At 41.1% G+C, this 144,179-nt stretch overlaps 2 protein-coding genes across 2 annotated transcripts; both read left to right on the top strand.

The window, feature by feature from the left end:
* The first annotated feature begins 50,544 nt into the window (after positions 1–50,544).
* On the top strand, positions 50,545–108,210 carry LOC119899711 (FERM and PDZ domain-containing protein 1). The gene is made up of 16 exons (XM_038714387.1): positions 50,545–52,000; positions 66,311–66,424; positions 78,496–78,618; positions 78,931–79,094; positions 87,333–87,435; positions 87,578–87,623; positions 89,068–89,172; positions 96,066–96,161; positions 96,561–96,686; positions 96,854–96,973; positions 97,624–97,760; positions 97,907–98,126; positions 98,255–98,437; positions 99,769–99,913; positions 100,014–101,357; positions 102,699–108,210. The coding sequence occupies exons 3-16, from the start codon at positions 78,500–78,502 to the stop codon at positions 106,154–106,156; spliced, it is 6,366 nt and encodes a 2,121-aa protein (XP_038570315.1). The 5' UTR covers positions 50,545–52,000; positions 66,311–66,424; positions 78,496–78,499; the 3' UTR covers positions 106,157–108,210.
* A 1,494-nt stretch (positions 108,211–109,704) lies between these two features.
* On the top strand, positions 109,705–127,521 carry LOC119899712 (multidrug and toxin extrusion protein 1-like). Its single transcript, XM_038714388.1, has 16 exons — positions 109,705–109,993; positions 116,358–116,459; positions 116,636–116,704; positions 116,889–117,037; positions 117,498–117,540; positions 117,775–117,819; positions 117,907–118,004; positions 118,802–118,899; positions 119,215–119,396; positions 120,102–120,210; positions 121,486–121,561; positions 122,812–122,881; positions 122,970–123,102; positions 126,627–126,721; positions 126,835–126,898; positions 126,973–127,521. The coding sequence occupies exons 1-16, from the start codon at positions 109,808–109,810 to the stop codon at positions 127,212–127,214; spliced, it is 1,761 nt and encodes a 586-aa protein (XP_038570316.1). The 5' UTR covers positions 109,705–109,807; the 3' UTR covers positions 127,215–127,521.
* The last annotated feature ends 16,658 nt before the right edge of the window (positions 127,522–144,179 follow it).

Raw genomic sequence — 144,179 nt, 5'->3', positions numbered from 1 at the left:
AAATGACATCAATAGGAAGAGCCAGAGCAGGTGGGTGGTCTGTCACTCTCTCAGCGCTCACTGGCAGGAACATCCTGCTTGCGCACACACACACAGCTGGGAGAGTGCTAACACATCGCTGCTGTTGTGCTGTGCTCGTCACTGATAGTGTCTGTGTGAGTGTGTGGAGTGGCACTGATGACGGTGGTGGTGGTGATGGTGGGGTTTTGTGTTTGTACATGAAGCCCACAATTTAATTTGATGGACAATAATACAGGGCGGAAATAAATTTGCTTTCTAGTTTCAGCCAAGACAGAGGTGGAAGGAGACAGATAGAAATAAAAGACCAACTGAGAAAGAGCCACAGAAGTGAACAAACCATTAAAAAGGAGGAAAAGGGGAATGCCAGCTCCTACGTGGCCACCAATTTAAAATGGTTTCTGGTCAGGGGAAGTGGCAGGAGTGGATACCCAAATTAGAGAGGTCCCGGTCGGATCTTAGGAAACTCTGTTATCCTCAGCATGCCGGCATTCCAGTGAGTGAGGAGCATGGGAGCAGGAGCCACCCGGACAATGTTTGGTTCAGACGAGATGGGAGGGCCCCACTTCGTGGCGGATTTTCCGAACCTCCAAAACCACAAGGCACTTTGGAAGACAGGGTCTGGGAGTCTATCGATCACAGCCGAGGCTGTTTGCTGTTTGCTGTCAAACATGCTGCCAGGGAGGTCCCCATCAACAGTCCAATGTAGTTGTCGCTCACAGAGATGAATACACTCGCACAGATTCTAAATGGAAAGCTGTAGGGCTTGGATTGTTTCTTTGGAGGAGCTATTCTTCTGAGTTTAATCAAATACAACAGGAATTGGGGAGATGGTTTTATAATCAGTGATTCTTGCCCCATATTATAGTGGCACAATAAAAAGTTCTGCATAGTATTACAACTCTACTTTCATTTTACCTACTCTAACATATTAGGCCACTGTGTAGAAATGAAAGAGCGTCAGTTTTTCTTTGTTAGACCCACTTTTTCCTGTGAGGTATATGATTGCACTGCTTATCATCGTGAGTAAGTGGGAGTGAAATGTATGTGGTTTAAAGTAAAGTACATGAACATATGGAATTATATTCCTTATATAATATATATTTATTTGAGCGTTTGTGGAGAGAGATTCGTCTAGAGTGAATTTATCCAGATGGTATGACATTCAAACCAAAGCCAGATCAAAGGAACTAAAGGAAAGAGAGAGGACTAAAAGGCAGACAGCTACAGTGGAGAAAAAAAGAAGAAAAGCAAAAAATAATACACAAATTATATATTCATCACCATCAAAACAGGCTTCTTGCTTCCACCCCATGAGACTACACACTACCACTGTCAGCTCTGCAAGGCTTTCGCTTCAAGGTCCACGTGTATATGTGCATGCATACATTAGCCAAATGACAATCACAGCTATAAACAGGAGATGAGAACAAAATCCACAACAACCGCCTCTCATTGTACGCCTGACAGCGAAGGTCACTGGAGTCAAGATGAAATATGACGCAAGCATAAAGCGACGAGACAGCTCACCACAGATATTATATATCAGATGAAGAGCCGGGAGAGAAACAACTCCCCTTGTAATGAACCAAATCTTCTTCCTCTTGTTTACAGCTGAAGGGCCTTGATATACCAGTGGAAGGGGATGAGGGCTGGTAATGGCGAGAGGCGGGTGGTTGGTAGTGGGGGACCGAAGGGGGTTTATGTTATCTGTTAGGCTTTGCCTGTCCAGTGCATTACGAGTCCTGCATCGCTCATTTCATGGCAAGTGTACTGGAACAGATTATCACTGGCTGGAGAGAGAGTGAGCAAGGGGTGGGGGGGGGGGGGGGGGGGGGGGGGGGGGGGTGGCCAGGCCTGGTTTTGTAGTCAGAAGATGAGCAGCAGAGTGAGCAGCCTCCAAATCCCTGATTATGCACACCCCTACAATTGCTTCACATTATCCACCGATGAATTTACTTTATTTACTCTAGCATTCAGCAGGTTTTTCTCTCGCTGCCATAGTCCAAAATCATTTCCCCTTGCTGTGCTGCTTTACAGAAAAAAAAGTTTTCTCTGTCTGAATAAGCAATGTAACTTTTCACGGACTATCATGACCACTGAGACTGATTCATTTGCTTGGATTTTGGAGTTGCACCATTATCAGATATTGCACTCAGTCACACTGTTGTATAGTCACTGTCTCCACATCACTGATTTTCACCAAGACATTCCTCAAAAAAGTATAATTTCATTGAGGCACAACCTCAAAGCGCCAGAGACAACATGGCATTGCATTGTGTGTTGTATGTTTTGAGGCTCCGAGGTTTACGATCGCAGAAGCCACATGCCCAGCTCAGGAGGAAGCCATTTTGTGGCTTTCCCCTGCATCTGTTGATCCCTGTGGATACTTCCTGCCTCTTGTGTTCTATGAAAGATGAGATGGCTGCAGACCACCGGGTAAGGACGGGATGCCTTTGCCCCAGGGGAGGCAACAACTGGAGTCATCTGGTGGCCTCAACTTGGCCAAAGGACCTGGAGAGGTAATACAGTTGTTTGGGGGCAAAGGCAACGATGACCTCTCACTCTGTGGTCATTCTCATTTAGAGTCAACTGCTGTCCCATCCCTCAGATAACATGTCTCTTACTTCTTTAGTGCTCGGCTAAACACACAACTCTCAGGTACCAGTAAGCATATACACTGCTCATGTAATGTAATATGAGAATGATGAATTCTCCATGGCTATGACAGAAGGGGTTTTTAAGTGTTTGGACCAATCCTGGTTAGCTGTGATCAAACATAAAAAAATTGATAACCCACTGTGATCACTTATCTCAATGACAGCTTATTGTACAATGTAGTCTCAATAATATATGTATAGTTCAACTGTTTTCTCAGCATTTTCCACTGACAAATTAACTTCTCATTAGAGCATTTCCAGTCAGTCAAAGGAACAAAGGAACACTTTTTTTCTCTAAACGCAGAGGTGCTCAGATGATCTCTTTTTTCATGGCTCTAAAAGTGAACAGAATGAATTCATAAATTTTCAATGTAAAGACAGTGTAGGTTGAAGATGTTCTCCTTAACATAATTGAGCATGCTGTATGCTGTATGTGGTCCAGACGGAGGAACTTTTTGACAATGCATAGATTCCCCTAAGAAAAAAAGTTTATAAAAGGCAACTTTGGTATTTTTAAACCTAAACCCTATTTTCCATGTTTTTGTATCCTTGTAACTAACAGCTGAAAACATTTTTTGAAAATGGTCCAGTATTGAGTGAGATTGCTGCAGTCAGCAGCAGAACAGGGCCACTGACGTGCTCTGATTGCTATAGTGTCTGACATTATGGAAAGGATCCCTACAGAAAGGGTAAGATCCTTTTGGTTTAACAGTTGTAATATTGCTCTGTTCAAAGCCACCATTGACAAAAACTGTAATTTTACCTCGCAGAACCCAGGAGTTGCTGGTCTACCGCTGCCGTGATCGGTTAGTTTGTTTGTGTTATCGTGTGACTTTGGTGTGTTTGTGTTTGTTTGTGTTATCGTGTAACGGTAGACCACAGAGGTAAAAATACTGTTTTTGTCAAAGGAGTCTGGTGGCTTTAAGTGCTGTAGCAGCTGTTTCTGGTTAAATGAAAATTATGTATTTTAAAAAAAAGGATCTATTTCCAAAGTACGGTCATAAAGGTCCAAATTAAACTTGTCCATTGTCTGGTAAAAGTGCATGCCGGCCAAAGATGTTTGTGTCTTGTGTGTGCTCTTTGGGATTTTTATCTGCTGGTCCTCCTCATCAAAAAAAGACAATGATGGTAGAACCTGCCAGCTCCAGCTAGAGGATTAATGACCTGCTCGATGAAACAAGCGTCCTGAGATGCCAAGACCACCTGAAAATCCTCTGGACAGAAATGGACGGGAATCTAATGAGAATAATTATGGGACATTATCTTTTATTTATGCCATGGTTGATTTGTCTGGCTTGTGTCTGGTAAACAGGACAACTCAAATCAGTTCAAACCAACAGTTTAACCACTGTTGAATAAGTGTGCAGGGTATGTTAAAATGCATATAGCCATCACAACTGCATTCATGAGACATTTTTTTCCTTTTACAAGTTGATGACGATTTAGCCACAGTATTTCTTTTTCTCTGTGGTAAGTGACAGTCGTTTAAGCACAATAACGCACTCCGAGGTTCCCTGGTGTAGAATGTAGCGGACTTATAAGAAAATGATTACAAATCGGATTAAATATAGTCTGAAAATAAGACCACCATTTTCTTGCCATTTAGCTCTGGTGTGGTGGCCTGGTCCTGGTTTGGTTTTGGTTGTGTTGAGTCTCAGTGGGCTCAACAGGAAGAGCAACACTTGACACTACAGGGAGTCTTTTGAGGCAGTGTTACTATAAAACTATCCTTTAAAATCTCTTTACACGTCTGTTTAAATGCCTAGTAGTGTTGTAAATGAAGCTTGCCTCCATAGGCTAGCATCAACCATTGTTCTCTCCCTCTGTCTCCTTTTGTACGAGCACCCACCACAGGGGTGTGCCAGTAAGACAGCTCTCTTCTTTCTTCTCCCTTTTCCCCCTGATCTGGCCAGAAGACAAAGCATTCAAAGAAGAAGAAAGGTTCTTATCTGAGCCAGGGAAAAGGTTTTAACCCTAGAAGCCAGACCAAAGAAACTCAGAGGTTATTCAGCTTTTTCCCTCCCTCTCTCTCTCTCTCTCTCTCTCTCTCTGTCTCTTAGTTTCTTTCTGTCTCTCCCTCCTTTAGTATTCCTGAGGGGAATGCGCAGTGGGCTGCATATTTGTATTGCTGTGTGCCCACTTTATACTGCGCTCCCCTGCCGAGCCAGGCTACGCAGCATGGAGTGAAAGGCCATGCTGGAATGTCTATAATGCACTGTGGAAACTGTGACTGCTTTTGATTTAAATGGTTTCAGATGCGCCTTTTGGAGGTGCACAGTGAGAAACAGCTGGTTGCTGTGGCTATTGATATGCACAAAAAGAGTGTTGAGGCTGTTAAAGTAGCCCCGTAGGCTGGATTCAGGCAGGATCTTGCCAAAACATGGCTCTTATCCTCATGTATCATGTTTTGTTATGTAGATGGATGTTTTTAGTAGATTATCATGATACTGATTTGAGTCCTTTCATAAAAGCATGTCTACTACCCAACACCCTGAACTGATATATTTGAAATGCAACAATGAGCATCAGCCTATGTGCTGCTGAATTCGTTTCAAGACGTTTCTTTGAAAAATCTTCTAAAAGACTGTAGATTGCTTTTGATTAAATGGGGTTTTAGTAGATATCCCAAAGGGGAAAAAACACATGATGGTGACTCTGAAAGCATACTAGCAGGATTCTATATTACCAATTGACTTGAAGGCACCATTTGAACACAACAAAAGTTTGTCACTGAGTTTAAACCTTCCTTGTGAGCAAATATGACTTTTTTGTCTTTTGTGGGATTTAGGATATAGTCAGCGTTGAATGAGTCCAGTGAAGTTCAATTTCTTTCCGGGTCCTTTGGCTTTTTCCGTGGTTGGACCAACCTAATGTGATCTCTCTGACTCAGGGCATGCAACTGGGAGATTTGGGAGCAAAACAAGCATGCTGCCACAGAGAGAACAGCCAACCAGGACAGAGTCCTACCCGATCGTCTTTGATGGCTCACATGCTGCTCAGCTCAACCAACGGAGCTCAGTCAGCATAGAGGAGAGGTTGAGCTTTTTATCACCCATTGAACTGAATGTCCACAGAGATGTTTTTAATGTTTATATGGCATCTTAACACAAAGAAGCTATATTTGTCCTCAGATGAAAGACTATATGTATGAGCGCTGAAGAAAGCAGATTTGTTGTTCATGCTTTGTGCGGTTTGAACTCACTATACAAAAAAGTCTGCAGATGTAGTGGTGGCAGTTCTAAAAATGATTACACATGAATATGTTTTTCTAAAGATGTATTTGTCAAATTCTTTTTACAATTTTAAAAACTATTTTGGTGTGAAATGCAGTAGGGTGTTGTTGGAAACAAGCTGTTGTTTGGTAAATGGCCTAAATCTGATCAGACTAGACTGACATTTCTATTCACTTCATTTATTAAGCCTGGTATCATGTTCCTGTTAGCCAGTTTCTGTGTGGGGTGGAGGTGTGTTTGGTTTTGTTCTCAATCAGTGGCGAGTGATATGTTTGTCCAACGTAATGTTGATAGGGAAGTTAGCAGTTGCTAGCAGAAGTTAACAAAATGCAGTTAGAGAATGTCAATTTAAGGGTTGTTATTCCTGTTAAGTTGACATACAACAACAACTGCGTCTATCTCATCTACGCTTGTCGCCATTTTTCTGTTGCTATTTTTTCATGATTGTAGCCAAATGACGTCCCCACTCTCAATAATGCCTTATGAACTGACAGGTCGATTGTTTCTCCAAGACAGGAAAAACAGCCATCAGTGGGTACAACTATTTTGAACTGCAGAACAAATCTGAGATGTTGGTGGCGATCTGGAACTGTCAACTAAATCAGTTGTAATAAAGGAGAAAATATTTCATTATAACATCAGAACATGTTTCCAAAACCACTGACAAACTGAACTAAACAATCCTGTGGATTTGTGGATTTTGTTTTCAGTTTTTCTCTCCTCAGACTCATTTTCAGACTGTTCTTTCTTTTTTGTCTGGCACACAATAGTAATTTACTTCACGAAGAGGAACTATTGTTGTGTCCCAAACGCTGTGAGAGAGTGTTAGTCCTAAACACACATACACCCGCAGACACAGACACAAACACACACACACAAACCTCCCTTGCCTCTACCTGCAGACAGTGTGGAGAAGAGATAAGGCTGCATCAAATGCACAACGCAGTATTGATTTCCATGCCAACCAATCTCACCCAATCAAAAAAGGTCACGCTGTGTAGAAATCAAAAAGAGGCGTCTTTGTTTCAGAATTGCATGCTGGGTAGCCTTCAGGCAGACAGATTCGGTGAGTGAGACAGTTTGAAGCGTGACGTTTTTCATCTGTGGCTAACCACCTCGTGCAGTAGGCAAAATTGGAAAACAATATTGATATCTGACCAATGTAATGGCTCAGATACCAGTGTGAGAAAAGGCAATTTTGTTTGGTCTCCTCTTTCTTTTTTTTCTCCAGAAAAGTAGTCTGGGCTTGCTGTCATGCATAGCAAAAGTACACCCATTACACACTGGTGCTGGTGTGAATCTAATTTTGTCAGCCCCATGCCATGCCTTCCAAACTCAATCTGTAGCCTTTGTCCGTCTCTGCGGCTCAGTGAGACATGATAAACAAGGCAACAATTCAAATCGGTGGGGCTGGTGGGCGGATTTCACAGCCATCCTATGGCTCGGCATGATGACGGTCAAGATGGGGGCTTTGGAAGGCGTTTTTGATGTGTTTGTGTTGTTGCGTGCTGGGTCGGGGTCACCCCTACATGCATTAATGAGCTGATGTGTCGTTTGATGTTGGCCTTCAAATCTCCTTTGGTGCTCTGGCCCTGGTGTCCACCCCTCTATCCTCCCTCTTTCTCATGCACATGTGCACTCTTTGCATACACAGTCAACATCACACACGCAGGTATAACTCATTTACATCGACAGTAAGAAACACGCTGCTTCGCTCTCATGCAGCACTCTGCTGACGATGAAATGAAGAAGAACGTGCACCTATGTTTGTTTTTTATGTTTGCGTTAAAGAGGGAGAGGTGGAGACAGAATATGTAAGTTTGTGCATTTACATGCACATGCATATATGTATGTTGACAGGATGACACCGATACACACAGTGAGAACAACGAAGGACACGCCATCAAATCTTCTCCTGACAAAATCTGCTGGTATATATTCTCATCATGATTATTTCCTTTTTCTCATTCGCCAAGTCCCCCCCAAAAAAACCCCATTTTTGTTCAGGCAGCCAGCGCGGCCTTCCAAATGCACAATTGCTTTCCTCTGTGAGCTCTCCTGTTTCCCGGTATGCTAATTTCCTGTGATGATCAGAGGGACACAGGGATAAAAGTGTTGCGCTTTAAGCACTTTGTCGTTTTTATATCGTTGCCATAGTAACATGAAACTGGAGGCCAAATCAATGTGGCTTCTCTCATTTGCATGGAGAAATGGAAACCTTAAACAGAAACAGAAGGGAAAGAGAAATGCCATCCCACACTGCAGAGCATCACCCTTCCTTCAGTACAAGCTATTTTAACAAGAACAACCACTATTTATGCATGGCAGACACTTCCTCTACAATAGGCCAATCGCTTATTAAAGTGCACTTGCAGTAAAACAGTAACAGTCTAACTCTTTCTACTATCTGAGTGCTTTTAGCTGGTCTCTACATTCTGCACCGTTCACTTGATATGCACCCTGCATGCTGCTCAGTCCACTTTGAAGTTGTTCACAGGGCTATGGAGCTATGATTATCCTGCCCCTCACAAACCTTCTACTTCTGCGCTGAACTGTGTGCTGCCGACTGCAGGAGCCACGGAGCTACAGCCCGAGCGCCGTCCAAGCTACCCTAACCAACCGCAGCTTCAATCCCATTCTGATTCAGCTCTTGAATGCTTAATTAGTTGTTAATTAGCTCAGCTCCTCCGTACGCTACTCGCTCTATCTCATCATTTATCAGGTTCCCAGACTGGGCAGCTGTTAATGAATGGTGTAATTTATTCAGCCCAATCTGTTTGTCCTCAGAGTGCAGCGCTGCATAAAGACTGAGCATGTGCACACGCATGGAATGATTAGGAAACATCTTACTGTGGAATCAGAGCGGCGGCGTCAAAGTGTCGGCAGGTAGCGCAGACATAACCCGTTTCTCTGGGTATTAACACCAAACCCTTCAGTCTAATTACCATTTGTACAGGCAGATTGGAGGTGGCACCAAATACACACCTTCTGTCAGCCGTCTCCTCCCATTCATCTATCACTACACCCAGCTGACTCCAGGGGATGTCACACAAAACAGTTCGACTGCACCCGCATCAGCTTTATAATTCATCAACAGTTGAGGTTAGTGACAGAAGGAGGTTGATGTCAGATCAGGGCTCCAGGAGCACCCACCCATGAAGAGAGCAGGAGGGAGGTGATAGATATGAGAAGAGCACAGGAGATCAGGAGGTTCTGGGTGGTATTTGCAGCAGATCTCCTTTCTCATTATGTCTGTGCATGGTCAAGAAGTCATGCTTTCTGTTGGTTCTGGCATCTGATATAAAAAGGAGAAGCAAGAAACTAATTAAAATTCAGAATCCACAGGATCATCTTGTAGATATTAACAAAAAGAGTCCTGTGGCCTAACATTAGCAGGGATCGCATGCTCTACTGTATATCCCCTTCAAGTTACAGCCAGGGGTTAAGTCAGTTCAAAGGGGAAAACTAAAGCAGATTTGGCTGCATCCCAAGGGAACATGGGGTTTGTAAGGCTGGCATGTAATTACCTCCCAACAACCCTCTGATTTCACTTTGCACTGGGCTTAATCTTTACAGGCCTTCATGATGCATTACAGCCATTAGTCACTTCACATAGGTTGCTTGTCATCTTGCAGCAACATGATGCGTTCAAGAAAACAGAAGTGTTTTCAACAAGGAGAGGGCACACAAGGCTGGAATTCTTGCGGCAATAACAGAATTTCAGTAATCCTAAGAGCGAATCTCTGGGAATTTTGTAGAGAAAGAGTCAAAAATGTGCGATGAAAAGCATTTGGGATTGGAATCCAGAGATGAAAGCCAGATCCCCTTGCCATACTTCACACAAGGGGCCAAATTACGGATGACGTCGTCATTGTTTGCCACAGCCAAACAGATTAGCCTAAAATGAGGCCCTGGCTCGGTGACTGCGGAATCCACTCATCAGGCCCAAGTCCACGTGGTAGCCTGGTGTGATATCTCTCAGGCAGGAGCCGAGTAAACAAAGAGTAAACACTGACATCATCTGTGGGAACCCATCAAGTGTGACATCACCGGGAAATGTTCAAGAGTAGTGGTTAGTTTAAGGGTGGAAGCTCTGTTCAGTCTTAACATTTTAATCTTAAAGGAAAGACTATTGTTTTGAGTATTGAGTATTGTTGTATGTTCAGGAGATGTCTCCAGTGAGTTCAAACCCTACTTATTTTAGAATTTCAGTGATACAGATAAATGATTCAAGATTTTACTTTATATCCATTTAAATACTAGTCGATGGGTATTTGCTTGCAAACACAAAACACACAAAACACCAAGGCATAAAACAAGTGGTAAAAACATAAAGTGACCATAGTCAAACAATAAAGCCTTGATACACTGTGCTGAATGAAGTATGTCCATGTGAAGGATGATTTCACATTCATCTGCTGAAAGGGGAAACTTTCTCTCTGCTAACCATAAATCTGAGTTTAAAATGAGTACATGCAAGCAGGATTTTGGGACATCATAACTAGTTTGGAAGCCAATCACATTCCATGCAACTTACACAAGTGTGATGGAGTGTGAATGTCCAGTGCACATAGACTGAGAATGGAGACATCTTGCATCCAAGTCCAGCAGTTCAACTTTTAAAACGAAAAATATATGCATGTTCATAGATTCTGTATTTTCATGGAGGGAGAAAAAGTAGTAATTTTAAATTCAATTGATTGATCTTTTTGTAAAAAAGAAAAACAAATCTAAACAATATTGTGTTAAAACATGTTTTTAGGGATCACCTTGGGTCTTATTTTCCTTTTGTACCAATGTTGTTGTTCCAAGATCTCAGCAGTCTGCAGAAAGCCTTGTCAAAAGATGAAAAGCAAGCCGATGTAGCAGTGTGTGGACTTTTCTGCCAGCCCTAGTGTTAAACTTAAGTGAATATAAAAACACTCAAACCTGAGTTGTAAAAAAAAACAATAAAAACAAACAGATTTATCCTTTAAATCAAGCATACCAAGAAGGTGACAGGCTGATGCAGGTGTCCTCATTCAAGGGAAAGGGCAGGTGTGCAAGCAAGCACTCGCACACACCCAGGCACACAAACTCCTCAGTTACAGCTTAATTGACACAGCACCCCTGGACATTGACCAGGTGTTGCCTTCATGCTGTTCACATACCTGTCTCCTCTCAGCCACCTGACTGAGGAGAATAAAAGCCCTGATTAATTTAGGCTGTAGCTTCCCTTTTCAAACCAGGCCGCTGCTCACTTTGATCTGTTTGCACTGCATTTGATCTTTATTGAGGCTGTTAACAGCACCACTGAATTAGACCATTGGCCCCAGACGAAGTCCGTCCTAATTACCGTCCCCTCTACTTAACAAAAGGCCCGGGGCCTCAGGCCTAAGCAGTGCACCGTTTTTAACAGACACACACACACACACACCTTCACGTTCTTCACCACAAGGTTAACAGCAAGGCAAAGAGTACGGCCACATGAAATATACATCTGACGTTGTGATCATGCATCTTTAAATGTCTGTATATTGTGATTCATGTTCGTGTTCACTTCTGCAATATGGATACTAAAACTATATGTTATGCTGTGTTTTGATTTGAGGTTATTTTGATTATGTTCATGAACATTTACTTTAGAGTTTTTTTCCCCCTCAATGCATCAAAAATAATTGTATTCCGGTATTAATTTTTTTAATTGCAACAATCTGTATTGTTGATCATCCTATATTAATTCTGACAAATTACATTCATGCAGAAACAAGGCTCAACAAGTCCAAAGACACACTATGTCATGTGAGATGTGTGTTTTCATGTTTTTTAAGCAATTATATCATTCAGAGACTGTTTCTTACATTGCTGAGAGAATATATAATTTATGTGAATGCATATATACAGCATCATAGTAATACTCCATTGAAATGTAAATTCTCTCTGGGCTGTCCGTAATGAAGCCACTTGGGAATTTCCATATTGTAAATCTTACCGTTTCACCCGGAGGTTTAATTGTATTTCCATATAGGCTGATGCAGACAGAAAGGTAACACAGTTATCCAGACACAACGTTATCTGAAAATTGGAAACCAAATTATATACCAATAACCGCAGAATGAAAATCATCTTTATCTATTCACGTACCTGTACATTGTAATTAAAACATATCAGCTCCCACTTTCTCAACACTATGCACATCAGATTTCTTTTTGAAGATGGAAACCAGCATTTATACAAAAGAAAGTGTCAGTTAAAAACTGGTTGGTCCGGCTATGATAAGCAGTCACAGTCTTTTAGTTGAAACCTACACGTGTGAATCATGAATCTTGCTCACAGATCAGAAGCATTCTCTGAAAGCCTTTTACATCTAATCTGATCTTCTTTTTTAAACATGGCCTTTGATGACTCTGCGAAGTACAGTTGGCTCGGCAGATTCCCACAAAACATCATGAGGGCAGTTGAAAAGGAGTAGCACAGTCACACGGTCAGGCCCACATTGTCTATAAAATAGAAATCCCCCACGTTTCCGTGTTACTCTCCCAACCTGAAGACACAGAGAAGAATGGCAATGGTGTGGGTGTGAAAGGAAAAATTTAAATAACAAAAATAAATTAACTTAATCTAAACTTAATATACTTCAAAAATTGGTGAAACTCACATACAAAAAAAAAAACAATTTGACTGACATCATAAAAAAGACTTTCTTCATTTATTGTGGTTTTGTTTTGGGGAGAATTACTACATGTCATGTTAGTAAGTCATTTTTCAGTAGTAGCTGGTAATTTTCCTCCTGATGTGTCATGCTGAAGAAACGCTGGTGCACAGGTATGAACAACAGACTTTGTGTAGCACATATTGTTCCTGTCAGTTCTGCTTGTGTTTTATGTTGCCGGAGCCAAATATGCCTGAGAGCTTTGTGAGGGTAGTGAGGAATGAACTGTGTGGGCATATGGATACGATAGATATACATTCTGTTAACAATGAGCGCGTGCATAGACTCACACACACCAGTGCACACAATACACACGCAAGGGTAGCAGTTTGGAATGCAGAAGGTGCAGGTTTATACACCTGACGATGAAAGACTTATTTGATTAAGGCTTTTAAGTTCAGAGCCAAGAGCTGATGTTAATGGATGGTGGTGATGGAAGGCGAGCCCTACTCTCCTTAAAAGAAAATCCTTTGTTATTTACAACATGGGGCTTTCAGTTTCAGGTGTGACATCATTTTAGGTCCAGCGTGTAACATTTAGGAGGAGCTACTGGCAGAATATTGGCAGAAATGTAAAATTAATAGGGAGGCAAGCGGTTTTCAAGCATTCAAAATGTATTTAATTTATTTTTTGAGTCTCTACCAAATCCTGAGGGAAATAACTGCTAAATGCTTCATTATGTTGTGTGTGTCTGTCTTCCATTTGGTTCTGGGCAGGTAGCTGTTTATCAGAATTTTTTCACTGGCAAAAGCTGCCTGTTGTAGCTGGAAACAACGGAATGACAGTGTCTAAAGTGAACCAACAGTGAAGTTGGGGGCAGATGCTAAAATGCTCATGTGAGCTGAAGGGTACTGTTGGGTCAAATTCAGTGTTTCCCCTACAATCCTCCCACCCGAAAGATGTAGAAATCGCAGACAAAATCGCAGAATTTGAAAATAAAAATGCAGTTTACTGTCAAATGCGGAACATCGTGAAATCTCTCAAAATGTTGATGCAATTTATAAAACTCAGGAGTTCCCCTTCGAGGGAACTCGAACTGCGTCGGTGAAGACACTATAGGGCGTGGCAGGGCTGAAATCATGAATGAAACTACTCCAATCCTATTAGGTCAGTGGCCAAGCTCCAGCTCGATTGGGCACAGGCTGTGCCAGACACATGCTGCAAGTAAGCTGGATGAGCGCTCCCTGCGGCGCTGGTCTCTAACTTTCTTTGCACGACGAGTTGTGCAAATCCCGGGGCAAGCCCTTCTCAGCACGTCTGACTACTCCCCCGCTCCGGGTTTACAGCAAGGGTTAAGTGTTCCGGCTATGGGACGATGCCCCGGGTTGAGGATGCTTTGGCCAGCTGTCTCTCACCCGGTCTTGCGTCGTCCCTTAAAGAGCCGGCGCTGCCCACCAAGCCATGTCGTGACATCTGCTCTGGTGGGCAAGGCTTACATGGCGGCGGGCCGGGCTGGTGCGAGCGTGCACACGATGGCGGTTTTGCAGGCATAACAGGCCGACCTGCTGAGGGACATGGACTCAGGAAGGGGCCCCTAGCTCTGCGACATCCTTCGCAGAGCTACGGATTTGTCACAGCGGCCTTGGCTGCTCCATGTCGGCGCTGGTGGCCATGGAGCGGCACCTGTGGCTCAACCTGTCGGGCGTCCAGGAGAGGGAGAAGACCTTCCTACTCAACGCATTTTGGCGAACATTTCCCCGTGGGTCCTGCGCACCGTAGTGGATGGCTACAGGCCCCCCCAGATTCAACGGGGTGGTCTGGACTGCGGTGCACCCGGAGCAGAGCCAGGTGTTGGCACAAGAAGTTCGCTCTCTGCTGGAAAAGGGGGCCATAGAACTTATTTTCCCGCCAGTCAGGGAGTCCGGGTTCTACAGCTGGTGCTTCATAGTTCCCAAAAAGGACGGAGGATTGCGTCCGATTTTAGATCTGCAGTCCCTGAACCAATCTCTGAGGAGATTTAGGTTCAAGATGCTCACCATCCCCGCCATCGTCAGTCACATCCAATCCGAGGATTGGTTTGTCACGAAAGATCTGCGAGACGCATATTTCCACATCTCCATCCGTCCCTCTCACAGGAAGTTCCTGAGGTTCGCCTTCGGGGCCGCGGCGTAACAGTATCGGGTTCTTCCGTTCGGCCTAGCACTCTCCCCTCGCACGTTCACCAAGTGCATGGATGCAGCTCTGGCCCCGATGAGGCTCCAGGGCATCCGCATACTGAACTACATCGACAACTGGCTCATTCTGGCTCAGTCGCGAGAGTTAGCGGTTCGGCATCGAGATGTCGTCCTCGCCCACCTTCAGCGTTTGGAGCTGCAGCTCAACGCGAAGACGAGCGTGCTGACACCCGCCCAACGGACTACGTTCCTGGGGTGGTGTGGGACTCAACAACGATGCGGGCCCACTTGTCTCCTGCATGCGTCGGGTCCATTTTGTCCACAGTGACCAGAGTGAAGCTAGGCCGCACCATCACTGTGAAACACTTTCAGAGGGTGTTGGGTCTCATGGCGGCAGCGTCCAATGTAATCCCATCTGGCCTGCTGCACATGAGAGCCCTGCAGTGGTGGTTAAAATCCAAGGGATTCTCCCCAAGGGGAAATCCGCTCCGCCTGATACGGGTTACGAGCAGGTGCCTTCGTTCCCTGTCAGTATGGAGGAAACCTTGGTTCCTGTCCCAGGTTCCCGTGTTGGGAGCGTCATGTCGCCGAATAATTATTTCGACAGATGCCTCACTCACGGGGTGGGGCGCAGTCATGGACGGCCGCTTTGCGAGAGGCTCCTGGCAGGAGCATAATTTCTCTTGGCACATAAATTGCCTAGAAATGTTGGTGGTTTTCAGTGCTCTGAGGATTTTTCTGCCCGCTCTCCACGGTCGCCACGTCCTTGTCAGGACCGACAATTCGGCAGTGGTGGCCTATTTGAATCACCAGGGGGGGTCTGCGCTCGCGCTCATTATGCAATCTGGCACATCAGATCCTCCTGTGGTCCCAGCAGAGACTGCTGTCTCTCAGAGCGATATATATCCCTGGGACCCAGAATCAGGGAGCAGACCTGCTGTCGAGACAGGGGCTGAGGCCCGGGGAATGGAGACTCCACCCCGAGGTGGTGGAGTTATTGTGCGAAAGGTTCGGCCCTATAGACGTGGACTTGTTTGCGTCTCAAGAGACTACGCAATGTCCACTGTGGTTCTCCCTCTCGCCCCCAGCCCCGCCCCAGTTCCTTGAGGCAGGCCTGACGGCGAGAACAGTCGAGACACTGCTCAGCTCCAAAGCCCCGTCCACGAGAAGGATGTATGGCCTGAAGTGGAATGTGTTTGCCACCTGGTGTAGAGAACGGGCGGTGGACCCAGTTACCTGCTGGTGTGTTTTGGGTCCCCCAAGGCTGGGCTCCCCGCTTCCAAACACACAATCAGCAACTGGATCGTTCAGCCTATTTCCCTGGCCTATCAGGTGCACGGGGTACCTTCACCTATGGCCGTAAGGGCACACTCTACTCGAGGCATGGCGGCGTCTAGGGCCCTCCTCACAGGGGCTTCGCTCCAGGATTTGTGTGAGGCAGCTGGCTGGGCCACTCCTCACACTTTCATACGGTTTTACAGTCTGGACCTTAGTTCTGCACCCGGCACCCGTGATCTCTCCTCTTAGTCGTGCCTACGGGTTACTGCACGCTGGGGGGCAGACGGGGGTTTTGGCACGGCCTAGTGGGTATCTCGTTCCCATAGTGTCGTCACCGACGCAGTCCGAGAGGGGAACGTCTCGGGTTACGTATGTAACCCTTGTTCCCTGAGAAGGGGAACGAGACACTGCGTCGGTCCGCCATACCTCACCCCGCCTAGAGTGCCTTGCTTCATAGCAAAGAGCTAATGTGTCCAGTGTGCCGGCGTGCTTATATACGCCTCCAGTTACGCCGTCACACATTCTAGCAACGCCAATAGGATTGGAGTAGTTTCATTCATGATTTCAGCCCTGCCACGCCCAGAGGTGTTCCCATAGTGTTGTCACCGACGCAGTGTCTCGTTCCCCTTCTCGGGGAACAAGGGTTACATACGTAACCCGAGACGCTTCCCATTGTAATCATTCCTGCCCACAGCACTTAAGCCAAATGAACAGAAAACTATGCTGCTATGTTTTGGTTTCACTGTGAATTTTCCCCTATCAAATAGTATTGTAGTATTTTAATATCCTACTGTTACAATTCATTTATTGTGAATTGTCCCCAGAAATAACTGCACATGCATTTGAATACTTCTATATTGCATGATGCTACAAAATGATATTGTCCACCACATGAATACACACTGAATACACACTGATGACTAAATCCACCATCCACCACATGAATACACACTGATGACTAAATGCATTTAAACTGTAAAACACAGAATTCAGAAAAATTTTAACGGAAAAATTACGCGGATTTCATAGAGACCTATCCATGTTCTGTTGCCCAATATATGAATGTGGTGTAACTGTAGCAAGCTCCATCAGCAGGTAGTAACTTTAGCGGTAAAAATGTTGAAGAGGAATGCAGAAGGTGACAAACCTAAACAGGCAAAAATTAGAGCGCCGCATCTATGAAGACACCACATTTCCGTGACACGCTCGCTCTGCGACACTAGTAATTTCGGGGTGTCTACCACACTAAAACACTAAAATATAGTGCTTTGACCCATTGTTAATATAAAAACAACAAAACCAATTGGATTATGTACATTTCTGGACAGATTTTCACCATTTGTGGTTTGATTAAAGTCTCTCTTCACGAGATTATCAAGAGATTCACTTCAAATAATGGTAGTTTAAAGAAAATTCAGTAAACTTGAATTGACTGAGGCTTTCTGTTCTTCCACCTGGCCCTTGTGTATGAGGAATATGTTGGTCTCCTGATTAAACCCCCTTGTCTACGTGCCCTCGAGGGCATTTAATTTTCAAGTCATTATCATCCACATGTGACATCATCGGCTCTCTTGCATACCTTTGTTGCGTTTTTACTCCACGCTTTAATTCATAGCCACAAAAGATAAGAGGAACCCACAGCATACCAGGCAGCAAGAAGAAGAGTGCTGAAGAAAGAAGCAACGCAAAGGCAAAATAAACAGATTTCAAAGCACTTTTATATCAAGACATCAAACGTCCCATGCGATGAAACAACATGCCGCAGCCTGTTTTAATTGACACATTGACAACCTCAAACTTGTGATAAGAAGAGGGGGCAAGAAGGATGGAAGGACGGATGGAAGGAGGGAGGAAGAGAAGGGCTGAGGGAGGAAAGAGAGATCAGCCTAAACTAACAACAATAATGGAATGATAGAAGGGCTTAATTTTGCCTGACAGACGGCGCTTTCATCAGATTGTGTGCCTTGAACTGCACCTTGATTAATTATTAAATACGGAGGCCTGCTCTCCAGCTCTGGCCCTCATTTGATGCTCCCACAAATGTGTTTCTGCTGACAGATAGAGGTCCACTACTGGCCCCTGTTTACACATACCAAAATAGAACAGCAGGCAAGTCCCAGTACTGTGTTATAAAGCATGACTGGAGCTTTGATGGTATTACAGCCGCCTTAGGGAGGTTTTCACGTTTCAATTTCAACCATACACATAGATATTCTTCATTGCCAGTATGTTGACTATGCACATATGAAGAGGTCTAAAATCACTAACCTGTTTATTTTTTCCTCCAATCGTTTTTCACAAGGTATTTGATCGTAGGCCGTGTTTTTGTTAGAAAAGACTAGTCGAACAATTCTTAATGTAACAGCATAGTTGACTTTTTACTTTTGTGTTACTGCAACCACCTCGTACACGTGACTATTATTGCGTATGCTCTGTAAATAAGGGAAACATTTATAAAATATTATTCACAAAAGTCAAGTTAAAAAACAGCAAATGTTGTTTAGTGCTTTAGAGAGACTATAATCAGGTATAACACAAAGGAACATAGGTATATTACAAAATATATTTTAAATAATTGATAAAAAAGCATGAATGTGAATCATTTTTAATATCATAATTGAAAAACACATTGGATCTGAGTCCAAAACATAATAAGAATACAGTTCGACCAGTCGTGTTCATGATGATTTTCAAAAAGAGAAAGAGAAAGGTCTTAAAGTGGGTTTTAAATCAGTGGAGCGGGGAAAATCTAATAGTGAGGGGCAAACTATTCCACTTTTATAAAACCCAGCACAATTTAGTATTACACCACCATAAAGTTTGTGGATTTGCTTGTGGAGTGGAGTATTTGTGCAATGTGTTATTACACTTACCTAACTAACAGATTAATACCTTTTCTTCCACTAATGTTGCTATATCAGAAGTCGGTAAGTGATGTGTTCTGCTGTCAGCTTGCTTCGTGTTGGTAAATAAGTAAACAAACAAGCCTGGTTGGTCGCCCACACAAAGGTATGTTGTTTAAAACGGATTTGAACAATTTTGACTGTTGCAAAAGAATGCATTGCTAAATGTCCCTGTGACACGATGACAGTTATGTATCTGCAACATGTGTGGTATCAGGGCTTTCATTTCCTAATTTACAGCTATAAACTCATCCCATGTGATTATAACGTTTCTAGCCGAGGCTGCTTTGACTGTCACATGCTATGACTAGATGTAGATATATACAGAATGATCTTGCAGATGCAGACTGCTTTGTGTCTTACAAACCTTGAAGTTATGTGCGTTACCACAGACGTGCAGAGATGGAGTAAGAGGAAGATTTATGAATGTCCATAAATAACATCAGACTGCGTGCATCTTGACACGCTAATGAATGTTCCCTCCAAATCAATAAGACATGGGAAACAACAACCCAGCTCATCATTCTACAAATCAAAACCTCATGAGTTTCCATGAAATGGTCACAGCCTTCTTTACACGCAGAAATCCGTGCACTCTGTCTCGATCTGACATGACAGCTGAATCTGCATCTCCCCCTGTTTCCTTGATTAGGGAACCCTCTGTGTGCGGCCTGCGTCTTTTCAGCTCCTCTTGTTTGGTTTGGGCATGTCTGTCATAGCTGTGGTCTTCTTAATCCCAACTCAGTGCATCTGGAGAACCTCCCGCACACCTCCTTAGCTGTATCAGACAACCCATGCATACTATGCACATATACACAAACACTCAAAAATGGGTATACAGCTTCACAAACATATACAATAAAACATACACAGTGAATATGCTGTGGTCCTCATAGCTTGAACTACCTCACTGACGCCAAGCTTGTAAAGAAAAGTGTCTAGCCCCAACTACAAGTTCTTCAGGTGGTTTCATGTCTCTGATGACATCTCCTGCCCATAAACTCCCAATTCTACACAGCTGGGAAGAAACAGGAGAAATTAGCAGATATAAACAAGTATTCTTGGAATGAGAGGTAGTAGTATTCAGTGAAGCCTTTGATCCAGCCCTAACTAGATCGCTTTGACAAGCCCAATTTATGGCTGCTTCTCCCCACAATAGCTCATTGTGTAGAGAGCTGGAGATGATCTAATCACCGCTGGCCTCAGAAGTCTGAGTGAGGAGATGAAGAGGAAACATAGTGGAAACATTGTCATCCATCACTTTTGATGTGAAAACACATGATGGCTTCGCCTTATCTGATATTCCTTCTAAATTAGTAAGACCAAATGAAATAAAGCAGATCAAAGAAGGAGTCATTTAATTGCATTACACACCCACACTCCACTTCCTGCTGTAAACTGTCCTGTTCGTCTGTAGGAATGGACATTGTGATGAATAGACAGAGAACAATGCGCTCGCTTGTGATGTTGAATTGTTCACATAGGTTTTATCAGTTCTTCGCTCCCTGTTCACACAGCTACAAACACAGCCATCCCCAAACAGATATCTTGCACACAAACACGCACAAAAAGTGTTTCACAAAGTTCAAATAAATCTGGTTACCGAAAGACAATCAATGGTCTCTTATCGTCCGAAATCCTGCAAAAACTCCTATCTCTCTGTTGAGAGTTCAGATGTCAGCTACACACTCAAAGACAAAGCCAAGCACAGATACTGACTAGTGCCATCCACTATCTATGGCACCGAAAAACAAGGCAGATTCTGAAATGCCACCTCGTGACTTTTTGGAGGAGCTAATCTATTCTATTTAATGTAGTTCAGAGGGGCCCAGGCTCCACACTGAAGACACAAGGCAGGATTAGTCCTCATATAGCGGTGGCAAGATGAAAGGAGATAAACCACTTAGCCTGGTTCTTGGATGACTTTATATATTTATTTCCCTCAAGTCTCTTCCCAACGTTTGAAAAGGGATTTAGCAGCGAAGACACTTAAGTCTCTGGAAGTTAATCTTTTTTCCTCTTTCAAATAAGTTGTGAAATTTTTTTTGTACACAGTTGAGTTTTATGAACTTTCGACAGAGGGCTGACAGACAGTATTCCCTGTGCTAACTATGGCCTTTGTAATAAAAAACAAATCTTAAGCATTGCCATAAAACTGTCATGAGAGCAAGTTTTTCTGCTGTTCAATCAAAAGCTTTGATTAAGCTTTGCTTTGATGCTTTGATGTTTGAATGTATTTAATAGGTCACTGAGTGTGCTTTTCTGCCAGAATCACACCTCTAAATAAATTCACTTGAATGACACTCATAATTTGGATGCAGATTTCCCTGACCCCAAAATGTGTCCGTAGCCTTCATGTCTGGCTGAGAGTCTGACCCGTCTGCGCTTCAGCATCTTCTCACTCCTTTATTGACTCTTCAGACCCTGCGCTCTGAGCCCAGCCCGCTGAGGGGTGCCGACCCCGGGCCCTGGCCCCCGCACATCAAAGGCTCCTTATGGAGGATGTTAATATTTGCTCAGGTGCATCTCGCAGGTCTCCCTCTCTGAGCAGAGACTGCTCTGAGCATATAAATATATCAGAGGCCAAAGGGAAGTCTGGTCACGCTGTCCCTGTGAGTGAGAACAGGGCAGGGGAGTGGATGACAGTGTGTGCTGTCGCAAAACACACACATACACACTCATGTACACAGACTCCACCCCTCCTCCAGACTCCTCCGGTCTGGCCTGCATTTGAACCCCCTCATCTCTCTCTTTCCTTTCTTCTTAGTTGGCCTTCTGACCTGGGGCTGCCCTTCGGTCAGGGGAGACATGGCCAGGACAGCTGGGGACAACAAAAGTCCTGTCCCAACCAAATCCCCTCCTGCCTCCTGCCTCTTACATCCCATGACCCCTGCATCGCCTTTGAACTTCTGCCGCCCGATACCGAAGCCCTCCTGAGACGGCGACTGTTTACCCAACAATGTTACAAATAAGAACACAGTGGCAAGATTAGATAAAACTTTCCCGACCCTTTGTTTATGGCGCAAGACCTCCATCTCACATCTGCACTGATTCCATCTCAGTGTTACTGATTACTGGCTTACAGAAAGTCTGGGGGCCAGCTCCAGACGTTGCTTACACTTCTGTTCTTTGGATGTCAGGTTGACTTGGCTCGCCGCAACCGGCTTGTTTACGCTGAGCTCCGCAAATAAAATCTAACCCTCTGCAGTCTCCGTCGTCAGCCAATGCAGATAGACAGACGTGGAATCTAGAAACTCCAGTGTCACATCAAAGGAGCTGGAAGTCCGTCAGCCCCACATCTGTGGAACAATCTGACTGCGAGACTGATGTGTTTCATAACTGGCCCGCTGACAATACACAGACTGTTGAAGACCTGCAGAACTGCTGCTGCTGGAGCACACGTAAACAGTCTAACGTACAGTACATGTCTGGAGTTGAGGATCTCAGGAGCATGCACCATGGAGCCCTGGTGCATGCAGTCTTTGCTACAAGCTCCAGCAGAGCAGTGGCTTTTTGAGCAGTCCAATTCATTTTGACATGATTACAAAATACAAACCTTTTGTAATTTTAAGTCATCTGGAGTATTGTATTTTTGTTTCCATATAAGAATAAAATCATGATAATATACAGCAATACATACGGAAGATCAGACTACTCACTTTTTTAATGGAAATGTACAGATAGTAGAGAGTATTTTTATTTCCCCTCAGAAATAAATATGAGATTCGACATTTATATAAATATGGGTGAAGCGAGACATATTGTATAGTTTGGTTAGAGCAAGGTCATTACGCACAGTCCCAACAGCAGAAAATTACGTTTGAGCACTTTGTATCACAGTTATATACATCATCCTTTTTCCCAATGCCTTTGGCAGAAAATCCATTAATGCTGTGACTGTCAGTTCATCATCGATGTGGAAATGTTTAAAAAGTCTTTCACAATGACTTTGTCTGTCAATCTAAACTCAGCGCCGGTCCAAGGACGTGTGCAGAAGGAGATGTCATTCTTTGATGGCATTTGCCTGTATAGCCTGTGAACGATGATAACATTACTGAGCAAAATCAAACAGGAGTGTTAAATTAGATAATATTGATCATGTGTTCTTATCAGTCAGGCCCAGGGCCTGTCCTTCCTGCTCATATTGTCCTCTATGCTGGTTGTAATCATTATTTTCTCATAGGAAAATATTTCAGGGCATTCAGTGTGGAATTTCAAGGTTTACCCAAATCCAATATATTGTATCTACTGTAGCAATGCAGACAAGGTTAGAAACCAACCAAGCAAAGTGGGCTACTGCCCCAGACCCTAAGGTGGCACGAAGGCTTCTGGTTCGCAGGGTGGTGTTTGTGGTCATTTGAATTATTGCAGATTAGTTTGGTAATACTAAAATCACAATGCAAACTGAAAAGACAATGGCCTTAAAGTTGAGGCCCTATTCTTAAAGCAGGGGTCCTCAACTACATTTGTCCAAGGGCCAGAAATTCTAAGCAGACACTGTGGGGGCCTGATGTTAAAATAAAAAAAGTTTAATTTGTTTAATATTTTCACTTTCACAAAATGTATGTTTTATTAGCCTAGATCAGTGTAAACATCCTCCTAAAAACATATGAAATCCACAATGATTACTAGATACTTAACTCGAAAATGTTCTCAGACCTCTGCCAAGGAGGTAGTTCACTGAGGAGTGATTGTTAAAATCTGTAAATAAACGTACCTGCAAAATGCAGTTCTGAGTGTCAGGAAATATAAATCAACTTTAACGTTTTGACACTATTATGCAGTTGCACCAATATTGTGCATGCAAGACCTATAGTTACTGGTGGTAACAGCCAATGAGTTTTAATTCAACAGGTCACAGAATTCTGGGAGAAGCAAAATAAACAACTGTCGTTTTAATAAAAAAGTCAGGAAGTAATTGGACTTTTATTCTGTGAGCAACCGTGATCTGATTTTGTTCTGCTAATAAGTCTCTGAAGGCGTTCACTCATTGCACAGCCTAGCTGGCTAGCGTTACACTCACCCCCCTAAATCTCACTCCCATCCGGGTCACGGCACCAATGTAAGTTCTCCCCAAGGTTGTACTACACGGTCCTGACCTGCGACCTCAGGTATGGGAGACGGACACTCTAATAAGGAGGCTCAAACCCATGGGCGCTAGCGTCTGTCGCTAGCGCATCTCTTAAGGCATCAGAGAGTGAGGTTCACTGCACTGCCTAGCTGGCTACCGTTACGCACCTAAACAAGGGATTTGTTGCATTTGATGCATTCATAATGGTAGAAATTATAAAGACACATTTTCTCATTTATGTCTATGTCATGTAATGACATCAGAATGTAGAGGAACCGAAATTAGATTATAATTATTTCAAGGATTATAACTTTAAAGCACTATACTATTAAAAGATTACATTTTTGTGCAACTTGGTGCCCTTATCATTTCAGTGTAATTCACCTCTGTCGTACATAAGGACAGCTGTACAAGTGCATTTACATTCTGATCAAAAACTATCAATTCGCAAACTTTGCTAACACAAAAGGTGCAACAACACAAGCCATAACAATATTATTTGCTAGTCCAATTGTGTACACCAAAAGATTTATAGCTAGCAGCTTGAAAACTCATAGTCAAACATCAAGCCAGCACAACAACACAAGACATAGCAAGCCAGCTAATAAGTTTTTACTTACTAGTAAAACAGTAAGAAGGCCAGCTTGACATCTGTCCTGCATCATTTCAGCTCTTTTAGCTCACGCCAACGAGTAAAAGCCAGTCCGATATTAACTCTTGTCTGGTCTCTTGTTCGGCCTCTCTCTTTTTTGCTTCCTCGCTTCCTCCGACATCTTCCTTGGTTTGCTTGCTGAAGAGTTTTGTTGATGCTGTAAAGCATAACACTGTTCTTGTGACGGAAATCCTGCCCAGTATTTCAGAACTATATAGTGCCAGTCAAAGCTGGCCCAATATCATGATGATATCATCTCATAAGCCAAGTGTATTGTCACACCCCTATAAGTCAGTGTACCATCAAAATATCTTTTAAGCAGTTATTTTAAGATAAAAATACTATATATCTGCATGACTATATCTGCACATATCTGTCATCCACAAACAATGCTCTCCACTGATGTTTGGACAGACGTAAATAAACAAAAACTAAATGGGTAAATGGAAAAGAGTTTTTATATGATTTGGGTGAACTGAACTTTTGTCTGTGTGAAAATGGATTAATTAGTGATACATTGCATTGAAGAATAATTTATGTGTAGGCGATGAAAAATAATTTTTTCTCATTGGAATGTATAAGATTGACAGCCTGTATGAATAGGAGAAAGAGTAGATTGCATCGTTATAGCAAGTGTTAGCTTTTATAGATTAGGGTTTGATGGACAGGAGTGTGATACAAGATACGTGGTGGTTTATGTAGGATAAGAATAATAGGAATAGAAGAAAAGTGAATGGTGGTGATAGTGATATACTCAATAGTAATCCATGATTTTCTGTCTACTTGATGGAGCCTCTCAAGTGACCAGCCATCATAAAATGTAACCGTAATGTTACCAATAGAACAGGTCCTAAAACAAACTTAGCAGGATAAAACTAACTGTCGGGAAACCTCACTGACATGTTGCACGTCACAAACTCACCTTGTCAAATATTAACATCCCACATTCACATTCACCTCCCTTTTCCCGCCCTGTTTCATTCCAGCTTCAATAGTAATAAATACATTAGTAGATAAAATAAAATCAAACCGGCTCCCGGAGAGAGCATGTGGAGCCTCACAGCCTCCATGCTGTTTGTACTTGGGAAGAATCAATTAAAAATGTACAGGGTCCATAGATTTATTATTCATATGCACATCTTTTTCAATTCATCGATGGGCCGAGACACGTAATGTCAGGCGGGTAAATACATCAGCAGTGGAGGAAGAAAGAAGAGCTTTGTGGTTTTGGAGAGTTGGGGGTTTCACCATGTGTGTGTGTGTGTGTGTGTGTGTGTGATGTTTTATAACCTTTTAATAATAATAATAATTATAATATAATACATTTTATTTCTAGGCACCTTTCTGAACACTCAAGGTCACCTCACAAAACATAATAAAACAGTACAGCAATAAATCGATAAAATTAACAACTATAATTACAGTGCATAAAATCAGGGTATGTAACTGGAAACAAAGATTGCTGTGACCTGATAAATAGTGATCACGTGGGATATGCCAGTTTAAAAGGATGTGTTTTCAGGGTGGATTTAAAAATGGAAAGTGAGTCAACATTGTGGACGTCTGGTGGAAGAGAGTTCCAGAGACGAGAGGGCAGAGCGGCTGAAGGCTCTGAACCCCGTGGTGGTCAAACGAGCAGGAGGTACAGTGAGGTGAATAGAAGAAGAAGACCTAAGAGTATGGGTGGGTGTGTATGATACGGGCAGCAGACGTCTGAACCAGTTGAAGTTTGTGTCTGAATTTGAGAGGAAGGCCAATGAGAAGAGAATTACAATAATAAATGCGGGATGTGTCCAGTGTGTGAACGAGAATGGCTGCACTAGAGTGACATTATTAATGTGAGCTTGAAATTAAAGTGTGCTGTCGAGGATCACACCCAGACTCTTGACCTGAGGGGAGGGGGGAACTGGGGAGTTGTCAATGATAAGAAAAGAAAAACTGTCAGATTTAGTCAAAGTGGATTTGGTGCCAATGAGGAGAACCTCGGTTTTGTCACTGTTAAGTTTAAAGAAGTGCAGGAGAAGCAGGATCGGATTTCCGTTAGACAATCAGAGAGTAATGAGTGTCCCTTTCCTCAATATAGATTTAAATAAAACTTGTCTATCTCTGTCCATCTGCTGTTCTGTACAGTCAGTATCTCCTCCCTTGCTTGACTTCTCTCTTTGTTTTTTCTCTGTCTGTCTGTCTCTCAAACTCAGAGTGCTTGTTCAGGTGCTTGTGTAAAAATATGGATTATTGACCGTTGAATTTTTGAATTTTGACAGATTCTTATCTGATTTTTTATCACTTCATCCTCACCCATCTGCCTGACAGTCGGGTTGCTGGTGCTATGGATCCCTTATGGCTCAGCCAAAGAAACCATTGAAGCTCTGCTATGCAACCTCTCCCCCTGTGCTTTGCTTATAGGATCCACAAGCAGACCTACAAAGATGTGATTGAAGTAAAAGAGTCAAGTCAATCTGAGCTCACTCACTGGCACGCACGCACACACACAAACACATGTGGGTGTTTCGTCTTGTAACATCTGAGATTCTTCAAATGTGCTTTTAAAAAAAGTTTCTCGCCAACCACATCAGTAGAGGCGAAACTTGTGAAAAGGGCTGCCAAGTAAGACACAAACACACACGCACATGCACTAACACACCTTCCTCCAGGTTTCTCCTCCATGAGAAGAGTGTCCTTTCTTCCTCCTCCTCTTCCTCCACCTCTTCTATCTCATTGCATTTTTATTAAAAACATCAATCTGTGTGATGCTTGCCTGACATCTGTTCTAGGTAAAGTTGTGGAGCCTTAATGGGGGATCAATAGAGGGAAGATTACTCATGCTCAGGTGGAGGGGTGAAAAGTATAGTTTAGCAGATGTTCCATACAAAGATGAGCAAAGTGTGTATGTGCATCTGCATCAATATAAGCATGTGTTTGACCATGTGTGTGTGTGTGTGTGTGTGTGTTGTGGTATGCGTGAGATAACAGATATAGAGGATCCCTGAGGGAACCCTCTTCCTGAGAGCCTCATCCTTCAGGCAGAAAAGCTTTGGGAGAAGCATTTCATACCTCTAATATTACAAGCTTTGAAATGTGAACGACTGATAGACAGCAGCATTCAGGCTGAACTAACACCTTCGTTTAGACTTAATGTGTTGCCCTTGTGAGGCTGGATCTCTCTGTCATGTGTTTGACTAAACTTGATGGTGGAGTGTGTGCACACATTTTTGCCCTTCTGCTGTATAAATGTTCCTTTTATCTCCGAGATGTGTTGCCTCTAAGATAAGATGAGATCTGAGATGACTTTGTCGAAATCCCAAACCAAAAGCATGAGGGTGAAAAAAAAAATCTGAGATCCTGAATGTTGTGGATATGCTTGCCTCCTTTTTCTGTGGTGACAGCTGCCGTCTTTGCAACTCTCCACCCCTAGAGGGCGAATTCAGTCAGAGAGCCACTGCTTTCTGAGGGTGTGTGCAGGGTCACAGAATATTTTACTACCATCAGAAAATCAGGTGTTGTGTTTTAACTGTGGCAAAACAGAAAATATAGATGTAAAATGTGGTATTAATCTCTTGTTGGGATAGAAATATCTTTGGCAACTACGTGACTTGGCTGGTGATGATCCTTCTCGCATCAATCAGTCCACCTCCTCACATGCAAGAAGTGCACTGATGGTTCTGCAAATTTTAGCAATAGAAAAATTATTGCAAGACAGACAGAAAGGGAATGCGAGTAAAAACACACAATGACCTGTTGAAGCTGCTTTCTGACACAATTTCTTCTGGCGCTTTGCCACAATTTCTCGCTGCTTCTCTCCACATCTGGTGGTGGAACATAAAGGGGTATTTGAAGGCTGGAGATACCGTAGGTTACTGGATGTTCCTCCACCTGCAGGTTGCTTCAATCACACACACACACACACACACACACACACACACACACACACACACACACACAGTAAAACAAGCTTTATCTGGTATGTTAAAAGCACGTCTCAGACACAGGAGGAGCAGCTTGGATGTTTCCAAAGGCGCTCTTTTAGAGAGACAGCAGGAAAGGTGTGAGGAGGAAAAAATATGTGGCCTTTGACCTCAAAGGAAGTGATTTATACAGGACTATAAAGCAAGCCCCCAGGATCAGCGCTGGGCTGTTATTTTGGAGTAGTGGCCACAGTCAGAATTTCATACAAATGATTGAAATGATTTCAGCCATCGGGCCAACAAATACGAAAAAGCCTCAAAGTGCTGTATTAGTAAATTATTTTCATGCCATTCATGTGTGTGGGGAGTGGGAACAGATAGTCAGCTCAGACAATTTGCAGGTAATTTCACTTTTACTCTGAGTGGTATGTTTGGGAGTGTGTGTACCTGCCTGACAGGTGTCTCAGCCTAACTGACTGCAACACCATGCAAGTCTTCAAGGATAGATGTCTCACATCTCACCACACTTTATGATGGAATGGCTATAAAAAAATGTTGTCTTCAGATGTCGTCAGACAATGTATAGAATAATTATTTTCTAGCATAACCTTACATGATTCCACTCCCTTTGCCCTAATTTGGATTTTCTGGCTCTGGTAACCACCATGTTGGCAGCAAATAGTAAAACCAAATCTTAGCTTTACATAAATATGGATGACATCACATATTGTCTACATCAGTGGTTCTGAAAGTGGGGTCTAGAAACCTGGTAAAAAAGCTACTGATAGCTCAAACTCTAGTTTTTTAATATTTTATTTATACAAAACTTTACTAGATATTTCTTCTTACAATTAACATGCTTGAAGAAGGTGTGTAATTCTATTTTTGTGCACCATCACAATGACATAAAAAGTGTCTCTGGCCTGAGCTTCTGCCCAAGCTTAAATGCTTAAAAGTTTCCATTCGAGACAACCAGAAATGGGCAGCAAAGCAAAATTCATAGTTCTGTCCATAGATAGCATTCATGAATTCATGTAGGTATGTGCACTAAAATACAAACGCTGTACCCTAAAATGTGTATAATGTATACTGTGTCAGGAAATACAATAGTTTCCCAGACACATAGACATCACAACTTTCACTGACTCCATAATAAGTTATTCAATTGTGATACCATTTATTTCCAATGTAATATTAGAAATTAACATTGTCAAATGTTCAGGGTAATCAATTTCTTTCACTATAATTTCATTCATAAGTAACACTAAGACAGAATATATGACTATTTTGGTCACTGGTTCATATGCTTTCTGTAATAAAACTTTTACAATCAAAAATCAGATTAGGGACCCTGCAACAAAATCTTATCAAATAGGAGTCCGCAGTTTATTTTGTGTTAGTTTAGGGGACCTTGACGAAGTACCACTGGTCAACATCCATGCATGTGTCTGTGCCATCCGACAAAACTGTATCACATTATTAGAACAACATCAGTAGGTCAATATGACTCACTGCTCTGCTTTATTTCACGAGACTCCTGTTTGGACATAACTTAAAGAGGTATAGTTACTCTATTTACTTTATTACTTATTATTTATTACTTTATTTTTCATGCTCTTATCTTGTTTTTTTGTATTATTCTTTACACTTGTTAAAGCACTTTGTAACTTGTTTTTGAAAAGTGCTCTACAAATAAGGATTATTATTATTATTATTACTCATCTAGATTTACTGGTGGCAGTGTTGCAACTTACGTCTTTAATGTTCAAGGCATAGCAAGTGTCTTTATATTTACATGATTATTTACAAGATTCTGATAGAGAGGTAACACCAATACCAACCACAACGTGATGCGCCACCAGTTAGCAAGCAGCTTTGGTTCAAAATAATGAGAATCCTTGTGATTTTTTCCTGCACTTCACTGTTCAAACTCTCTGTCTCGTGTCAAAAAACTAAATTTTCTCCTGTGATGATTACAATGCACCACATGATGAGAACTGAAAGCCAATCGGGTATTAGAGACACAGGCCCAAGACCCGTGGCAATACAACATGACCTTATCCAAACCTATTAAACTGAATAAATTTGGACTTGGCTAGTAGGAATCCTGTGGATTTTGGATGTTATTGACCAAACAGTTGCTGTATTTTTCATCCACAATGAAAACTAGCAAATGGAAATGCTGCCAAGACGCTGAAACTTCCCGGGATCTTAATTGTACAAATGTAATGTTGCAAGGTCCTTTCACAAATGTTTGACTGGTTACATCGTCATTAAGTAAGATTTACACATGTGCATCGATGTAGAAACGCACCCTCACATTTTATGCACCACAACCCAAACACATTCACACAGAAGCAATTATAGAGGTATTTAAGAAGAAAACTGGCCTCTTTAGCTTGTTTTCTTTTCACTGCATCAACCAAAGACAGTAAAGCTGAGAAAGCCTGCCTTTCTCTCTCACTTTCCTGTCTCTATCTCTCTTTTGTGTCCTGCCCTTGAAAAAGAAAAGGACAGGCTCAGACAGCCTGGGAACAGCTAACTACTGGAGTATCCGAGCAGCGGTACATCAAAGGCCACCCCATTTGCACAGCAGCTTACACACACCCACACATACACAAACACCGGCTTACATATTTGGGGTTGCTTTCTCTGAAGTTCATTACGAGTGGCAGAACTATTACCCTCTTTGACAGCATGTGTGTGAGTCAACTGCAAGAAGGGAGAGTTCAGCTCATAAACAGTTCAACTTGGCCAAAATGTTGGGAAGCTTTGGAACAGTTCCCATATTATCATTAGCTTTTCTCTTATTCCCAGATAGTGAGAGCAGGTCAACTGCCTGTGTGTGAAAATGTTTTATCCACAGTTGCTACCAAAAATGTGTCGCATGTAGTAAATAGCTTTCACATGTCATTTCCCGTGACTGGTGGTTTTAAGTTAGTGTAACAAAACAGCAAGAATCATAAGTAGATGGATTAGTGGACATCTCCTCCCATATCCTCTGATCTTTTCCTGCAGCCTCATGGGAAGGAACGCCCCCATCCACAGTCATCCAGTACACTTAATCTAAAGTGGCAATATTAGAACCCTTAGCTGGTGCCAAGACAAATGCAGCTAGCACACACAACTGGCTGTTCTCAGTGGTTCCTGGTGTACCATGTCGAAGAAAGAAGAGGGGGGGATCTGACATGAGCTGTAGGAGAGTGGAAATGAGTGAGGGAGGAACGGGTAGATTAACGTGAGAACAGAGGAGGAGTGTATCATGTGTGGGAGGGACAGATGATGGATACAAGATGTGTGAAGATCCTAAAGCAGGATGAAGGAGTTTAAAGAGTCATATTGAGTTATTGGACTAAGACTTTGAGCAATATGATAATAACAGCAGAGAGTGCCAAAGTGGAGGCCATCGTGACATCATTAGAAAGGGGGTTTATGTTCAGTTTCACCTTAAAAGTAAAGGTGGAAATGGACTCTAATCTCCCTGTGGCCCGTTGTTACTTAAGTAGACTGGAAAGGCTTAATATCAAAGAAAGGTCTGGTCAAAACATGAAATTTAAGTCCAGATGAGTGGAAGCTCAATCAGGATCGAGGCCATGGCGGTTAAGGTGGACAGAGAGACTGACTGTGTTGTGAAGTTGAGCTTCCATTCTTGCATTCACAGGCGGTTGGATACTACTCATCTCACCACATGTTGGAACCATTACGTGATGTCATGGTGGTACAATTTCCCACCAGCGCCTGCATGTATGAGAGGAAGTGATGTCACAGGCTCAGGCTGAGCCCTGCAGATGGCACTCTGATAGACCGAGAAAGATACTATCTAAACCTTGTGTGTGTGTGTGTGTGTGTTGTGGGGGGGTTAATGAGACATGTTAACAGATCTGTTTATTTACGAAACACCACCCACTCACTTTTTTTTTCATCCTTCCTCTTTCAGTTTGTAGACCTGGAACAAGCTGTTGCTAGCATGTTTAAAATAAAAAACAGAGGATCTGTGCCTTTAAAGCTGCTCTCATCAATACTTCTATACCGGTATTAACAGTGGATGAAATGACAATGCGTCGTGTGAAAGGGGGTGAGAATTGTCACCTGACGCTGCAGTATCCCTCAGTTCTAAGGAGCGCTTTAAGAATAGTTTATTTTAATTAAAACTTTATTTAACCAGGCAGGACACAACTTCTTATTTACAAGGATGGCCTGGCACAAGTTCACACGCACAATTTTAAGCCTGATTTGCAAGTTGCCAAGCTTGCCAATTGTCCGCTGTGATCGAGGGCAAATCAGCTATCGATTGGCGGTGGCTAGTTGTATGTGTGAACTACTCAACATTGCATCAAAGAGGCTCGCCTTCATATTCAGCCAATGACAGTAGCCAGCTCTCTCTGTAGCACAGACAATGCCTGTTGCCCACATGTGCTAATCCCATATTCTATTCACCCATATTCTTTGTCTTTATAATGTTTATCTTTATAAACAATCCTGTTTCGCATATGGTTTTGCGTCATTTCCGGTGTCCACTTTTCACTTTTCTTGATAAAATGTGGTTTGGAGACCAGTTATGTGGAGTCATTGTCAGCTTGTGTAGTGATCTGAAAATTGTGTAGTCTGCACTAGGCTTTAGCATAATTGTTTTGGTTTTACAGCCTGCAACTTGATTTGCTCTCCCTGCTCTTGTCAGCATCATTTCTATCAGTAGAAGGCAGCTGTTTTCAGCAAAATGATCTGGTAAACCCACCGTACACTCCCTGTTCGGCACAGAAACATGACTCGAAATGAATTCTTATGTTGCTCGTTGTCTGATGGATGTGTAAAAAAAACAAATGAGATGACTGCGGCTGATTTTCGCAGACTTAATAGTCATATGAGCTGCATGTGACTGCAAGGGCGGGGGATAAAAACATCACCGTCAAGTCAAACACATTCTACCTGCGTGAGCTTACTGTAGGCTGAGATCAATGACTTTTGCCTTGTCTCGCAGCATTTTTCTTTGCAAATGCAAAAGTGTGGTTCCAACTTTGTGCAGCCACAACTTTGTGCTGCCGGACTCTGCGCCTGAAGCTGCCTGGCTCGCGCGAGGTTTTAATGTCATGTGACACAATTTCCAACCAGCATGCCTTATTTTAAGTCCAGCATACATCGAGTTAAGTCAGATCTGCTCGGCGCCACATGAAGTCAAACACACTTATTGTTTGCACTGCCCCAAGTGGCCAAAAAAATCAATGAATGGAAGTTTGCAACAGTTTGCATTGGCATCCATTGGCATATGCAGTCTTTCTGATCATTACGATGATTTATCAAAAAATTAGGTTTTCCTGCCACAATATTTGCATCGAAGCAAATAATGCAATTAAACAGCAGACATGTAATTATTAATATTTTAAAGCCTACTGTAAGCAGCAATACTTAAAACATTCAATATGTCAAATATTATGAAATACATTATCACACCTTAATTCATCCTGCAGGTAAAAATGACACACTTCCATGAGATCTTATTACAGACCAAAATGTTCCTCCTAGTTTTTGCTGATAATAAACAAGCTTTATGTAGAATATCATAAAATTTCTGAATTGTTGAAATAGTGCTACACATGGGAAGATACAATTATCACTGCCTACAACCCTAAACATTTACACACAGACAAAGTAAATTGGAACTAAATACTGCCACAACAACTCATAAAACAATATACACAACCTCAAAAGTCCCAGGTGTTTTTTTTGTTTGCATTTCAAACCCCTCTCTTTGTGTATAAACTGGTTAAGCGCTTAATCACTAGTTTCAGGGGAAGGGAGAGAGGAAATGGAGTGGGACGGTTAAAGTGGATTATTTTGCAAGAGGGAAAAAATTGGGGAAAGAAGAGGGAAAAGAGGAGAGGGAGGCTGAGCAGCAATCAATGTTTTTTTCCCCCCAGAGCTCCACAGGGATTTGTGCTGAGTGATCTGAAGTGGCGCCCCGCTGTGCAAACCTGAGTGCTTTGACTTCACATAAAACCATTCAATCACAGAGCACCATGTTCTACTAAAAAGCCCCTTATGAGATCATTACCAAGAAGGAACAAACAGGCACTAATGAAAAAGCCACAACACTTTCCTTGTGTGAAGGATATGGAAAACAAGGGGAAAGTTTGAATTGGAGCTACAGTCATAGATTCATGATTTTGAATTGTGTGTTTTCTTCCGGTCACCAAGCTAAGAGGTCACAGAGGCTTTTAAAATTATGTCTTGCAGTGAAATGTTAACAGGAAAGAAAGTGCAACATTTTCTTTAGTGTTCTCTCTTACAGGGCACTCCAAGTTTAAGATCAATTTACTCATCATGAGGTTTACCACTTTGGATGTGGGGATTTCTGTGTCTCTGGAGGAGCTCTGTCAAGTCTAAGAAAATAACTGTGAAGATGTCACAGTGATGTCATCAGGGTTATTGCACTTTGAGCTGAGAGACTACAAATTCATATAAGAAAGCCTGCGTTACAAACTGGGGCTGTTTAAAAGAAATGGATATTTACCCGACAGAAAGGGTCTTAGCAAAGATTCTATTAAGTTGCATTATTGGACTTGTAGGATGCAGTATTTTGGGGGTTTGACCCATACAGGTACAAAAAGTACCCCTTCTTTCTGCAATTACAACACTAAATCTGATGTTTACATGACCTATAATTTGGGATTGATTGTTTCTGTTGTACAAATGATATAATGAACACATCTTATCTTGGAAAAAAAGGTTTTATTGATATTTTCATCAACCACTATAAGTTACAGTAAAACAATGCTAACTTGAAATGCCATTTTAAATTTTTTGAAGGCACAATTTGTAACTTAAGTATGGTACTTCTAAAAACATTGTGGTTTGCATTTTCAGGTACAGTTACAGTAAAAACAAATCCCTCAGCATAACGTTAACATGCATTTAATGACAGAGAAGTTTTGTATTGTATTTATTTGCCAGCACTGGCACATTTTGATAATAATTTTTAAATGGTTAAATTGTTTAAAGCATTTTCAAGTAAAAATACTAAACTTTCTCAGGCATTCTAAAAAAAACTAGGCAAAACTCTTGCAAAACGGTTTAACCTGCAAAACTTTCTGACTCACAAGGAAAACCTTTTGACTTGCAATCAAAGAGGACATATTAGCAATTAAAACTTTTTGAGGCACAAAAAAAGGCCGGTTTTAATTTAACTTGATTTTTGTTTGCTGCTCCGGCTTCCTTCCACCGTCCAAAGACATGCGGCATAGGTTAACTGGTTACCCTAAATTGTCCTTAGGTATGAGTGTGAGCATGACTGGTTATTTGTCTGTGTGTGGCCCTGCGATGGATTGGCGACCTGTCCAGGGCCCCCTTATGTACCTCGCCTTTCACCTGATGTCAGCTGGGATTGGCTCCATCCCCCCACGACCCTGTACTCAGGATAAGCGGTTGACAATGGATGGATGGATGGATGGATGGATGGATGGATTGATAGATTGATGGATTTTTGATTGCAGTGCGATAAATATGCTCTCAAAACATTTTTTTTGCTTGCATTAAAAAGACATAAAAACACCTTCATAGACCTACAGCAGAGACAGATTATTACAAAACTAAAACGGGAAACGGGACAAACACAGACCAAACAGATGGACATGCAGATGTGGTGAGGGATTACGCTGGAGTGCCCTAACCAGGGTGATCAAAAGATGCTGACAACGCCAACCTGGGAATTTCACCCAGAAGGCATTCAGGTTTGTTATACGGAGACTCAGGAGACGTGGTTCCATCCACAAATAATCCTTATTAATATAATAAATAATCAATTAATATTAATAATTCAATATTAAAATACTGCTAAAAGATACCATCTACACAATTATTAGGGAGGAATACAGCCAAAATATCGAAGCTGAGACTCTGGGCCGCCAAAATTGTACCAGTAACCAGAGAATGTTAGAGGTTAGGGGTTAGAGGTGTTACAAGTTATACACTCACCTAAAGGATTAATAGCAACACCATACTAATACTGTGTTTGACCCCCTTTCACCTTCAGAACTGCCTTAATTCTACGTGGCATTGATTCAACAAGGTGCTGAAAGCATTCTTTAGAAATGTTGGCCCATATTGATGGATAGCATCTGGCAGTTGATGGAGATTTGTGGGATGCACATCCAGGGCACGAAGCTCCCGTTCCACCACATCCCAAAGATGCTCTATTGGGTTGAGATCTGGTGACTGTGGGGGCCATTTTAGTACAGTGAACTCATTGTCATGTTCAAGAAACCAATTTGAAATGATTCGAGCTTTGTGACATGGTGCATTATCCTGCTGGAAGTAGCCATCAGAGGATGGGTACATGGTGGCCATAAAGGGATGGACATGGTCAGAAACAATGCTCAGGTAGGCCGTGGAATTTAAATGATGCCCAATTGGCACTAAGGGGCCTAAAGTGTGCCAAGAAAACATCCCCCACACCATTACACCACCACCACCACCAGCCTGCACAGTGGTAACAAGGCATGATGGATCCATGTTCTCATTCTGTTTACGCCAAATTCTGACTCTACCATCTGAATGTCTCAACAGAAATCGAGACTCATCAGACCAGGCAACATTTTTCCAGTCTTCAACTGTCCAATTTTGGTGAGCTCTTGCTAATTGTAGCCTCTTTTTCCTATTTGTAGTGGAGATGAGTGGTACCCGGTGGGGTCTTCTGCTGTTGTAGCCCATCCTCCTCAAGGTTGTGCGTGTTGTGGCTTCACAAATGCTTTGCTGCATACCTCGGTTGTAACGAGTGGTTATTTCAGTCAAAGTTGCTCTTCTATCAGCTTGAATCAGTCGGCCCATTCTCCTCTGACCTCTAGCATCAACAAGGCATTTTCGCCCACAGGACTGCCGCATACTGGATGTTTTTCCCTTTTCACACCATTCTTTGTAAACCCTTGAAATGGTTGTGTTGGAGTTCAGGAGATTGTCTTGACCAGGACCACACCCCTAAATGCATTGAAGCAACTGCCATGTGATTGGTTGATTAGATAATTGCATTAATGAGAAATTGAACAGGTGTTCCTAATAATCCTTTAGGTGAGTGTATAAGCGTTCTCAGAAGAGCTTCTTGAAGTTAGAGAAGGACACCCCTTCTCTGATTACATGTGGTAGCTTTTTCCACTATCAAGGTGTTGCAGATGAGAACAGAGCCTTCATCCATGCAGATTTGTCTGAGAGACAGTGGAAGGCTGGAATTATAGGTAGAGTCGCGTATCGTCTGTGTAGCATAGGAGAAGCCATGTGAGCGAATGATCGGCCCCAGTGAGGTGATGAAAACTGAGAGGAGAAGGGCTCTGAGCCTTGGGGCACCCCTGTGGAGAGGCAGTGAGAGGGAGACAATTGTCCTTGCCACCACGCATTGTAGGAACGCAGAGAGAGGTAGGATTCGGACCACAGGAGTGCTTTGACCAAGATGCCCATTGCTGAGACTGCGGATAGCAGGATCCTGTGATTGACTGTGTCAAAGAAAGCTGATCAACCAGGATAATATGAAAAAGAGGCCAGGGAATTATAAATAACAAAATAAACTAAACATACTGTCTCAAACAATGCTAAAAAAAACTAGCACGTGTGATAATAAACCGGGGATGACATAAATCGGGGATGACAATTGGAACAGAACAGAAATGATCCATTTGCTTTTAGGAACCTGCCACAAATGTCAAAAGAATCGTTACTTGACTGTGATGATGTTGGCTGGACCCTGCCTACATCAAACAAACCAGGGGGCCCATTACAAATGAGCCTCAACAACTCCTGATGAAAACAAAATTCTTCTTTCTCTTTGTGGTAGTCTGGGCCTGGGAACATAAAACTCAAAACGGTCATATTGACAGTTCCTCCTGTTAGCACACACAGAAAAACAACGTTAGGATAATGATGGAATCCATCAAGCAGAAACAGTAACAAGAGGCAGCCCCTATGCAAAGTGATACTGCTGTGTTTTAAGGCCCCCATAATGCACCTGCTTGTTTCCACAACAAAGGACAACTCACATTTGTGAGCCAATGGTTACACATTGACCCAATGACTCCCAACTTGGCTGTGGTCACACTCAAGTAGCATTGAAGTGCTTCATAAATCAAAAACCCAAACATGTCCAAACTGTGGCTACTCAGGAAACATCTTATCAGAGTTCTACTTTTATGTTTTGTGTGTTGTCTTGTTTGAATAGTTTCCCATATCTGGGATTACGTGAACATTTCTTTCATCTTCCCTAATAACATTAGGCCTGTCCAAGAATAACCTGAGAACAATCAAGAACATAAACTGTTGTAAGTCAACTGCCAGTTGTCATGGACAGGTGACAAAGAATTTCTTAAAGCTTGAACAACATTACATGTCAAGAACACCCAAAAGCAGTACACATGTCACTGGTGGATTAAGTAGCAATGCCATGCACAGAGTCCTCTGACTGCAGACATAAGCGGGGTGGAACCACATGAAACGGTCAGCAACAGCAGCAGAAACTATATCATAGGGCTGCCAGTAAAGAGTTCTTGGTCAGTGTACAGTGTGCCCTGTTTTAGAGCCACATGCACAGATGAAAAGCCTAAGAACATTAAAGGGGTTGACCACCTGTCCCAGTCCTCTCTCTCAGGCCTGAATGAGACCACAGGGAGATCCTCTTCCTCCAGCACACCACCTGCTACCACTACCTCCGCTTTAATGTTGGGCAACTCTTTAAAGATCCCACAATGGTACTTTGTAAGAGTGCCCAGTTCAGCATGGAGACTGTTTGCAAAACCACGACACACTGTGCTGTGACTTTCCTCAAAATACAAAGTAATACAATTTCTGACAATTTCTGAAGTTTTGTGTTTTATTTCCCAAATTAACCTCAGTTTGATAGTATACCTTGTTAAAACTGTTGTGAGAAATAAAACTAATAGAGAGAAATATCTGTTGCACAAGTTGTTGTAGTTTGTCTGTCACCCTTCCACTATTAACTAAATACATACAGAATTTTCAATATTGAATATATGAGTGGACTGTGAAGTCAACACCAACATATTATCACCTTTTAAATTAGTATGGCAAGATTGCCTATTTACACTTCCAGCAGATACAGAGCAACATTAGAATTGCCACCTGGCATTTAAGTAGAGTGAATACTGGAGAAATATCTGGCTCTTTAGTTGCTAAATGCTCCATTATGTTCCCCAGCTAGTTGCTAATTTTGTCTACCTGCAGTTTGGTGCTTGGCAGGTAGCATACAGTTGGTTTATCAAAGCTTTTTTTTTGGCTAAAAACAGCTGCCTGCATGTGGCTGAAAACACTTCTATGAGAGCAGTGAGACTGAACCAAAACTGTAAAGTTGCAGGCCATAAAATCAAAACACTCTGCTTAAAGTTGCTGAAAAGTTCTGTAGAGCTGAGAGAAACTGTAAAGTCAGGTGATGATTCTCTGTGGGTATTTCACTACGAGCAGAGCGACCCTTTTCACATTACTGAGAATTGTTTGATCTGTTTAAATTTCCACTGGAACGACCTGTAACTGTGGCTTATATTCATGATTTGCAGTACATGCTTCACTAATTAATTTGCTTGCTAAATATTGAAGGTTTTTCTTTTGAACATGAAAACTTTGGACAGTTGTAAAGATAAACTTTTTAAAAGTATGAGTGTGCTTATATCATATAAGAGATGCCAAGTAATTTGGCTACTGGAAACTGATATGTGGTTTGAAGCTTTGGTACATGTATGACACGTAGTGTGTAGCATGAGATGAAAAAAAGTGCCGGTTGCGCAACTGCAGCTGTTTGAAGTCAGCTCTGTGGTAAAAGAAGAAGACACAAAAACTGTGAGAAGGCAAAGCCTGTTTCATACAAAGATCAGCCTCTCTCTCTGACTCTGTCTGCCTCTCTTTGCTCAAGGCAAACCTTTTCATCTTTAGTACCCACCCAAACAGCCATCCGTGACACTTAGTCCATTTAACTCCAATGAAATAATAAAGACCACGAGTAGAAGCTGATCTATCCAGTAGAAGTAAATTACAGTAATGACGAGCAGTCTTGATTATATAAGATGTCTGAGGGATCAGCACATGCCCTTTGATGGATGTTTATCAAACTGAACACAGCATAGGCTAACAGGAAAAGGAGAGAAAAAGAAAGGAGTTTTATGCCAAGTTGTACTCAGTGTTAAATTTAATGGTACAAGTCAGAAAGAGTTACATCAAAGGCCACTTTAAACGGCGAGATGTTTCTTTCTGCTCAAATAAAAGACAAACTGTCATCATCATTAAACTTGGCCACAGATTGTTTTTTCTCTGCTTTGGATAAAGAAATAAAAAAGTTTATCTATCCTTGATTCCTCCCACTGCCATGTAGGTCAGTGTCAGTGAATCAGATGTCACATATATTAGGAGAAAAAATGCAGAGCTGCAGCCAGACCCAGACTGGCCATCTGGCAATTTTGGCACACGCCTGAAGAGATAGTCCACTTTTGAGCCATTACTCACAGAAATGATTTAATGATAGATATAACATACTGTAGTATGAATGTGATGGGGTGTTTCACTGAACACCTCCACACCATTTCATTGTGAAATCACAACACTGTGAACAAACTGCTGTCCTGGATCCAGTTAACTACAGATTCTTATTGCTTTTGCAGGTTTGCTTTGGAGATGCATTTTTATAAGGGCAGCAGTTAATGTATGAAAGAAAGTCCTGATAAAAGGATTTACATTTTTTCAAATGAGAAGTGATAATGCAGAGTATTTAGTTTGATTTCAATTAGTTTAATGTTGTTAAAAAGAGCAAAATCAGAAGTGGAATTCTGTGGATGTATTCGGGTGCACCTATTCACACAGGTGTCCTGTCTTGGGTGCATGATTTATACTATTACATTGTAATGTTTCCTTTGCTGGAGGTGCACATAAGAACCCGGCTCAGATCATCAAAGGAGGCACAGCCCGTTCCCATGCTTGTTCCTTGGGTCTTGCTATTAAATATAAGAAGATCGGGTTAAGTGATCAAAGACCCTTGGTTTCTGGGGCTTAAGTGTTGCTCTATTTCATCAAAGGCCAGCAGTCTTTTTAACCTCCACTACCTCAAGGTAACATTAAACTAGCAGGTAATGGAGCTTTGCCTTTCCTGTAAATACTGTACGTGCCTTTTTCAATGGGAACCAGTATGAAAGGGGATATAATAACACAAAATGGAAGCTTCTTTTCTCACATTCCTCCAACCTCCGACAACAAAGGCACCTGTGTCTTTTATCTACAAAAAAACAATACAAACAGACTTCAAAAGCATATCCGGCTGACACTTGGTTTTCCTCCGACCAAAGTGTTTATCAGAAAAGCATATATCAGGCCAGTCTTGGGGCATTGTGTTGCCAGTAACCCACTTCCTCCAGCCCCTGATTAATTGTCACGACATGTGTCCTTCCAAACCACAACTTGGGAGCTATTAGTCTCAGCTTCCTGTTGATGACGAATGTATTTACATGGCACTTGTTTAAACAGAACAGCAGTTAAACACATTTGTTTAGTGTTACTCAGAAGGTTAATAAATCAGATAAATGAACAAATCAACTCTTTGATGCAAATAATTTTCTGTAACATAATCTTATACACATTCTGAAGTTTCGCTGAAGGCCAACAAAAGTTATGCATGGACAATATAAGGCATGCTCTCATACAGTACATGCACACACTGCCACAGTAACAGAGTTCAGTTCTTACGAAGGCCACCCATGTTGCATTTGTGACACTGTGTGGCATGGCAAATTTTTACCGGTGGAAGAAAGTCCGATGGAAAGACTTCATGTGACAATCAGGTAACATGGTGCTGATATGCATCTCCAGCTCAAGCTGTTTGATAGTAAAGAAACAGTTTTTCTTACAGCCATGGCTCTGGTTTACTGGATCCATCTGCACGCCAGCTAGATCTTGACCAGATGGATAGGAAAATTAAGGTTTCTCTTTCCTTGTCTGTCTCTCTCATTCGTCTGTGTGTGTGAGAAAGAAAGGGTCTAACAATGTGCATTGAAGACAGACAGTCTCCTAAACATAAGGCTAGCATGTGTTGCCGTGCTGCACAAATAGACTGCTTTGTGTCCAACTTGAGCCGAGCTAGTGTGCATAGCAGCCACATCATCATTGTGCTAACGCCACTCACTTTGTGCGCACAGTTTGCAAATAGTGGAGACCAGGATTAATTACTATTTCTCAATTTACAAAGCTGACTAGGACACTACAGATGACACTGGAATGAAAGCAATATTAATGTTGATTTTCTAGGCTAGTATCCCAATAGCCTCTGACGTTTTCTGCCATGCTTAAGGTTTTTACCCAAGTCCTGGTAGTATAGGGGAATAAACTTACATGACTTGGATACATAGGTGTCATTTACACTGGGGACACTGGGGACAATGAGGACACTGGAGACGCTGGGGACACGTCCCCACCACTTTTTGAAATGGCTGATTTTGTCCCCATCACTTTTTGAAAGCATAATTTGTTTTAAAAAAAAACATTCTGAAATACAGCTTGCAGATAAATAAAAAATGTAATTGCCTTTAGAAAGGTTAATTTGCACATTAAGACACATTAAAATATAGAATAAACAAATGTGCATTGTCCAAAAAAAGAAACTTAAGCTGAAAAAAACAAGCTACTGATTATACAATGACCCAAAAATGTGCATGCACCAATCAGTAAAACTGTTTCTTTTTGGCCAAGTTTTCCTTTCTCTACCTGTGAACATGACAAAAGAGGAGGGAAGACTAAATCATGCCTACATATGTGCTGCCTCAGCAGGGATGATATTACATGAGAAAAGTTGATCTACAGGACAAACAGATCTGAAGGTGACACAGAATGCCTGAGAGCTGCACTGTATTATATCCTATTATATTTATATATTTTGAAATGTCATGAAATGTCAATTTTGTGTTTCCTTTTAAATAAATAAAAACATTTCCGTCATAAATTGGTGCAGAAACTTTCACCAAAATGCAGGACCCCCTGCTCACATATCTCGCATTGAGGATATCTTTAAAACACTGTTTAAAGATCTTTTCGTCTCATTCTTGTGAACCTAATATTGTGTATCGTGAAGTGTTTCTTCACACCCCTATGTCCCCACCACTTTTCAACACAAAGTGATGACCTTCCTTGGATACCAGTACCTTGATAGTAAAATTGGTGCCTCCTGTGTGTGCTGGAATGCCATTGGATGTGCTAATGGGGGTCAGCATATTTGGGGTAAATTTTGCTGAACTTTGGCTGCAAAATCTGGCAGAAAATCAGGACAGTGCATGCCACTATGACTCAACTGAAGCACTCTTTGGCAGTCACACTCTCTGTTGCTCTGGGCAATGTTGCACTTACACATTTGGCTTGAAAGGATTGTAAAAGGCATTGGTATGCTTCAAACACTGCTTGTCATATTGTTGAACAGTGTTTAAGGCCCCCTCCCACCACACCTTTCCGATGTCGGAGTTGAGGGTGCTGCCTCCAACAATTTTTGCACCTTTGTGAAATATTCAGTCCGACAACCATGCCTACTTCACTCAGCGATTGGCCAGATGTGCGGAGGTGAAAACATTTGCAGGATATGAACTTCTCACTCAAGCTCTCTTTTTTGTTTGTACAACCAAAAGTGTGATTTGTACAATTCATTCAAGGGCGAACACGTAAAGCTTGGCCTTCAGACGAGGTTGGACAACACAGACTGGTTCGTTTCAAGCATACTCCGGCCTTAAGGGTTCTTCAGTAAGACACTGAACTCCTACTGTACGAGCTTCAGTGGCACGGTCACTCTCTGGAGGAGGGCAGGAAAACTATGTCTATGTTCAATTAAAACATATTGCATTGTAATGATTGGGTGATAGATTTAGCATTTAACCAAACAATCACTTGAAAAATATGAACTCCACACGCTCCACATGCTTCCTCCTCACTAATGAGCACCTTATTTCTCTTCAACCCCAAGCTTTCCCTCTGAGCCTTTATATGCTTTAACATTAAACACACCTCTCCCTTTCCTTTAGCTGTATCATCATTGCTGGCCTCCTCTACACTCTCTGTCTACTTCTCAGTATCTGCTGCCAGCTGGCTGGGAACCCAAGCTGTGCTCTGTGTTTCGGTAAATATTCTATACAGATCTTTGGCCACTTTTTTCCCTGACAATATATGCGGTGACTTCACAGCACTAATCAGATGTTCTTTGAAGCTCCACTGATCTCACTATGTAGCCGACAACAAGTAACATGCACTTTTATTACTTGCTAGACATTTTGTATTTTTCCCCTAATCCTTTCATGTTTGTCCTCAGCAACACTGTATGTGCTATGATCCATCTCTCGCTCCCTCCCTATCCCTCATCCCTCTCTCTCTTTCTATCTAATCCCAGACTAAAGGGAGTTGGACACTCATTCCAAAAGTTGGATTTGTAAATAGCTTGAACCACATCTAAGGGAGAGACAGAATTAGCAAGAAAACACCAACTCACAGCAGAGAAAGGGAGAGTGAAAAATACCATATTGTTCAATATTCAGGCCCAGAAATCCTCTAATGCAAGTCCCTTATAAGAGGTTATGGAAGTACATTTTCAAAAGGGGTTAATCCAAAATAAACCTTGGAGCATGCACACTTTACATCCTTACTTAACAATGAGTTTTGTGTGTTCTCCATTGCTCTGAAGAAATTATCAAAGGTAATTTGATCACTTTTAGTTCCATGAAGATTAATCACTAACATGAACAGTAAAAACCAAGAAGTGAAGAGGCATTCGTCCAGTGTGGAAAGAACAAAGTGGCCCATAGTGACCATTGAGCACTTTCAGACTGAAAACTGTCTCTTTCATGTGGGTGACGTGTCCTGCCCGCTTCTCCAGGAGACGCCAGCAAGTCACCATGGTCCGATTAGGGAGCTGCTGGCAAACAATATCAGGGCTCAGTGCCATCTCCAGCTGCTTCCTCTCCACAAAGGCCCTCACTGGAAGTGGATTGTACTTATTTATTACTCTTTTATACGGCTGACATGAAAGACAGAACTGTTTATGTGTGTTTATTATGACTTGGGTTTGCAATGGGAAGACTACCTCAGAGAATCAAAGTTCTGGTGTGCGTTTGATGCTGGACCCAAGTGGTCTCGAATGATGGGATCAGCTGGTTTCTGGATTCATTACGTCTGCTGACATTTAGGCATGATGTAGCATGACCTCAGCTTTCCTCAGTAGCATGTGCAAGCTCTCCTCATCTCAGCAGATTTGGAAAATCCTGAAGCCTAAAGGCAAGGTGGCACACTGAGTTCACTAAACCTGAAGGTGACAACATTGCTGCACCTCCACACTCACTCTGAAAACTTGTCCATATTCCATGCGCAGCCCTTGTGGGGAATGGCAAAGCCTCACGTTTGCAGCCGATTAGGGAGAGAGATTAAGACCTGCCAGGAGAAACCGGGCCATTGTGGAGGTGTGGGTACAGGGAGAGATGGAATGAATAAAAGACGAGTTCAAACCAAATCAGGCCTGCTGGGCTTATCCACCATCAACTGCAGAGTGGTGAAGCAGAGCTTCTGATAAAGATGCAAGGAACCCAGATGAGAAGGAGGAGGAGGAAAAAAAATAAAACTCTGAACCATTAAGTTTACATAGGTTTCAAGCCCACCACCATGGCCACTTTGATTCTAGAGTCATGCTGGTTTAGTTTATAGGAAAAATCTACTTAATTTATTGTTTAATTATGTGAAATCTAAAGTATATCTTTGCTGTCTTTAACTGATGTTACAGGATAGCACTTCCCACCAGTGGGCACTATTAGCATGTAGGTTGGGTTGGGTGATGCCTTTTTTTGAATAGTTCAAGATGGACAAGGTACACACAAACATGTTTAGACTGTTGAACTACATCAGAGATGATGGACACATGGGCGGACACCGCTGTTTTTAAAAAAAAATTCTTAACAAAAACTTTATACTAACTTCCCTCATTAGCTTTTCCTGTCTAGTTGAAGCCATGCTAAGCAGTGAAACCTCGTTGAGGTTGAAACGTTTGCATTCTTGGCCACTTCATGCCACATACTTCAAACATGCATCAAACGATCTGTAGCGGCCAACTGAGATGCACCAATCAAACAACCGTTCGTAAGTGTTTAGCTGTACTCATTTAAATCTTAAATACTTGACATTTTAGTGAAAGGCAGTGACATTATGTGAGGTAAATTTGTAATATGTAGATAGTATTTGATATTTCAGAGGGTGTGTATAACTTTATAATGTTTGAAAATACTGGAATGACAACAGACCTGTTTAAAATTGAGATCATGTGGTTTAAAATCTCTCAAAATCTCTTAATATATCCGGGCAATTCTAATTCTCCTCTCCTCATTTTGAATCAAGAGAAGCTCCACCATCTAGTGGTTATTTCTGAAACCAGCTTTCTTCAATACGTACCATCCTCATTCACAATGTAACAGTCTCCAACACAGAACATAAAATAGTTCTCATGTTGCTTCTGTGATAACACAAATAACTCCAAGCCAATCATTTGAAGTTCATCCATATTGCGCTAATGATGCTAATAAGGCTAATGACAAAGATGGTCCTCTGTTCTCCTTTCATGTCAGCCGCAAAACAAGAACAACATCTCCCTTCCTTAGGACAGTATTGAATGGTTTTTGGCTTCAGAGGGTAGCTCAATTCACTTTGAAAATCTAGGGGTTTTTTTTATCATAAGAGAGGAGGCGACTGGAGCAATGAGAGAAAGCGAGAAAAGGATTGTTTGGAGTCAGAAACATATTTCAAAGGATTCCCCCAAAACAGCCTGCGAAATCTGAGATGAAACCAGCTAATAAAGCGCCACACGGCAATAAATAATGCAACAAGAGGAAACAACATGAAAGATCTTTTCATCTCCATATAGAGAGGAAAAGAGAAAGGAAGCAACGAGAATGTGTATATGCTCACTGCTGTATTCAATACAATAGTTTGTGGGACTTTCCTTTGAAACTTTGAAACATTTGGTCAAGAGGAGAAATGTATTTCTCGTTTACAGTCTTGATGGTGTGCTCAATTGTTGCACTAAATGAAAAACATGAGAAAGGGAAACCACATGTTTTCATAAAGCTGGACACATGAGGAACACAGTGACATTTGACCCTTGCCTCTGTCTTTTCTTTTGCATGTACTGTAGCCCAAACTGGTCTTCACTCACTTTGTCTTGGTCAGATTTTCTCATTATATGTTGTTAGTGTGCTCAATTTGTTTAGTTAGTATTAGTCCTTTTCCATCAATCCATGGGGATAAAACACTCTTCTCCCTAATACTAGAAAATGCCTCTACTCCCACTGCGGCCCCTCTCCCTCCTTTAGCTGAAAGTAGAGCCAATTCTTACGACTAGGCCAAAAAAATCCCCTCGCACCCACCCGAAATTGTTCTGTCCACCAGCTAACAGCCAAGGACAGAGATCAAACCGACCACAAAGCAGGGGGGTCGAAACAAGAACAACAAAAGGGTTTCCTCTCCTAATCTCTGTTAAATTAGAGTAGACGTGCATGGCGGTGTGGGCTTCCTGGAGAGGATAAAGAGACTCGAGCAGTGACTGGAAGAGGACTGTGGTTATGATATTATTAATAAAGGCAGCATGAAGGGTGAACAAGTGCTAAAGCTGCATGTGAGACTAGCGTGTGTGTGTGTGTGTGTGTGTGTGTGTTTGTGAATGAAAGTGAGATACAGAGACAGGAAACAGCAGTACAGTTGTATAACACTGACATCGTGTGGACAGATGTGTAAACTGAGTTATTAACTTCAACTTGGATCATAAAAGGAAGTTGATTCCTGTTACATTTCCATTTTCCTGAGAGGACTGCTGTAATCAAAGTAACACAATTCACCACACAAATATAAATAGAAAGAAATCCCTTTTAAAAAAAGGCAGGGGCTATTCCAGAAAATGATATGAGCCAATGGGTTTTTTTCACCTTAAGGACCCCTAAACTGACACAAATTAGACCACAGACCACCATCTGCAAAAGTTTTTTCTTGTAGATATTTTATTACAGAAAGGGTATGAAACCCACAACCAAAATAATCATATATTCTGTCATATAATGAGTGGAATTATATAATTAAAGACTTGTGGTTAATAACAAATAACAAAAGTTTTAAATGTGCCATGCTTTCTTTCAAAATACAATATCAATTGTTCTTCTGGGGGTCCATGGAACCTTTTTTGAGAACCACTGATACACACTACTTGACAAATCATTGACAAACAGTGATGCCATTATAAATCCCTTTTATCCCTATACAGTTGTGCTGATCAAAAGTTTACATACCCTTGAATGTTTGGCCTTGTTATAGACAAAGTGACAATTAAAGGTTACTTTCCCACACCTGTGGGTTTTTAAATTGCAATTAGTGTCGGTGAATGAATAGTCAATAAGTGTGTTACCTCTCACGTGGATGCATTGAGCAAGCTAGATACTGAGCCATGGGGAGCAGAAAAGAGCTGTCAAAAGACCAGCATAACAAGGTATTGGAAAAGAATATAAAAAGATATCCAAAGCCTTGCAAATGCCAGTCAGTACTGTTCAATCACTTATTAAGAAGTGGAAAATTCTTGGATCTCTCAATACCAAGCCAAGGTCAGGTAGACCAAGAAAGGTTCCAGCCAAAACTGAGAGAAGAATTCTTCTGGATACAAAGAAAAACCCACAGGTAACCTCAGGAGAATAACAGCCTGCTCTGGAAAAAGATGGTGTGGTTGCTGCAAGGAGCACAATATGATGATACTTAAACAAAGATGAGCTGCATGGACGAGTTGCCAGAAAGAAGCCTTTGCTGCGCCTATGCCACAAAAAAGTGTGGTTACAATATGCCCGACAACACGTTGACACGCCTCACAGCTTCTGGCACACTGTAATTTGTGACGAGACCAAACTAGAGCTTTATGGTCACAACCATAAGTGATATGTTTGGAGAGGGGTCAGCAAGGCCTATAGTGAACAGAATACCATCCCCACTGTGAAGCATGGTGGTGGCTCACTGATGTTTTGGGGAATGTAAGCTCTAAAGGCACAGCAAGATGATTGCAGCATGTTATCAGAAAATACTGGCAGACAATTTGCATTCACCTACACGAAAGCTGTGCATGGGACGCTCTTGGACTTTCCAGCATGATAATGACCCTAATCACAAGGCCAAGTTGACCCTCCAGTGGTTACAGCAGAAAAAGGTGGAAGTTCAGGAGTGACCATCACAGTCTTCTGACCTTAATATCATCAAGCCACTCTGGGGAGATCTCAAACACGTGGTTCATGCAAGACGACCAAAGACTTTGCATGACCTGGAGGCATTTTTTGCCAAGATGAATGGGCAGCTATACCACCTGCAAGAATTTGGGGCCTCATAGATAACTATTACAAAAGACATTGATAAGGTGGCAATACATAGTAAAGGGCATGGACACTTTTGAACAGGGGTCGGTTCATTTTTTGTTTTATGTTTTGTTTTATGATTGTGCCGTTCTGTTATGGCCTACAGTTCAATTTGAATCCCAAAAGAAATAAAATATGTGTTTTGCCTGCTCACTCATGTTTATGGACATGGTACATAAATTATCAATTCTTTAAGGGTATGCAAACTTTTGAGCACAACTGTATACCCTTCACTTTTAGGCTACTGTTTGGAGAAACAATCCAAACCACTAGAGATCACTAATAAACTGTGCTTAAAGGGAACTTGGTGTTTTGTTCTCTGTTTGTTTTACCTATGTGCAGCTAACTTGTATCAGGACCATCCTTACAACTCTGGGCGTTCAGTGCATTGTCTGCATGGTCTTTGCATATCTGAGTCACAGTTGGTGAATTTGAATGCAGTGTGAGTGAATAACACAGCACTGGACATGTGCATGTTGGCATACACAGAAACTTCTCTGGTCAGGTAAACAAATAAAATCACAGTGTGTGATGATTTGATGAAAAACAACTTTATTTAACCATGTGAACAAAATACAAAATACAAACTAAAATAATGAACACACACACAGTGAAGAGATGGCTTTTGGGGCCCTTGGAGGTGTTAGGCCCCAGGGCAGCTTCCTCCTCTGGTAATCCAGCCTCGACTATATTACATTTGAGCATGCTGTAGTTATTAATACCTGGGAGTGGCAGTTAAATATTGACGCCAGTAGGAGGCGACAGAGGTCAATTAACAGTTTATCTATCTATGGCCCAATCCCAATCTCCACCCTAAAGCCTAAACCCTGAACGCTCACAGACTTAGTTGACTTCACCTGGTAAATGCTAAATTGCAGAGGCAGCAAGGGCCCGAAATGGTATAATGGGACAGCATCGCACTTTGCAACATGTCACATTACTTTACCTTGACTATGCCAAAACAGTTGTGGGTTTGGGACTTTTTTATTTGGAGTGTTTTACTTTCTTCACAGCCCAGGTACTGGACGGACCGCCTTTCTGATTTGAACATGTTCCAGGCTCTTGCGGAGTAAATGATAATTTGAAAATTACCTGTGGACAAGAGGTAGTTTTCAAATAATTAATTTACTCGTTTTTATAAAAACAGCATCATACACTAACATGTAGGCAGAACTTTTTTTTTCCTTGTAGTTACTCATCCATGTTTGGTTACCTTTTTTAACGCCGGCTTCCTCGTATTTAACGTCATAAAGCTAAGAACTGTGGGTTATTACCTCAGGCAAAGTGTGCAGAGATGCGGACTTACAGAAAGTGTGCATAAAGTCTGCAAGAGAGCCCTCCTGCACTTGACAGTTTGACAGAGGGAGCTGTCCCCACGGACAGTCCATGCGTGTGGATATCGGCTTCAGCTTATGTATCTATCCAGCTATGGTTTGTCTGTGTCACTACATTGTTTTGTCTGCTTGTAAGATAGCCGATTTAAGTTCTTAATAAAAACAAGGCCTAGGCTACTAGTAAAATAAGATTTGCTGTGATACTCGTGTTTTTCCCTTGTACTCTTCTTGAAGGGCAGGCTTCGCCTCTTGTGGGCTTCACATTCACGCGCGCGCAAATCCGCAAATGTAAAGAGAGAGATGCAGGTGTGTAAACAACAGAGAGCTCGCGGTGTGTCTGTCTCTGGTGTTTGTTTCCTCTTGATGAAGCAAGAGACCCCCGTCATCGCCATTCATGCGCGCGCGTGTGTGTGTGTGTGTGAGAGAGAGAGAGTGGTGAGTGAGTGAGTGAGTGAGTGAGAGAAGATTATTGTCCTTTAAGCCGCGTGCGCCTCACCCGTCCTTATGTCGCGCGCTCACCTGCACTGGGACTTTGTCAAACGCAGCTTTCAAACGGGGATCTCGAGCCGTGCTCGTCGTGCTGATTTAACGCCAGGTGATATGGATTAACTGACTTCTCACTGTCTGAGGAAGGTGCGGTGTTTTTCGAAGTTGTTCCACATCCAGGACGGTCGGGACGGCTCGCCCTGCGCTCAGGAGGGGATTAGAGAGGAGATACTCGCTGCTCGGTAAGGTCTTTACACCTCATTATTGTACAGCCAACTAGACTGAGTGGCAGCCACACATAAAGTGCCGAAAATAGATTCTGTAGCGTATTTGTTTCCCTTTAGTGCCTTCCTGCTAGCTAGCAAAGATGACGGTGCTGTGGCTCAACAAACGCCAGACATTTATTTGTTGGAAAGAAAACTGAAAAAAGACAAAATAATGCACAGAAGTCTGTATTATTCCAGCCAGCGCATTGTTATCCGGGTCTAACGTTACAGTTCAACAAATGGAAAAATATTAACAATCTTGGAATGTTAAGCTTTCCAATTTACCCTAATTGACAGAAGTCATTAAAACATTTATCGTTAAAGCCTTGCCGCTACTTGTAGCCTATTGTAGCCTAGACTTAACAGAGCAGCCAGTGAACAAATAACACCTACTCTCTTCCAAAAAGTAGGCTACTCCACTTAGGAGAGGGAGACAGGTGTAAGTCACTGCCCAATTACGACTCCACCTGTTTAAATCCACATAAGTCATATGATGAAAGAGGGGTGCACATGAAGGGAGGAGATGGATTGATAAGAGGGATTTTTAAATTTAGTACTCTGAGAGATGGATTGAGTGGAAAGCACTGGGCGTGTCTGGAGGGTGGTCCTAATGCTCTAGATGTTTCGTGTCAGTCAGTTCAGTTGCACACAGACTGAGGCATTCCCTGGCTCCTTATAAAGCAAATGACTCAGTCGTTTTCCATATTCAACTGCTGCTAAAGAATTCATGATTAGACCAACAGTAGGCTACATAGTCTGTGTGAAATCAAAATGTGTTTTACTAATGCATCACTGCAACCAGGAACATGCACAAGCGCTCACACAAACACACACAGACAGACACTACAACATGCCTTTTACAGTAAGATGATGCTCCAGATATTTTTGCTGCATCATGCCTCAGCCTCCTGAAACACAGAACACTGTGTTGGTGCTATTGTAACATGCTAATAGGTGAGACAATCTGCTGCTGGGTGTCTGGCTTGACTCCCATCTGCATGTCAAGTGTATGTGCACATATCCGTGGGTGTGTATGTATCTGTGTTTAATGAAGAGACATGAATATTAAGTGAGACATGACACAGAATTGAAACAGAAGAAGAAGAATATGAGGCCGGCTGCTTTCTGAAGGCCCTACCAGGCTTTACTAATTTATGATGTTATTTTTAGGCTCAGCTACATTTTTGATGCTTCGTATTTGTGAAGTTTAATACTGAGAGAAAAGTCGGGGTGTGTCTGTCAACCTCTTTTGTACTTAACTGCGTGCATACAAACATACAGTACACACACGCCTGCACACATTCAGACAAATGATGTGTGGAGATACCTGAAAGGCCCTATGGCACTGCATTATTAATAATGATAATAAAGGTAACTGGTATAGCACTACTTTCCAAAACCAACGTTAAAAAAACAACTTTACATGAAACTACGCCGGCATACAGTCCACTCAGACACAAGTACACTGTTCAGCTTTATTTCCTGATGTAACCATCTTCCACAACTCTTTCCTCACCATCAGAGCTTTACACCCAATAGTAAAAACGCTAGGGCTGCAGCTAACGATGATTACTCAAAGCTTCTATAGAATATTTCAAGGATTCATTGATGAATCGTTTAAGACGTACTGTTGCTTGGCGGCAGCAGCACCCCCCCAACAGTAACGGGATCAGCTGTGTACGATGATAGATGATAGCTATTTATTCGTCCTTTCGGAAATTCATAGTGTGTCATGCAGACCAATAACATCAACAGACCAACAACCAGACAACTGCTTTACCAACACAAACATCACCCGAGTGCTATACAAGTTATACTAAATACTAAGGTGCAGCTCCCTGACACCCAGTTAACTCGTGACTGTGACATTACAACCCAAACTCACGGCCCAACCAGGAGAACAACAAACAACCAGGAGAACAACAAACAACCGTGTATACATTTTCAGCTGAGGACTGCAGTTTACTTTGGCTAGCCTTCAACTCAACAATCAATCAAAGAATCATGCAAAGAATTTGCATCGATGCATTTTAGTAATCGATGAATTGTTTCAACCTTAAAAGACGCAGAGTTAGATTTAGTTATTTCTCCAAAACCAAAGTATTAAACTTTAAACTTGCTATGCGTAGGTTACTTTGTTATACCGGATAAATCCCTTTTTTAAAAGCGTTTGAAAACATTTCAGGATGTGAAAGCGTCAACAAATTAGAGGTAAAAAAGAGCCCTCCCAGGAAGCAAAAATTTGTTCTGGCACAGAACATTTTCATCTTTGCCTGACTTATTACCGCACAGTGGTGAATCAAAGCTTAGGATGAACTGCCCTAATGAGGTCTAAAAGGTTTTAGGTCAACCCTAATCTTCTTTTGCCATATAGACAGCACTTTCAGCCAGTTTGGCGTCAATCTGAAACTCCTGATTAAAGGGTTTTGCTACAACAGCAGAAATAGTTTTTAAGCGCTTTTAGTATAGTAGGCCCATCAGAAGCAATCCATCAGTTCTTAGTGGACATAGACGGCCTGTTGATTCAGTAAACTTTTTTTTACTTCCGAGTTTACTTTCATACATTGTGACATGTTTCAGAGGGGCTATAGGAAATTCTAGGCTACCTACAGCTTGAAGAACTGAAAGAAAACTGAAGCCACCAACTCACTCGTTGCTGGCTTCATCAAGCCCTGATTTGCTACATAGCCTGTCCTAAATATATAGCTGAGACACTGAGGGATAGCTCCCGCAGTGGAAAAGGTATTGCCAAATCTCTACTGGTGGACACATTTCTACTGTCGCATGGTATATACTGTCATATCGTCCAACCCTACCCCACATTGACCCATGTAATTTAGTATTGTATAACCATGTGTATCTAAGGAACCCCTCCTTGTCCAGGGATTTGTTAAAATGTTTTCCTTTCCCCCATTCTAGCTCTGCCTTTGAATATATGTAAAGACAGGTGGGACCAAAAAAAATCTGGTTGCTGTTCACTTGTCTTTCTGCTGTAGATACCAGTGGTTGGCAATAGGTGGCCCGCGGGCCAGAACCGGTCCGCCAGCAATAATATCTGGCCCGCGGCCAGATTGCTCTGATAGCAGAAAAATAAAAAATCAATAAATTGAGAAAGGCTGGTGCTAAAAAAGATCTCAGTCATGACAGCAACAGTTACTCACATACTTCCTCTTAAGTGTGCCTCTAAAATAAAAGTGCAAGAACGTCTTTTGCAGCAATGCGTCATGTCGAGTTTATTAAGAGCTTTTACTTTGAAGAGATCTGAAGGACAATTCAAAAGAGTCTCTGGCGTGCTTGATACGCCTCTGAAAAAATATTCTCAGGGAAATGAAAATAAGTGTCCATAGGTTTAAAAGTGTCCTTTTATTCAATTTGTTTAACAAGGGGGGGGGAAATATCCGCAATAAGATGGAATAGATCTCATAACCTTCCCATCGGGAGTCCCGCACTCTACCAACTAAGCTATATAAATGTACCCGGTCTGCCAAGTAAAGCCTATGTGTGGGAAACGGATCAACGATTCAACGTTGAGTCCTTTACGAAGTACTTTTGCTTGGCTGCCTTTTCTGTGGTCCGCTGGCAGAACACCGGGTGCTTTCTGATCAGGTGCTGTCGTGCTGTTGCCAACAATCAATCATGATTTCAGTTAAATGCTGAAGTTGCTGTTGTTGGTAGGCTACATAAGTTTCATTTTATGGACGGTAACATTACAGAGTAGTTGTTGTTGTTGTTTTCTTTAGCTTGAAAAAAATCCCATACTTTGGACACTTTATTCTTTGTCCCTCGCTATTTTCTCTCTCTTCCTCCACTTTGCAAACAGCGCCATCATAATCATGTTGTGTACAGTAATAAATGTCCGTGCGGAACAGTGTGCTGTATAGTTATATGGATTAAACGCATCAATGTAAAGAACTTGCGTCAATGCATTTTAGTAATCGATGAATTGTTTCAACCCTAAACATATGTTGTTTCCCCACTGCTGGAAAGTGAAGGCGGTTAGTGCTAGCTAGCATCTCCTGGAGCTGACTCTGGTCTGGAAGCTGAGCAGGGCTGGAGAGAGCGGAGTCACATGACTACACAGGCAGTAGTAGGTTTTTAAGGGGAAATATTAACAGGATTAAATAACCGAAATAACCGACAAGGGAATATTACGTCCGTTAGAGGCTCTGAATTTCGGTTTCAATAACTTTTCAATTAATCGTCCAGCCAAACTAACAGTGTTGGGGGTAATGCGTTACAAAGTAACTCATTTCTGTAATCAGATTACTTTTGTCTGTAACGCAGTAATGTAACGAATTACTGTTGATAACTTCACTAATCACATTACAGTTACTCATAACAAAATCATCGCGTTACTGGTTCTTGAACTATCCACATAAAGGGAGGAGAGAAAAATGCTTGTGCTGACTCCGAGGAGGAACAGGTTGTCTGACAAACGATTTTAGAGACTCCTGTCCACGGTACGAACTATGGGGGAGCCAGGGGGCTCCCCTTAATAAGACATGAGCTCCCCTAAATGCATGATTTGTGATATTTTGGGGGGTCTCAAAAATATTGACAGCTTGCTTTATTGACATTAATCTCTATATTTCTCTATCATCATGGATCATGTGGAGCGTCAGACTTCAGCCAGCCAGAGGGAACAATAATCGACCGTCCGCAGTGGGCCAGTCGCTCCGCGATCTCCTATCCCTGCTCCCACCCCACTCCCTCTCCGGTATGGGTTGTGTTGCTAGTACGACCGACACACAATGATCCATGCAGTACTGCAGCTGGGGGGTCTCCACAGCGCCACGCAACTTTCTAATTTCTTCCCTCACGAAGAAAAGAAAGAAATGTTTCCAATTAAATGTCCAAATAAAGTTTTAAGCATTACAGTAGGCTACTGTACTCTAGCCTTGTTCTTCACTTGACAAATGTTGGGCTGATATTCACAACTTTGTTGTCAGCTTTGTAGTATTAAAGAGAGATCCTGTGTATGTTCTCATTATAATAAGGATTTGTGTTGATCTGGGCATATGAGGTGTACCTTTTTTATGTTATTGTGCATCACAGGTTATGACGCAGTAATCCAAAAGTAATGTAACTAGTGAGCAGTGAGCAATCTAGTAAAGTAAGGCATTACTTTACACATTACTAGTTACTTTTTTTAATCGATTACCCTTTTTCAAAATAGCAGCCCTACTGATGTGTAAGACTAACTAATGGGTAAGACTTGATGCTTAAGATGTCTCTCTTTGTCTCAGTGAGAAATCCATTTAAGTACTAACAGGATGTAACTAACTGAAGATTCATGATCTGAAGCTGTTCTTTACTGTAATCAGTGAACAAAGTGCAATTGTGAATTCAATAAATAGAAACAGGGTTTGCAACACTGGATGCACATGAATAAAAATGACGGCACCAGTGTTACCTTGTATCTTATTTTCATATTTGCCAAAAACACCATTTACCTTATTGATGGACTGGAGTCAAAGATAAATGTGTTCTTTGAATCAAAGCCAACCTTCTGCTCCCTCAGACTCATTATAAATTGCAATGAAATATGAATCAACTAATGAGGGAGATGCAACATATCATCTAAACCTTCATCCTATCTGGCACCACACATAAAAACCAAACTTCTTCTGAAATCTCTCTAAACTTTGTCATGTGTGAAATAACTAATAATTAAAATCTAGATTACACGTACTGTAATGCACCTGTTAGCATGTGTGACTGAAGAGATGCACAAACACATATGTACACTTAAACTGCAAGCTACCCACTGCCTATGTCAATTAAATGATTTACCTGCAAAGGTCATTAGGTTACAGGGATTGTTTGTGTGTCTTGTGTCTGACTGTGACTTTAGCTGCTAATTGGATGGTGTCCCCTATCTGCCACCCTTAGAGCAGGGCTATTGTGGCTCTACTGGAATCTTCCTTTGGGTCAAGAGAGGAACAGACGGGAAAGAAAAAAATACATGAAAGATGTGTAACAAAGCATGTAACATTTGCCCATATATGGACTCATACGGTACATTTCCAAGTTTTGTAGTATAAATTATATATATAAATTATATTATTATATTCTGCTACAGTTTACATACAACTCTTACATTTGTTGTCAGATCTCATTCTTTGGCAGAAAACGGGTGCCAATCAAAAGCAAAAGGTTGCATTGGCTACAATGGGTTTGTAGAGATTTAAAGCAAGTAAAACCAAAATCTGGGGGGGGGGATGTTGGCTGTTATTCAGTCAGACATAAACAGGCCCAAGAATTACGGTGGCCCGTAGGTTTCAGGCCTAATACAAAAGCCACAACACGAATACAAACGCCACAACACGATTACAAAAGCCACAACACAAATACAAACGCCACAACACGATTACAAAAGCCACAATGGAAATGCAAACACCACAACACGAATACAAAAAGCCACAACGGAAGTGAACCACAACGGAAGTTGACAACGAAAGAGACGCTTAGACTCCGCGGAACACAGCTACACAGTAGTACAGCGGCAGTGTAGCAAAGCAAAGGTAAAAGTAAATAAATAATATTGGCTACAGCTAGCCTTATTTTACTACTGCCTTTATTTTCAAGTCAGTATCTTGATATGGAAGCCCACATTCTGGCTGATTAGAGGTCCATGCATCCAGAACAACTAAAAAGTAGAAAAGGCTCCTAAAGGTTGCGTATGTACAACAAAAATATTCTGGTTTATAAAACAGTGCCCACACACATCCTATGCAGATTTCCCTGTATAAATCACAATTATGGCTGTTTAAAAAAATTAAATTAAAAATTAATATCCCGATATAACTTAGGTCATTTCATACCCCAATAACGATACACTTTTTGTAAATTGACTTTAAAATTCTATTGATCACTTTTAAAGCTCTTCATGGCCTCTCGCCTTGTTATATTTCTGACCTTTTAGTCCCATACACACCAGCACGCACCTTGAGATCCTCGGGTAGAGGTCTGTTGTCTGTTCCAGAGTCTCGACTGAAAACTAAAGGGGACAGAGCGTTTGCTGTCAGGGCCCCGAGGCTGGAACAGCCTGCCCGAGGAAATCAGGTCGGCTGAGTCAGTGAACTCTTTTAAGTCCCTTCTTAAAACATACTTTTATAGGAGAGCCTCTTGTATTGTTTTTGTATTATTGTCTCTTGGGTATTATTGTCTTTACACTTGTTAAAGCATTTTGTAACTTGTTTTTGAAAATTGCTCTACAAATAAAGATTATTATTATTATTATTATTATTATAAATTGAATTAAATATGGCATTCCCAACTGATATTTCTCTGCATTATAAAGGTCGGATAACTTAAGAGATTCTGGAGAAATCTAACTCCATGACAAATTCCATGATGGAGTGAACAACGAAACAACAAGTAATGTAACTACCGTTAGCTAGGTTGTGGATTAGCAAACTGATGCTCCTGCTGATGCAAAGCTAACATGAGAGGACGAGACTGTCGCAGAGCATCACAGCAGCTCCAGGCAGCGACACTCAAAACTCTTCTGCTGCTACAGCTAACATCACAACAACAGCTAGGTGAACTATAAAGTAAGCTGGATGTCCGTGAGCAAGTCACATAACGTTACCTGACTGACCCACACATCATGGCTGTCACTGCTGGATAGTGTTGGTTGTGTGGCTCATCCATTATTTGCAATGCAAATTTCTTCCTTGCCACATTTTGGTGTGACACCAAAATGTGGCAAGGAAGAAATTTGCCTATCAAACTCTGTGACCCTGTCAAACTCTGTGACCCAAAAGTTAAGCACCAGAGGCTTTGTTGACGATGTGAAGCGGTTGCAGTTTGGTTGGGTTTAGGCACCAAAAGTACTTGGTTATGGTTAGGAAAACATCGTCCTTTGGGTGTAGTCACAGAATCTGATAGGTTACAGATTTTGGTGTTACGCTGGCACGTGTGGAAGAATGGACCACGGTGAAGTTAGTTTCAAGTTGGAAATTAGTTGTACGCATAGACTGTATATAAGAAATGGTCATCGTCACGTCACCCGTTGGTTTGTGGACTGCCGTTTTGAAGCCCTGAGTTTGGCCGATAGGCCACCGCCATGTCAAGTTTTTGCAACCAGGAAGTGACGATACAGCGGAGCTAACAGCCGTGTGCGGAGCTAGCTAGCTTGCTTAGCTAGGTGCAACTGTAACTCACGTTAACTGTCATTTTAACAGGGCTGATAACTTTGTCTAGCGAACAACAGTCTTAAAACTAAATGTACTCACCAGAGAAAGTGAACAGCCAACTCCTAATAAGCTTTTTCAACGGCGCTGGTTAAACTTACACAGTGCCAAGGGTACGAGTCACTGTAGCCTAATTGACAGGTCGCCATGGTAACGACTTGTCAATCACAGATAATCCCGCCCTGAAACATACTCTGCTTTTTGGGCTATTTTAAAATAAATGGGACCATAATTTACTAAATGAACATCATTTTGAGAAGAAGACTTAGATTAGCGACTGAGACCATAAACTCATCAGGAAAGTGTTTATTGAGGTAATTATTCAGCTGAGAATTAGGGTCATTTTCCCATTATTTCTAATGGAGCCAAACTAACTTCACCGTGGTGCAAAGTGGCGTTCCCTCACCGAAATATTACCGCAAAGTGTGGAATTTGCGACACAATGATATAAACGATGAAACATAATTGTAAACGATAGATGTTTTTATATCGTCAAATGATAGATATCGTATCGCACAGCCCCTACTGCCACATTGGCGGGTAAATGTATTCGACATGATATCGGCATATAAATTGACAGTAGTTAGCAGCAGACTGCCGTTATTGTTTGTTGTGTGTCGTACTTAAACTGATCCCCGCTGTACCGAGGGATCTAAAATCGTGTAACACACAGATTGGGAGGGTTCACTGGTTGTTGTTTGTGTTAATTTCATGTTACTTGTGTTTGATTGGTGTAGGTTTGTAAGGGGATGGGCGTTAAGGGACAGGAGTCAGAGAGTGAGAGTGTAGCCCCGTTTATATGGAGAATAGAAAAGAAAAGAAGAATATCTGCAAATATGTCACATTCGCTTATTCAGACTGAAAAAAAGTTTGCGACATTATCCCGCAACCATGTGTGCTTTCACGTAGCAGCCAGACTTTAACGGAAACCAGCGGCGTGTAAAAAGAGTGTTACGTGTAACACAACACCGACATGCCGACTGTGGTTTTCACACAAAGATCATTCCGTCTCACTGTCACCAACTTTCCCGGCTCAGAGGTGGGGAAAAATCGGTTCCGTACCTTCATATAGTGCAGTAAGTGGGCAGATTAGCACAATACCCCCGTGATATAAGGCAGTGTAAAAGCTGCCAGTGTTAGCAGCTAATTACAAAAGTTGTACTTGGAGTGTTTTTAGCTTTTAGCTGGCTAGCCACCAGCGTAATGTGGCAACATTAACGTTACCGCCAAACCGAAAAAACGAAGCAGACGAAGAGGAGGCTGAAGCAGAACATAAAATCTCCCCAATGATCAAGTATCATCGACTAGATGACTGCATAAAAAAATGTTGATCCCACAAAAGCTGTGATGCTGTGGCACCAGGACACTGTCAGAACCAGGAGGCCAAAAAAGGGTGATTATAGAAAGTGAGCAGTGGATTAATATTAATACGTACTCACTGCATGAAGATACTGATAGAAAAGTTACAAAAATGAATTGAACCCAGTGTGACACTGATGTTGGGTAAAACGCTCACATACACGCAACGTTTGTGCACCAGAGAAAAGGGGCACCAGAACTCCACCCCCTCATAAGCGATCCTTAGGATAGCGCACATCTCCTTAGTACTGACGGTGGTGGAGACGGACACATAAATGCTAGACGGGATGACCGTGGTACATAATTTGGATTTCCTCATTTGAAAAGAGAGTAAACCAAATGCATTCCACTTGTTTAGTCTATACAGAAAGTCCACTCACTTAACAAGGCTGCTGATGAGTTATAATAAATATGACTTGTTTTATGTTATATTTTTCCCTACTGTGTTTTTACAAGCAGCGCATCACATCCACACACTGGCGCACAGCATTTGTCTCAAATACAATAAGGCAAAGAACATTTGATAACTATATGTGAAACTATGCACTTGTATTTTCTCGACTGAGGCATCGAAAACGGCATCAATTTAAATGTAATTTGTCCCACTGTTCACCTTATTTATAAGAATAAATTGCACTGCAGGCTAGTATTTATTACTATGATTCCTGATTAAACTGTAAAACATATTTGAGGCTTTCACTTGCAAAAACAGATATCTCTGTAGTTACGATCCTAAATCTTGGATTTTTTTGTGTGCGCTGCAAATTATCTTAAATGATGATTTTTATTGCGCCCTTCAGGGAAAATCAATCAAACGGGTGTTTGTTTATTCAGAAAGGCTTTCATCTGTTTTGCAAATGAACACATGTAATATTAAATTAAGTTTTATTGGCCTGTAATACTCAGATGAAATATTTCTATTTATTTTACGCAATAGTATCCATTTTTAAAACATTTCATCCCTCTGCCATGTGAGTCACCGTTTCTCATTTCTCCAGTTTATGTGAGTACGCATGGCTCAGAGTTTCAGAGTTTCTCACATTCTTTTTCAGTTTATTATAGAGTACAACCTTTGCGTGGAAGGTTGCGTATGCTCGTTTCCAGCCATGTTTTGTGTGCGTATGCACCTTTTATAAATGAGGCCCCAGGTTTGTTATAAAAACTCTTTTGGAGTCTTTGTAGTGATCTAAACAGTTCACACAGTTCACACAATCTCCTGTTAGTCACAACATATTATAAAACGTAAAAATATAATATAAAACATGCAAAGGGTTAATAACACAGTATTTGTAAATTGCTATTTTCCAATACCTTAGACGGATTTCTCTAATTCCCCTTCAACATGAGTAATATACTATGAGTACAGCTGTACACCACAAATAATTTTAACCTGAATTCTTTATTATATATTTTTAAAAATCGAATCTCAATCCTTACTTAAAATTAATTAAAATTAATTCCCAAACTTTTTAAATTATAGATACCAGCTACAATGGATTTCCACGTAATCCACCATAATACACATTATCCCAATACAATGTCTGCCAGAATGTTTTGAGTACTTGAAAGTCAGTTTCTGACAATACCTATATTAGCTTCTTACATAAATCCCACCCACTTTCTCGTGGGTTAAAACACTGAGGATTGATCCCAAATAATATTTGACAGTGTGACACATGTTCTTTAGGTTTCCCTACCCATCATACACTAAACCTCTTGCTCCATTTTTGAATCGCTCACATTTGCCTTTCTCATCTTTCCTCTTTCTCACTGTCTAGTTTGAACCCCCCCCCCCATTCTCTGTCTTTCTCTATGCTCCTGTAGTCTGTTAGTTGTTCCTGCTAGAGTGAAGCGGCTGCATTATCTAGATACATTATTGATGCACGCAGCACTCTGAATAACGCGTGCACACACACACATGCGCACGTACACAAACTGCAACCACTCACTCACATAATAAAAACATACATACACTCGTAAAATAAAACGCATTGTCTCACATAGACACACATACACAGTCACAATACATGTTTTTGAATGTGAGTGGGTACAAGAGAGAAAAAGAGAAGGACGGCACACGTGAATGCTGTTTCTTGATAGCTGAGAGAACACAGCTGCTCTGCTTTTTGGAAAAGATGAAGCAGTCATTCTGTTTGAAACGCACTGGACTAAAACGAAGCAAACACTACACTGACACCCTGTATTACTTTGGGAGGACTTGAAGACATTGGACGAGCTGGAAGAAACAATCAATCTGAAAATAAGTAAAGGGGAAAAATATTCTTGAAAGCAGGGAAAGACTACATGAAGAGTGAGAGGAGGGAGAATTATAAAGAGAAAAGTACTGAGTGGTGACAATTTGAGTAGTGGTGGGGGCCAGAAGAGTTCCCAGCATCTCTTTTCCCAGGGCTTTGTAAGGGCCTCATTAAATATGCATGGTGTTTGGAGCAGAGCATGGGCAAGTGGGACTCCACAAACAGCACAAGCAGCCCAGTCAGGCCCATCCTGCTGTGATGGAGCCCTGCTCTCTTTCACCTCGTCTGTCTCTCAGTCTTCTTCCTCTCCTCCCTCAACTCACTTCACTGTCAGTCCCCTTTTCCTCCCTCCTTTAATTCCTCTTTACTGATGCTTCTCTCTGCTGTCGTGTGTCTGTCTCTCAACTACTCTGATTAGCGCGTCACTTTTCACCGCTTAACCTGTCTGTTCTCGTCTTTTCCCTTTAGTCATTTTCTCTCTCCTTCCTTGGTTCACCCTCTTCCTCCTCTGTGCCTCCACCTCTCATCCGTGCTCATTTCCCTCTTTTTGCTTCCTCCCAGTTTTTTCTCCCCCCCGTGATGATTTGAGTTGTTTGATTAACACGTGAATGAAGAAGGAAGCCCCCAACCCGTTTTTATCTCCCCTCTTCATAGCCGTCTGTCTGTCTGTTAGCTGTTCCTGCTCATCAAGTTAGTGCCATAAGAATTCAGGAATTAAAATGAAAATACATTTTATTCATTATAACAATTGTAGTCATAATTTCAATCATTCATTAATGGTCAATTTTCTCACGCAGTGGAAAAACAAATGTATAACTGATAAGTTGACTCGCTTCGTGAATCGTCTTCACCCAGCTGGCGTACGCCGTGATAGTAATTAAGTGAACCCCCCTCTCAAGCTGTGAGTCGCAGCCAGTTTGTTACCAAGTGGTAACATAACTGGTAGAGTTTTGCAGTATAAACATCTAAAAACTGAAGCGCAAACTTGCTCTGTTTGGGACTGTGAGCTACACTTTATCAGAGGAGGTATTTAAAATAAATAAATACTTGATTGCAGAGCCTGCACACAGCGCATATATTTGCGCAGCATCTTCTCTCTCTTTCTCTTTCTCTCTCTCTCCCTCATGAACACCGCTGCACAAACCTGTCCAAAACAACGCTGTCAATCTCACACACACACACACACACACATCACAGTTACGCTGTCATCCTGTGAGGAACACAAAATATTATGAATTCTCATTAAATTATGTCAGTCAGAGAATATAGATTCTGAATGTGCGGAAAGTTTTGAACATGAGCAAACTATTAAAGTCCAGGAGTTTATATCTGAATATGAATATGAATTCATTTATCATTGAGGTTTTGGTCCCACAAATATAAAGAGGTTACTTCCCCAAACAAAATCATACCTGCCTGTGTGTTGACTCAGCAGGGATGATAGGCTATTAAATATGAAAAGTTGATCTACAGGAGAAGCAGCTGAAAGCAATACAGAATGCCTGAGAGCCTTACTGCATTAAATTCTGTGAGTTTTATATTTTGAGTTGTCATCTGCCACCTGGTCCTTGAGCAAGATACTGAACCCCCAAATGCCCCTGGTGGCTGTTCCACCAGTGTATGAATGTGTAAATGTTAGTTTCTGTTTAGTCAGCTGGGATTGGCTCCAGCCCCTCGAGACCCTGTACACAGGATAAGTGGTTGACGATGGATGGATGGATGGATCTGCCACCTGAATTTTGTGTTTGGCTTTACATAAATAAAAATTTGCACCATAAACTGATGCAGAAAAGGCAGAAATTGATGCAAAAAATCACCAGAATGCAGGAAAGTGGTTAATGCTCTAAAGTTTCATATAATTCAACATTGGAGACTTCTTAAAAATAGCGTTAAAATCATGTCTCAATCACGTGAACCTAATATCGTGTCTCATCTCATCTCGTGAGCTAAGTGTTTTGTCACATCATTAGTTAATGATGATAATTAACAAAAAAAAACAATTAAATACAATACACAATACTTAAAGGGCTTGATATTGCAAATTGCAACCATCAGAATGACCCTCACCTTACCTTCCACTTCAAAGCATGTAGGAAAACACGAAAGGCCCTCTCTAAAGCCAGTGTTTAGTATGTCTGTTCTGAGCTACCGTAGAAACAATGGGGGTGCAACATGGTAGACTCTGTGAAAGAGAATCCACACCCTCTGTAGACACATTTCCTATTTTCAGGTGATTATACAGTAATGAAAACATACTTCAGAATATTAGATTCCATTTCTGCTATATTCTGCTAATATCCCCCTAAGTCTTACTCACACATCCGTGGTCCTTTTAAGTGAATCGATTTTCTTTCCCACCCCTGCTGTACATCAATCTGACTATTTTCCGCTATGCAAATGATTCAGACTGCAGCAATCTCAAGTAGCCTACACTGTACTCTAACTCTTAATTCTGACATTGTGTTTGCCCTCAGGAGATGAAGACACGTCACGCTGGTCCTCTTCAGCAGTACGATGGACAGAGAGAAAGCAGAGCGGGACTGTAACTGCCGCCTTCATGGAGCCCTGATACACAGGGCAGAGAGCAGGTGTGTGTGTGTGATACAAAGTGAAACAGATTTTGTTTGTATGTGTACACAAAAAGAAAGATGACAAGATTAGAGGATTGAGAGAGTGTGGGTTAAGGATAGGGTGAGACAGACAAACAGTGAGAATAAGGTGAGTAGTGAACCAGAGATATAGTGTCTGTGTTATAGTTTTGGCCAGTCTGTTACCCTAAACAGACCTGTAAGGTTGCATTGAAGCTCAGTCTAATCTGGCTCAGCAGGAGTGACGCACAAACTCCCCGTCACAGCCTGCAAACACACTCTGTAATCCCATTTGCCTGCTCTATCTGTGTGTGTGTGTGTGTGTGTATGTGTGTGTATTCAGAGCATTATGCAGACACTGTGTATCATGTTTTAAGTAATGCATGTTCCAACATATTCTGTACTCAACCATGCCTCCTACAAGTATGTGTGGGCAAATACAGTTTGGAGGAAACATACTTATAACTTGGAGTAATTTCACTGGCAACATTTGTTCAAATTCTTGCAGTATGACAATCTTATATTACAGAGAAGTCATAGGGAGCATGTCTTGGTGGATGGTTGGTTGTAAAAGCACAAGACAAGACTTTGACACCAAGGCCAGGATGCGTGACATATGTGTGATGTGTCGAAACATACAAAGATTTAAAGCTGGAGTGCAACACCAAGAAAGATGTCAAAAAATAAAAGCCATAGATGGCTAGGACAAACACTGATATCCACTGGTGTAGCTTTTCCTCGTTGGAGAGCACTGAGAAAAGAGAAGGGACTGAGGGCAGACATGAATGTCGCCCTACTGCTCTTGGACAGGTTGGTATATGTAAAACATTTGAGTGGGCAATGTAACTATTATATTTATGCTACTTAAATAATGGATTATTGTCTTAGACTTAGTGGAAATTTCTGTACTATTTCTATTTCTATCGAGCCTGGGGTGAGCTCATCTGTAGGCATACATCATAAGCATGCCTCGACAGTGTTTGTGTAATTACTCTCACTGTGAAAAGAAAAGACAAAAGTTACATGGATTTCATCATGTTGTGCCGCCATGTTTCTACATTAGCCCAAATGGACAAACTGTGTGTGTTTCGTCACTATGTTGAACATGTACAAAAAGAAGTAAGAAGAAGGAGGAAGATTTATTTAGCACAAGAGCCAACAGAGCGTGTCTGCCACCTTAGCCTCTCCTACGCGCTTGCAAAGGGAAGGGTTAGCGGTGAGTGAGCTGTGGGTTGCAATCAGGTTGCAATTCCCAACCTGCACTCTTTTACTATGACATGTACTTGCTGTAGTTGGTTAAATAAGCCATCTACTGTCCATCCATCCATCCATCGTCAACTGCTTATCCTGCGTACAGGGTCGCGGGGGCCATCTACTGTAAGAAACAAAATAGGAATTTGAATAGGATCTCCTTTTTATGAAAGTATGCATGTTTTATGTGCGACTTGTGCATTTTCGTCTGAATTCACCTGGTCATCAGGAAAAAAATAAAGACACATACGCAGAGGAATATGGATAGAGGGAGAACATAATATACAAGAGGGATCTGAAATGTGGGGGATAATATATGTGCTGCTGCAGCGCCCATCAGTCATTTTGTGAGTATATTTCTCTGCAGCAATTGTTACCCTGCCCATCCCGAGGCTCGGTATTAAGAAAAAATTATCCTAAAAAGACTCCATTGTTGGGAGATGACATTAGAGTTTCCTGCAGGGTATTATAGTGGAGGCATGCACCTCGCCTAGAGAAATGACAAAACATGTCATCAAACAAGTACCATGTTAACTCGTAGGACACTCATATGTTTTCAATAGGTCTGTGTTAATTGCACGAATGACTCTGATCAGAGAGTTATTACAAAAAAGAGCACAGAGCCTCAGCTTGACCACTCGTGTCTGGGATGGAAGACACATCTGCTAACACTTTCCAGGGGAAACCCTTGACATGACATCATGTTGAGATCATCTCAGTGCAGCCATAATGGAATCTGATCAGTAGATGTGGGTTTATTTAAAACAAATTGGCAAATTTACAGGTTTTATTTCTCACCTGTGCCTGTTTGGTATTTTACTAATTATGCACCAAAACAGGTGCAATGTAGGTGTTGTCATTACAGCAGCACACCACAATTAAACTAAAAACATTCCCATGGACAATGGGCTGTGAGTTTGGCAATACTGACATGTTATTTTCCAATGTAGCTAAATTTAATTGAATATATTGAGTAAATTAATGGAAATGAAGACTTCAAAGCAGTAAACCACAAATTTTAATTTTACTCCTGATTGTTTATAACTGCGAATGTGGTAATTGTATGTGTATCACTGTGATTGCAAATAAAGTTTAAGTATGTCAAAAATGGTCAAGCTGTCATATACCCATGAACACAGCACCGTGAGCGATAAACATGGTCTGAGAGATTGTGTAGGTCACTAAAATCCAAAATAGATTTTATAGAATCTTTGCCTTTCAGTACAAAATAAATTATGGAGTATGCTGAAAATCAAAGATGGTGTACACAGATAATGATACATAGTATGAAGTGAATGTTTATATGATGTGTAAGGTAGGTTGGAGATTTTCTTTAACTCCATTTCTGCAGTTGTGTTAGGCACTGGGAAACAGATGTGAGAAATCTGATTCCTCCCATTGACCAATAATCTAATAGAAAGAGAGGGAGGAGAGCACACAGACGAGGAACTGTATGGTGAATATTGGGATGGCAGCAAAACATTCAAGAGAGACAACAGACGTTAATCTGGATTAAATCAAAGAAAGGACCAGTGTGAAAAGGAAGATTTTTGACTTTCACTGACTCTTATTTAACCAGGGAAATGAATGACTACCATGCTAAAGTAACAGATGTACAGGAGACAACTCATTGTCAATTAGTAAAATATCAATTTCATCTCTAACAAGCCTATAAATACTTGATGCAGAGAGAAGCAGTAAGCATATGTCTTTAAGATGTGTTCACATTGTACCTCATTTAAATTATTTAAGAAATATAAACTTGAAATAAATACATGAAAATTGAACTTTTAGAGCTGATTCAGTAGACATGAATCTGTTTCTTACACCTGTCCGCACAGTGGGGTTGCCAGATTGGAGCTCTGCCAGCAACAATATCCAGGTCATTAGGTAGTGCAAGTACTCGGCAGCACATCCTGTAGCCTGTAGAAGCTTTATAGAAGTGTTGGGCCAATTAAAATTCTGTTTGTCAAGACATACCTCCACTTGTTTAACTACTTATTAAACCAGTGATTTCAAACCTGGACTCAAGACCCTCACCACCCCTGACCCCTCGCAAAATGATTTACAAGACTGGAAAGCTGTCACAATAAATTGTTATATACATCTAGATGTGTTAAACAACTCAGGACATACCACCCTTTGTTTGAACCCACCCATTTTTCAAGTGAGCAAAACTATTGGAACATGTGACTGACAGATGTTTCTTGTTGCCCAGGTGTTGCCTTTTAGGTTGATTGTCCAAACATTAAATAGCTCTGCATGACTAGTCTAAGGCTGTATTCGAAACCGCCTACGATACTAGTAGTACGTACTGATTTGGCCCAAATGCAGTATGCAAACAAAAGCAAAATCTGCAGTATGCCAAAAGTACCCGGATGGCTTACTGATTCGGGAAAAATCTGCAGTATGCTTCGGACCAGTCTGCCTCGTGTACTGTGGCCCATAATGCAAAGCGCTAGACCTGTAACAACAACCCGTCTTTTCTTTAGAGGACAACAACAGGACTTGTTTTACAATTTTCATATGCTGTTTCATCACTAAATCCACTTCTAACAAGTTTTGAGGCGAGAAATCAACTGTGTAGATTTTAAATATCTGCATTTTTAGGGAAATTGTTGACGAATGGAGAATGTGCTTGAACGTTTTTGGGGTTGAGAAGCTCCGCAAATTCAGCGTGGAAGCTAATGAGCCAGCCCGTGGGGTTAGCTAACGAGCCAGTCAGCTCACAGAGCCCCCTGGTCCTCACGCCAGCTCACGGAGTTCACATCCACATAGACCTCTGCAGCTAACGCAGCAGTCCAGCAACAACTGGAGAGGAAAGACCCGCATCTGTGAGACAGTTTAAATGTTCGTACCGCTGTTATTCTGTCTTTACATTCTATGTAATGTTGTAATGTTAAATAAAGAGACATCTAGCTCGTGATGGACACTTTTAGTGCAATGTTACAGTTGTGGTTATAGTACTTGCTTTTTATTTGCTTTTATTTTATATAATTCTTATTTATGCACCAATATACCGAAGCAAACATCTGCTACAGATCGGCTGCAGCCCTGTTACATAAGATTTTTTTTAAAGAATACTTTTTAAGCGTAATTACATTTGTATTCCTCTTATTGTTCCGATATTGAACACTGGAAACTAGCAAAGCCTAGTGTAGCATGCTACAAAATAAATCTATTCAACTGTTCTGTTTCATACTACATACTATACCTCATACAGTATGCAGTATACAGTACATACTGCATACTGCTGTTGCCAGTAGTATGTAGTAGGCGGTTCTGAATACAGCCTAAGTTTTCATCCTTGGTTTCAACCTATATAGACTGCATTTCCTGTTAAAGAGGATAAACCAACAGACCAGAGAGCTGTCTATGGGAGAAAAGCAAGCCATTGTCAAGCTGAGAACATTGGGCATAGCAAGCACACCAATTTGGAATGTCCTGAAAAAGAAAGAAACTACTGGTGTACTGAGCGTATGGTGCTGAGGATGTCAGGGATGATGGTGTTGAACGCCGAGCTGAAGTCCACGAACAGGATCCTTGCATATGTCCCTGGAGAGTCGAGGTGTTGCAGGATGTAATGCAGTCCCAAGTTGACTGCATCATCCACTGACCTGTTAGTCCTGTAGGCAAACTGCAGGGGGTCCAGCAAGGGGCCTGTAATGTCCTTCAGGTGGGCCAACACCAGTCTTTCAAAGGACTTCATGACTACAGATGTCAGGGCGACAGGCCTGTAATCATTTAGTCCAGAGATGGAGGGTTTTATGGTGACCGGGATCATTGTGGAGCGTTTGATGCAGGAGGGAACTTCACATAGCTCCAGTGATCTGTTGAAGATCTGTGTGAAGATGGGGGTCAGCTGGTCTGCACAGGTTGAAAGGTATGATGGTGACACACCGTCTGGGCCAGGAGCCTTCCTGATCTTCTGACTTTGGAAGAGGTGCCTCACGTCCTCTTCACAGATCTTGAGTACAGGTGAGGGGTCAGAGAGGGCGGGTGCCAACATGTCAGAGGGGGAAGGTGGTTGTTTGAAGATGGTGTCACACAGAGGTGTGACTGTGGGCTTATGAAACCTCCAATAAATCCATTCAGCTCATCTGCCAGTCGTTGTATACCAGCATTGTTGGGGGATGGTCTCCTGTAGTTAGTGAGTGTCCGCAGGCCTCTCCACACTGACGCAGGGTCGTTGGCTGCAAAGCTGTTATTTAGCTTTTCAGCGTAGCTCCTCTTTGCAGCTTTAACCTCTTTAGTCAGAGTGTTCCTGGCCTGGTTATACAGGACTCTATTTGAAGGCCTCCGCTTTGTTCTGACGAAGCTGCCTGAGCTTCGCTGTGAACCAGGGTTTTTGGTTGTTGTATGTGCAGAAGGTTTTAGTCGGTACATACATCACAAAAAGTGATGTAAGATGTCACAGTGTAGGTTAGTTCGTCCAGGTCAGTGGCTGTAGCCTCAAACACTCCAGTCAGTGCAATCAAAGCAGGCCTGTAACTCCAGCTTTGACTCGTTGGTCCGTTGGTCAGGGCTGTATTCTCACGTCATCTCGTGATCTTGCAAAGAAAGATAAGAAGAAAATAATCAATGTGATGAATTATGATTAGGGGTGTGGAAAATAAATGATTTTTAGATGCATCGCGATGCGGACAATTATGAATCGATTCACAAATAATCGATTATCTAGAGGTTAATTGATAACATAATGTTGACAGAACGATAAAGGCGGAACTCGGAAAGGCAGGAAGTGCAGCTCGGGTCTATGCGGTGCACACAACAGAGACGTGGTTCTCCCTGTTTAGCATAGACAGCAGCTATTTACTGAGTGACTGCTGCTACTAAAATTTCACATGATCATTAAAATCAATGCACAACTCACGTTAATGATTTTCCCCCGCACACTGTGCAGCGCGATAGTGCTTAGCGAGTGTCCCCTGCTCATTCTTCAAATGACAGCTATGTGACAGGCGGCACAGGCAGTGACGGTAAAAGCAGCGGAGCGGAGGAAAACATGAGCGCTGCGTTTCAGTCTGGCTGTAAATGTACAGTGTAGGTCACCGCCAGTGGCACCCCCAGAAAATTTTCCCAGGGGGGGCCAGATGGGGCCACTGAAAATCCTGAAAAAAAAACTGAATTTCAGGAATTCTATTATGCAGTATATAGACTAGTTGAATACTACATGAAAATATGAGTTAAGGAATCACAGACTGATATACTTTGGTTTCTTATTTTACAGTTGTACAATTGTGTAATGTCCATAGACTAAAACCAGTTCAGTTAACATTCCATAAAAATCCTGTTTGATGTGTTATCTGTATGTGTTAGGCAATTAATTGTTCTTTAAATAGGCAAGATAATCTTTTCCTTTAAAAAGACAAATACAGCTTTTATTTGTAGGAGCGCATTGATGGGGAGGAACAAAACATTTACTTGTAACAGGCCTACTCAAGAATACAGACATCATGGAATATAAATATTTTTCTTTAAATTCAAATTGAAATATACGTTATGTGTCCGTATAGGGTTATGTAATTATTTGTTAACACACTGAGTTTGGTGTTATTCTTGTTACAAACATCTCGGATAGTTATTCTTGAAATATCCCACTTTTTAACAACCGATTTGACCAGTGTCATTTATATGTAAAAATGGTAGGGCACCAACCATTTCAAACACAAATACTAGTAAAACTATAATACTCTCTTGCCTCTGTGTTTTTTAACATGTCAACAAACAGCATGGCTCCACAAAACACTTAACATGAGAGAGCAAAAGAGAGAGAGAGAGGAGTGCATTGACACAAGTTACAGTACCACTGTCACAAACCTAGATTCAGAATGCAATATTTAAGCAGACATAACCAAGCTCAGAACAAATGAGCCTACAGGGCCATAAGCAAAGAGCAGTAAGGTCAGCACCAATGAAGTCAACCATGCGCACAGACAACGTTTTAGGCATCCAGTGCCTTTCTATAGCCCCTTTCCACAGAGATCCTGCAATCAAAACAGAAAGAATGTCGGCCAATATATATCCCCTTCCCAGCTCCATATCTGTCATACAGCGCAGCAAGCTAGCAAATTGGCCTAATAATCCCAAATAATAAGGCAGTATGAAAGTGGCTATATGACAACAACATCATGACAACAACCGTAATCCGTAGCCTAGTCTCAACCGATCCAGCACAACAATTTGCCCATGCAGGGACCAGCAGCAGAGTCAGGATGATAAAAGATGCTTTCACTCACCAGAGCTAAGGCCTCACTTGAGGCCCCGCAGTGTTTGTTGCGCTACTCACTGGAACGCCTATTGGGCGCAAGTAACGTTGAGCCCAGTTTTACAGCATCGTCCAGATGACTCCCTGCTGTTCTCATGTTTTGCAATCCTTTCACAAAGATGAAGGTGAAAACAGGCACAGGACGGTCTCCCTTGAAACATAACGTCACACACGGCGCTGTCAGGGCTCCAGTATTCGTACGACGTTAGCTTGCTGTTAGTGATGGTGCTAACCTGTTGCTATCTGCAGACTCTCACACAGTACAATACACAAAACTGTGTAGCAGTGTGACAAACTTATTATAAACTAGCCAGGCTTATAACTGTCTCCGTACATTAATTAAACTACACTTTTCTTTCTTCTGCAGCTTGTTGCTGCCTCCACAAAAAACACACACATTCGGCACAACACCGGTGTTTTCTGCTCTGCCTGTTAGTCCCGCCCCTTAACCAGTCACAATTTTAGAAATGTGATTGCCATCTACATGGACGAATTGGAGGCCTCTTCTAAAAATAAACATCACAGTCTGTCACTCCTCAGGGTCAGAGGTTACCCTCTTAAAGTGATAATATGTGCCTAATATGAGAACACTTGTATGCTGCTATTCACCTTTTAACTCAAACCAAGGGGTTACATAATATAAACAGTATATAGCATTTTATACATATGCTCCTTGCCACTGGGGTGGCCACCCATTTTCTTAGGGTGGCCGTGGCCCCCCCTGGCGGCGCCATTGGTCACCGCGTGTCCATTTAGTCTGTCTGTTGTTTTCCAACTGCTAGATAGGCAGTTGGCGCTAGCAAACATCTCCTCTTCAGATTGCGGTCTGGAAGCTGAGCAGGATGTTATTTTGCTGCTGTAAAGTTGGTAATTATGATATGGTTATTTTCAACCATGTTTTATTTGAATTCACAGAACAATTTCTGTATCGTGATATACCGTTACCGTGATACAAAATTATATACACTGTGATAGAACATTCTGGCCATATCGCCCACCCTTAGTTACAGTTACCTTCTTAAAACCTACTTTTATAGGAGAGCCTTTCCTGATTTGATTTTATTTTATCCCTTTTATTTTATTCTATTTTACTTATTTTATATTTATCTTAAACATGTATTTTAGTCTTTTCAATGTTTTCTTGCTTTTATCTTGTATTCTTTTTGTATTGTCTTTTGGGTGTTATTGTCTTTACACTTGTTAAAGCACTTTGTAACTTGCTTTTGAAAAGTGCTCTAAAAAATAAAGATTATTATTACACACTAATAATGCACAATACCGCCTTTTTCCTTGTTTGCTCTTTGTGACCATGAGAGATGCTATATAGATGACATGCAGTAATCTACTGCACAAACTAGAACCAAAGGGTGACAGTGTATCATTTGTTCTTTGTTGTGAAAGCAACTTATTATTAATTTCCAGGGTTCATCCTGGAAACCTTCCAGTTACAAGTCTTCCTTTCAAAATCCTGTCTCATGTGTCATCAATCTATTATCCAACATGGATAACAATGACTAGATGGGTAGAAAATGTTCTTTCCATAATGAGAAACCAAAAGTAATTGCAAGGTTCAGCAGTGGATGCACCAAGAGTGTAAGGTTGAGTAATGTGATGTGTCTTGTGATTGATGTGAGGGGGAAGTACAGTATAATATTGCCAGCAGCCTCTAACGTTACACCTTTTAAAGAAAATCTGTCGACATTTCCTGTCTTGATCTCTTATCGTGAACGCTGTGGTTGCAAAACAGGAATTGCTCTCAACACTATTTTACCAGAGTGGATTGGATCGCCGGACCACTGAGCTTGTACTTCATCACCATAGTCAATCAAAGCCACTTCGGAAGGAAAACATCTTTATGGGATTAGAGGGGATTAGGTGTTTGAAGGCTTTGTCCCAGTGTTTGACATTTGTAATGCACAGACATTTTGCTGTTTTCCAACCCTTATTATCCACTTTTAGAATTAATTAACTCGTATGGAAATCAGCTATTTCAGAGCTTCAGGGTCTTTTCGCTTATTATGTATCTATATCACTCTTGAGATCACCATGCTGGTGAGCTGGTGGGATTATTCTGACCCTAACAAACCTAAGTACACTTTTGTATTGTGTCTCTGTAACCTGAGGAGTGAGACACTGTGTGTGAGGCAAACAGGAAGTGATAGCATGAAAAGAAAGGGAGAGCGCAGCAGGAGAGGGGTATTCACAGACAGACAGAGGGATGGAAAATGTGCTTATCACTCAAGATCCCCCAGGAGACATTGCAGTCTGGCTGTGTCACTTACCACTTTCACCCCTAAAACCTCTCTCACCTTCCATCACACTTCTGTGTTTTCTAACCTTTCATTCAGTTTTCTGCTTTTGTCGCATCATACTGACCTGACGATGCACTGGACATTTTACTTTCCTATTCTTTCTTCAGATACTTAACTTACCCTCTCCATTTTTCCCTCCCTCCCTGCCTTCTTGTTTTCTCTAATGGATGGTGTTAATGCCCATCATCAGGCAACATCCGTCTGGGGGAGATTCCTTCCGGCATCTGCTCACTGAGGGGCACAAAAGGCCTGCTGAGATCATTCACTCATTCATTCCATCCAACTATGAATTCATTGAATTATCTACCTCTCATCCCTCCATCCATCCATTTCCTTATTCATTATATTTGGACTTGTGCATCCTGCTTTATGACCATTAATTAATTGATCGCTTAATTACTGTTAATGATTCATTCATCTGCTTACTTCTTGATTCACTGCTTATATTCCTTTCAATTTGTCATTCAGAATGAGGTGATTCTACATGAATGAATACGAGTACATGAGTATCTATTTTCCAGTCACAGTCTAGTACAGTCAGCCTTTGATAATGTGAAGGGGGTGTTAGGTAACAGCTAATGACCTGAAGTCTTTGTCTGAGTGCCTCAGTCATCAAACTGAGAGGGAGTTTTTTTATGTGTATGTGCATGCGTGTGTGTGCTTGGATTCCTCACTGATGTTTTGGCCCTTTGACGAATACCCTTAAAGAGTAAAACCATAAAAGCTCATCATCAGTAAACTACCTACTATACAAACAACATTGTTTTGTGTGAGTGATCTTTACCATGAAAGACACATTTACTTGGGCAACAAATAGAGAATGACATATTTCACATCCACGTGGTTCTGTGGGTCCAAAAATGCCGCATGATGTTATTTTAATCATCTGCCAATTTTTGCAAGGCTGTTTACAAAGTGATCCAGTCAGGGCAGAGTCGGCTAATAGGACGGCTAGCTGCACAGCTAACTGATCTAACTAGCTGCCGTTAGCAGTAGTTAGAGGCTAAAGTAACTACTAACAACAAGTAAAGCTATCTGTCCATCAAGGAAAGTTGAGGCAGAGCAGCTGGAGGAAAACAATTATCTAATATTAATCTACTAAGCTAGTTTGATAATGAATTAATTACTTCTGTAATTTTTTAAGGAATATGGCCAAACATTTGTTTTTTTTGAGATTTTCAAATGTTGATGATTTATTTTGCCATTTTTGGGTTTTGGAGAACTGGCAGTATGAAACAAGCTATTTTAATTTCTCACCTTAGGCTCTGAAAAACATTTTTTAACTAACTACAAACATTTCTAGGCCAAATGATCAGTCGATTAATTGAGAACATTATTAGCAGATTAATCATTAATGGAAATATTTATTAGTTGCAGCCGTGTCCATATTTGAGTTCATCCATCCATCCATCCATCCATCTTCATCCGCTTATCCGGGATCGGGTCCCGGGGTATTTGAGTTCATCTAGTCATTCAAATGCAATAGTAATGTCTGAAGTGTGTGTGTGTGTGCGTGTGTAAGCTGATATGGCATTACCTAAAACATTGCAAGGTTCCAGAAAGACCAATTAACCCACAGCTGCAGGTCCTTGTAATAGCCTGACTAGACACTAGAAGCAACCTCTGTCCATTACTTTGAGCTCACCAACCACCACAGCCAGTCAACAATCATTTATGATGACCACCTGCCTCACAGCAAACACAACAGGGGCCTTTTTAAAGGAGACGCCATCATCATTTATAATTACGAATTAATGATATTGATGTTTACTGAGGCTTGAACACAACATGCAAGTAATTGGCTCATAACTCGGGCTAAGAGCCCATTAGGCTCCATGAAGTCACAAGTGACATCATTGTTGGCCTCAGCCCATGTCTAATAACCAGTAGTCCCATTATCTAGCCTTACGCTGGTGTGTGTGTGTGTGTTTGTGTGTGTTTTTGTCTGTTGTGTCCCTGAAGAGTTGCAGTTTGCACTCCTGTGATTTGCATGTTGTATTTTCATTGCAAAGATATGATGAGTTAGATTTTACAGTCTTGTGGACACATTGATTAAGACACTTCCTCTTCCTCTCATTCATTTCCCTTTTTTTAAATGGGCAGAAAAAACTTGAGCTCCAGAAATATGTTTTTGATAAATGTTTTTGCGCATGAGCTCTCTGCCTGTGTTTGATTTGCTTATATTTCATTTATCCAAGTATGCTGTATGTATGACTACTTTGACATTTGCCCCTTGGTAGGTAAATGGAGGTGCAGGACAGGAGCCGCTCCCCTTCCCGTAGGACCAGCCGGGTGGAGCAGGTAGTGGGACGATGGCTGAGACGATCCCGAGACTTGGGCAGCAGGTCTCACTCTCTGAGCAGGTAAACTTCTGTTTTTATCTTATTTAAATGTATTAGTTCAATTCTCATTCATCTGCCATGTATGTCCTTCAACTGAGGGAGGGGCCAATCATAGAAAGTCCACATTAGTGACCCACCAAGCCAACTATATTTAGCTTTTTCCATCGCAAAACGAATAATTTATGCTCCATATTGCTACTGTCTGTTGCATTTAGTATTTCTGTCGTTATTTTTCTAATATACTCAAATATAAAGTTGTTCACAACAGAACTCCTTAACTGTCATTCTGTATGAATTATTTTTGTTTTTTATTTATGTCCTCCTGCTCTCCAGAGATCGGGTTGCAGTGGATGGGAAGACAGCAGAGTCCAGTGGCCCCGATCAGAGGAATTACCCCTTCCGCTTCATTGTCCAGATCCAACGGGACCCAAGCCTCAACTCTCATGGCCTCACTCTGTCCTCCCAGACACCCATCCTGGTGCAGGAGATCACTCCAGGTACGACAGGATTTATGAAATGTAAACTCTGAAGAGAGAAAACGCAAAGTAGCATTATTGTATTGGGGCTGGTACATCTAACATAGCTAAACTGAAAACAATCCAATGTGTGTACCATAGTGTTTTTAGCAGATGCTAATTTGCAACACCTGTCCCTAGAAGGGCTTTTAAATAAATAAAACATTAAAACAGTGAAGAAAGAAAAAAGAAAATACAATATGGTACATTACAGTACAACACAAGATAAAAGGAGGTAAAATGAGTAAATCAAAATGCAATGAAAATTTTGTTAGACCAACTTCACTAGACTAGATGTGAGTACACATTTGTTGCTGAACTAACCAGGACTTGGCCTCTCAAAAGTGAAGTTTGCAGCAGTTGTCAAGTGTTTAGGTAGCAAGTTGAAAGACTTGGCTCCTTTTCACAGAAATGTGCAAGCCTTGTTGTATTTGTACATGCTTTATCTATACACAGATATGTAATCCTCTTGTCTCTAAAACCAATGCAGCACTTCTAACCCCAGACAACTTATGAGTAGCAAAAATACAGTTCTAGTCAGGAGTTTGATTTCGTGCGTCTTATTTTCCACAGAGCAGAATAGTGGAGCTGTGTCTGACCACTGTGGGCCTTGGCCAGCGTACAAAACAAACTGTAAAAAGTGGAAACTTCAAGGGAGGCTGATATTGTATGCTCATACTGCACACAAAATCATTATTATATTATATTATTATATTCTGGCACTGATAGATGGATGAGACAAAGGTGTGTCAGCACCTGTAGGTGGACATGCCACCTCTACATGATCTCATGGCACGCCTTCTATTGGTCATGATGCAAAACGTCTGATATGCTCACAGATACAGCACACCTTTATTAATGATGTTCAGCTTGTGTGTTTATTGCAGAAATGGCAGACAAAGAGTGATAATGGTTACCCATACCTCTGTTCAGAAGCACAAAGTTACTGTCCAGCAGTTGGCTGCTGTAAATGTTGTTGCATCTAAAGGAGAGCTGCAGTCTTACAGTGTCTTCCCTAAAATAGAATAATTCATCATCACATACAGTATCTTGAATATTATCAACTTACAGCCATCATAGTGTCACTCAGTTTAGATTTAATAGCCTTTTTGAGCTGATGCCAACCTGTATGCAATGCAGAATGAATCATTCAAATATTACTGAAATAGCTTTGAACCAAATGGCCATCTGTGCCTACAGTGTGTTCGGCCTTGCAATGTTTGCACACCACTCGTCTCATATTTAGCATGGTAGAGTCTACTGTTCTAAACTATGAGATGTACATTTAAGAAAGTCTCATGGAAAAGTATCATTATTTTGTCGGTCAAGGGTTGAACACAAATTACCCTTTTGAGGTTCAAGCATTACGTCATGTAAAGAGACAATTGGCAGCACAACCGACAACATTTAGCGTAAAGAATAAAATTAAGTGGCAAAATACAGAATTCATTGTGTATTCAACACATTTCTTTCATTCTTAATGTATTTTACTTAAACAATGGAGAACATTTTTTTTTTCAATTTTGTATCTCAAAATAAAAAAGTGCTCCTGGTTAGGCTAAAGGAGAGAGCTTTTTTTGTACAAAAAAAATCCAACTAAAAAATAAACTTCAGTATAAAATAACAGAACTCACTTTTTGGATTTTTTCACCTGCGATTACGTTTTCACAGCAGCAGGTGTGCCATGTGTGGAGGAGGCTTGTTAATGACAGAGCCTATTGAAACAATCAAGACCAATGTGGTACTGAATGACATTGACACCAACAGTTGTGTTCAGTATTGCTTTACCTGGTCCGTGCTTGTAAAATATCCACAGTGTCCGTGTCTTCCAACATAATACCAGATGTCTCTCTGTTTCTCTGCCAAATATACATTGACGATCTTTAATACCTAGGTGGTCCGCCCAACTGCGCTGTGTAAATCTGACCAGGATTTGATATGTGACACTGATTGGCACCAATCACTGGTCATGGCCAGTGGTGGTCTGGCAAACTGGAGTACCGAGACAATTCTCAGTGGGCCAAACAACCTCCGGGCCGGTGGGCCGCCTTCCTTCGCCTATCATTTTTAACAAATAATACAAAGTTTGGCAGAAGGTTGAGCGACACAGGCCACCCCCCTCTATCAGTGAAATGCAAATGCTGTTGGTCAGCTACTCTTTTGTAAATGTACCAGAAAGAAAGAACTGAGGTACAGAGTACAGTAACTGTGTGTTCAAACCTGCTAGTGGAAAAACTAAAATCTGATGCTTAACGGGAAATAAATCACTTTAGTATCAGAGATTTACTGTTGTGTAATTTTATTTTGCTAAAATAAGCATTTTCATTTGATTCTGATTGGTTTTTGTTACACGTGTAAATGTTTTTGACACTTACAAATGTTAATCAGCAAATTTTATTTAGGTGTCTGCCAGTGGTTGCAAATAGTGTTTTATACATATTATAAAACCAAGCAATCCTTTCCCTCTCAAATTCATTTTTTATGTGGGAGAATGTGTCTTTAGTGATTTGCTTGATATGATTCTCATTGACAAGGTTCCTTCCACTTCACATTATTATTTATTGTGTTGCCTTCATTCATTTGATATGAAATAGTGTCACTGCTGTGTTTTTGTAGTTTTTCAAAAATTTTGCCTTTATTAGTTAATTTATATATTATTTTATTTGTATCGAGGTTGATGATCAGTGCTGCTCTCTTAGGTTACGTTCTGTTTGGAGAGGTGTTCAAGCAGTTTTTTATTATGTGTATTCCCATGACTTAAAGCCAACCAGCTGACCCTGAGCAGCAGTTAGACAGTGCTCTGTCTCAGAGAGGATTGTGGATATTTTAGTCTTTTTATCTCAAGGCTTCATGTGGTGTGAGGTAGTTCATTCATGACAAGTTCAGTGTGTGTTCTGCAGCCTTTTTAGTAGTACTGCCATAGTGATCAATGGCTGTGATGCTGCTAGGTGGCTTATTAGAGGCTGGATCTGTTTGTACGTGCGTGCATTAATAGGGCGGTCACAGTGGAGTATACGGAGAACCGTTCTGGTGGGCTGGTCGGGATCAAAGTCCAGGGTCATTTTTTACTCCCAGTCCGTCCCTGGTGTTGGCCAATTAAGCTCAAAATTGGCTGATCACGGTCACCAGCTGATCGATCAGTCTCACTTTTAATCCATAGACTTTAGAAAAGGTTTTGTTAGCTTAGGCAACTTTTTATCCCAGACATTTGACACTGAATGCTGTGTCCCCCAAGGAACCAATATATAGGCTCCATATGGGCAACATAGTTAGTCACCAAGTCAAATATGCTCTTTTTACCAGTCTTACAATGAGTAAAAACTAGGGCTGCAAAATTTTGAGAAAAAGTTATATTGCAATTTTTGTGGACAAAATTGCGATTGCGATATAATGGAACAAGTGAGTGTACTTGCTTTATTATCAAGAAAAATGCATAAAATACTGAAATTTTAAAATGTGTATTTCTCAGCTTCAACAAGGTTATATGAACAAGAAGAAATACATGTTTTTTGCCAACAATCCAAAAATGCTGTTTAATATTATAACATTAAATAAAAGCATAATGTTTATTTAACAGTATACTATTTTACTACTTGCAGCTGATAAATTTCTATGAGTGTTTTTTATTCATTAAATCCTTGTGCAAGATAAAGGCTGTACAATGGCTTCTAATTTGTTAATGATAAGTACTAACTTGTCAATAAAGATATTGTTCAACACTGTAATGTTTGCAGTAGCATAACAGCCTTTTTTTAATGTCCCGCCCCTTCCAGGCTGTGATTGGTCGGTTGGTGAAAAGTGACTGACAAGCGCGTCGGCTTTATGAAAAGTTGAATGTGTTGAACAATGAAGGCACCGATAGAGCGAACGTTAAATGGCTAGTTACCCAACCCAAACCTTCCTTATCGTCTCCCAGTTTTCTTCTGTCCGAGCGCTTCAGCTGCCGACAACACGTCTCTCTCACAGAGCAACCAGCCCACCGGCATTTCTCTGTGCGCCCCGGTGGCCAATCTAGCTGTGTTTTAAACGATTAGTGGCGAGGGGGGTTGTCTTAAACGTTACTGGCAAACTGCTCGTAAATCATTTTTCTGAGTGTTTCTGATTATAGTGAAAAGACTGCAGTGCTCACAGAGAAGAGAGCTTCACACGCACACAGCACAATGTTTCCCTATTAAATTAAATCACACCCTTTTTTGCCGTTATGTAAACGCACAGGATGACATTGTGATTAGATTAATCATGCAGCCCTAGTAAAAACTTTTTAATGAACAGAAAACAAGTAACAGGCAGAGAATAGAGTCAGTGTTTAAAAACAAATACAAATTACAGATTTTAGAATCTTAATTTCTTCATTTTAGCAAGGTCGCAAAAACATTTTTTTTTCATTTAAGGAACATTGCCAAAATTTTTAACCCTGAATGATGTCAAAATGCTGATACATGCTTTTGTTTTGTGTTGCTCTCAGTGTATAATGGAAATAGAAATACACTGACATCAAAGCTGATCAAAGGGCAACATAAAGATTTAGCTATTTGGGAGAAGTTGAAACAGTTTGTGTCCAGGGTGCAATGGGTCTGCAGTGATGTTTCCTGCCCATTTCCTGACTCTGACTGACTTCCTGACTGAGATGTATGTCCTGAATGGAGGGCGTGTTGCACGTTGGTGATTAGAGTCTGATATTATTGGCCGATATGAGCAAATTGCTAGTGCTGCAATGGATCATAGGTGATCCGTGATCTATAATCTTTGTTATGTTATGTGTTTCCAATATATCGAGTATTTGATTTAAAAATCCTCAAATATCAAAATCCCATATCGGTCGGACTCTAATAGTGATGGGAGTACTGTTGGGGGGCTCCTCCTGAAGTCTTATGTCAGCTCCACAGTTTTGAGTGTTTTAAGCTACAGCTTTTTATGATCGCACCAGAAGGCCAGCTGTATGCAGACTTGTCACTGTGGGGCAAGCACACATCCCTGGGAGTGAGGTGGTGGATGTGATTTTTTTCCCAGCCTCACCTGTTACTGCATATAGGGCCTTTCTCAGATTGTGTTCTTGTCTGTACTTGTGTTCTTGTAAAACGTCATCTTTTGTGGTCCAAGTACTGTCCCAATACTAAAGTTTGCATTTTGGAAAGAATGGTTAAAATTCCCGGAAGTGTGCCCATTTTACCGAGGATGCATCGGTTGGCAACTTGTGTCAGCGCCAAATACGTATCGCCTGCTAGATCCGTTCTGCACATGCGCAAAAGTGGTTCTTTCAGTCAAAGACGGTTACCGCAAATCTGCCTATTCAAAATGATCCAACTAAATCTTTCAAATCAAGTTATAATGTAAAATGAAACTGTTCACTATGATGTAATAGGAATATACTTAAGATATGAAAAACCTTTCAACAGTACATTTTTAATTTCTAATAATGACAATTTTTAAAAGTAGCAACACAAAGGAGGCATGGTTATAATGCTATATAGACAGATGCTACATAGATGAATGTGCTACAGCTAATGACAATTTATAATTGGATAACTTTAAGAAAACACTAACAGCTGCAAAATACAGCTTCCCAATTGATTGACATTTGTCTAAAAATTAAATATGTACTTAAAAGTCATTCATTACATAGTGTATACTATATTCTGCTTATATTTGTGCTCTGACGTGCAGTTTGCTGCTGAGCTGCAGAGTAACAAGGATATGTATCCCCCTGAGGTCTGGGGCCAGATTGCCTCGCTTTCTCCTGTCTGGCTCAAGTCTGTTCTGTCACCATCTGCTTCTGCCTGTCCGACACACACATACACACACTGTTGCTCATGTCTCCAGTGGCCATAAGGCTTGGCTCAATTTTTCCTCTCACTCTGTCTCTCTGGCATGTGTTGGCGCATCTTGACAGTGAAATATGAATCCTTTATTTAAACAAGTGATCTTTGTCACCTGCATTTGACAATGTTAATTTCTAATATTACATTGGAAATAAATGGTATCACAATTGAATAACTTATTATGGAGTCAGTGAAAGTTGTGATAAATGTCTGTGTGTCTGGGAAACTATTGTATTTCCTGACACAGTATAGATTATACACATTTTAGGGTACATACCTACACATACCTACATGAATTCATGAATGCTATCTATGGACAGAACTATGAATTTTGCTTTGCTGCCCATTTCTGGTTGTCTGGAATGGAAACTTTTAAGCATTTAAGCTTGGGCAGAAGCTCAGGCCAGAGACACTTTTTATGTCATTGTGATGGTGCACAAAAATAGAATTACACACCTTCTTCAAGGATGTTAATTGTAAGAAGAAATATCTAGTAAAGTTTTGTATAAATAAAATATTAAAAAACTAGAGTTTGAGCTATCAGTAGCTCTACAGAATAAAATTGTCCCAATATTAAGTTACGTACGTAAAAGAAGGAATCTTTTAAGCCCCAGTATAAACAGGAGGAATGATTGCAGCAAGAAAAACCTGTTTCAATCTTCATATGGGCACCTGACTATTGTTTTAAGACAGACTTGAAAAGATATGAACCTATCCTTTAAATGTGCACAGATTGGGACAGCATCATGAGACCATGATGACCATGACCATGAGATCCTCTTGGACCGTCTTGAAACTTAAGTGGGTATCAGTGACACTGCTCTGCAATGGTTTAGGTCCTACCTAAAAGACAAGCATTTCTGTGTTTGTATCGTTGGTGTCAGGTCAGCTGCAACAGGTGTTCACTGTGGGGTACCCCAGGGCTCATTGCTGGGTCTAATCCTTTTTTCCATTTACATTCTCCCTCTTGGCCATCTCATATGTAGACATAACATCAGTTTCCATTTTTACCCAGATGATACTTAGATCTCTGTCAACCTGCAAGTGAATGTCACAAAATTTCCTGCAGCTCAATGCTGATAAGACAGAGATTGAAACAGTCTTGGTTTTCTGTCCCATTTGATAACTCAGCATTGCAGAAATCTTGGTGTAATTTTTTAACAAAACCTCAGCTTAGACAAACATGTCAAATCAATGGTTCAATCCTGTTGTCATCATCTCAGAAACATTTCAAGAATCAGACCATTTCTTCCTGCCAAAAATCTGGAAACTGTTATTATGCCTTCATAACTAGTCAGTTAGATTACTGAAATTCCCTGCTCTCTGGCATCAGTAAAAAAAAAACTCTCTCGTCTCCAGCTCATCCAAAACTCTGCTGCTGGGATTTTGACTCTAAGAAACATGATTACATCACACTGATCCTGGTGTCCTTATAATGGCTACTTGGTGCCTTTATAATTTACTGTAGAATAATTACAAATCCCTGAAAGGCCTAGCTCCAAGTTTTTTAGCAGATTTATTTTATTTATACAGTTTAAGGTTACAGAGACAGTGCAGATTAATAAACATTTCTGTAAATGTGCCAGTTTAGCCAGCTTGGCTAATGTTCAACTGTAGTCCCTTGGCAGGTGTATTAACACACTGGTTGTGTGTTATGTCCCTTCCCTCTCCCTGAGCTCCTTGGATGTATAATTACTGGTTGTTCTTAAATCCAGATTTATAATGAAAGGTGAAAAGTTAGGGCTCCGAGACTGTGGAACGACCTGCCTGAGTTGATCAGGGCCACAAACTCTGTCGCATCTTTTCAGTTTCTTCAGAAACCCACTGTTTTAAAATGGACAACACAAGGACATTTTGTGTGTTCTTGCAGCTGATTTATGACATCAACAATTATGACATTTTAGATCATTTTACTCTTTGTGTTAATGTGTGTAGTTTTATGGCTTTTAGTGTGTTTTAAATATTCTCTTGTTTTTATTTTAAATACTGTGCAAGGGTTTTCTGCCATTCATTTCCTAATACAATGATATAAGCACATTTACATATCTGTTCACTATAGAGAGAAGACCTTGCCCTTAATGTTGTCAGTAGTCGCAAGTTGAAGTTGATGTTAAACACTGGTATAGAGTTGAGGAAGGTGGTAGAATTCTAAATGAGGTGAAGATATTTACAGTTATTTATCTGCCTAAATTGGATGTGTAGTGATTAGATTGCTGCTCTCCCTGCGGTGGATCTGTTAGGTTTGGAGAGCTGAGTGAAAAATTATGCATCAGTGTGAGATGAAAGGAGATCACTCGAATACAAGCTACTGTCTGACTGTAATCAACCCCAGTTGTAGTATGAATGCAGGCCAAATGAACACCCTCAGGCATGACAACACAAGGACATTTTATGTGTCCAGGTGGTCCTGCAGATGGTCGGCTCGTCCCTGGCGACCAGCTCGTGAAGATCAATAACATCGCTGTCGATGACCTGACCCCGGAGCAAGCTGCTGAAATAATCAGGTCTACACCGACAGCTGCATTTACAAACACACCCACACACACTTATGATGCATGATTATTGTACACACACCACAAAATGCTGTTTAAAATGAAGCTATGCACATCACGTCTAACCTTACCAACCACCCTTAACTTTTTTCAGGGAGTGTCAAGAGTCGTTGACAATGACTGTTCTCAGAACGATGTTGGTGAGTCTGCTGTATCTACACAAACATGCACACATACTCCACAGAAACAGACATTTACACACAAAGTAATACTGATGGACATTTAATTGGATTATGACTGATCCAATTCCAGCAGCATTTTAGATACAAGCACTTCTTTGTTTCCTCTTGTGAAAACAAGCCTCTACACAGACATGTATGTGTACACAGCTTACATACTATAGATGTGCAGTGTCAGTAAATACATAGGATTTTAAAACACTGTTGTCAACAACCCATTAATCAGCATGTCAATGAGGCTGGGGGTTGGGTGTCATTGCTAATAAGCGCCCTGGCGCCAAGATCCCACTGCTACATCAGTGAAAACACATTACACCCTTGGAAACTCCCCCCACAGACTCAAACAGACACACACTCATCATAATCACTCAGTGTGTGTGTGTGTGTGGGGGGGGGGGGGGGGGGGGTGCACCTCAGTCTGTGACGCTGATGTATGTGTTTGCACTAAGGTGAAGTAGATAGGTAAATAAATGGCTCCTCCTTAATGACTCTCATCAGGAGCTCTGCTGATGGAAGCACCTTTACCATCTGATTCATAGCTCACAGCTCCTCCCAGAAATCATTATTGAGCTTAAAGGAATTATTAGCCTTTACCACAAAGTATCTGCATCTTGTCATGCTTCTTGGTTGTAACAAAAAAGAAGAGTTAAAGAGTTCTGAACCAAAGCATGCCTAAGTGATTAAGATTTGTATTATAATCATAGTTATATAAGAGCAGGAGGACTGTTTGACAGTTTCTTCTGGTGCATTCAATCTACCAACTGTAACTGAATGCATACAAGTGAATGCATAATGGTTATCTCATAAATCTAAATGTCTTCATAGAACTGCAAAATGGGCAAATTTGACTTGGATGCCTGTGCTGTATTGAAAATGAAATAGTATTTCTATTAATGTATTTTAAAAATGGATCTATATATTATAATCACTTCTCTCATTCTACATCCTGTCGTCTACATTTCTGCAATATTAGATGTTGTCCAGTACCCAGTGGGCACATCTTCCCTGGACAGAGATTGTAATTTTATAGAATTTTCTTTTTTTAATTACATAATTCTTAAATAATTACATCGTATCCTCAATATATTGCATAATCTTTTGGTTTGATATAAAACTTATTTTCGAATAGTCTAATAGCTTTAATGTCAGTAATTTTGAAGCTGTCACTAAAACTTTAGCTGCAAGTTTTAGTCCACAGCTGGTCAGAGAAGTCAACCAAAGACAAACAGGGTATATATCATCAGCTCATTAAATAATAAAATGTGTGTGGTTAAGTATCTGTATGCATGCTTGGATGAAATTCAACATTAGCAACAGTCTGTTAATCTTTTCATTTCGCTTCCCGTAATTATTTAAAAATATATATACAATGGTAACCTGATTTATTTATTTGTATTCCTTGTAGGGCCCAAAGTCATCATTCATCACACCAGAGAAGAGGGCCAAACTCAGGTCCAACCCAGTGAAAGTTCACTTTGCTGAGGAGGTGGAAGTCAATGGACACTCTCAGGTGAGTGAGAGAACGTGGGATGCAGTTGGTCTGTATCCTGAAAGGGGCTATATATTAGTTTTTCAATGAAATTAATCAAATTTTCATTGCCTTATTGTCAATGGGCTAAAAACTCATTTAGAAATGAAGCACACGCCTGTTTCCTCCGTTGCTTGCATCAGCCAATATTCTGCTTTTAATGTGAGGATACCGGGTCGGATTCAGTCCTGTGCGCGCTCCCGAGCCTCTCTTGGACTACAGCGACAACACGGCAGCGAACGACATGCAGACCACTAACACCATAAAACAACCAGCTCACAGCAAAACACAGACTCCACTTAAGGATACAAAATAACAATAAAGGTTTATGTGCTGAAGCCCATCAGACCAAACTGATTCAGTGATGTCGAGTAAGAACAAAGTGATCATTAGTAAAGCTGGAGAAATACAGAGAAAGTCACGTTAGCTCGACCGGCTAATGCCGAGCAGTTGCTAGTGTTATCCGGTGCAAAGTTATTTGGCTTTCTATGTTACTTCACCAGCTAACGCGACCCCTGTTACTATCCTCTGTACCACTGTTGATTTAGCCTGCAAGAAAGGATGTAACGGTGAAAAGCAAATGTGGAGCGATTTGTTTACTAGCCTATAGTGATGCAGGTAGGGCAGCCAGCTAACGCTACATTAGCTCAGACCTGCCGCTGTTTGCTTCGTAACGTTCAATTTAGATTTATTGCCTTTTACCGATACTCAGGTACACAGCTTCTCCACCTCTCCTTCGCTGTAACATGACCCACATAATATACAACCCAGAGGAAGAGACATCCACGGACAAGGCAGTAAATTTACTTACTGCGGTCTGACTGTTGAGTGTGAGAGTGACACAATCTCGTTATAATATTCAGTCCAGCTCACTAACCGTTTCATTATCATCCAATACATTTAGCTAACATTGCTGAGCCTCCGGTGAAAGATACACAGATAGTAAAAATAGTCACTGAAAGCAGCAGGCGAGCTAACGATGTTGCACGTCGGCTAAATGCAGGAAATGTACCATGATCATGTAACAAGCATGGGTTAGTTCAACCTAGAGCTGATAAACTATTACTGTACCGTTCCAGTGCCTGTCTAAAGCTGCTGTCACACTGCCTTTTTTCCGTGAGTATAGAGCCAATATGCAGCTCGCTGCGCTGAATGAAAGGTACAGAGCTGATGTTGATCTACCTCTGAGACGGGAACGTTGAAGTAACAGAGCCTGAACATGTCTGAGTGAAAAGCCACAGCCTGCATGCTGGTTAGGGTGACCAGACGTCCCGAAAAACAGTCCCGAATTACAAGCAGTTGTCCTGACTCCTGTCTGGGTTGTGCCGAAAATTAGAACTAACATGAGTTTTGATTATAGCCTAATTAAACATTAAATACTGATCATTGTGTAGTTCTCTTGCTCCAGCAGGGGTTGCAGATTAAATGTACATTGTGTGTCAACAGTGTTGTTATAGCCACAAAGTAACACTCGTGCTCTTCTCCCCTTTTTGTTTTCTTGTGGTTAGTGGAAGTGACAGTTGCGAGGACAGGGAAAGTGTAGCTTCAGGCATCCACGGCGGAGATATCTGACACGCGCGTTGCGCAGACAGATGTGACACTGCATTGATGACATGAATAAAATAAACATAAAAATTAGGTAAAAGATCATGATTGACCTACATATCCACACTTGTTCTGTATTTCCTAATGACAGACAGGTGGCTTCATGAACAAAAATAATTAATTTTAGCATTGTGTTTTGATTTTCACGTGTGTTAATGTTCATTGACACTCAGTGTACCGGTAGCTACACGGCCCCCCTTCCCCCGTCCCGAATTTCACCCATTCTCATCTGGTCACCCTAATGCCGGTGTTTCTGCAGGATTTCTCTATAAAAGTGGTTTTCCTTCTATTCATTGTTATCTTATTGTTATCTATCTGGCAGTTTTTCCTTGACAGATATTATGCACATTCATTAACAATTTGAAACCACGTACATTTACACTTATATGTCACTATGTCAAATCACAAGCATTTGCATTTGTACTTGTTATATTGTCAGGTTTTTTTTTTTGACTTTCCACAGATGCTAATTAAAACGACTCATGTCAATCCTGGACACCACACATCCATTGACTCTTGTCAAAATGAAATTTCAGTAAATGTTTTTCTTACTAAGGCTAACAACCTCAGTATCTAACTTTTACTTTTACTATCAGTTAAGGCAGCAGTTCCCAGCCTTTTTGGCTGGTTACCCCTTACAGTAAAGCAATGTTTATTAGCCAGGACAAGGCTTTTATTTGAAGGTTTCATGAGGTGAAAAATCCTTTAAATCATATCGTGTCTTGATCCCCAGGCTGGGACCCACTGAGTTAAAGGTTTCTGTGGAGTTTTAAACCTCTAGTAGTGCTATGAAGCTGTTTTCCTGAGTGGATCCTCATTTTGTTTATCTCTATTTTGTTTATTTTGTTTATCCTATGCATATGCATGGGTCCTACCAATGGTTTCACACTGTTCCACTGATCTACAGGTGGCAAAACACTCCAAGTTATGCTGCAGCAAAGGCAAAGAAGAAGAGAACTGAAAACTAGTAAACATTGATGTTTGCAATGTAGGGTTTAAAATACTATGGCTTGTAATGGTGAGAAACACTGAATGTAATTAGGGCTGTCCGATATGACGATACACCATCCGGTATTGCAGGGAAGAAATTTGCATTCAGAATAAACAAACATGGAGGAGAGTGAAGTTTACTCATAACTGGGTAATACTGAACAGGGGGACTCAGACTATACAAGCAAAAACCAGGAGTTCATACCAAAGAGAGAAGTCTGTTGTCTGGATGAGCCGCACAGCATTATTCCAGCAGTTCCAGCCATGGCAAGGTAATGTTTAATTACTTGCCCACAGACATTCAGCTTATTTTCTAGTTCAACACATGCTGTTGTTGTGATGTTAGCTATAGCAGCAGGAGAGTTGTATCTCTGTCTGGAGCTGTTGTGTTGCTCTGGGACTGTCTCGTCCGCTCATGTTTACTTTGCAGCAGCAAGTAGCAACAGCTTGCTAACCCACAACTCTGCTAACGTTTGTTACATTACAAGCTGTGCCGTTGGTCACTCTATATCATGGTATTTGTCCTGGTGTTGGATTTCTCCAGAATAACTTGCTCCACCTTTTATGATGCAGAGAAAAATAATGAGTTCATAATATTTCATTTCATTTATAAAAAATTTTCTATATTGGGATATACACTGAACAAAACTATAAACGCAACACTTTTGTTTTTGCCCCTATTCGTCATGAGCTGAACTCAAAGATCTAAGACTTTCTCTATGTACACAAAAGGCCTATTTCTCTCAAATATTGTTCACAAATCTGTCAAAATCTGTGTTAGTGAGCACTTCTCCTTTGCCGAGATAATCCATCCACCTCACAGGTGTGGCGTATCAAGATGCTGATCGGACACCATGGTTATTGCACAGGTGTGCCTTAAGCTGGCACATTTTTGAGTGGCCTTTTATTGTGGCCCAACTAATGCACACCCAGGCAAAAACAAAAGTGTTTATAATTTTGTTCAGTGTATATCGTTATTGGGATATGAAATGATCTATTTCGGGATATGAGATTTTAGTCGTATCGCACAGCTCTGAATGTAAACAACTTTTGTTTGTTTAGAAGAAATCTCACTTTAAGGTCTCCTATATTTAGATTAATCAACATTTTTGAAACAACAGACAGTGCTTTAAAATTAGATTTATTAATAATTGGTCAGTATTATTCCATACAGTGTGCAGTACACCCCGGCTCTGGTTGGTCAGAGTTCCCATCCTGCCAGCGGATGTGAAATTAGCTAGATGAGGAAAACCACAGAGCCTGGAGTGCCCATTACTAATCACACAGAAAACACAGATCAATGTCTGCTGCCAGTCCTAATGTCTGTGATTACAGGACAATAAGCATCAGCTTAATGAGAGAGATAGAGATAGGAGACCCAGAGGGTGGGTGGGGGTTGGCTGTATTGGCCATCATTAAAACGGAGTGGAAACAAGAGAAATAGAAGATAGGAGGGTGACAAGGGAGGGGTTGTCTAAAATGTGAAAGCTCTCCATTTGAAACATACAGACATCAATGTTGCATTACACCACAGTGTCAATACAGAAAAACACTTTCCAAAATGTTAAGAGAACAAGGAGGATGATGAAGAAAGATGACTCACCACAGTGAACAAGCTGAGCAGACAGAAACAGGCCAGAGGATATGATGGGAAGAAATGCTCTATGAGAAGAGGTGAAAATGAGATGAGGCTAATCTCTCCCTTTCCTTGTGCAAGTATGCTGAAGTGTGTTAAGCTATTTTAGCTATTTAGTTCATTTGGCTTTGAAGTAAATCAAAATGACAATGAATCATATTTGGGTGTAAAAGCAAAAGTACCTGTGAAATGTCTTCAAACGAATTCCAATAAAACTGAATTCTTGTCGCATTTATGCACATTTTCAATTAAGATCACATTAAGATCTGTGTGGAGTGATGAGACTGTAACCTTAAATTAATATATGAAACAAACATAAATGTCATATTTCCATCATGTTTACCACATTTTCCATCGTTTGAGGTTTGACTAGTGCTCTTTTAATTACCTCACCTCATTGCACCCTCTTCTTCTGCAATGGTTTACTGGCAAAAGACTGGAGAATAAACACCATCAGCTACTTATCTCGGTTACCCGACTCCTAATATTATTATTCATTTCCTCACATGTAGACTTTATTTATATATTTATTTACTGTAATGCCCTCCTAAGTGGTATAATGGTAAAACAATTCACTGTACAAAATGCAGCCGCTAGACATCAAACACAAACCATATTACACCCCTCTTAATGTCTTTACATAGGCTACCAGTTTTACAGAATGACATTTAAGATTGTACTCATTAGTTTTAGAGCACTTCATGGCCTGGCTCCAGACTCTCTCTTAATTACTGGGCCTTTATCAACCTGTACGCCGTCTGAGGTCGTCAAGCAGGAGCCTGTTGGCTGTTCCCATGAGGACAGAGCTTTTGCTGTTACTCTGGAACAACCTACTTAGAAAACTCAGACTTCTTCTTTTAAATTGCTTCAGAAAACATATTTCCAACTAAAGGCTTATAATAACCTTATTCCGTTAAGGTAAATGTCTCTGCATTTGTGAATTTACAGTCCCTCCAAAAGTATTGTAACAGTAAGGCAAATTCCTTTGTTTTTGTTGTTCACTGAAGACATTTGGTTTTAAGATCAAAAGATGAGACAAGAGTTCAGAATTTCAGCTCTCATTTCCTGGTATTCACATCTAGATGTGTTAAACTACTCAGGACATACCACCTTTTGTAGACCACAGCATTCTTAGGTGAGCAAAAGTAATGGAACAAATAATGTTAAAGTAAATAACGTTTAATATTTGGTGGCATAACCCTTGCTTGCAATAACTGCCTCAAGCCTGCGACCAATCGACATCACCAAACTGCTGCATTCTTCATTTGTGATGCTATTCCAGGCTTTTACCGCAGCTTCTTTCAGTTCTCGTTTGTTTCGGGGTGTTTCTCCCTTCAGTCTCCTCTTAAGGAGGTGAAATGCATGCTCTAGTCTAGCAGACAAAATGTTTCTGTACACTTCTGAATTCATTCTGCTGCTACCATCATCAGTTACATAATCAATATATGTTAATGAGCCTGTGCCAGAAGCAGCCGTGCACGCCCAAGCCATGACATAACCTCCACCATGCTTCACAGATGAGCTTGTATACTTCGGATCATAAGCAGTTCCTTTCTTTCTCCACACTTTGGCCTTTCCATCACTTTGGTACAGATTAATCTTGGTCTCATTAGTCCATAAGATTGTGTTCCAGAGCTTTTGCGGCTCATCTCTGTTCTTCTTTGCAAATTTCAGTCTGGCCATCTGATTCTTCCTGCTGATGAGTGGTTTGCATCTTGTAGTGTGGCCTCTATATTTCTGCTCTGAGTCTTCTTCCAACAGTGGATTGTGATACCTTCACACCTGCACTGTGGAGGTCGTTGGTGATGTCACTTACTGATGTTTTGGGGGTTTTCTTCACGATATTTCTGTCATCAACTACTGTTGTTTTCCTTGGCCGACCTGTTGGACGTCTGTTGCTCAGTACACCAGTAGTTTCTTTCTTTTTCAGGACGTTCCGAATTGTTGTGCTTGCTATGTCCAATGTTTGTCCAATGGCTCTGGTCGATTTTCCTTCTTTTCTCAGCTTGACAATGGCTTGCTTTTCTCCCATAGACAGCTCTCTGGTCTTCATGTTGGTTTATCCTCTTTAACAGGAAATGCAGTCTTTTATAGGTTTGAACCAAGGATGAAAACTTAGACTAGTCATGCAGAGATATTTAATGTTTGGACAATCAACCTAAAAGGCAACACCTGGGCAACAAGAAACATCTGTCAGTCACATGTTCCAATATTTTGCTCACTTGAAAAATGGGTGGGTTCAAACAAAGGGTGATATGTCCTGAGTTGTTTAACACATCTAGATGTGAATACCAGGAAATGAAAGCTGAAATTCTGAACTCTTGTCTCATACTCATCTTTTGATCTTAATGTCTTCAGTGAACAACAAAAACAAAGGAATTTGCCTTACTGTTCCAATACTTTTGGAGGGGACTGTATGTGTGTACGAAATACATATGTCTCTTATCTCTTTTTCTGTTTCTGTTTTTCTTTTTTTCTGGTTTTGAAAACCCTATCCATTGAATTATATGTCTCAAACATAGACATAAAGCGCTTTTTTTCTGACTGTATCTCATGTCTCCCTGTCAGGTTACTTGAACCAGCTGGTTTTAAGATGGTCACAGTTTTATCTGACACTTCCTCTGACCCCTGACCTTTTCTGCAGGGCAACTCGTTGCTCTTCCTGCCTAACGTTCTGAAGGTGTATCTGGAGAATGGGCAAACCAAGGCCTTTAAATTTGAACCCAGCACCACAGTCAAGGTACCATGCAGTGATACAGTCTAACATATTGATGTCCATTCCTATTTATTACCAACTTCGTGTCTTCCTTATACTTCATACTTGTGTTGTTCAGATATGGTGCTGAGGTTCATGAAGTGCATTTTTAATTGAAGTCAAGTCAAAAGCTGAAGCCAATTTTTAATGCTCAATTAATGTGATGTAGTGTCAAGCCTGCATTAAGCATCTATTTAAAATTAACCATTTAACTAAGATGATATTGGATTGAGTTTATAGTCTAATTTAAAAGCTACAACTGATGTCATTTACTCACTCTGTTTTTATCAATATTAGAAGACTTTCCTTCATTGAGAGCTATAAACCTCACCTTAGCAATTATGTTTCCTGATGTTATATAATGAAATTTTCTTTGTGCATCAGGACATTGTGATGACACTGAAAGAAAAGCTTTCTCTGAGTCGAATTGAACACTTCTCCCTGGTGCTGGAGCAGCAGCACAGTGTTACAAAACTACTGCTGCTACATGATGAGGAGAGAATACAGCAGGTACACACACACACACTCACTAAAGATGATTATTTCACATATCTCCTCAAATGTACATATCTACATTACAGCTCCATTTGGAAGTGGTTTTAATCTGTTACACTAAAGCTTTAGCCTGCATCCAAAAGTATATATTTGAAGCAAAGTGTGCGTGTGTGTGTGCTCAGGTGGTTCAGAAGAAAGAGGCCCACGACTACAGATGTCTGTTTCGTGTTTGTTTCATGCCCAAAAACCTCAAGACGCTGCTGCAGGAGGATTCCACTACCTTTGAGTACCTCTACCTGCAGGTAGACCAATGAACCGCTGACCTAACTAACTCTTTATGACCCTGTTTTGATACTTGTTGTCTTGTTTTGTAACATTTATACATTTACATTTATACACTTTTCTGAAGCTTTTATCCAAAGCAACTTACAATCGCTATGTATGTTAGAGGTCACACGCAAGTGTCTTGCTCAGGGACACGTTGTTGGTGGTCTCTCACACCAAAGGCATGTGTCTTATCCACTGCCCCATCACCACTTTCTATAACACCTCCAAAAAAGTCCAGTTATTGCTGCAGGAGCTTTTCATGAAATTCCACCATACATTTATTCCTGCGCTGTAGTGCCTTGATTGAAATAAGGAAACAAGGACACTTAATAAGCAAACCCTGATTTGTTATTGCATCATGTTGCATGAGTGAAAGAAACTCACTGTTATGAGGGAAGCCAAAACATCCTTCCCAATGTACATTCTTGTTAGTTTTTAAACTAAGGTACCTCATGTTGTTTGCTAAACTCAGTAGTAAAAAGTAAATGCTGCAGATGAGACATACAAGTAGTTTAAAAACCATGAATGTGTACAAAACATAACATTGTTTCTCAATAATATTTGGATACAGATTTTTTATGTCGTTACTGCCAGTGCTGTTTTTCAGCGTGTGTGTGTGTGTTAGGGGGTGAATGATGTGTTGCAGGAACGCTTTGCAATAGAGATGAGGTGTAACACGGCCTTGCGACTCGCTGCGCTGCATATTCAGGAGAGATTGACGAGCTGTGGACAGTCACCAAAGACCAATTTGAAGATTATCACGTGAGATTGTAGTAAAGTATAGTAGACAACAGCGCAAAGTGGGATTCCATATTGGTCCTACCATTTTGAAGGGGCAATAAGGGAGTCTTAACAGTTTTGGATCCACAAACGGACCCTCTCAGTCTGTGTTTCTGTGTTTGCTCCAGGAAGACGTGGGGCATAGAGAACTTTGTGTCATCCACCTTGTTGAGGAACATGCGAGAGAAAGATCTGAGGAAGGCCATCAGCTACCACATGAAGAAGAGCCAGTCACAGCACGATCCTAAGCAGAAGGGCTTGTCAGTTGATCAGGCACGGATAAACTACCTGGAGGAGCTAAGTGATCTCAAGTCCTTTGGGGGGAAATCCTTCAGTGCCACCATGATGGTTAGACTGTTTATTTATATGTTCATTTTTTGTTGAGATATGGTTGATTGAAGTTTCAATCTTCTAATTCTCTATAATTTCTCCTCCTCCGTTTTTCTTTTTCCTTCTCCTGCTTCCCTACCCTTTAGCTCCAGGACAGGGAGTCGATGGTGACCTTGTTGGTGGGGGCACGCTTTGGGATAAGTCAGGTGGTCAACCACAAACTAAGCATCTTGTCCACCCTCACAGAGTTCACCAGCATCACACGCATCGAGTTGCTGCCTGAATCCGATAAGGTCAGCCTGGTCAAAATATACCTGCAGGACATCAAGGTAAGAGCAGCACTGTACACACACGTCACACACCTAACATACAGGGAGAAGACAAAGTGTAAACCTCATCAAAGAGCACTTTTACTTTGAAGTAACTGAATTCACATTACAAACACTGCTACAAATGTTCTATTATTAGGTACATTAGGGAAAGATCACGGTCATGGACGGATGGATGAAAGAGAACGATGGAATGGTGTCAGCTGGTGGCAGGAAGATAGGAGTGAGCAAGGGGGGTCGAGGTGTCTCTTCATGTGTTCTGCTTTGAATAGAGGCCCCGGTTGTTCCTGTATTCAAACAAAAGAGAGAGAAGGTGAAGAAAAATGAAAAGGGGAGATTTGGGTGGAAGGGATGTGAAAACTGAATCAGAGGGGAAGGGAACAGATGAGGTGTAGTTAAATACTTTTGTGTGGAAATGGGAAGTGTAGCTCAGACGATCAGGTAACCCCTGCTACCTGCGTGTGCTAATCCATTCTTTCATCCATATTCTTTGCCTTTGTAATAACAAACAACAACTGTTTCATGTATAGGTCGCGTCATTTCCCATTTCACGTGTGTTTTCTTGACAAATCGTGGTTTGGAGACCAGCGTCGGGTGACACAGCCGCTGTCAGCTTGTGTAGTGTGTGACCCCCTGTCACCAATCAGTCACATAGTGTGAACGCCACAACGACTTCAAGACTCCCGTCACAAGACGGCAAGTTGCGTAGTGTGAACAGCACGGCCATCGCGGAAAGTTGTGTAGTCTGCACGAGCCTTTAGCCACTTCAGAGGTCTGGAAGTTTACAAATCATGCTGCTGACTGCCAGACCTCTTTAATAGCTTAAGAATACTGCTAATTAGCATTTAATTTAATGTGACCCACCATTGTAGCTGTGTTCTAATGTATGTGAACGTTCTCAGTCATCCAGGTCATAATTATCTAAGGCGTTTCGTCCCTCATCCGACAGTTGTTAATGGTCATTGGAGCAACCAGAGGCTCAAGTGACTCCAACGACCGTAACGACTGTGGTTACAACATCCAGGAGCACTAGTTAACCAGTGGTATGGACTATCTTTGACATCGACCCCACAGAGGTTAAATAGCCGAGTTTCTCTACTAGTCAGTCAGAACGGAAGAAGTTTCTTGGATGAGACAAAGTAGAATAGTTTCTTCAACCAAGTCCAGTTGCTCTTGATTCAGCTTGAAAAGAAATAGAACTTATTTGTCAAGTTTTTTGACACAACACGGTTACTGCATGCCAAGTGTTTTTCCACTGGTGAAATTGTTTTACCATTCCATCTCTTTCCTTGTTTCATCTCATATCATATTATCTCCTTTCTCATACAAAGCCCATCACGTTGCTTTTGGAGTCGGTAGCAGCCAAAGATATGTCCTGCTTAATAGCAGGGTACTGTCGAGTATTTGTTGACCCAAACCTCAACATATTTCCTTGGATAGATGAGTCCAAGAAGCACAGAGTGTCTGCTGAGGAAGGTACTCATTTACAGTAACGTACAGCCATAAAAATCAAAGTCACACGCCAGGATGTTCAAAATAAGAAATAACTTGTTTTAATCTTGCCGTACGTTCGCAGGTTATGTATCACGGTGTGGCAGCGACTCAGACACCTCCTCAGACTTGGACATGGAACCGCTGGTCACCCACGTGTCTCATGACGAGAAGCCCTGCCCACGTGTCAGATCCTCATCAGACCCAGACGGAAGAAAAAGAAAAGACAGAAACAGAAGGAGAAACAAAGATGGCAAAGAAAAGGGAGCTAAACCTTGGGATGATAAAAAGCAAAAGGAAGGAAAGGATGCTGATACTGAAAAGGAAAAGTCTCTGCCAGATGAGAATAGACAGGGTAAGAATGAAGACAGGGAGCACAATGAGGAGACAGAGAGTGCGCAGGATGGTCAGCAAATACAGATTGAGCTAACGGACAATGATCCGGGGAAGCAAGGGGAAAACGTGGGACAAGAAGGTAAAATGGGAGGGGGAGTAGAGGTGCGAGCAGCAGAGGAGCAGCCATCTGTATCTGAAGCTACAGATTCTTGTCATTCTGACTCTCGTGTCCTCACCAGCCCCTCCAGCGACTCCCTTGATGCTTTGGAGGAAGATGACTTAATTTCATGTTCTTCCTCCATCCACTCCAATGCTCTTTCACAAACTCATGCCCACATCCACTCTCCGCTACAGCTGCATCCCCACTCTGATAGGCATGTTCAGTCTCACTTTCTCTCCCCTCCACCTGCTCACTCCCATCCTCTTATCCACCTCACAGCTCATGACAGAGGACGAGGGGTCTGCAGGAGGTCAGGTGACGGAGCCGATCCCCAACTCCTCGCACCCGTGTCCCTCTCTCCGAGCCTCCACCACATCCAAAAATGTTCAGGTAACCCCTGCTCTGATGACAGCTCCCTGTGTTTCGCTGAGCTCTCTCGCCTTGTGGACTTCCTGCCGAGCCCTCCGGAGGCCAGCGAAGATGACGAAGATGAAGAAGAGGAGTTGAGAAGGAGGAGGAGAAGGAGGATGATGTTGAAAGAAATGGATGAGTCAGTTAGAAGAGCAGGTGAAGGAGGAAGCATAAGCGGGGACGGTAGTTTCAAAGAACATCCACTTACTATGTCGCCGTCCTCCCACATGGAGTTTGTGTTTAACTTTGACCAGAGCGACGCTCGCTGCTACTACAAACTCTGCACCAACATCACCCCCGACAGCGCTCGTGGCCTACCCCACCCCCTACATCATAATGAGGGAGAAGATTGGGACGAGGTGGAGGTGAAGGGGGATCCGGCTAAGGCAGTTGACCTGGAGCCTATCCCCATCCTTCAGCCACCGCCTGGCTTTGGTGACAGCAGTTCTGATGATGAGTTCTTTGACGCCAGAGATCGCTTCACCTCACCTGAAGACCCAACCTGCGGAGCCATGCCAAGAGGTGATTTGGTTTTCACTGTGACTCTGATCACATGCATTTTCTGTCATTTACAAGCCCTGTAGTGATTAAAGCGGCTTTTTATTCAGCTTTTGCTTCCATCTAGTGGTGAAAGTTACAAAGGTAATGCAACGTTCCATTATAGAGTAATTGTCAGGAAAGTAGTAGACCACACTTCTGACCACACCTACTGTAACAGTGATGCTGGATATGGTCAACTGACTATAAAGATTCAAACCATAGAGCCTATAGAGCTCAGTGCAATCTTGCTCTCCTGTCAGAAGATATATAGCATTACATCCATTATGCTCAACACAAAGATAAGTAACCAACTACATATATAAAGTACTGTGCTTTGAGGTACTTGTATTTTCAATTTGTGTTACTTTATACTACATTTCAAAGAAAAACGTTGTACTTTTTCTCCCCTACATATATTTCTACCAGTTAAAGTTAAATCAAGTTGCTAATCCTTTTGGCAACATCCTACCACGTGTGTGGTAATGTGACTCTGTCACGTCCAGTCCTGAGTCCGAAGCACAGGGAGATATTAGCTAGGATAATCGCCTTCACTTTCCAGCAGTTGTGGAAACAACAGAAAGGCTTTTAATAATGGACATGCTGTGACCTACACTGTACATTTACTACTGGGGCGCTTTCAGCCTCATTCGCTCGTCTACTCACTCGCTACGCAAACACATTGCGCTGCAGTTAAAAGACCTAACTCTGCTGCTCTGATAACAGCACCTGTCTCATAGATGTCCTTTGACAAATGAGGAGAGGAAGCTAGCAAAGCATGTACTGTGCTCACACAGCGTGCAGGTGAAAATCATTTGTTCCGCATTGATATTAAATAATTTTAAAGAAATTTTAGTAGCAGCGGTATAATTCAGCAGCGGCGATGCGCCGAATATCTAGTGGAACCATGTCTCTGTATGTGCACGTTAACATTACCTTATTAATTAAAATTTAGCCTAATGGATTTGTAAAATCGGTGAATAAATAAATCCAGCTTTAATAGTTAAGCGTATTTACAGTACAAACCCTGTCAGTGAAATTTGACGGCAAAAAAGACAACAACAAAAAACAACATCCAAAAACAAAATCATCATTCAATTATCGTAATCAAGGTGACATGTTCAATTAATTGTGATTTTGATTTTAGGTGAAATCGTCCAACCCTATTTCCTCCCTGTCTTAGCCTTAGCAGAAGTCAAACTAAAACAGTCAAAGCGCGGGAGACCAAAATAAGATTCAGAAAAGTTGCAGCTCACATAACCGTGAACAGAGTGATACAAAATCAGAATTTGTTTGTTTTGTAAAACTCTTTTTACTATCTTGCAGGTATATGCACAGAGATGAAACTGGACACGCTCAGCCTGAGTGACATCTCGGTCTCTGTGACAGATGCAGGCACAGATGGAAAAGCAGAAGAAGACAGAAAAGGAGGAGACGAGGAAGGAGGAGGCAGAGAAACATTGTTCCAGCTCAGAAAAAGATCCCGTAAGCGCCGTTCCTTCATGGAAACTGATTATACCTCTAGGGTGTCATACCCAGAGCCAAATCCAGAATCAAAGCAGGACTTGGTCTCTAGTAGGCTTCAGAAGAACCTTTTGGCAGAAGCCAATGATGCGCAGGTGCTGAGTTCAGATCCTGAACCTTCGGCACAAACCCAGAATCCCAGTCCTACTGTCTCTTCCCTGACTCACTCTGAAGGTGAACCGGCTCAGCTTGAGTCAAAACCCATCCTGTCCAAACCCTGCTTGCATGGACCTGGTTCTCCATTTGGTTTTGGGTCTCATGAGCAGACTAGAGACCCAGAAGCCCCATCCAGGACCAGGACACAAGAAATGGAGATGGAACCTGATGCAATGGAATCCAAATCAGTCACAGATCTGGTGAAGGCACTGTCTCCTACAATAACAGTTGTCCGCTGCCGGGTGGATCCAGACGGGAAGGAGAGTGCTGATCGGAGGGGTGATGGAAAGGAAGAAGGGGAGGGACAAAACGAGATGGGTGAGGGGAAACAGGAGGGAGAGACAGAGGAGACAACGGGTGTGTCTGGGAATGGGTCGTTCACTCGTCGAATGTTTTTGTCAGAAATCACTGAAGAGGAAGGTAAGGGGGAAGATGAGAAGAAAGAAGGGGTGAGAGAGTCCTCAGCCAGTTCAGAGAGATCACTTGTGGATGCTGAAAGGCTGCCAGAGGACAACACACTGCCTACATGTTTGATAGAAGTGAATAAAAAGGGTAGCAATGGCATTTTGGGAGCCCATCTGATAGGCCTAGAGCAAAACTCATATATAGAGGAACATATGCTTGAAGGTGTGTGTGAAAAGTCAAACGCTCCATCATACTCACCACCACCCCCTCCACCATCTACGCCTCTGCCTCTGGTACCAGTTCTTCACAAATCCCAAAGTGACTGTTCGGTGAGGGAAGAAGGGGGCAGTGAAAACACGGGAACCTCAACCAAAATGTATTTATCTAGTTCTGATGAGATACCACTTAGCAAACAAAATCGCAGTAAAAAAGCACAATTATATTTAGAAGTCACCACCAGCGTTAATGAAGATGAAGCTATAAGTGTTGTTGGTTCTACTGTGACTTCTAGTGATGAAATTACCGACAGCACCAATTCAGACAATGTTTTTGATGATGATGAGATGAATAATTCCTTAAATTCTAGTTCGGTTGACAAGAAAGATGACTGGACTATAGCCTCAAACTATAGTATTAGTGTTAATTCAGCTACAGCAGGTAAAAGTGACTCTCAAATAACTCTTAAGTCTCTTCCCAACACTGAAGCTCATTCAAGAATAAATTCAGTTAACTCTGATTATACCCGTACTATAAACTCTATCACTGCAAAGCTTGGAGCTGCGACAAGTGTAACATCTCCTACATTTAATTCAGATACTAGATTGAAAAGTGAGGTTGCATATGAAGGTGCTTCATGTTCAAATCAAAATGTAAACAAACCGAGAATTGATTTCACCATGCCAAGTGCTGAAGCCAAAGATAGTTTAGCTAGTCCTGTCATAGCGAAAGCTAACACAGCCACCATCCACAATCTTTCCAAAGAGCCTCCTTCTCCAACTCACTTCCTCTTCCAGACCTGTGCGCCTAGCATTATGGGTCGCCTCTCTGCTTCCACACTTAGGGGGAAGATTCAAAAGTTGCCCCTTTATTTATCACACTCCCAGGAAACCCTAAACCAAGCTGGGGTGGGGAATCTAGCTCAGAGTCCTGCTAAGGACGACAGTCGAAATGAAGTCGAGATTACCATCAAAGTTACGGACGTTCATGATGTCACACAAACGATAGACTTTGAAATGGACACAACTGCAGAATCAGTGGAGTCAGATGATTCAGATACAACGTTTACAGGATCAGAGGTGGATGGGAAGTTTTTTGTCGAAACAACCTCCGTGTCAGAGGTGAAGGAAGTAGGCTCTCCATTGCCTGTCCAGACTGAGCCCAGATCCCAACACCAAAATCAACTTTTGTACTCTGGACCTATCAAAAACACACCAGGACCAATAACAGAGCCTCCAGCCTCCATAGCAAACAGCCTCCACAGAGACACTTCAGGCCTAAAGATGGACACTCCTGGCCCTATAAAAGATGCTTCACCTTCTGTCCCCCCTCCAATAGTGGTGACCACACAGAATCTAAATGGGCCAGGACTCCCTTTTCATAGTCAGTCACAGAAAGTAAGACGGACCAGTAGCGACAGGCCTTTGATGGATCTTTGTAGGCCTACAGGGCAGAATTCAGACTCGCCAAAAACACTCTCTTCAGGCTGCAGGGTGTTTACCATCTGTGAGGATCCTTCCCAGACAAAGACCTCAGCCGAGGTGGGGACTACCTCGTCCTTGAAGTCTGAGTTTAGCTGCAGTTCTGTGCTCGCGTCTGGTTGTGAGTCACTTGTGGAAGGGGTGCAGATGCCGCTGGATGCTTGTGGTTGCCCAGCAGTCTATACCAACTGCTTTAGCGGCGGGGACAGCTTTGACGACGAGCTGACAGTCTATGAGTTCTCCTGCCGCACACAGAACAGCGGTGTGACTCAGACTTCTGGAGCAGGCCTTCCTCTCATGACCTCTCCACCTGTTCCTTCCTTTCTGTCCCCCTCCTCCACCCACTCTCCCTCCTTCCCACGTTCCATCCTTTTCTCCTCCTCTACCTCTGAGCTCAGCCCTCTCCTTTCACCACTATCTGACACCTCTGACCGTTACCTGTCTCAAACGCACAAGGACACCATCAGTCGGCTAGGCCAGCAGCGCTATCCAGAACCCCCAACAGGTTTCCAAGTACTCCGTGTAGACGTGGACCAACTGCTTTCCATTCTGGAAAGTAGCGGTGCTGACAGATCTGTTTCAGGCCATGGAGGTCGCCACCCAAGGGACACGTGCCCTGCCCACTTTACAGAGAACAAGCGGATGCTACAGTTAGAGGCACGGCGGCTGATGTCAGGCTGCCAGAAGGTGGTGGGGATCGGACAGAGCCCAGAGGAAATGCTTCACTCCCTGGCTGACAGTTTCCGGACCCTGGTGGAGTTGGCAGGTATATGCCTCTGGTTCTCTGGTTGCGACAGGTGTGACCGAAGGAACGCAGAGGCAGTTGCAGGTCTGGCAGATGTGGCCCGCTCTTTCCGGGACTTCTGTCTGGCAGCGGAGCGAGCCAGCAGCAAGCGCAGCTGCCAGGACCTGAGCACCAAGCTGTTAGCTAAACAGTGCACTGCGCTCACCGCGTCTGTCTTCTGCCTCACTCAGCTGTTCCGCACCCTCACTGCACTATGAGTGGACCACAACCTTTTAAGTCTTTGAAATGACCTTCAAGCAACCTGTGGTTTGGAACCTCAGATGCATGAGGTCACCATGAGACCACATGTGCTGCAGATGTGGACAGAGTGTGACCCGGGACAGTCATGTCTAGGATGGGATGTAGAGTGTGATGTGAGGTTACCTGGGAAACACACTGGTGTCACTGAGCTCCATGACAGTTCAAATAACAGCAAAAACTCTCATCATAGAGCAAGGTTGAGATTGTTGAGGTGCATGTGGTTACTGACTGTATGCTGTGCACGTAATGTAGCCCACAAACCAAACAGCCAACAACCAGACTGTAGAGTGGTGCTAGCTGCAAAAGCAGAACCTGCTTGCATTCCAGTATTGAGGAACTGATGTACTTGAATGTATCTATTATGTTTATTTATTATTTGTATTTATTTAATGTATGAGTAACTACAGTGAGCAAGCAAGGAATGTAAAGACAAGGACGGACGAAATTTGGAAATGTTTACAAGCATAGCTTTAGATAAGAGTAGTGGTATATGAGTGTAGTGGGCCTTTCACACACCCTCAATACAACCTCAAATACGCAGTGAATCAGTATTTTATTCCATTATACACACATACACAGGCCTTTAGTTTGACTGACTGACCATGTTAAGATAAGAATCACTGCAGTGTACTGATACTTATATCCAAACCTTCTCCAGGCTGTCAGTGAGGACTTCTTTGAATGTTACTGTTTACAAAACCAAAAACTGGAGTGAGACGTGATTTGATCAAATCAAACCTGAAGCTGTGTTTGCCATTTTATAAATCTAGTAGCAGAATGCTAATGTATGTGCATATTGTGACTTTATGAAACAACAGTTTGGATGAGGTACAGACCTTTGCACATTCAATTTGTTGTCTTGTTGCACAGACATTTGGTATGATTAATAGGAATGTAATACATTTGATAGGTTTTCTCTCATTTATTTGTTAACACTCTTTCTCCACCTCCAGTTGAAACACTGAACAGTCCAGTGCATGATGATGTGGCTGTCAACCACCAGTCTTTTCCATACATCAATTTGTTTTTGTTTTTTTACCATTCAGAACTAACGTGTCCATTGAGAACAACAGTCTTCATTCTATATGAGACTTGTAACTTCCCAATAGATAGGTATGGTATGTTATGTAGTCTTATGAGAATTTTAAAAATCTTAAGTTTCAAGCAATCTGCAAGATTTCTTAAGATCATAAAAACCTGCACATGTCTCTCTAAGCTTAGGGGACAGTCAGGAATGACTTAGACTGCCATGTCCCTTACACTAAGTGCATTATTACTCCAGATTTCCCACAAATAGCGGTAACCCAGTGACATGTATGTAGTAGTATGTAGCACTTTTGGCTATCTGTATGTGCTTCTCCAGCTTTTGATGGCCATATTGCTTGGGAGGGTCTGAGAGAAAAATCAGTCGAACTGACCCAGTTATTGGTTGACAGCCTGTCATTGGAGTTCCTTGAACTCAACACGTTTGTCACAAAATAATTTACAACACTGATTTACGTAAAGTTTATTATTGCAGATAAGTTGGAATATTACAGCATTTTCACTTGGAATGTTACTGAAAATAAAAAGGGTTGACGCACACTGGACCTGCATGTTCACTGGAGAAATTAACCTTATGAGAAATAATTTTACCACTGCAGTACTGGGAACACAATTTATTGCAAACCGTGTTTCTATATATATTTATAATGGCAATTGAAACACTTTCTTCGTTAACTGGTCCTGTTTTGTTCCCTGTGGTTGCAACAGAATATAATTTCCTGTATTTTATTCCCAATTTGCATCAGAGAAGAATTTAATTATTTTTTATCTAGATCTCCATGAGAAAATTTAACAAGTGATGGAAAACTTTTTTTTAAATCATATGTGCTCACAAAGCATGCTGTTATAAGCCATAAAATGCATTATTGTTTCATCAGGGATTTTATCTGTGAATGATTGAATGATAATGTCTGCTCTTGCTTTGTAATGCTCAACTCCCACCAATAAAAACCATGTCAGGACTTTGCCTTTATGTTTCACTTGTACCTCCCTTGCTTGGTCAGTTAAACGGGTTCATTTACAGTCTTTTTTTATTTCCCAAACATCCAGGAAGTCTTTACTCTATAGACAGAACTGGGGGGGAAATTGCAAAATAGACTACCATACCAAATATGAGTGTCCATGTGCTCACATATTTTTATTGAAATTATTTGTGACAGTAAAAAAAATATTCTCCTCTACTCCACACAAGCAACCTCTATAGTTTTGTGGATGGTCCAACATGAGCAAAATCATATTCATTATTCTTTTGAACATGTTCATAATGTTTAAAAGTAGTATTCTTCTAGTATATGGTATGGCATGCTGTGCAGAACTCATGCCAGTAAAACAAAGCTTCTCACACAGGGGAAACCCCTCACTGGAGGTGTTGCATATGGAGGTCAAGGTAAATCATTAAAACCACATCACATTTATCCAGCTTTGGTGTGACTGCATCTGATACATAATTCTCTACACTCTTGGCTGGCACTAGGAATAAACCTGAAGAGGGGGAGGAGTTAATATTTTCTGAAATTACATCAAATTATTTTAACAATACAGGGCAGAAACATTTAAGGTTGCTCATTCAAACGCTTTAAATAAATAATGCATTTGTTGTATAATCATGACATCTACAATCCCATATCAACTGGGTAAATTCCATCTACTGATGAAGATCGTTCACTATGACTGACATCCGGAACAGCTTCTATGCCATACTGTGTGTTTTGTGCACCAATTCTATTATATTAAAGTCCAAAATACACTTATGGATCAAAATTATTAGAGATGATTTCAAAATTATGACTTTTTGAAAATCGCTAAATATCTTGTTTTTTATGCCCCAGTGGTTAATCTCCTCACCTTGCTGTAGTGATGTAAGTTGTCAACTATCAAATTATTAGGCAACTATTGTGATATCAATCGGTTTGAGTAATTTGTTTTTGAAAAAGTCAAAATTCTCTGATTCCACTTTCTTTACTCTCTTATGACAGTAAACCAAATATCTTTGGAGTTGCTGTGGACAATCTTGAGCTTCGGGAAAAATAATAATTCCCACCATTTTCTGACATTTCAGACCAAACAACTAATCAAGAAACTAATCTGCAATTAAAACAATCCTAGTCGCAGCTGTTGCTCAGGACACATGGGTGTGGTTAGGTGCACTGGCACAGACTCCTCTGTTAGGCAACTATTGTGATATAAATCGGTTTGAGTAATTTGTTTTTGAAAAAGTCAAAATTCTCTGATTCCACTTTCTTTACTCTTTTATGACAGTAAACCAAATATCTTTGGAGTTGCTGTGGACAATCTTGAGCTTCGGGAAAAATAATAATTCCCACCATTTTCTGACATTTCCGACCAAACAACTAATCAAGAAACTAATCTGCAATTAAAACAATCCTAGTCGCAGCTGTTGCTCAGGACACAGGGGTGTGGTTAGGTGCACTGGCACAGACTCCTCTGTTAGTTATAAAGACAACCATTCACCAACCTTGTTTTATAGTTGGTGTCTGCTGAAGTTGAAGCATTCAAAATTAGACCTTGCTGACTACAGTAGGCTATAGACCTTGCATTCAGTTATGGACGCTTCTGCAGAAACCGCGGTTAATGGCAAAAACGTGAACGAAGCCTCGGCAGCCGTTGAAGCGGCTTCTTCTGGTCAAGGCTCCACTGATGAAAGTTCCTGCCTGAAGCACATCCGACGCTTCATCCCGCTGAAAACGCAGGAAGACCTGAAGACACTTTTCACACTAGTGGGACCAATGGTATGTACCAGAGTGCCTCTATTTAGCCTCTACCCTCTTGTATGCATTCAAGTAACCTATACTATACATTTACAGTAGTAATGTGTGTTTGATACATGTATGTTTATTTATTTGCTCAGGAAAGACAGCTACTTGCTGCTTTTATTTCAGAGGGCGCCAGTGATGCAATGAAGATAAACAAAAACCTAATTCGTGCACAAATACGTTTTTAGATGAAAATTGTAGTGGCACCATCCATCCATAACCAATCCCAGTTTACATCGGGCGAAAGGCGGGTACAACCTGCACAGGTCGCCAGTCCATCGCAGGGCATTGTAGTGGCACTTACGTACTAAGGGCCCGATTTACTAACATCCCGAATAAAGAGTACTAAATTGCGTGTGCATTCCAAAATATTGCACGTGTAATTGTAGTATCCGTTATGGATGATCAACTAAGAATTATTGCGTAGATGACAACAGGAGCAAACACAATGGAGGTGGGAGTGTTTAAATGAGGGTTTTGCGTGTTTTAATGGTTTCTGCCATGGAGAGTTGGGAGCCACTGCGTAAAAACCTTGGTTTGTTTCATTCAGTGCGTCCCCAGTATGTGGAATTCATATCATAGAGAATATTAATTTCAAATGTTGATGCTTTCACAGATGACTGCTGACGTATTGCGGTAAGCGTGTCGACTCGTTTCCGGTGCTTGTGTGTTGGTACCGTGTTGTGCTGCTCTCGCTAAATACCAGTTACATTTGTTTGATTACAGCGGCCAACTGTTCGCTAAACACTTATTCTTTACAGTAATTTTGCCTAAGCACTCACAGTTCTTTCCTCCTTTTAGTGGCTGCTGTTCAATCTCATAGTTGTTCTAAAGTTTTGGTAGCTGACGCTACAGTACTTTAGCTTAGCCGTTAGCGACTTTAGCTTAGCAGCTAGCGATGGCTTCTCCTTCTCCCTCTCTCTCTCCTACTTTCTCCTGCTCGGTGTGTCAGATGTTCAGTTACTCTCTGCCTCCTTTAGCGGTAATGGTACATGTAATAAGTGTAGTTTATTTATAGACATGGAGGCGAGGCTCAGTGATTTAGAAGTCCGGATCCGCACCTTGGTAGATCAGTCTTTAGCTACTGTAGCTAGCCAGTCCCCGGTAGTCGGTGCGGAACGGCCTGAGTTGGCCTCTGGTAGCCGTCCTCCGGCATCTCCTGTGCAGCCAGGAAAGGGGGGCTGGGTGACTGTCCGAAGGAGGAATAGTCGTAAGCATTCAAAGCCCACGGGGCATCATCAACCTGTTCACGTTTCTAACAGATTTTCCCCACTCAGCGACACACCCGCTGAGAAACCAACTCTGATCATTGGCAGCTCCATTTTGAGAAACGTGAAGTTAGCGAAGCCAGCGGCCATAGTTAAGTGCATCCCTGGGGCCAGAGCGGGCGACATTGAGTCTTATTTGAAACTGCTGGCTAAGGATAAACGTAAATACAGTAAGATTGTTATTCACGTCGGCGGTAATGACTCCCGGTTACGCCAATCGGAGGTCACTAAGATTAACGTTGAGTCGGTGTGTACATATGCAAAAACAATGTCGGACACCGTAGTTTTCTCTGGACCCCTGCCAAATCTGACCAGTGATGACATGTATAGCCGCATGTCGTCATTCCGCCGCTGGTTGTCGAGGTGGTGTCCAGCAAACGATGTGGCCTTTGTTGATCATTGGCAGAATTTCTGGGGAAGACCTGGTCTGATCGGAGAGACGGCATCCATCCCACTTGGGAAGGAGCAGCTCTCATTTCTAGAAATCTGGCCAAGTTTATTAGTGGACCAAATCCATGACAACCCAGAGTTGAGACCAGGAGGCAGAGTCGCAGTTTAACACACTTCTCTGCTCCTCCATTTCAGGAGTTACTTAGTGAAAATCCTATAGTGACGGTGTCTGCCCCCCGACCATCGAAATTATTTAAAAAGGTAAACCGAAGAGGAGCTGTGCATAAAAATTAAAACCACAAGAGCAATAGTGCAAACGAATAGGAGAGTTAAATGTAGACAGATCTCTCTTCTAAAGGTGTACTAGTAAATGAACTAATATCAGATTATGATATTGATTTATTTGGTCTTACTGAAACCTGGCTGGGTGATGGAGAATATGTTAGCCTAAATGAATCCACCCCCCCCAGTCATATCAATACTCACAGGCCGAGGAGGTGGAGTTGCAGCTATCTTCGACTCTAGCCTACTAATCAGCTCTAAACCTAAACTAGAACTCATTTGAAAGCCTTGTTCTTGGTCTTTCGCACCCAAGTTGGAAATCACTGCAACCAATTCTTTTTGTTATAGTGTACCGAGCACCTGGCCCGTATTCTGAATTATCTGAATTTGCAGAGTTTTTGTCAACTTTAGTCCTTAAAACAGACAAACAAACAATTATTGTAGGGGATTTTAATATTCATGTGGATGTTGAGAATGACAGCTTCAGTACTGCGTTTATTTCTTTGTTAGATTCCATCGGCTTCTCTCAGAGTGTTCATGAACCAACTCACTGTTTTAACCACACCCTCGACTTTGTTTTGGTGTATGGTATTGAAATTGAACATTTAGTGGTGTTCCCACAGAATCCCTCTTTATCCGACCACTGTTTGATAACTTTTGAGTTTGTATTGCTGAACTACTCCATTGGGCAAAAATTTCTATAAAAGATGTCTGATAGTGCTATAGCTAAATTTAAGGATGCGATTCCATCAGCTCTAAATACATTATCTAGTCACAAAGTAACGGAGGACTCCTATGCTAATTTCAGTCCCTCCCAAATCGATCATCTTGTTGTTAGTGCTGCAGGCTCGCTGCGAATGACACTCGACTCTGTAGCCCCTCTAAAAAAGAAAATACTAAAACAAAGATGGTTAGCTCCATGGTATAATACTGAAACTCGCAAATTAAAGCAAATATCACGGAAACTTGAGAGGAATTGGCGTTCTATCAAAGTGGAAAATTCTCGTTTAATTTGGCAAGATAGTCTTAAAACTTACAGGAAGGTCCTCTGTAATGCCAGAGCAGCGTACTACTCGTCATTAATAGAGGAAAATAGGAACAACCCCAGGTTTCTTTTCAGCACTGTAGCCAGGCTGACAGAGAGTCACAGCTCTATTGAGCCAAGTATTCCCATAGCGCTCAGTAGTTACGACTTCATGAGCTTCTTTAATGATAAAATTCTAGCTATTGGAGACAAAATTCACCAAGACCTGCCCTCAATTGGCACCGACTTATCTCTTAACTCAGGAACCTTAGAAACAGCTGTAGAACCAGATACATGTTTAGACTGTTTTGCTTCCCTCAATCTTTACCAACTAACTTCAATAATTTCTTCATCTAAACCATCAACCTGCCTCTTAGACCCCATCCCGACTAGGTTGCTTTAAGATGTTTTACCCTTAGTCAGCACCTCTATACTAGATATGATCAATCTATCTTTATCAACAGGCTATGTACCACAGTACTTTAAAGTAGCTGTAATTAAACCTCTTCTGAAAAAGCCCAAACTTGATCCGGATGTTTTAGCCAACTATAGACCTATATCTAACTTTCCATTTCTCTCTAAGGTTCTGGAGAAAGCAGTTGCTAAACAGCTGTGTGACTTTCTACAGAGCAATAGTTTATTTGAGGATTTTCAGTTAGGATTTAGAGCTCATCATAGCACAGAGACAGCACTGGTGAAAATTACTAATGACCTCCTTATTGCATCAAAGGACTTGTCTCTGTACTGGTTTTATTAGATCTTAGTGCTGCATTTGATACCATTGACCATCAGATCCTATTGCAGAGACTGGAATATTTCATTGGCATTAAAGGAACCGCTCTAAGCTGGTTTAAGTCCTATTTATCAGATCGATTTCAGTTTGTACATGTTAACGATGAGTCCTCCATGCACGCCAAAGTTAGTCATGGAGTTCCTCAAGGATCTGTCCTCGGACCAATCCTCTTCACTTTATATATGCTTCCTTTAGGCAATATTATCAGGAAACATTCCATAAGCTTTCATTGTTATGCAGATGATACTCAGTTATATCTATCGATCAAGCCAGATGAAACTCATCAGTTAGCTAAACTTCAAATGTGCCTTCAGGATGTTAAAACCTGGATGACCTGTAATTTTCTCATGTTAAACTCAGATAAAACTGAAGTTATTGCTCTGGGGCCTAAGCACCTCCGTGACGCATTATCTAAAGATATAGTTTCCCTTGATGGCATCGCCCTGGCCTCCAGCACCACTGTGAGGAATCTTGGCGTTGTCTTTGATCAGGACATGTCGTTTAAGTCTCACATTAAGCAAATTTCAAGGACTGCCTTTTTTCACCTACATAATATTGCGAAAATCAGGAACATCCTGTCTAAAAATGATGCAGGAAAAACTAGTCCATGCATTTGTTACTTCTAGGCTGGATTACTGCAATTCCTTATTATCAGGCTGCTCGAAAAAGTCCATTAAGACTCTTCAGCTGATCCAGAATGCTGCAGCACGTGTTCTGACAGGAACCAGGAAAAGAGATCACATTTCTCCTGTTTTAGCTTCTCTGCATTGGCTTCCAGTAAAATCCAGAATAGAATTTAAAATCATTCTTCTTACCTACAAAGCTCTTGATGGTCAGGCACCATCTTATCTTAAAGAGCTCATAGTACCTTACTACCCCACCAGAGCACTGCGCTCCCAGAATGCAGGGTTACTTGTGGTTCCTAGAGTCTCCAAAAGTAGACTAGGAGCCAGAGCGTTCAGCTATCAAGCTCCTCTCCTGTGGAACCAGGTTCCAGTTGGGTTCAGGAGGCAGACACCATCTCCACATTTGAGAGTAGGCTTAAGACTTTCCTCTTTGATAAAGCTTATAGTTAGGGCTGGCTCAGGTGAGTCCTGAACATCCCTTAGTTATGCTGCTATAGGCCTAGACTGCCGGGGGATTTCCCATGATGCACTGAGCTCCTCTCTCCTCTACTTTCTCTCCCTCTGTATGCAACCTTATCCCATTATTGCATGTTACTAACACAACTTCTCCCCTTTCTGGTAGTCTTGTGCTTTCTCGTCTCTCTCCTATCACTTCCTGCAGGTTTTCTGGATCTGTGGTTGCGGGTCACCTGCTGCCCCTGTGTTCCTGCTCGACACCCTCTGCTGCAACGACTATTGTTGCTAGTCTTATTGTTATTATAATCATTAACATTACGATGGTTACCATTAACACTATTATAAATATCTGTACCATTTTTCATTTAGTCTATAGCAACATTACCTTCACTGTCTGTACCTCTGTGTATATTGTGTAGGCTGCCTCTCTCTCTCTCTCTCACACACACACCCACCCACCCAACCGGTCGAGGCAGATGGCCGCCCACCCTGAGCCATGGTTCTGCTCGAGGTTTCTGCCTCTTAAAAGGAAATTTTTCCTTGCCTCTGTCGCCTAGTGCTTGCTCTTGGTGGGAACTGATGGGCTTCTGTAAATATCATCACAGAGTATGGTCTAGACCTGCTCTTTTATAAAAAGCGCTGTGAGATAACTGTTGTGATTTGGCGCTATATAAATAAAATTGAATATCCTGCCTAAGACTGCACTAAGCTGCTTCATCCAGCCAGAGGGAACAATCACTGCTCCGCGATCTCCTGTCCCTGTTCGCTCTCCGATGCCTAAAATGGGTTGTGTCGCTATATTAAGACCGGCACGCTGTGAACAGCTGGTGATTGTTCCCTCTGGCTGAATTCTACGTGTGATCCGTGCACTACTGCAGCTGGCGGCTCTCCGCAGCAATACGCAACTTTCTAAATTATTCCATCTCACAGAGAAAAGAAGTCTGGCAATACTGTTGTATTAACATTCATGCTAATAAAGGAAATTTCATTTCGACCAAAGCTAAATGAAAATACAAAATTACTATTCATATATTTCATCAAATAAAAGAATAATAATTGTATTTCTATATATTGGATATAGAATATTATCTATTATTCATTTATCTAGGTTTTATATAATGTATTTGCATGTTACGCCCCAAACTGCATATTCATTAAGGCAAAAGTACTAAATGAACAACAGGTGCTATCTTGCGCTTTTCGAAAACGTCGTTCGTGCACACCGTTAAATCAGCTTACGTGTTAATTTGCTGGTAATATCAAGTTTGCACACGTTCTTACTCACGCAGAATTAGTAAATCAGGCCCTAAATGTAGTGACATAAAAGAGTCTCTGAAATGTAGTGGACTGAAATATTAAGTATTATTTAATTATGCCACAGAGTAACTTACCTCTGCAAATGTATGGTTAGTTGTCTCTTTTATTAAAATTTTACCTATTCGGTCTTTGTGTCCCTCTGAACTAGAAATGAAGTAGGGCTGTGTTTGTGTTTGTCATCCAGGTCTTATCCCAGTTGATGGTCTTCATGATCGGTGTCATCAGCATGGTGTTCTGTGGTCACCTGGGGAAAACAGAACTTGCAGGGGTATCTTTAGCAACTGCGGTGAGGAGCTTTCATTGACTCTTCTCTTTTTTTTTTATGCTGCCACCCTGTTTGTCGCCGTGCACTGTCTCTACAAGCTGGCTTTTGAATTTACCCGTTGATGAATGTGTCCATAAATATGCATGTTTGCTCCAAAAATTTAGTTCTTAACAATGATTTCATTTTTTGAACTGCAGGTGGTTAATGTCACTGGTATTTCCATTGGCACTGGTTTGACATTAACTTGCGATACCCTCATTTCTCAGGTAATGTTCTTTGACCTTAAAGTATTTACCTAACAAGGGCAGTCATATAATGTGAAATTTAGTTTGTGCTTAAGTCCCATTTAAAACAGCTCAACAATCTACAATCAGTACAAATTAGTCTTCTTAGATCAGTCATAACCTTGATGATTGGTATGAATAGTGCTTTCTGACTGTGCTTCTTCAGACATATGGGAGCGGTAACTTGAAGCGTGTGGGTGTGATTCTCCAGAGGGGGATTCTGATTCTGCTGCTGGCCTGTTTCCCCTGCTGGGCCATCCTCATCAACACTGAACCCCTCCTACTTGCTTTCAAACAGAGCCCAGAGGTTGCCAGGTCAGTCATTATTAATCCCCAAAACAACATACACCTTCACCTTAAGTGACACTTCTGCTGAACATGCAGTCTTGTCTACAGCCATTAACAATCTGGTGTACATATAACAGTTGTGTTGTCAAATCCAGTTTTAAGACTTTTTTCGTACAACACCCACATCTTGGTGCTGTCCTAACATATTATGCTGGACAAAGTCTTCTGTTTAATGTTTTTAAAAAGCAGCAGGATCTCAATGTTTTACAGAGTGCAACCAACTTTACCTCCATTGGCAGTCATCCAATAGTGGTGTGGGCTCTGATATCCAGTACATTGTATTGATACATAGAACAGCTATTTGTCTTACATGGTGGTCTATTCTGAGCTGTGACATAATGACATACAATATGTGATATATTCATTTTATGTGATTCACTCATTTGATTTCACAAACAAACTTACAATTTGTTTTTGTGTCATGAAGGCTCTCCCAGCTGTATGTGAAGATCTTCATGCCTGCTCTCCCGGTGAGTTTGGTGGCTTTGTTTTCCTTGGAGACATTACAGTATTTATCACCAACTGAGAGAATCACCAACTAAGTTGGGTAGATTCCAATTTTTGGTAATGAGTAACAGTGAAGGAAGATGCACAACAGACTGCCATGGACAGGTTTCTGGTGATTTTTGTTTAAACATCACAAATTAGCTCTTTTTCTATGCCAAAGTGACCTTTTTGCCTTTTTATCTGTCTTCCTTCGTCAGGCTGTTTTTATGTACCAGCTGCAATCAAAGTGTCTTCAGAATCAGGTGCAGTCTCAACACAAGACAACTGATGTGAAAATGAATAATGGCTAAAGTATAATTAATACTGTGACCTTGTGTTGTGGTTTGCAGAAAATTATATGGCCTCAGGTTATAACTGGAGCTACTGCAAATGTCATTAATGCACTTACCAACTACATCTTCCTCTATCATCTGGATTTGGGTGTCGTGTGAGTTTTGAAATCATCCTGACTATAAATTAGAGATTACTAGCATACTACTAAACACTCAATCTTTCACATCAGCAGAAACAATGGGTTTTCATTTCTGCTAACATTTACGTCAATATTGTAATATGTAAGAAGTACATTTTTCCTACATAGGTCATTATGTGTAACATTCACAATCACAGCACAAACCACTCTGTTATAAAAAGAATTAAGCTGTTATTTCACAGAACTAAAGTTGGAAAAATGGAAACCCCTGCATACTGTAACAAAATCTGATACAACAATCCGGTAATACGTATTGTCTTTGTGAAATCCAAAGATTATAGCCATGTTAGGTCTGTAAGGAGGACAATGTCACGTTGTTGGTCAACCACCCTTCCTTGAAATATCTCAACACCTAGGCCTACTGGTTGGGTTGACTATCTGAACAGAGTCATGGGCCCACAGCTTAAAATGTAATGGTATTTGTTATCAGTCTCAACATTATTTTCCACATTATGTCCACGTGTCCAACACACAATATTAACTACCACAAGTAATCATTGCTATACATTTGACTCAACATGTCTGTTACACAGCATCTACAACAATTATTTTTAGTTTCACACTTGTACTATTACAGGATAGTGTATCAGATTGCATTACAATGTGCAAGTATTTCTGTTTGCCTTGTCATGATCTGACTGAACACATGGACACAAAGTACATTGCCATAACAGCTGTCAGCAAAGTGAGGATACTATGATTGAAGAAATGTTTGCTATTCTTGCACTGAAACCTGCTGTCTTGTCTTTAAGTGGATCTGCAGCAGCCAGTGCAATCTCACAGTATTTCACAGCTGTGCTCTTATATATTTATATCTGCTGGAAGGGTCTATTGAAGGAAACTTGGCACGGTTAGTTATTTTCTCCATTTTTGTAGAGATTTTGACATGTTTTAACAATGTTTTCATTTCTCAATTCATTATGGATTTGACTGCAGTAATTTTCTGATGCTGTTCATCACTCAAGTCTGTGGTCTTAAACAACTTCTTAATCAGTAGTCCACTGAGAACATTTTGAAAACACAAGATGGCGCCAGTGTCTTAATAATGTCAGATTTTCATTCCAAATAGTCCACATACATGCATAGTATTTGTATTTTGAATTTATTCAACTGCTCTTAGGGTACGTTCTAACATAATGACAACCAACACATCTCTGACCCACAGGTTGGTCCCTAGACTGTCTGCAGGAGTGGGGTAACTTTATCTGGCTTGCCATCCCCAGTATGCTCATGCTTTGCCTGGAGTGGTGGGTATTTGAGCTGGGAGGATTGCTGGCCGGAATGATAAGTGACACTGAGCTGGCAGCCCAGGCCATAATATACCAGCTGATTTTTGTATCTTATATGGTTAGTAACTCCTCTAAAGTGTTTCCTACTGCACCTTTAATTTTGGGTGAGTCTAAAACGCTAACATAGCTAAATGGTATTGTGCTAAATGGTATTCCAGGTACCATAATGACATTTTAATGATCATGCCATGGTGTGATGGTTGTGAAAATGCTAAGAGCAGATAATGCTATATATAACCTTTATTTAATCAGATAATCTCATTTAGATCAAAATCAAATTGGCAAGACCTGACTGAAAAGAACAGAAAACAGCACAAAGAAACTTCTCATGTGAAATAACCAAAACTCTTCAAACTAAAATACTGTTTTCATCTAGGACCACATCTCTCATACTGATCGATAAATATATCTTAAGGGCCTTTAAGTCCTCTGTAAGTCATTCCATTTACATGGTGCAAAGTACTGGAAAGCAGTCTTCCTAAGCTTAAGGCTATGCAAGCATGTCTAACTCAAGATTACAGTCTGCCTTTGTCATCTTTAGAGAACAGCCCAAATGTGTATAAAATGGTATCATCTGCATAAAAAAATTGGAATCTGTGGCCCAGTAACACAACATTGTTGATGTAGATAGTGAAACAAGCAGCTAGATTTGATTATCAACTATTCATTCATGCCTATAATGAGGTGAACACTTAAAATTGATTTGTATTTATTATCAAGACAAATTTGTAACGAAACTTTCATTTTTGTATTTTCTCCCCAGTTGCCATTGGGGTTCTCTACTGCTGCCAGTGTACTGGTTGGCAATGCTCTTGGCGCAGGAAACATAGAGCAAGCCAAGCAATTTTGCAAGCTTCCCGTCATCTGTGCATGTAAGGACCAATGTGGTTCAGTATGCATTGTCTGCATTACCTGTCCACAACATCATCAAAGTAGATATTTTACAAGAAAATATATTCGTAGATGATGCTCAAAATCTGTAGCGCTGCAGACCCCAATTTGGTAGCCTCACTCTTTTGGTGCACTTGAAGGTGTTGTCTCTAGATGCTTCTACCTTCATCAGAACATTTACAGGTGTTTCATCATGTTGAGAACATTACATGCAGTCAGCAAAGCAGTAGTAATATAAGGCAATACCATGGATGTTGTAGGTTTTCAATGTAGGTTCAATACTAGCTGATTTAACGCAAGTAGGTTGTGTTTTGAATGATTTCAATTGATTGTTATGTAAATATGTTGTGCTTTTTCATTCTTCATTAATTTTACTGTAACTACGTCAGCCAAGACAGTAGTGTCCAGACAGACACACTGGGAGCACACACGGGAGCTGCAGCAATTCAGCAAAGTAGCCATCACACACATGTAGAGGTAGACAGTGTGGCCTCGGCAGTAGAGATATTCCTTAGCCATTAATAGCTAGCCACAATGACCGCGTGCACATTGAAAGATCAACTCTGATGGTTTGATAATTATTGGCCCAATGGGTGTAAATTCATGTTTTAAACATCACTAAAGTTGAATGTGAGGCAGAGTCTCCACCCAAATTCACTTTAATAGCTTACTGAAGGACATGCAAAACAAACAAGTTCATTTTGCAGCCTACATAGCTAATAAGCTAGTCAGCCTAGTAACTACCTTTAAAACTCACCTTCATAAGTCATTGTTAGTCAGTTAAAAACCAAAATAGTGTGGCTCTTATTTTTTAATACCACTGCTAACAAACTACTGTCCTTGGCTTGTAGGTTTTGTTACCAGTGCAAGTTTATTTGCATTGTCTTTGTGCCTCTACCAGCACTGGGCTGCCCAGGGTTAGACATGCATTTTTTTTTTTTTTTGTCATTCAAACTTTAGTTGCATTCCCTGTTAGCCCCATGCAAATAGCACAGCGTAGCCAATGAATATTGATAGATATAATTTCCACTAATTACACTGTTAAATGTGCAGTATGCCTGTTGCCGCCTTGCTTGTTTGGCAACTATTCTCAAAACATGCTTTGGTACAAATGCACGAACAATTGAGCTATAACTGAAACGCCCAATGAGAAGCTCTCTAGCTTCTGCAGATTTTCATGTGTACAGTCTTGTAACGCAAATCATGCATTGCTCAAATTTATCATGTTCTAAGTGGTCTCTTTTTCCTTATTGCAGTCACAGTTGCATGTGTTGTTGGAGGTTTTCTCATCATCACTAGAAACGTCATTGGATACATTTTCACCACTGATCAGTGAGTATAGACTTTTATTACATGCAATTACCTTCCATTCATTGACAGAAGTTTTAAAATCAGCATGAATTGATTTCTCATCCATTTAAGTTAATAAAACATTGTCGTATTTTGGTATTTCAAAACCATGATTTGTCCACGAGCTTGTTATCCCAAAAACAAGCTGGTGGACAAAAACAAAATGACCATTGCTCCAAATTTGGTTGAATTTTATTCATTTGGCGCCAATTCATAACAGAAGTTATATCATTGCACTCTTCATATAGAGAAGGTCTAGACTTTACCTTTTGTAATATTATTCACAGAGACCCAGTTCCCACCATGAGTGTTTGCTCATGGTGAGAACTGATTTAGTTAATTATAAGACATACTAAATGCACACCAGAACACTTAGAGGAACCAAGTTTAATGTTTGAATGAAAAGAGATCAGTAGAGAAAAAGTGTTGCGGATTGAATATAAGCCCATGCTATTGTAGTTCGTTTAATAATGAGAGAAAGACAGCGTTTAATACAAGTGTAAAGAGCGGTAATTAAAGGCTGTGGCAAAAAGCAAGAATGTTTTGCATTATTATTAGTGGTCTAGACAGGTGTACTACAAAGTGAAAACTCTTGCTTCAGACTCAACATAACTTGGTAACCCAATAATCCTCAGTGTCACGAAGGTGGCTCTTTTTTTTTTTAACCTGGCTGGATTGCCATCGTAACACACCTAACCTGCTCTCTCTGATTGGGGTTTTAGGTTTTGTCGAACCAGCTAATGCAAAGAAAAGCTTGGCTATGTAGAACCTGCTTCATAGGACACCCCTCAGAGATTTGTTATTTGTAGTATTGTTGTTAATATATTTAATAGAGAGCTCTGGTCTACTACAAAAGCAAAAAAGCTTTCTTAGACTCAACAAATGAACTCACTGTTATGAAATACCCAGAGATTCTCAAACAAGCCATAATACTTTAAGTTAACCATGAATGTATATGTTAGTGTGTGTCATAAACCTGTGATTAAATACGGTTTTCTTTCATCACTAGTGAGATTACTGTTATATTTCAAGAAGTTATGAAAAATATGTGATGGACCTGAATTATCCGATACCTATTTAGAATAAATTCTAAAATATAAAATCCCATTTAATATATAATACTTCACAGGAGAGCTAAAAAAAAATCCCCTCCTGTTCTTCAGGCTTATATTTCAGGTCGACTTTGATATTTTTGTGTCTAACAGGAATCTCTGTCTGCTTTTTTTTTTTAGAGATGTCATAGGGAAGGTTTCTGAGGTGGCAATTATATTTGGTTTCATGCATATTGCTGATGCCATTGCGGTGAGAAAATATTCATGCAAGTAATCAGCAAAGCATTTCAGAACTAATACACAAAATGTGATTTGATCAAATATGTTTATCTCATCAGGCTGTAAATGGAGGTGTTGTTAGAGGAGCAGGAAAACAGTTGATTGGTGCTCTGTGTAACTTCGTGGGGTTCTACTTCATTGGCTTCCCTATTGGTGTGTCCCTGATGTTTGCAGCACACATGGGGATTGTAGGTAAGATTCAAAGATTTATATTTACCATACTCTAGAGGATGTTTTAAAAGGCTAGTTTGCAATAATGTATAAGTATAAAGGACATTATTTCAAGATAAAACATAGTATTTATAGTAAGTATTAAAACATTAAAGTGCATTTTTTCTGAAAAAAACATTTATAATGTACAAATGTCACAGTTGAAGGCAAACAATATAATACATTCTTGCATTAGGCAATAGACCAACACAGTATGGTATGACAGTCCACCAGCACAAAACATACACATATCACTTCTACTAGCTGATAAGCAATAGGTTTAGTTGCAATGCACACATTGCTGTTACGTAAAGCTCCTTTTCCACTGCACAGTACCAGCTCAACTTGCCTCACCTCACCTTTTTTTGGTTTTCCATTACGGAAAAGTTCTACCTGTACCTGCTTCCAGGTGTTTTTTTTTCGTATCACCTCCGTTGTGGTGCCAAGCGAGCTGAGGGATACTAAAATGTGACGTGAAAACACAGCAGACTGCTGATTGGTCAGAGAGAATCGTCACTATTCACTGCATCATCATTGCGCATGCCAGACAGAGGCCAGCAACAAAGTTTTATATTTTACAGATTTCTTATTTAATTTCACTACTAAATCCACTTCTGAGAAGTTTTGAGGTGAGAAATAAACTGTGTAGATTTTGAATATTGACAGTTTTACACAAAGTGATGATGAAGGAACAAATGTGCTTGAAAGTTTAGGAAGAGTTGAGGAACTCCGCAAGTGGCTGCAGGGGAAGCCTGCGGCAACCCGCGGGAGGAGCTTGCGAGGCCAGCCAGCCGCCCGCTCACGGAGCCCTCTCCTCTCACCTACACAGACCGCTGCAGCAACAACGGCAGAGGAAAACACAGCTGGAAGGTTTTCATACCGCTTATCTGTCTTTACATTCTGAGTAATGTTGAAACGTTTTAACTTGAATCTCGAGAGTGTGGGTCGCGTGTGTGTTGAAAATTACGTTGCGGCAGGTGTGTGTGTGTGTGGCGTTGCTATGTTGACCAGCTACAATGAGGGGTACTATCTACAATGGAAAATGGAGCAAGGCCAAACCGAGTCGAGCTGGTACTAGTAATGGAAAAACTACCATTATAGCCCCTTTTCCACCACTGGTACCTGCTTAGACTAGACTCTACTCGAATCACTCTTCGCCTGCTGTCCTCCGTACCCCCTCAATGTGGCTGGTCGTCATAGCAATGCCACACACAACTGCCATGATGTAATTTTCATGAATGTAACAATCACACAACCCACACACCTACTGTCTCTTGAATCAAGTTAAAACATACACAGATTGTAAAGACAAAATCTTACAGCTGTGGTTTCCTCTGCCATTGTTACTGGATTGGAATTACGCACTTTAAAAATACTTATTAAAACCTTCTTTCCTTTCACATTTTTATTTACAGCATTATGTTATATCGCATATGTATATTAATTGAGAGAATATCAGTAGTTCTATGTAAAATCACACATTGAGCACCCAGCACAGTGAGTACTGCAGGGGTTTAAGATTTAAGATGGGGACTTCCCTCACTCACTACCTGGGTTCTGGAAGTCCACAATGCAGGCTCAGAGGAAAGTGTATGGTCACAGGTCCATAAGTGTAGCAGCCAGTCTGATGGGGATTATGGTAATGAAAAGATGAACTGAAGCCTAAACAGCAAGTCACCCCTCTTGCTGTAGAAGTGGGTGAGGGCAGTGTGCAGTACCTCGGAGACAGTGTCATCTGTAAATCTGTTTGCCTCTTAAATAAAGTGTAGTGGGTCCAGGTTGCTAGGTTGAGAGGAGCCAATGTAGTACTTAATCAGCATCTCTAAGCTCTCCATTACCATTAAGGTGAGTCGTTAAAGCAGGCAAGCAAGAGTTGTTGGTACAGGGACAATAGTGGACCTCTTGAGTCTTGGAATTGGACATATCAACATCTTTTAGCACGTCCTGCAGCGTAGTCTCTACTTGGGCAGTCCTCATCATGAGAGACTCCGCCACCCTTAGATTTGCCAGATTCCTCTGTTCTGTCCATATGGAAAACGGAGAAACTCCAGTGATTGAATGGTTTGATCCGGCAACTGGGGGATGAGGCATGTCAGACATAAGATGTTACAGACTTGGATAATTATGAATCAATTCACAAATGTCAATAATATATTATCTAGAGGTTAATTGTTGACGGAACGAAAAAGGTGGAACTCGGAAGTGCAGCTCCAGACCGTCTGTGCGGTGCACACAATGGAGACGTGTGGTTCTCCCTGTTTAGCACAGACAGCAGCTTTTTATTGAGTGACTGCTGCTACTAAATTCTCCTGCACACTGTGCAGCGCATTAGCGCTTTGTGAGCGTCCTCCACTCATTCTTCAAATGACAGTTACGTGACAGGCGTGAAAACGAGCAGAGGAAAACTTGAACACTACGTTTCAGTCTGGCAGTAAATGTACAGTGTAGGTCACCACATGTCCGTTTATTAAAGTCTATCTGTTTTCCAGCTACTAGAAAAGCAGTTAGCGCTAGCAAACATCTCCCCTTCAGACTGCGGTCTGGAAGCTGAGCAGGATGTTGTTTGGCTGCTGTAAAGTTGGTTTGTCATTTATCCACATATCGAGTACACAAATGAACGAAATGCTGTTTCTCAAAGCGCATGGTGCTCATTACAAGATTGTAGTAATCAACTTACAGGACAAGACAAACATATTACTACACTATACGAGACAAAAAGGAACAAATATATTAAGGTGGAGTGAAAGAGATTTGGCTCGAGCATTTTAAAGTGTGTAGTTCAACACGTATCTGAATAGCAACAGCAGAGGTCAGTAATAACGCTATAATGATGTGCAAGGTTAGCTACATTTATCTGAAGTAACAAATAGTTGCATTTCATTACTACCTACTACTTTGGATTGTTACAAATACTTAAAATGCTTTAAAAGTACCAGTGAGAAATACATCTGTGTCCTGTTCATTTTACAATCGCATTGTAGCCTCATAATTGTAATGAGGTACCTTGAAATTCCCACCCTTAAGGTGATGCATCGAGGAATCGAATAGTGAGACCAATGACGATGCACACCCCTAATTCTCCTCTTAAAGATCTTTTTTTTTTTCTCCAAGAACTGGACATTTGCGAGTAGGATACTGGGCAGGAGGGGTGTTGGGTTAGACTCTCTGCCCACAATTATTTTGCCTTGACAAAGAAAATACTTCCATTGTTGTTGGTGGTGCAATGGTGAGCGTCTCACATCTGATTAACATTAAAAATAATACTAAATGGTTAGTAGTAGGGATGTCACGATCAAGTTCTTTTATCCCTAAATGCAGTCCTTTAATATTGGGAATCTGCAGATTCCGACGCTGATCCTTATATACTTATCTGATCAATGTGTAGGTAAATATATGTATCTCACACAAGCTGAAGCTAATTAAGCTTATTAATATGATATGAATAAAAAGTGTTTGTCAAGTAATTCAGGAAAGTCATTAAAACTCTTCTTTCATGTCTATAATAGGACTATGGACAGGATTGACCATTTGTGTGTCACTGCAAGCAACTTTTTTTATAATATTTTTGTACAAACTTGATTGGAAGAAGGCTACTGAAGAGGTGCGTACCTGAACTATTTGAACAGTCAAAAAGATTCTTAAATTTTTATTTGTTTTGAGATATAACTGAAATCGAAAAACATGAAAACAGCTGTCTTTCATGTCTCTGATCAGGCTCTTGTAAGAGCAGGAGTCCAGATCAAAGAAGAAAAAGAGATGGTCCAGATGGAAAATCTAGGTAAGTGTGTGTTTACATGGCACATCATTTGTGTCAGTTTAGTGTTAATACAAAATATTCCCTCAAACTTCTAGACTCAATACAGAACTTGGACCAGGTCAGTACTACTTCATCCAATTTAGAGGAAGCTGGGGAGGACCACACATACCAGGACGTGCATATTCCAGACCAGAATAATTCTACTACCACTGTAGTGGGAGAAGTTCTTTCAATAACACAGTTGGTTTTACGGCGTGGCCTCACATTGCTGCTCATGATTGTAATCCTTGCTGCTGGAATCCTCACCAATTACCTACTTGTCAGATTGTTCACATAGTGAACCAGGCAGTGTTTTAATTATTTTATACTAAAAAGGAATAATACAGAATCTTTTTCTCTCCCTGGGAGAAAGAGGTGGGGGGGGTGGTTGGATATCAACCCTCAGACAGCTGAAGTACCCTCACCTTGTGCCTAATTGACCCTTTGCAAAGCCTTGCCCCAAATACAAATCTGACCAATCACAGCGCAGTATAGGACTCACTCGGAGTTCCGACACTTTCAATGCAACTTTTTAATGCAAAAGGAGTCGTTTTTACTAGCTTTTTTTTTCGCTGTATTTTTCCAAGATATGGTCAAACGCTGTTCCTGCACTTGTAATAATTACAGTCGCTACCCAGAGAGGTTGATAGAAGTCCAATTTATTCGCTTTCCAAAACCTAAAATAAATCCAGAAAATTCAGCTGTGGATTTTTCCTAATGTAATGTTTAGCTATCGCTAACTCTCTTCCTACTGAATGTAATAAAGCCCTATTCTGCTTTTTAATGATTGTAGTAATGAATAGAGGCCTACCCAGCTTTACAGGAAGAGTGTTGATCTTATTGTTGTCTTTTGTCTCAATCATCGGGGGATGCGGTGGTTCACTTGTATTGTGTGATTGGTAGGCTTGAGTCAGTTTGACAGCCTGAATACAACCTTCAAATGTATAATGCAACTGCAAAAGTGTCTTTCTTCTGAGATCGCTTTTTCCAACAAATTTGACAATATTTCTCTGGGGAGTGCAGTAATAGACAGTGGCAGAGCCGACAGTTTGTCGGACTTAGCAACAGTAACTAAGGTGGGCGGGGCTTAGCAAAGGGTCAATTTACATTACTCTGGCTGTTTCTCAATACCAAGTTCGGATTTCTGTACTTTAAAGCTCGGACTTGGCAAGTTTGCCTCGGGAGTACAAACTTCCAGGAACATTAGCATCAGCAATTGGAACAGCAGCAGACTTGATGACAGCCGGACCCGTTAGCGGGCGGGACCTCACATCTCCGAAAATGTTGTAGCAATTTTCTAAATCAGCTCTGTCATCATCCACATATTTGTAGTTTAAAAAACTCTTAAAACTACTATGTGACACAAGAACAGCAGTATTATAAGTTACAGTTCTGAGATATCTGGCGATCTGAGGTCCACACAAGTGACCATCGATGGAGGCTCGGTAAAACAGGCGGAGCAAGAACACATCTGGGTATTTGACAGTACTTGGCTAGATGCAGACTTTTGAATTGGAACTGTACTTTGGCTGCGACTTATGATGATTCAAAGTCCACAAGTACAAACAAGAACGCAGATTGAGAAACAGCCTCTGTGTTTTATTTTTTTTTATTATTATTGTAATCTGATGCCATGTTCTTATAACTTACATATTTTGTAAGTAAGGATGTTTAACAATCAGTATTCTCCTAGAAGTTTAGTTAAGATGCTCCTATGAAATGTTTTTAACTGGTAACTATCATAATTGTTATGGACGATTAACAATAACTTTTATCAAATGCTTAAAATTAAGAACTTTACAAGAGTTGATTGTGGAAGGGTATTTGATTACAAAACACGTAAATAGACTTTAAGAACTTATTAACGTTAAGACACAGAAGTCTCGGGGGAAACATAGCCCTCCCCCTGGGAACACGCCCCAGGCAACAAAAACACAGAGCCATAGCTGCTCTCTGGCTTGTCTGCTTCTCTCTCGGCACGCTTACGGAGCGCGCTCCGTGTCAAAGCAATGCCAACGCCCAAGATTTCGACCCGGCATTGTCAGTGAAATTTTCTTAACGTTTACTTTCTTTTGTTAAGAGTTCTCTGACCTCAATGCGTTCCAGGTGCATGGTGGTGCGCGACACTGAAAGTGAACGAAAACCATGGCTGACCGTGAAAGTGTGCACACAGTTGCACCCTCAGCAGTGTTTTAGGTGTTAATTAAAAGCATGGCAGTTTAACTGCAACAACTGACATAAAACTGTGTACCCCTCTAGCTACATCAGTTGGTAACCCACAAGTCAGTCAGTGTTGTAGTTACACTTCCATAATGTGTTGGCATTTTTAACAGTAACTTTTATGCAGAGAAGATGACTTTGTGAGTCTTTACTGTAGCCAGTTACATAATAGGCCTAACATATTTCTACATCAATGTACATGCAGAACAGGTTTTACCATATGTATTATTTTAACTTAAATACATGCAAATATACTTTTTGTTGTTTTTTAGTTTATAGTTTACCATTTACAGTGTGTGCATCCATGGGCACTAACATTGTTTTGTGACATAATTCAGCTGCTACTCTTTAAGTCGGGGTACATATATTTTTCTCAGAGTTCATAAGTAGGAAATCCGACTTCAGGTGGCGTTCCAGGGTAGTTTTTCTAGTTGGATGTCGGAAATTTCCCAGTTCCGAGTTGCCTGGAACGCAGCATAAGCCTAACTAGTCATGAGGCCGACCAAACCCCAACCGGCTGTAAAACAGCAAGCAGAAAGACAAACGAACTACATTCTGTGGTCGCGGTGATGTCCTTTTTCTATGTCCTAATTCTTTAGCCTTTAATCCTTTAGTCATTTTAGCCTAAAACTCCTAGCCAAATTTAACTTAGTTATGATCATATAACTTGTGTTCCTTAGTTGTCTTACACTCAAATTCTTTCCACAATAGACCAACTAAATTCACCTTAAACTCTGTTATTGTCATGTATTGCATTCTGGTTTAATCATTATTGTATGTATGTGATATATTTAACCTCACTGTGTATTCACTTTAGTTGGTTAATAAATTTTACCTTAATCACAGGAACTGTGTGTGTGTGTGTACTGTTTAAATCCAGGTCACTGGACTAAGGATTCACGACTTTGATATGAGACTGACTGATTAAACAATTATTGACTAACTGCTCACTAGTAAATAATTGTGTAATTATTAAAACCATACCTAAAGGCATCCTGAAGGCCTTTAGGCAAACGAGATTCAGGTGGTGCCCCAACACGAGTGCTTATGAAATATTATTTTCAAATATTGTTTTTCATAACTTTATTAACCAGTAAGTAGTTTTACTACATAGAAATTACTCTGGCAGACATGCGGATGTTTGTCTCCGCTTTATGTTTTAGCTTGCCAATCCTATTATACCGTCCAATATGACAAGCCAAAGAGACATTTTTTACTCAGGGGTTACAGCTACAGCAAACCAGAACTAAAATTCAAGTAAATATAAGATATATTTTGATATGCATCAAGTATGAGAACTCCAGCTCTGCTTTCTGCTGAAAGTAACACTACACTTGACAAATGGATCTGTCATAGCTGGTTTTGGTTTCAAATTTCTTCACATATGGGGTTAAAAATGTCATAATGCAAATTGAAAGCAGAATATATTCAGGCATTACCTGCCCTCTTTATAATGAGAAGCACTACAGGGAGCACTGATAGATGTTGTATATCCAGGGTCTAAGGGTGGAGGGTGTCATTTGCTGCACAGATTGTAAAGCCCCCTGAGGCAATTTTCTGAAACTGGGCTAAAATAAAACTAACTTGACTACATCACAGTATTATGTATGGGATTGTATAAGTAAATACGAGTTAGAAAATGAATTGTTAGATATTTAAATTTGACACTTTCAATTTATTTTTTATTTGTCTGTACTTGTGTCTGTGAAGGTATGAATTGAGGTTTCCACAGGTTGTTGAACAAATCACTGGGAGGCATTATCATCTGAGCTCCAAGTGACAGCAATAATGAAGCAGGGCAGAGGAATGAAAGAAGAGAAGGCCTCTGGCAGTAGTTGTCTGCTGACAAGAAATTAAACCTGCATTAACACTTTTGTAATCTTCATCGTGATTGTGAGCAAACAAAAGAAACAGGCTACCAGATTAGGAGAATGCTATGATGAGCAGGCCTGTTGACATAATGACGACTGGCCATGTAAACAGAAATGCATTGTTTTCAGGTGATACCAGGCTGTAGCGATTACACAATTGAACAAATTGTAAATTTGACATTTAAAAATGTAATAGCAGTAAAAGTAGCATTACCACAATGCCAATGAGTAAAAGTCCTGAATTCAAAATTGTACTTACACCTACCTACAAGGTAGGCCTACATAAGATTTGTCAGCAAAATGTTTCAAAGTATAGTATAGTTCAATTGTATTATGCAGAATGGTCCCCTTTAGAGTGTTGTATATACCTTTTATTAGAAGTAGCAATACATCAAGTGAATAGAGCAAGTTGTGCAAAAGAGCACCAGTGGCTCCTGCTGCAGGTAGCCAGCCACCATGATCTTGTGATAATGCGGTTTCCTGTCAGTGTGACATCTACACAACATGCAGAAGCACTGAATGCCCCACCACACATTGTAGCGTCATAAGTTGACATAAAGTATGATTGACGGACTCATCTCGTCCACTCTAGTGCTCAACACCAGAGCCCCCCCAAGGGCTGTGTGCTTAGCCCCCTCCTGTTCAGGCTGTACACCCACGACTGCATCCCCCGACTGCATCCCCCGACATGGAGAGAACTCTTTTGTGAAGTTTACGGACGACACCGTCATCATCGGTCGGATTTCAAACAACGATGAGACTTCATATCGGGAGGAAATTGATAATCTTGTAGAGTGGTGCTCAGTGAACATCCTACTCCTCAACATCAGCAAAACGAAGGAGCTGATTGTTGATTTTAGGAAGAAGGAGATGAAGATACCCACTCCTGTCTACAGTGAAGCTGAGGTGGAGCAGGTGAATCGTTTCAGGTTCCTGGGAATCAGCATCAGAGAGAACCTGGCATGGTCACATCTCCACGCTGTTGAAGAAAGCTCAGAAACGGCCGGATTTGTTGAGGAAGCCTAAGAAGGCCAAATTCTTGTGCCAAATTCTTGTCAGCTTTTACAGACGAGCAATAAAAAAATGAAGCAATCTGCAGCAGGTGGTTAAAACTGCTCAGAAGATCAGTGGTACCCATTTCCCAAGCATCACTGATATCGGTGAGGTGCCTACTGTTGCGTTCCGTAACATTACAATCGTTCAAGCGTTAGACTACTCATATACAGTGATGTATACGATACCGACAGGTAGACGTATTTCCATGTACTGCGGTGACCAATTAATGCGGAGCTGAAAAGAGTAGAAAAACAGACAACCCAACCCAACAACCCCTGGCCCAAAACACTGTCGCCCTCTGGCACCCAGGGCAAATGAGCAGAACAAAAACACAATCCAATACATCACTTCCTCCCCACTTATTAGATTGCTGACGAGTCTAAAAGTCCAAATTCACTCAAAGTGAACTGCGGGCCGTTGTCACTGACCAACACTTCAGGCAGACCATGGAGGCTAAACAAACTCCTCAGGGCCTGAATAGTCTTGAGGGTTGTGATGGAATCCATCCGTTGCACTTCTGGCCACTTCAAGTGGGCATCAACCACTACCAAAAACATATGTCCCTCCAAAGGGCCAGCAAAATTCACATGTATTCTTTGCCAGGGTGTTTCGGGCCATGGCCATGAGTGCAGCGGGGAGGGACTGGGAGACTTCTGGTTGCGTTGACAAGAATGACACACTTTGGCCTGCTGTTCACTTTGCGCATCCATCCCTGGCCACCAGACATAACTCCTGCCATGGCTTTCATTTTTACCACTCCCGGTGGCCTGCGTGCAGTTCTTGCGGTACTTGTGGTCGCAATATTGGGGGCACAATCACCTGGTTACCCCACAAAAGGCACCCCTGCACCACTGTGAGTAAATCTCTCTTTGAATCGTAGGGTGCCAGGGCATTGTCCCTCCCTTTAGCCACTGGAAACTGCCCTGACAAAATCATGTCCATCATTTGAGAGAGCACTGGGTCATGTCTCGTTTCTGTGCAAATCTGTGCTGCATACAGGCAGGGAGTTCAGGTGATGTATCTACTGAACCATGTTCACAGTATCTACTGAACCAAGTTTTCCTTGTGAACTACCTGCAGGGGCATGCGTGAGAGACCATCTGCATTTCCATGTTACGCTGCACTCCTGTACTAAATAGTGTAGTTGGAGCTCTCAAAACAAGTGCTCGTCGCTCGTCTGTCTAGTAGCTGCCATAGATGGAATAGCCTTACTTCGGCTTAATATGGTTGTCGATGGCCGGTGGTCCGTGAGCAGAGTGAAAAACATGGACATTCGCCTGGTATATTTTTGAAAGATTGTGGAATAACTGTTGTATATCAGTTTCTTTTCATCAAATTTACAGTTACAGTTGTATTCTAGGTGTATTAGAAGATATTCAGGTGCATTATAGTCTACCTTAGGATGGTTTTGATGGTTTATTGCATCAAAATAAAGCTTTTTTTGCCATTGTATTTCTGTATTTCATATCCATGTAGTCTGTAATGGTAAAATAAATATGTTTATCTAATTTATATTCCTTAGCTTCTGCCCTTTCAAAGGAGACCAGAATTATGCATCTAGGCCTAATGGTTGAGGCGATATTACTGATTTATTTTGGATATGTTATTTTAGGCATTTTTCCTACAAATAGGTGCCAGGTAGGAGGTGTTATTATTGCAATATTTTAAACTCTTATGCTAAAAGTTGAGTTGAGCTTTCCCTTTTTAAGATGGATTGTAATTTTCTTAATCGCTCAACTTTTGCCATCATCCATTCAGATGAACAATGCTCAAAAACACTCAAATCACACATCAGATCTCTATGAACAAAATCATTCAAATTTCAAAATCTTATCTGTGCATTGTATAATTCATTTAGAACAAAATGATGTAACAATGGTAAATGGAAACCAAAATCACCAACTGATTGAGCTCTGGATTCAAAATCACACCAAAAAGAAGAAATTGAAATCAACAGGCTGATCCTTGGGTGACTTTCATCACAGCATCTCATAATGTGACTCAGTATTGTGTATGACCCCCACGTGCCTGTATTTCCTATAGTGCAGTCTTATCTTAACAAGTATACATGATCATATGGCCTATGGACTAGCACAGTTTCTATGATCATGTGTTGTACTATACCTTATTTGCTTCTACTGGTGGGTGCTGCTGAAATTACAAAGATATCATGGCCAATTTGTCTGACAATTAACATCCACATTTTTAATAATGACTACGTTTCAGTAATTTAGTTATGATTATGTAGTTTGTCATTTGTTCTGTTGTCTTTGGAAGAATTTGCTAATTTGTAGAGGCAGAGAAATAAAAGTGGAAATAGGCATAACATTTCATTATACTTCCAATTTTAAGATAATACAATTGTTAAAATCAGTGTTCTTCAATTGTATATAGAAGGTTCCTACACCAGGTAATGACAGATTGAGACAGCGACATCACCTCACAAGTCCTGACCTGTTCTTCCCCCATTTACACTGATCTGAACTGGCACTATTGACAAAACCTGGACTCATCACATGAAGACAAAACTCAGGAACTTTATTCCATAGAGCAGGAAAATTTGTAGTCTCTTAATGCTACACACAGAACATAACAGATAGTTAAATATACATTTGAATATGGTAACATCACAAAAATGGCCTCTACAGTTATTATTTAACAAATATACATTCACGTATACATCCAGGAAGTAATTGTCCAGTGCATTTTCTTCATTTGTGTCTGGGAGAATGTAAAGAGCAGTAAGATCATAATGATAATATGATTTTCTCCACAAGGAAAATTTTTTCGATTATCCAGTACTTGATGTAACTTGGCCACATTGGCCAACTGAATTTTCTAGTTTACTGATTAAAATGCTGTGGTTGACAATGTCAAAGGTTGCAGTCAGTTCTAGATAGAAAGTTTGTATGCAACATTGTTGATCTTTTGAACACTGACTATTTCAAAGCTGTTTCAGTGCTGCGGTTAGTCCTGAAGCCAGATTGATCCACATCATATAGATTGTGGAGGGACAGGTAACTATGCAGTTATTTGTAGACAACCTTTTCAAATATTTTACTAGGAAAAGGAATATTAGAAATTGGTCTGTTGTATCACCTCGTTTGGACCATAGAGGTATTAGGTGAAAAATTATTACAGGCTTTACAGACACAGTTTCTTATATGTACCGCCACAAGGTCTTGAACTGATGATACACGGAGCATGATGAGCCTCTAATGTCAACTTTATGTCCTAACTTAGGAGAGAAGTAATTGTTGCAAATGTTGTTAAATGTTGTTAAAAAATCAGTGTGGCTTTGAATCTCTTTACGAAAATCTGCAACATACATAAACAGATCGGTACATTGTTATCAGACTCACGTTAAGTTACAGCAATGCACTGCCATGTTGAGGCTGCTCACATAACTCACTAACAGTATACTAATAAAGGAAAACATTTGGCACAGCTCCTACATTTCTGTTTACTACAGGAACGTGAATCCCCGAAGTGTCCTTGGGCAAGATATTGAACCCCAAATTACCCCTGTGTGAATGTTAGTTTCTGTTTGAGCACTAAGGCTCAGTGTTTGAAAGGTGCTATACAAATACAGAGCATTTACACCTATATGTACAGTCATGTTCACCTGCGCAAGAGAAGATTCTGAACTTGCCGCAATTGAACTCTGCCCAGCTGTGACACCGGTGTGATAGCAAGTGCACCTCGCTGTGAGTCCAGACAGTTGTGATGTGTTGTGTTTTGCGATTAAAACATCTAAAATCTGTGGCGCAGTCTTACTCTGGGACTGTGCAACATGCAGTCTGTGTACTGTGTTGGTCAAATGGTCTAAAGGGGATAATTCCAGCGGAGCAATAAGTAATGCACAGCAGAGGGCAGACTTATCTTCTGAATTCTCATCAAATGATGACACAGATGTGGGAGAGATTCTGAATGTGCAGAAAGTTTTGAACATGAGCAGAAAACCTGCTAAAACACATTATTAAAGTCCAGGAATTTATAACTTTAATTAAAATTAACTTATTTGAGGTGAAAAGGTGCCACATGCACACCCGCATGCAATAGACACAAAAGAGGAGGGAAGACTGAATAATGCCTGCATGTGTGCTGACTCAGCAGGGATTTTATTAGATTAGAAATGTTGATCTACAAGACAAATATTGGCTATTTAAAAGCAATAGCTACAGAATGTCTGAAATCCTTACTGCATTATATTCTATATATTTTTTATATATTTATTTTGAATTGTCACCTACTGCCTGAATTTTGTGTTCCCCTTTACATAAATGAAAGCTTTTCCACCATAAATTGAGGCAGAAAAGACATGTGTCACCAGAATGCAGGAAATTAAGTCCTCAATGCTTAAATTTTTCTGGGGGAGGACCCCCAGACCCACCTCTTCATTTGAGTCATTTCCACTATTGAAACTAAACCAATGCTCTTGCATTTCAAGAAATCTACCACATACTGCAAGATGTCTCTGGGTTGACTCACAGTTTCTGGAGGGGAATAGGTTTGATCTCCTAATTTAGGCCATGATGTGGAGGTTGACAAGTATGCTGATCAAACTTATTCATTATTGACCATGATTACTGACTGGATTTTTATCTATACATGCTAAAATTAGGAGTTTACATTAGGAGAAACATTCTTGAGGATAGGGGAGCAATGACCCCAACCCATTAGGTGGACTTTTTAGGGTTGGGGGGGCACCGTTTGAAAATCTCGCCTAGGGCGCCAACATTGCCAGGGACAGCCCTGGTCATGTTACATACTCACTAAGAGTATACTTCCTTGTGGTAAAATTGGGATCTAACGCTTACTTTTTAACAATGCCCTGCTTGTGTACAGGACACCAGAGTACAATACATAATTAAACAATACCAAGAAGCAAAAGTATCACAGAACAATACATGAAGAAACAAAAATACAATACAATACTGTGTTATGAACCTATGAACCCATTAACCTCACATAATACAGAGCTAGTGCAACCCAGTGCATGTGTGTAGATGCAGCTAAGCATGGGGCAACACAGGGACAGACTCAAAACACAGTGAAGTGAAATAACAAAAGGAGACACTAGGAAGACACTGATGACAATTGCATTAATCACCATTCACACCCTAGTCAAATGACATCGGCAGTGATGCAGGTAGTGTCCTCTGTTTCTGTTTGGCGGATGTCTATTAGGCCTAAACGTTACATCCCTATGTGTACGTAGTAATAATACCATGCTAGGTCTGCCGGCTGAGACTTTATTGCTGCGCTGTTATGTTTTTCAAACCTGCATGTACCGACAGTAACGTAACTCATGCATGTCAGCAACAGTTAGCCTAATATAGCTAACTTGCTAATGTTAGCATATCTAACCTGCTATACTGTCCGCTGCTTTCTCGTCAGATGGATAGCATTCCTTTCACTGTTGACTTTGTGTGTGACGCCACATGGACCGAAATACTGTACATTTTAGTTATGGTATTATAAATGATAGTCCTCCCTCCAGCTCGGCTCACTTCCTGTGCTAGCTTTCATGGCAGTGTGCTGTCAGTCAGAGCTCCGCCAGCAGTCCATAAAGTGCCTCTGCGCCTCAGCCGTTCCAAACCCTTCCTGCAGCCTTTGGGCCTCGCCTCCTCATTTGCATACACAACTCAATCCCTAAATTCCCAATACCCCAATCCTAAATCCCCAAATCTCCGATCTTAAATGGTTAAATGACTAAATGCCCAATCCTAAATACAAAATGCCCTATCCTAATTATCGAATTCATTTTAAGTTTCGTTTGTGTCACGAGGTATGAGAGCCGAAGAAGTGGCGGAGGCGATCTTTATCGGTCTCTGGCGACCCGTAGGAGCTACACAGACATGCATATACACAGACATATGCCTGAAATCGTCTCATCGAGACGAAAGTGAACATATAAACAGTAAATATAGCCAAAACATGGACATTTGCCCAGTATATTTTTGAAAGATTGTGTAATAACTGTTGTATATCAGTTTCTTTTCATCAAATTTACAGTTACAGTTGTATTCTAGGTGTATTAGAAGATATTCAGGTGCATTATTGTCTACCTTAGGATGGTTTTGATGGTTTATTTTGTCTGTATTTCATATCCATGTAGTCTGTAATGGTAAAATAAATATGTTAATCTATCTAATTTATATTCCTTAGCTTCTGACCTTTCAAAGGAGACCAAAATCTCCGATCTTAAATGGTTAAATGACTAAATGCCCAATCCTAAATACAAAATGCCCTATCCTAATTATCAAATTCATTTTCGACTTTTACTTTTAGTGTTTGATTTAGACTTTCAATTTCTGTTTTAGACTTTTAGTTTTAAATCTGACCCAATACTCCCTCCATATTTTCATGTAGGCCCCATAGAGATACAAAATATAATCTGCCAGGGAGTACTGGTCAAGATGGAGAGCAAAAATAAAATACCAAAAGCAGTGACATTGGTTTGTCATAACTGATTTTAAAATCTTTTTGAACATGTTAGGAGAAGGTAAAGATTCCAAGTATGCCTTTTAGCTCATAAGGCAGGCTTTCAGGGAGACATACGGCACAGGAAAACAGACAACATGGACGAAACTAGCAAGCAGGCAGGGTGAACAAACAGGTAAAACCCCCACTCCAAGGAACATGTCCCGCTCGTTCAGAAAACATAATCAGACACCTGACCAAAACACTACAAGACAATATAATCCAAGTTGACCCAGGGAGGAGGGATTTTCAGGTCCCTACAAATACCACCAGAAGGCCAAACAGGAAGTCGCTACAGCTTAGCAGGGGTGGGAGGAGTCAGTCAGTCCACCGACCGGACACTGGAGATAATTGGTTTGCCAAATAAATATTGGAAGTACGAGTCAGTCGGACATCAGGCGGGACGGGGATACCTCTGGCTACCGGTTAGTGTGTAGTAATTGTGTTGTTCCTGTTAGAGTTTATGCTGTAAGGCAAACCCAGCTATGTAAATCCTCGTCGAGGATTGGTCCCTCCGGAGATGAGACCGCCTACTTCCTGGTTGCTGTTCGCTGGCGTCGGTGATTGGTTTGTCTATGCTGACTGAACCTACCAATCGGAAGTCCACAATCAACCGCAGCTGTACCTTAAATAGTTTGTGTATCCACAGTTTAGGGCGACTGTGACCCTGTGATCAGTCCACCTCGCTGCTGGGCTGCGTAGCATCGTGTTTAGAGAGTGTTGCCCTGACTGTTCCCTGTCAGGTGGCTTCAGTCAGTGCAGAGAACCTTTTTTAATTCACTCTGTTTTGTTGTAGCGTACCAAGTGCTGGACACTCTTAGTTTAGCAGTGATTTATTTTTTGCGGCAGTAGCTCAGTCCATAAGGATTTGGTTGGAAAGCGGAGGGTCGTCAGTTTGACACCTGCTTGGACCAGAGATGACACCTCTCCATGTGTTTGTGCATGGGTGTATATTTCAGGCTTATATGTGCATAATACTAAAGAAAAATTAAGAAAAATTAAGAACAGACGGAAAAAACATTGAATTTCCCCTTGCGGAATTAATAAAATATGTCTTCTTCTTCAATGTCTGTGTTTGCAGAATATCTGGTTGTTTGTTTTCTTTATTTGTTTCTAGTAAGTTTATGGGTGCTAACCTCTTTTTGTTATTTTGTTCTTTAGTGTAACACAAATGTATTTTGATCCAAGAGCTAATTAATTTTGTTTGAACAAGACCTTCTTTTTATTTGTTTAACGGCTGTTTGTCAGCACCTGTGCAAATGCTCCCACTTTTGATTAAAACACGTTAACATTAACCAGAAACATTCCAGTTTTCATTTCCAACTAATTTTCAATCCCAATCTTATGTTACTGCTGTCCATAACGAGCCAGGTCGTAACACAGGGCTGCTAGCCAGCATAGTCTCAGGGATTGTTCTATCCTTGTCACGTTCTGACTGTCGGCTATGCTATAGTTTAGCCCTCTGTGAGTTTGTGTAATTTGACCTGTTCAGTATCTGTTATTTAGTCTGTTGTGTTTTCAGTCTTGTCTGTCTGTGGTCTTGTATTTAGTCTTCTTGGTATCTGCCTTAGTTCCTGTTCTGTTCTGTTCCACGTTTAGTTTTGTCCTTTTTCCCAGTTTGTTCCATCTCTGTTCCTCACTCCATTCATTTAGTCAGTTGTGTCATGTTTCCTGTTTTGAGGTTCGGTTCCTGGTCTTGTGTTCTCTCGTTAGCCTCATGTCCCTCACCTGTGTACCTCCTCCCAGCCCGTTACCCTGTGTATATATCCTCGCCTGTTTCCCTCAGTCTTTGTCTGGTCATTGTAGTGTTCACACTCAGTTGGGTCTTGTGTTTGGAGTGTTCTGCCTGTTCCTCTGCTGTTAAGCCTGTTGGATTTTGGAACGAGGTGGTGATGGTGTAGTGGATGAGATGCATGCCTTTAGTGTGAGAGACCAGGGTTCAATTCCCCCCCTGTGATCCATCCACCATTGTGTCCCTGAGCAATACACTTAACCCCTAGTTGCTCCAGACATGTGCGACCTCTGACATGTATAGCAATTGTAAGTTGCTTTGGATAAAAGCGTCAGCTAAATGTAAATGGTTTTCGGACGCCTCTACTGCCTGTAGGCCTGAGATCCTGCTTTTTGTTGGTATTAAAACCTGAACTGAATCTCTGCTCCAGTGTTTTGCGTTTGGCTCTCACCTCCTCTGCACTTACCCACGAAATCCTGACAGTCCTCTTCACACACCTTGCATGAATTGACAGGCAGATAACTCCATCCCCAATTACTACACTGACAAAGACGTTCCAACTTGACTTTCTTTAATGTAACAACTGGCAGTAGGGTAAAACGGACAAAACAAAAAAAATACGTCAAAGGTGTCCAAATTGCCAGTATGGTAAGCACAAGAAATAAATTCAAATAGTACACAATATTTACAGATAATGTATCAAAAGGATAAGCTACTAGTAAGCATAATGTAGCTAAATTTGGTCTGTGAAAATATGCATACATATCAACAAATAATGACCTCAAAGTTTCTTTTACATACCAACGATGCTTTCAAAGACCTAAATGTCAAGATGATGTCCGATGAAAAGAATGAGCTTTTCCTACACTCTTACATGGAGAACTGCCATGATGCCTACTGATGATGTCATGAAGTAGAGATGCAGATCACATGACCTAAATGGCTGCTATACAAAACCCACCAGCAGAGGGGGTGCTAAGTAACAACTTAAAATATTTAACTAATAAAGCAGCACAGGGATGCTCATCAGCTGAATTTCCTGTGAAATGGATAGCAAATTCACTAAGGTTCTAATCAACAGAGGTTCTGGAGAGCAGATTAGCTGAGTTCCTGGAACACTGGACAGCTGAACACTGGAGTTCCTGGAACACCTGGAACCTCTGTGAGACTGGGGAACAAAGTCTCTGGAGCTCTGTTTAACTGAGTCTGAGGGATGCTAACCGGGTGAATCTCTGGTAAACTGTGTCGTATAGTCTCTGAGTTACTGGCTCAGAGCTGCGTAGCGGGGCAATTTTCAGGAGCACTTACCAGTTTAATATCTGAGTGCTCGCCAGCTGGGTCTCTGGCATGCTGGGCAACACCATTTAATACAATATTGGGCAGCTCTGTCTGTACGACGTTGGGCAGTGAGACCTCCGCAGCACTGGAAAGCGATGAGGATGAAGAGCTGCTCGGTGGAGCTGGACCACAGAGACGCCTGACAACGGACCCTCGGTCCTCACCTGACGATGCCTTTGTAAACTTAATTTATTATGTGGTTTATAATCGACTGTTTTTAGTTTTTGAGATGTTCTTTTACTTTTGTACGTTAGTCCAGATGAACTAACCCTCCCAAGATGTAACAAAACTGTATATTTACAGTACAGAAAATAATGTGTTACAGTAGCATGCAACATCATGTAGCTCTTCATTTCTTGATGTTGATGTTGTTTGATAAACAACAAACAATAATACTTGCAATAACATGTGGTTTTACTGAATAAGTAAATATGTTGTTTTTTATATATGTATCTAAAGAAATCTAATTTCTTGACTGGCTAATATCTGCTGTCTCAGACGAAGACACCTTTTGTCCCACGATGGCCGCTATGCGCTATGAAAGGGGGAGGGGGCGCTAAACTAAACAGTTGGTTGCAATTCGAAAGCTCACCGCTAGATGTCATTAAAACTTACACACTTTAAAACATGGTCAGACTATACACAGCCTATTAAAAAAAATACTTTACCAGGATCCAGCTCAATCAGAAATATTAACATACAATCTCCATTATGATAGGAATTATGTTCCATCAGTGTGGTGAGCTTTATACCAATTTTTACAGATTACACATTATGTGCTATAAACATTTAATTGGAATTGCTCTAAGAAGCTGACAGCTGTCTTGTCACAGAGTCAGTCTGATTTTTTTAAAAAAGGACATGCAGAGGTTTTATTCTGAGCTGAGGCTGACTTGATGCTGTGTAAGATTTGAATGTATGGGTAAAGTTCAAAGAAATAACTAGCAGTGCATAAAAGCAATAACATTAGATAGTCCTGAGTAACAAACTAAAAAGTATCTAACCAGGTTTATAATTTCCTTCAGAGGTCATACATTAATGTATTAAAATTAGACTAATCTGCCTTCTTTTTTAACAAAGTGAAAGCAACATCAGATTGACATTTAAAATCTGTAGAGTTTGAAAAGTTACAACAAAGCTGATATTTCTTACCAAAGGTATTTCAGTGTTCTCTGTCTTCTCAAAATGTAAACTGCTGGGTTTTAGGCCAAACGATTGCATCAGAATGTTTAACGATTAAATCTCCTCTATGTCTCCTTTTTGTAATGTGAAGAAAACTGACACCTAGTGCCAGAAGGATTCTTTTGTTTTAACAGTCAACCGTTTTGGAAACAACCCCTGTTGTTCTGTATGATTAACAAAGACTTCCTGTAGATTGAAGGGGGGTTTCATGTCTGGGATCGGCGCTCTTTTGTCTGACCAAAAGTAATTAACACAATAATGGTAAAACCTTCCTAATTGGGTGACAAAGAAAACCAACCAAACGACCAAAGACTATGGACCTAAGCCATGTAAGGGAAAAAGGACCCATCCACATACCTGGAGGATGTAAGCATACTATTTTGTAAGAAGGAGAAGCAACTTTTCAGTCCACTGCTGGGGGCGGCAGTAAGTCAGTCCCTAAGGACTTGACTGGAAACTGTGGATCTTCACAGAGAAGCATCTTCGGTCCACTGCAGTGTTTTTGTTTGCTCTTTAATAACATAGTTTATCACCATTTTGTAAATAAATCTTTTGTTAATTTTCATTGGACCAAGCCTTCACCTGATCACCTGATCATTAAAAACACATTTAAAAGGATTTCATTGTGATTTGAGAGTAGGCCTTTATATAAGGGATGTGTTATATTGATAAATAACTGTCTGCTGATTTGTCTACTGTATAGGCCTATCAGTTTTTCAAAATGTCAAAACTTTCAAACCTCAACACAAAAACCCTCAGACCGCTACTGATCCTTCTAAGGAAGAGGTAGACCCGACCTACAGCCGATTTCTTATTGAGAATTAGGCTACTATCTTGTGACAGTGAATTTCTATTTTAACCCACGCAGCTTTTCCAGTATTACTATACTGGCTTGGCGTCACAGGAAACTCACAGACCAATGGCGTGTGACAATCTTCGCCAATCAAATCTGTGCATTCCGATAAGCATTGCGTGTCGAGTCTACGAGTGAGAAACACAGGGAGAGAGGAGAGGAAAGAGAGAAGATACTTCACATGGCTTCACAGGCAGTTCAAAACCAGAATATCTCATATATCTCCAATCCTAGCCAGAGCTCACGTTTCTCACTGAATAAGAGAAAGTAGGGAAGTGGTATTAAAGAGGGAATCAAAGAGAAGAGGAGATATTAAAGGTGTTCATTTGTTAACATGTGTTGGGTGTTTATTATAAAATTGATTGAACTACACTTCAAGCTACACTTTTTATTTTTTTCTGAAATTAAGCATTTTATTTAAGATACACATTCAAAAAAACAGAGCCTATGTATTTTACTTAATACAGACACCCTACTTAAATTCTGAATTTATTATTAGAGTAGTTAGCCTATTTATTTATTATC

The sequence above is a fragment of the Micropterus salmoides genome, unplaced genomic scaffold (assembly GCF_014851395.1).
Source record: "Micropterus salmoides isolate LMB-PRFRI ecotype aquatic unplaced genomic scaffold, ASM1485139v1 Ms_hic_scaffold_12, whole genome shotgun sequence".
NCBI lineage: Eukaryota > Metazoa > Chordata > Actinopteri > Centrarchiformes > Centrarchidae > Micropterus > Micropterus salmoides.
The sequence above is the reverse complement of the archived record's forward strand: the minus strand, read 5'-3'. Positions and strand labels throughout refer to the sequence as shown.

Excerpts from the sequence above, each read along its gene's own strand:
- LOC119899711 (XM_038714387.1), top strand. The coding sequence starts at position 78,500 with ATGGAGGTGCAGGACAGGAGCCGCTCCCCTTCCCGTAGGACCAGCCGG. Across the intron at positions 79,095-87,332 it reads GGTGCAGGAGATCACTCCAG|GTGGTCCTGCAGATGGTCGG; the intron begins GTACGACAGGAT and ends TTATGTGTCCAG. Across the intron at positions 98,438-99,768 it reads TATACCTGCAGGACATCAAG|CCCATCACGTTGCTTTTGGA; the intron begins GTAAGAGCAGCA and ends TCTCATACAAAG.
- LOC119899712 (XM_038714388.1), top strand. The coding sequence starts at position 109,808 with ATGGACGCTTCTGCAGAAACCGCGGTTAATGGCAAAAACGTGAACGAA. Across the intron at positions 117,541-117,774 it reads TCTTCATGCCTGCTCTCCCG|GCTGTTTTTATGTACCAGCT; the intron begins GTGAGTTTGGTG and ends TTCCTTCGTCAG. Across the intron at positions 118,005-118,801 it reads CATCTGGATTTGGGTGTCGT|TGGATCTGCAGCAGCCAGTG; the intron begins GTGAGTTTTGAA and ends CTTGTCTTTAAG.